General features: G+C 47.3%; 2 protein-coding genes across 2 annotated transcripts; one reads left to right on the plus strand and one right to left on the minus strand.

The window, feature by feature from the left end:
- Nucleotides 1-1,852: 1,852 nt before the first annotated feature.
- Nucleotides 1,853-7,931, minus strand: LOC119385769 (glucose dehydrogenase [FAD, quinone]). The gene is made up of 4 exons (XM_037653155.1): nt 7,911-7,931; nt 5,998-6,238; nt 3,916-4,118; nt 1,853-2,047 (listed from the first exon to the last, which is right to left on the minus strand). The coding sequence occupies exons 1-4, from the start codon at nt 7,929-7,931 to the stop codon at nt 1,853-1,855; spliced, it is 660 nt and encodes a 219-aa protein (XP_037509083.1).
- Nucleotides 7,932-34,617: 26,686 nt separating this feature from the next.
- LOC119386972 (uncharacterized) lies at nt 34,618-51,494 on the plus strand. The gene is made up of 6 exons (XM_037654265.2): nt 34,618-34,848; nt 44,437-44,510; nt 46,055-46,260; nt 47,090-47,194; nt 47,790-47,925; nt 49,388-51,494. The coding sequence occupies exons 1-6, from the start codon at nt 34,619-34,621 to the stop codon at nt 49,555-49,557; spliced, it is 921 nt and encodes a 306-aa protein (XP_037510193.1). The 5' UTR covers nt 34,618; the 3' UTR covers nt 49,558-51,494.
- Nucleotides 51,495-115,635: the final 64,141 nt, after the last annotated feature.

Consider the following 115,635-nt stretch of genomic DNA (forward strand, 5'->3'; position numbering starts at 1 on the left):
TCGCCAGTGTGTTGCTTTCGTATTTCATAGCCAGCGCTGCGCCGCTTGTTTTTGTACGTTTGTTGGTAGGTGGCAGCACACTGCAAGCGATTTGCTTGTTGACCGGTCTGAGAGCAGAGTGTTCTTCGCGCCCAGACGCCTCTCTAATTGTAAACGTGGTGACGCGGAGTGGTCGAAGTCGTTCGGCGGAGGAAATTCTTCAAATTGCTTTCAGCAGTGATGTTGAAAGAAACCATCTTGAGGACTAGGATTTTGCACTGAATGTTGAAGACTTTGAAAGCACCGAGAGTGACAGCGACGATGAACGATCAGCTGCTAACTCACGAGGAGCGAGTTGCACTTCACGTCCCCTCGTGCGTTAATGTTCTTTCACGCTCGTAAGTCACTTTGATTGTATTTAATGTATAATGTCCTAGAGCGAGATCAAAATAAAAGCATAGTTCCTCTTGCGCATTGCATGTATCAATTATTGTGGATATTATGGAGCGCCGCATGCCGCCAACACGCTCGAGCTCGACCAGCGAAGCGAAATGGTTATAACGATAGAACGTGCAGTCACGGCCGCAATGCACGCCTCTCGGCTAACTTCTTCGCCGTTGCGAAAGCATACGTGTGCATTCTTTTCGATATTCATGTTTCGATCGTGCTGATCTAACCTGCAACATGCGAGTGAAGTGAATTGCATGCACACGGCTAGAGTCTCAGCATGGCGGTGACACAAGCGCTACTGAATGGGATGTGAAATGCTTGTGTTCCGTTGAAGACGTAACTCCGCGTTCCCGACTGCGCAAGTAATGACGACGGCGTATGATGTTTGCAAACCATCACCACGTTAAACGTGCGGTCCCGTGCAGCAGCAATGGCGCTACTCGCTGGCGGCCTACTACTGCGGCAAATCGGTCAGGCAGGCTCAGCACGTACTACCTCGGAGTGCCGTTCAGCTCATACGTCAGTTCTAGTTCATGCAGTTTTATGTAGCACGCACAGGATTTCGCAAAGCATCGTAATGCACGCTAACGGAGCTGAAATATAACCTTTCACGCCGCAGCAAATAATTAGGTGGCGAGTACTTAGCACTTTCCATGGTTTGGGAAAGCATTTTAGTCTCATATCCATTTCTGCGCAGCTCATGACTTCATCCGGTGAAAGCAGCACGGGTCGTACGTCCGCACGTCCTATCTGTTCCTACGTTAACAAACGGGTTGACCCTCCTCCTGGCGCCATCTTGAAAAGCACGGCGCGCCACCTATAGTCCGTGGGCATTGCGAATATGAGTTGTAGATATTAAGCGAACGTCACTAATAGTACATTCTTCGTAGTTGCCTTGAGCTATACTTTGAATTATCTTTGAATTGTTAAGTTATGAGACTATTCGCTTTGTGCCGGGGGAGGGGGGGGGATACGTTTCACATTTTCTCGAGGGGAGGGAGGAGGAGTTAAGCCTTACTATCTGTGCGTATTGAGAGTGATGTCCACAAAATAAATGCCGTTGCCGTGATCAAAAGTTCAAAGTTTGTGCAGTGTTCCTTCTAGCTGTATACTACATGTGTAAATCGATGTGCAACCGTTAATTAAGGCTGTCAAGGTAAGCGGCCCAGAAGAAAAGGGGGGCGACGCTGTATGACACTAGCAAGAACTGTTCGAAACGGAGGAACGCATGAACCTTTCCTCAGTGTAACCTAATTTCATGACTATATACGATATTCACTGCAACCCCTTAATGTCTCCTTGACAGGAATGTGTGCTTCATGTGCCGTGAAACAACCGTGGTGTAATTAATACGCTCAGTTATTAATTACATGTCGCTGGAAGAGTCACTAAGTGTCAGTGTTAGTTTGTCAGCGTTCGTAAGCTACTCACGGTCGACCGGTCCGGCACGGTAGTCTTCGATCTCCTTGAAGTGTGGCAGCACGTCTTCGTATCCCCAGCCAGTGGCTCCATAGTCTCGTACCCACCTTTCGTAGTCTCGCGGGTTTCCCCGGGTGTACAGCATGAAGTTGAGCACGCTGCTGCCCCCGAGCACCTTGCCACGCGATAAGGACAATCGCTGCATGTGGAGTGTCAAGCATTGGAGGCGTCTTTAGAATTCCTCGAAGGCACGACACCACATGCGTTCGGCGTCGTTGCGTGCGCTAAACACCTAAAAAAAAAACTCGTTCTCCGCTGACATTTACTGGCGCGGCCATCGAGTGACACACTTGTTTCTCTTCCGAGCACTTCCGGTCGAGCGCTTACTTCCGGTTTTCCGAAAGTGCGGAAAAAGTCTTCTAAGAAAATAAAACCGGTACGTAATCGATTATTCTGGTTGAAATTATGAGTTACATTGGATGTATGGGATACCGGAGCATAAGTTTATTAAGGTAAGAGCCAATTAACACTTGGGATAGTTAATAAAAATATTTGGATTAGTTCATTTAAAGAACAGATGGTTTTCTTCTGAGCATGCAGCTGGGATTGTTGCGGCGCCTGGCGGAGAAGATTTCAACCACGCTCTTCTCCCTACGTGGCCTCTGAGAAACGCTCCGGCAGCGCGACGGAACGCGAAGTTAACGCACGCAATAAACCAGGGCACAAGGACGCCGACGTGTCAGTGCCACTGCAGGACACCTATAGGTGAATGATTATTGGGTTGTTGCAGTTATTTCGTATTGTAGTAAAGTGTTAGCTCGCTACTACCGAGGGCTGAGGTTCTAATATGCGTATATGGCAAAAATACTTTGTTTCTCTTCTGTTTCAATATGTTCCTGCATTCTTGTAATTTTAGCTCTGTGTTCACCTGTCGGAAGAGTTGTGATTCAGTTATAAAATTATTAAATGTGTTACTGGCGTTAGTGACACTAACGTTAGGGGCGTTAGTGAACAATGATGAGAGTAAAGTTACTGTGTACTATGCTGTGATGCGAAATCGTCGATCAGGTAGTCTTTGAAGCGAACGTTTCGACTAGTGGACTCGTCTTCGTCAGGGCAGCATCCATCGCTTCAAGCTGCCATCTCCTCCTGAACTTTGGTCGTCTTTCGATGTGTACTGTACGCTAAATCTTGGTAAGAGAGCCGAAGGCGCACCGCGAAGCGGCAAATCTTGTGTCAAGTCCGCCTCATTGACAAGGGCCTAGCACTGACGGAAAAGAAAGAGCGACGCCAGCCATTGCATGTATAGTCATTGTACTTCGGAGGAAACGCGAATATGCAACTAGGAGAAATAGGCCGCCAGGAATTGACGTAATCTCGCCGTATTATCCGAGGAATTCCTTGGAAGCTTTTTCGAATGGGCTGACGAAGTCCCCGATTCGCAAAATTTCGAGTGTCACCGACAAGTCGAGAAATGTACAGGGGTGGTCAAAAGTTCCCAGGCCGCAACGCCCGGCCGCGGAGCAGCGGCTCGCTGTTATCGGGGCGCTGCAACAGCAGTCACGCCTTGGCGTCGAGCGTGTGCTTGGGGAGAGGGGGGGAGTGCATATCTCTCTCCTTTCCTCGTTCTCCTTGATAAGAAACCGATGTATAAACTTGGTGCGTCATGTTCCCTCACCCACCGCTCTTCGATGTTTTACTACCGTGCAGCGTGTAGCGAGGCGGCAGTCTTCCGGAAAACTGACGCATCATGATTGCGGCCACATTTAGCTGGACACCATATACATTACCGTGGTTTTGGGCTTCTTGGAAAATAATATCGTGCGTTTCACTTTCATTGCGGTGGCTCTCTCAGCCGTCTGCGCAGGCCAATTTGCTGCATACGAACACGGTCGGAGCCTTATCAAGGAGAGCAACAAAGAGAGAGGGATACACCCCCCACCACGCACACGCTGGGCACCAGCGTGCGCCAAGGCGTGATTGTGATGGCAGCGCCCCGATAGCAGCGAGCTGTGCTCCGCGGCGGGGCGTTGCGGCCTGGGAATTTTTGACCACCCCTGTACTTGCCTTTTCGCGGAAGGAGAGGGCGGCGTTACTCTGTGGAACGCTGTGGTAATCCCAGTCGTCGTGTCCTCTTAGGTTGAAGGGGGCCGCCGCCGGTATCTGCCGCGATGCCATCTCCAGACCTCCGGCTTCCAGAAGCAGCACTGTGACGTTGGGGTCCGCCGACAGCCTGTTGGCTATCACGCATCCGGCAGATCCACCACCCACTGTACGGCAAAACGGACAGTCACACATAGGGCGGAAAGAATCCACTGCATGTGACTGTGTTATGCCGAGAATTGGGTGAAGATAGCACCATTGCTTTATGAGTAGTTGCTTAGGGAATATCCGTTTTAAGAATTATCAGCCCGAGAACCGTGTGAAAATTGCAACATAGCCCCTCCCAGGCCCACATACAATGTACAGCCGCGCTCAATATGACTTGCAACACGGGAGCGCGTGGCCTCACGAGTTCAAATACTGCCCATGGCTTTCACTAGCCCTTATATCCATAACTAAACGCTGTTCTCGCACTCGGGGATGATTCCAAACAAGAAAATATCATTTAGTTGCTGAAATGAAAACAAGTTCGAGCCATGCGCAACTTTGAACTCATGAGGCCACGCACTCCCGTGTTGCAAGACACATTGAGCGCGGCTGTACGCCCTCGCCTGGCTGAGTCAGGCAAACTTACGCTGTACCTCCTGAACACGGTTGAGCCATTTTAGGTACATGGGCTTAAATAATGTAGGTGGGCATTTCGACAGGTTCACCGAGTCATTATCAAAACTGCGTGAAACTGTGCTAAGCCCGAAACTCGGGCCCGCCTTTCCCGATAATAACGTGAATAAAGCTAGTTTTTGCGGAATAACTTCCATTGCAGGCTTCGGGATCTCGACTTCGAACGACCCGCCATCTAGTGGTTATCGTTAGGAGTGTGCGAATATTCGAGTTTCGAGCCTATGCTGATCTTAAAGGAGATTATGCCATTTCCGCACATAGAAAAACACATGAGAAAACTGTCAAGCCCTTCACAAATTCGTTCGCGAAACGAACGCACGGTCTTCTTGCGTAGTTCGGTCGCGTATGCCGCAAGCGCAGTAAAACGTTCTGACGTTAGCCTGCGAAACCCTCGGTCATTGGCTTTGCATGTTAAGATTTGTTCACGCTGGGCAGTCGCCACTGCCGCACCGTAACACTTGTTCAGAAACTTCCATCGTTTCGAGACGCAGGTAAAACGCTGCTGTGAACGGGCGCCCGAAGATTTTTGGTCCCGGAGCACTCGTAGCAATGAAGCACAACATTACCGTTGTCAGATGAGCTGTATTGCGCGACCATGGGGAAAGAAAAAGTAGCCACCGTACCCCCCTGTGTGAGGAGGTTAGGAGTGGCGCTGCTGACTGGAATGGCGTGAGGTCCCTAGATATTTATCTATGGACCTTAGAATGGCGGCTCTTCTATCAACATGCTTCCGCGCCCATAAAAACTGAAACAAAAGCCACTCTTGAACAAGTTCGTAATAAAACTGTCGGCACGCCGTAGCGTCCCTGATTTTTTCGTTGTCTTGCCGTAATATGATGTACACATTTCGTGTAAATACACTATTCGATATTCCATTCGATATTCGATATTTCTGGCCACTATTCGGAACTATTCGATTCGAATTGGATTCGAAGTGAAATTTCACTATTCGCACACCCCTAGTTATCGTGCTTCGACTGCTGACCCAAAGGCCGCGGGATCGAATCCCGGCCGCTGCGGCCGCATTTTCGATGGAGGCGTAAACGCTTGAGGCCCGTGAACTTAGATTTAGGTGCACGTTAAAGAACACCAGGAGGTCGGAATCTCAGGAGCCCTCCACGACGGCGTCCCTCAAAATCATATCGTGGTTTTGGGGCGTGAAGCCCCAACAATTATAATAATATAATTATTGGGGTTTAACGTCCCAAAACCACGATGCGATAGATTATCGACTTCGAACGGTACCTTCTACACGTGGGAATGTAATGCGGATGGCGACAGACGTTGTAGAAAGTGTTTAACATGTACGGACATGCGCGAGCATGCACTGTGTCGTTGGGAAAGGCGAAAGTTCAAGCACATCACCGATGACGTAGTCGTACTGGCTCCGCAGCTCTCCCAGCTCGTAGTGCCGAAGTACGGGCAGGTCGGTGAATGGTAGGTGAATCACCAGGTTGACCATAGCGAAGAATAGGCCCAGCTCACTCTGCGGTGCCGCACCACGTCCCCATAGAGCGAAGACAATCGAATCCAGGTCTCCGCTCATGATGCTGTCGTTGCGGATCCAGGACAGGGACTCTGCCTCGTAGAGGTATCGGCTGCTGGCCTGCTCACCCACATAACAATATAAACTGAACAACGAATGTCTGTCTCAGGGCGAAGTTACCCGACTACACACTGTGTGACAAATGTTATTGCTATAGTTTTGCGCTGAGCAGCTGGCGTCGTTAAATCCTCCAAACCACAGATGGCGAAGCCCTACAAACATGCAACACGTCAAAGCAGGAAGGTTCGCAGAGGGGGTTTATTTGTGGTTGGCATCCTGTAACCTATAGTCGCGTGTGTGAACTGCCGCGACCTTCGTCTCGAGTCTGTAGCTCGCCCCTCCCCCCTTCCCACCCCTTTTAAACTCGACATTGTAGGATTAATTTCAGCTTACTTTAAACGAATTGTTGCCGCTTCATCATCAACAGCAACATGCTGCTTGCTGTAAAAAGCTCTGTCACGGTTCAGTGTACTAATATGAGAGCTATCGGGAAGAACAATCTCCCTCGAAGGAGCACACTGTGTTATCAGACAGACAACTGTTACAACTGTTGCTTCGCTTAGACAGGGAGCGAATAGGAGCGAGGCCACTTTCTTGTTGGTGTATTAAATAGAACGAACGCGCAGCGAGATATGAAATCGCAATAATCTAGCCCAATAATTAGAACAAAGGTGTATCGGTCAGTATCTTTAACGCGATGCCGGCGAGGCAGTCCGTTGAATCGCAAAGATACTTTAATTGCTCCGTGCAGCCTTCCCGTGGCGCCATTGCGACTGTACGCCTACCTTTGTGCCGAGGGTTTCGGTTGCAGTCGACGTGCGATGCAACCACTCTGGCTCAGCGTATAAATAAATTGTTTTCGCTCGTGTTTTTTTCATATTGCTCTGTAAAATTTCCTCTCGGCCGCTTGGCATGTGACGTCGCGCCAGGTGCGCGAAACGAACTTCGCTGAACGAAGGCCCAACCTGCCGCATGTAACAAACAAGTTCTCCCGAGTTTCGAATGCGGATAGCTGGCCGTTGTCGTGACGTCACCTCGCAGGTGCGTAATGCTCTTATTAGGTCGTTCATAATCCAGGTCGCGAACGTTTAAGTACAATCTGTTGCATGTGTTATCAATGTACGACGAAAGATATATGGCTTTTAAACTCAGGAGGTGTGTCGTGAGGACAGGAGATAGGAAAGGCAGGGGAGACGTCGTCCTGAGCTATCATGCTTTAGCTTGCTGACTCTATACAAAGCAGAAGAGAGAGAGAGAACGATGAGACGGCGATGATGATAAGGAGGTATACCGTATAGACTCGTGGATGGGGCGCACCCGCAACTTGCGAGCCCCACGTTTGTAAAGAAAGAACAAACTACAGAAATAAATTTACAAACTGGAATCTCAACCCACGTTTTCTAAATAACGACTTTATAAGCAGTGACCCGCTTATTAACAGTGCTTATGCCTGACCGGGCACTATTCCGTCGAACTCTGGACGATCGAAATGAATCGCATGCCGCGGTGCGACCGACCATACTGTTTTCCCTTTAACGCCATTGTTGCCTTCCCTGCTCTACTCATTCGAGACGAATTGCGCAGCTGCTGCTGTGTCTGGACGATTCATGCAAGCCTTTGCTCCCTTTATTGAAAAAAGAAGTGACGTCTGGGCCTTATCCTGTAATTAATAATTATATGGCACTTGACAACAGCTGTCCATATACCGTGGCGAAGCTGGGTATCCACTAACCGAAACTGCTAGACCGGACATAGCCCCTGTTTCCGTACGTTTCAGTTTACATTTTACTTTTCCATTCACGTCACGCTGTGTGAATGGAATGTGTGAAATGCCACGCAGTGTGCTTTATCTAACTGGTGTGGTCAGGGGTGTCATAGGATCGCTAAAAATGCTTCGCAATTTGATAAATATTTGTTGTGTTTCCTATATTGTAGGGACGAAATTTTTCACAATTATTATTGCGGTTGGCTGCCAGAAGAAAGTTCTCTTTATCCATTATATATATATATATATATATATATATATATATATTATATATATAATATATATAATATATATATAATATATATATATATTAATATATATATATATTATATATATATATGGGCACAGTGTTTCACCAGAGTTTCTCACTTCTTCGTCTTCTCGTGTATCTGGGCAGTTCGCAGGTGCCTGAGTTATGAGACTATCACATTCATTCATTCACAAAACTTTATTGAGAGTCCTGAAGCCCGGTCTCTTCAGGCCGAGCCTTAGGGCGCCATCGTGAACCCTCTGGACAGCCCGTAGTTGATCCTGATATGAACAGCTGGAGATCATCTTCTGCCAGTGAAGCCATTTTTCTTCGGGGCTGGCGAGAGTCGCGGGACAGCCCGCCAGCATGTGTCTGATTTCCATGATGCCATCGCATGTGTCACATTCTTTTCTAATTTCGCTTTCGGGGTGAATTTCTTTTACAAAATACGGAGTGGGGTACGTCCCAGTTTGCAGTAAACGTAGCGTGACTGCCCTGTTCAACTTTGCGTGTGGCAGCGGGAATTGCCTACGCCCCAAGTAGTAGTATTTAGTGATCTCGTTGTAGGTTAGTAAATTATCTTTATGATTCCCGGAATGACAGTGGGTGTCGGTTCGGTTCTGACCGGCACGGCAAGCGAGTATGTGCAGACTATCACATGTCATGCTGGCACGCTCCACCGGCAATTCACTTTCTCACTTCGCACGTACGCGTGGACCGGGCGTAGGAAACGGCCGGCGCGCGTAATTTGGAAGTCACTTGCGTCAATGCCACGAAGCTCGGAGACCTTCTTCAGGGGATATGGACCCATAATGCTAGACCGGACATAACCCCTGTGTTCGTGCGTTTCATTTTTTTTCTTTTCTGTATCCAATGAAGACAAGTGGCTATCCGCTATCAAGAGCCCCGGTGTCGGGGCTCAACTGTGGGCTGTCCAGAGGGCCCACGATGCGGCGGTCGGGCTTGGCCTGACTGTCCCAACGTGGGAGCGGCCCGCTGCGCGTTGAGTCGTGCACCTCAGGACTTACAATAAAGTTTCGCATCCATCCATTCATCTGTATTCGCGCTGTGTAAAGCTAACCATTATTATAATAATAGTATCTGGGGTTTAACGACACAAAACCACGATATGGTTATGAGAGACGCCGTAGTGGTGTGCTCCGGAAATTTCGACCACCTGGGTTTCTTTAACGTGCACCTAAATCTAAGTACACGGACCTCAAAACCATTATTATATGACTGCTGTGCATCTCTATCTATTTGTAATAGCATTACTGCTGAAGACTGAGTTACTTAGGAGTGGAACGTCATTGCGTTAGTTTAGAGTGTAACGTTTCCACGAGGTGCGTGTGGGCAGAAGTACGAAGTACCACGTAGCGTGCTTAATTTAACTGGAGTCATGAAACTGTGTCCCCTAATGGCGAGTGAGTGGCCATATAATAATATTGCAGTACAACACCAGCCGATTGTAAAAGCCGTCGCATTGATAGAAAGCGCAAGCGATCAATGAAAAACAGTTTTAAGAAAAAGTGCTTCGTGTATTCGATTTTCAAATAGGGCACGTGGCTTCATCTTCGATTCAGAAAAATGTAGGACGTCTTGACACGGCTGTGTATTTAGTAACTCTGCTTCAGTGTCGGAATATGAGATCAATATCGATTACTTCTTTGTTGTTGCCCATTCGGCGGCGGACTTGCAAATGCTGAAGCCTGCGCAGATTCATTGATTTTAGCGACTTTCATTTTCTTTCTTGATGTTGGACAGCCCGCTTGCAAGATAACCTCTTCGAAAAATGGCTCGCGCGACATCCCCACGCCTGAGTTATTTGACAAGACGAACGTCAACCGGACCTGTATAATGCCCTACTATTTCGAAGGTGATTGCCACACATGCCTGGACAAATTCTTAAAGCTTCCCGATGTTTAAATCTTGTCACAGAGCGCAACATGCGTCGCATACTGTTACTACGGAGTGCTATTTAACGTGCAAGTGCGGAACACTAGTCGATACTCTTCACCACGCGTGGGATTGCCCATCGTTATCGATAAATCCATGGAAAGGCATCCAGAAGCTTGCTGCATCGCTAAGGCTGTCAACTTGCCCGCAATGGACTCGGACAAGCGGTGAATCATGCAGCGCACGGAAAGAGCATCGTGGATTGTCTCATGTTAATGTGTACAAGGGCCACAGCGGCCCTTGTACACATTAACTTTCCAAAGAACGTTTTTCCTTGCGTTTCCCTCCGGATGGCAAATATACCAAGAGGGAGGGCCGTACCCGCGTGTACGGTGACGAGGAATGAATTTCAGTGAAAGAGCAGGCAATTTGTTTGTGGTTCATGACAGGTGGCGTCCCTAGCCGGATATGTTTGACCGTCCGCCTCCTCCTGTCCACCCAGCGGAGCTTGTTCTCATGATCGAGGTTATTTAGCTGGGCCCCCCGCTGCTCAAAGTTCTTGATTATGCGCTGATTGAGAGAATCACAATGAAGACATTCACAGGGACAGATGTTAACAGGACAAAGCGCAACTTTCAACTGACTGTCCCGTTAACCTCCGTCGTTCTGAGTGTCTTCGTTGCGATTCTTTCAAAAGCAGAAGGGACAAGTGACATGGGCAGAAACGTAACGTGTGACGTCATACCACCACCGAAAAAATTTGTATGGAAGGGAAGGTTGTGCCTGGCGTTGCATAAGTATCGCTAGGTTGCCAGTGTCAGTGGTTGTCCCTAGAGTTACTGTATATGCTACCTTTATAAAGGTAGCATATACAGTAACTCTATAGTTGTCCCGTGTGCGCTGGGCAGCAGTATACCCTACAACGTGCCAGAACCAGAGTAGACAGCGACGTACCGCTCTGCTGATGACGTCGCACGAGACTTCTCCTTTCAGGTCACGTGACTTATCTCCTTATGACGGCGACCTGAAGCTCCGCTATTGCGCTCTTTAGAATATGGAAACACGCGCGATTTTGTGCCCCAGCTCAACGCTCCCATCCCACTGCACTATCTGCTCCAATTCTATGGACCTCATTTCGGCTACTTTTTATGCAGACTTCTCCACTTCTTGTCTCCTGATCGGCCTGTCATCCCGGGCGCATACACATTCTTGAGCCTGGTGGCGAGGGCCATAGCGCTAGGCTGAGGAAGAAGGACACAGTGACAGGCAGACACGAGCCCTCAAAAGAAGGGTCGCACCCACAGCTTGTATGATGAATTGCCAGCCAACCATCACGAGCATTTGTCACGTTGTTTCAACGCATTCTTTTGACTCTGCACTGTTTGAAGTATGTGTTTTGTAAGGATGGTGACCGGCTGACACGTGAAATTATGGAGGCTAATCTGATTCCAGGTCTTTTCCCCTACTGTGTAAGCTTTCCGTCTTTGCTTTTGTCTGATAAAGAGATCGACTTCTTAAAAAGCTGTTTTGTGGTGTTCCGTGATGTCGTTTGAATGAACATATGACCGTTGTTTTGTCGAATAAATGTTGTTGTAAGTTGGCGCTCTTTCTTTATTTGTTCATTCTCATGTTCGTGCTATATTCGTCATCCTTTACTGTATATGTACCAAGTTCTGATGTAGATGTACCGTAGATGTGCTGTAGATTTACTGTAGTTGTATACTGTAGATGTACCCACTTCGCTGCGGTAGGATATTGGTCTGTTGTTTCTTTTTCGTACAGTTTCGTTTGCCGGTGCTGTTTCATTGACATCGAACCTTGTGGAAAAACGGAACATGCAAATCTGTGTTTATTTCTTTACTGCTTGCGTGTACGCTTGGAATTGGTTGTTGCTCAATTGAGACGACATGCAAATCCGAATGTGCAGCAAGATGTATTGACACCGTCCAGCAGCGCCGCACAATTATTGTTTTTTAACCATCGGTGTTGGTTGGATTCAATGAGTCGTAACAGCTGCAGCGCATCATAAGCTCGGCACTCTTTTAACAGCGAAGATGCTATAGGTAACTTGTGCTCCGTCGCAAAAAAAAAAAAAAAAAAAAAAAAAAACTATCGTCATCATGAACCGGCACGCGATCTCTTCATTATCTTTACATTGAAGCTGTTTAAGCTATCGGTAACTTGTGCTCCGTCTTACAAAACTCTTCAGGCGGGCATGCGCCACAGGTATTGGGCAAGCCCCACTAGCGGGTACAGCAGATGCAAGTGTGAAACGAAAACGAGCACGTGAAAGAGAGAGAGAGGAACCGATAGAAAGAAAGATGAAGAGAAAAATAGAGAGAAATAACGGGAATAAAGACAAAAAAAGATAAAAAAGACAGAAAAGCATAATTGTCTGTCGGTTTCATCAGTGGTGTATAATACAGAATACGAGCCTATCGGACTATTCCCCTACTGTCGTATAGCCGGAGAGAGAAAGAGAAAGAAAGAGCAAGCGATAAACAGAGATAGAGAGAGAGAGCGAAAGAAAGGGAAGAAAGAGAAAGAAATATATATAGAAGGAGCGAGACAGGGAAAGAAAGAAGTAGAAACAGATACAAAATATAGATACAAGAAACAGAGAGAAAGAGAAAGAAAGAGGGAAAAAAAGACAAAGAAAAAATTAAAGAGAAACAGGGAAGGCCGCCCAGCTCCGCTCTTCTTTCAGGCTTGGCAACACTAACGCGAAGATGCCATAATTTGTTATGTTGTGCGGGTCCGCATTGCAGCAAACTTTAAATAATTTCTTTCTTAAGCTAAACGCAGGGTATTAATTTACACCTAGCCGTGTTCCTGAGTAATTATACTGCCCATTGGGAAAATTTTCACCGCAGATATATTAAGCGTGGTCGGCAAACAACAAAGGTTCTTGAAGGAATATTTTGACGGCGGCTATAACACGCCGCTGTCACTATTTGCCGAAAGGAGCGTGGCTGTTTAAAGCACCTATTTGGAGCCTGAGAAAACTATATGCAGACGCTTGTGGAGCACTTGAAAATACTAACCGTGCGTGCCTCTAACTTCGGCCGACTAAATGCACGGAACTAAATTGCATCACGTACTAAGCGTCGTGCGCACAGCACGTCGCGATGTCTCAGCACATGATGACGTGCACTTCGTAGCTTTCGCTGCAGCATTGATTTTTGTTTGGCATCGTAATATAGTTTCACTTGCCCGGTTGAATATGACCCCACGATCCAACTGCGGGCATGGAATTTATGATGCAGCTGCGCATACCCAGTGGTATTAGTTTTTTTTCTTCGTTTTCAGCGTTCCGGCGCATACCAAACGCGTCATAGACGTTGGTTGCCTAGTCCTAGTGCATGCTGAGGTGGAAGTTTCAGAAAGCTGTAACCACGTTAACTCCGTCACTGTCGCCTCGATTACGCATCAGCACACATGTGCACCGACAGTGAGTGCAGTACATGTGCAACACAGGTACATTGCAGGTGCACTGGTGGCGCACGCGCAAATGCACTCGAAACTGTCGGCGCCCACATTTCTACTCGTATGCACGATAACTATCGAAATATGTAATACTCGACTACGGCTACGCAGAGAGGTATTTTGTGCGAATAATATACGACTGCTCACTAATTTAATAAAGCGTGGAAATGCGAGACAGTTTGTACGTATCCATAGTTAGTGCGAGACAGTTAGTCCGTATAACCATAGGACGCGTCCTGCCAAGTCTTCAAAACTCGAATGGTCATTCCGTATGTGCACAGTGTCTTTCACCGCATAAGCGAGGCTGCTGGGCGTGCTGGGGTCCATGTTGTTTTCTCGGCCCCCAAGAAACTGAGCTCCATTTGCAAGAAGGCGAACGGGAAGAAAACAGCCAGCAAGTGTCGTGTGAAGAAGCACTGGATGAACTTTGCCGCATGCAGATGCGAAGTAGTGTATGAGATCCCGGCATCGTGTGGCAGTTCGACTATCGGGCAGACGGCCTGTTGCCTGAACGACCGTCTGCGCGAGCACTCCAAGAACCCCAAAGCCAGAAGCTCCAGCAATTTGGCCATCCACTGTGCAAAGTGTGGCTGCCTACCGCGTTTTCAGGAGACCCGGGTTCTGCGCACATACGAATACGAGACTGAGTCCGCCGCAGTGGTATAGCGCTTACGGTGCTCGGCTGCTGAACCGAAGATCGCGGGTTCGATTCCGGCCGCGGCGGTCGCATTTCGATGGAGGCGAAATGGTAGAGGCCGGTGTATTTCGATTTAGGTGCACGTTAAAGAACACCAGATGGTCGAAATTTCCGGAGCCCTCCACTACGGCGTCTCTCATAATCATATCGTGGTTTTGGGACGTTAAACCCCATATATTATTATTACGAATACGAGACTGCACGCGAAGTGTTTGAAGCTTTCGCACTGATGTGTCAAGATGCTGCATGTGTGAGCGCGCCCTCGATTAATCTTACTGACAAGGAGTGTTGCTTTCTCCGTAACTTATCTCTTTTGACTAGACAAAATTGTGCCGCTGGACGCATGCGCCGCTAGAAACATTGATAATTTCCTCTCCCCCGTGTACTCCATTCCATGTATATTAGGTTGTTTTCAGAATAAACCAAGCAGTTGGCAGTCTAGCGCTTGTCCTGTGTGCATCTTGTCGTGTTTATTTTTGCGCTGTTTTAAGTGCAAAGCATTTCTTAGCGGACCATTGGCACTTTGAGCGTTTCTATCTATCTATCTATCTATCTATCTATCTATCTATCTATCTATCTATCTATCTATCTATCTATCTATCTATCTATCTATCTATCTATCTATCTATCTATCTATCTATCTATCTATCTATCTATCTATCTATCCGCCTACATCTGGGGGCTCTCATGATCGCCTCCTTAACTTGGTGTAGACCAAAATTGGTATGGGAGGGTAAGAGGATTTGACGAATATGACTGTCTGGTCGTGACATGAATAACGTGAAAATCCTGCCGCGTACATCGTCAAACCCTTTCCTTCAGATACGTGTGGCACATACTAGTTTAACACGGGCCGCGGTGTACGGGTATGTGCTACAGGTGACTGACAGTTTATATCTACCCAGGAACGGTGAGAACAGACATTGGGAATTTAAGTGCGAAAGCGTTAAGAAAAACCGACATCGGCAGCGTTGACCCGACGAATGGAAAGAATAAAAATTTAGATCCCAGCAGCAATCGAACCCAAGCATTCTGCGTGGCAGTCAGGTATTCTACCACAGAGCCACGGCAGGTCTATAAACTGGTTTCGAAAAACAGCCTATGCAGGCGTAATGTCGGTGCAACGTCAATTGTAGTTGTGGTGCTGGCTATCTACTTTTACAAGAAAGCATTAAACACTAAACACGTACTCCTACAATACAGGCGTCATATAAGATAAACGTCTGTGGTTCTAGTGTGAGCTTCGCTTTTATACCAGTCTAATTTGTATTCCTATTACATTTGTATTCCTAATTACATTTGTATTCCTATGATTCAGCGAGCTATATTGAAGCATTGCTCGACCCCGCAGGAATACATTTACGAAAGTTACGTACGATATTCACATGATTGCACCATAAAGTGCACATAGTTTCGATAATACTGAAGAATGTACTCTAACACGAAGGCTGACGTTACGTCGCACCATAAGTTACCCTTTAAACACCACTGTTATCGACGGGCCTGTTAAGCCCCAGATGTGCACGCAGCTGCTACACTTACAAAAACAGGTCGATTCACCTCGTAACGCTTGGCTCAAAGTCATAAAACACAGCATAGAATATTCGCTGACTGCTTCGCATGAAACCGATTTCCACAACGCGTGGGACCTGCCGAATTTTTAACTATGGATGCTCGCTAATATTCTAGGTGTCGCGTGCAGCAGGCTGTCGAGTTGGGAAGTGCCTATCAATACAATCGACTCAGAAGAAAAAGAAGATGGCTTTAGCCGCCGAGTCGTGCGAGTGCGTGAGGGACCGTGTAGCTTATGTGGTCCACGAATTAAGCTGCGTAAGTCCTGCGACCGGAGGGCATCAAAGGCCATCTGGTGGCGCATACTTTTATGACGTCGACCGTGGTTAAAATAATTACGTACACTGACTGATGTATGTTTTCGGAATTGCAAAAAAAAAAGTAATAAACAATGAAGAGAGGGGTTTTTGGAGGCGGGGAGGGTTGCACGTACGTATGTACGTGTGGTAATTGCACGAGGGGCCTGCCGTTCCTCTTCTCTTTATCGAGAGCATGCACCATTTCATAAGTGACACCCGATACGCAGGGTGCTATTTAACGAGGGGTGCGAATAGCAGGGAGAGGGGGATGCAGCAAGGCGGATTCAGCGAACTGTGGCGCGTCTCTGTGTACACATGCTCAATTCCGACCGTCTCCCACCGATCCATCAATGCTCCATCACCCTCACAACGCACAGAGGGACGCTGACAACCTGTCGAACAAGCAGTGCCGCAGGCGTATAGCCGCGTCGGCGAGTAATTCCGGTGTGCGTGGTCACGTGGCGCCAGTGTACGTACGTTGCTGTTGCACGCGTACAGTATTCGCAAACACGTTCGTGCGAACGAGAGCATTTTATAGTGCTGGTTTTCGGGGACTCGTCACAGATGCGTTTTTCATCGTCTCTGCTTACAGGCTTGCAACAGTAGCCTTTATGCCTCCTGTTGAGGGTTATCGTTATTTCTGAAGCAAAAGCTTTTCTGCGACTACAGAAGCTCTTTAGCCAGACATAAACGTGAACAAAGGGCGCTTAAGCTCAGTCAGCCTATAAAAGCTGTGCAATATTACGCTTATCGTAATCACGTGGAACCCATATTGCTATGAGAGAATCTACGGAAGAATGGAAACAGATTAGTGGGCGCACATGTCCGAAATCGACGAGTCGTGATTGCAACTTGTGCCGTTACATTTGAATAGAAAATTGTTAAATCGTTGCGTACTATCTGAAGAACATAGCGTATAAAACATGAAAGGGGCGGGGGGGGAGGGGGGTACTTTGCGAGATAAGTACGCACGTCCTTTACAACCTTTGCTGTGCTTCACGCCATGCTGACCAGAGGAGAAGATTAGTGCTTCATCTGCACCCCCCCCCCCCACTCGCTCTCTTTCCTCTGCTGAGGCCTGCTCACCGTCTCCTCTTCCCCACGTGCGTGAAGGCGGCATGTTCCCTGCTGTGCTTTCTCTGTATTCTACAACGTAACGCTTGCGGTGCGCGACAGGGTCTTATAACACTTGGAAACTTGAACGGACCACCACACGAACGCCGACATAGCGCGACACACCCATCAGTTTGTCAATAAGTAATATTGTTCCGAAGACAGCAACAACGCGTTCAACACCTTCTGCGCTACTTCAATTCCGTGAGGTCTTTTCAAGAATAAATGTCCCTGGTTTACAGTTATCTGTAACATGAAAGGAGAAAAGTAGCCTGTATATTTGAGAAGTTTCTCACGTTTGGTACGTATGCACCGCTTTTCCCAGGCGCGGCTTGCACATATGTATTCGCTGTTGGTAACGTTATTTGCGGGTGAGATCTTCGAACGCGGCTGCCGGGATTCTCACGAACGAACGGCAGCCTTAAATGTAAATCGCATCAACGACAACGAAGGCAGTGACGTTACTTCTCGCGACTTTCCATTTTTGCTTGCGCGTCGTTATTAATGGATGGAAAAAGAAGAAACAAAGTAATCGTCGCAGAGAAAAAAAAAGTCAGACATTCCTGTCAGAGATGACGCGTATCTCGGCCCGACGTTCGGAACCACCAGCCTGCAAACGATTCTTTAATGGTCGGCGCAACAATCGCGTCGTCGACAGAGCGGAAGAGAGAGAGAGAAAAAAAGGGGGGAGGATGATTTTTCCGCCTGTCGCATTTCTGGCGGGAACAAAACGTGCTCGGCAGATATTTCCCCAGAGCTCTAAACACGGGAAGCCGGAGGCAACGTTTGCTACAGCGTACACCACCGTGGTGAGGGAGATAGGGCGTCAAAACTAGAAAGCTAAGCCGCGGGAGCACGCTTACGGTGCGGGGACTTGTGTAGTCAAGTGGGGTGGTGCGAGTGTGGCGCGCAAAAGGGGGTAGTTTATTTCGATTTGCTTTTTATTTTACTCTGTCTCACGGGAGTTTGCCGTTCTCAGCGCCACCTCACGTATAAATGCAGAGAGACGCGTCTACCGCCGCGGGGACATTGCGAAAGCGCGAATGTATGCATGCCACACCGTGAAGGGTGACTAGCGATGTTCTCTAGCTATGCCGTCCCTGTGACGCCGTGGTGGAGCGTCGTTTGCACGTTTCAACGCAATCCTCCTGTCAGTGTATATAGTAACCCGCGTGTGACAGGTTTCTGTAACGTATGGCTCTGTAACGTTGGCTCTGAACAAATATAGGCCCGATTCGCGCTCTCCCTTCATTAACGCGCTGCCATACACAATCGCGGACAGAGGGAGCTGCAAACAGATGCGATGCGTACACGTGTACGAAAGGGCTTGTATGCGTGCAATCTCTGTGTGTACATGCCGGCTTAGTTTCTTAATATATATATTTTTTGTTGTGCATGGTTTCCCAACGGTATAGTTGTTACGTTGTTCTGTTTTTGTACTTAGCGGCTGTCGTGTGTATTTCGTCTATTATAATGAGGATTATTATATAGAGTATGAATTTCAAAGAACAGTTGGGGATGGTATTCGATGGGGGTAAATGACCCCATAAACCGAGAGTCTCGCAGCTAGCATTAAGGCAAGCGATGAATGAATGAATGAATGAATGAATCAATTAAAATGCTTTCCACACTTGAACATTTAATGCAAATCTAGAGCAGTAACTACAGGTGTTGGAATAGCGACATTTTCGAATCACGCTGTAATGCTCGAGTGAAATGGCTTGCGAATAGAGTGCCCATTAGTTACCATTTATATTTGAAGGGAAATCCGAAACTATGTGGGCGCATTCAGTTTACGACTCGAAATTAGGTCATATAGAAACCATATAATTGACAGCACGGCAATGATCATTTGTATCACACCAACCACAATAATAACAGAATGGGAACAGCATTGCAGCTGATGCGCGTAATACAATAGAACGCGGAGCTTGTTGACATAGATAAGTGGAACACAATATTAGTTAAGCACGTTTTTAATGCATCCACGCATGTGGAGATTGCGAGCCTCGAAGCCAGGCAGCCACTGTACCAAATGCACAACTCACCGTATCACCGCGCTTACGCCTATAGTAAATTAAGCGCGCGCACTGGGCGTAGTGGTGGTGGTGGTGGTGGTGGTGGGTTTATACTCTACGCTCATTTGTAGACGTTCCCTCGCGTGACGGCGTGAGCGCTCGGCGTCAGGGGAGCTTTATTCATTTTTCCCCCTCGGCGCGGCTATTCGATTCAGATTCTTACCGAGTAATAACATTATTTATGTAGTGCTCGTAGCAGGGACACTTTAATAACTTCGTTTTCCCGGCAGCGGGACGAAGTTAAGGAGATGAGCCCCTATTTTTGCCCGGATGGTCTCCGCCGCAATTTCTGAACGTCGTAAAGCTACACGCATCCGTGTGCGTGTTGAAGCACGATATGCGCGGTCACTTGCGCACTCCCGCGAAGCGGGAGCAAGCGAGCGCTACGTTGGGTACACCGCGTGCGTACATAGCGTAGCATATTGGCCCTGGCGCCTTCTTGCCTTATACTCCGCTATACGCGGCCACGACGTAATGAATGCACCCGCGGGCAAATTACGGCGGGAGTCCGTATCGCGGGGAAGCGGGGGAGGGGGGCCCGAAAGGGAAGCTGGGAACCAGAGCTCCCCTTTCTCTCTCATCGTATAGGAGTTCCCTCCCCCTTTTCCACTGCATGCTCTTTGTCTGGGAACTCCAAGCGGCGTTCACGTGAAAAATGACGCTTATCCAGATCCCCTCGTATTCGTCCCTCCCCCATTCCCACATTTCCCCTTACTGAGAACTGCTGCAGCTTTTTCCTCATCTACGTATGATTACTTATTTCGATTGCGCACGAAGGACTGGCGGCGCTCCTCCCTTACCCGCTGTTTTTCTTGCGTCATAACCTCCCCGTTCCACCCCCTCCTCACCCCCACATCTTCCAGCCGCTCCTTGTTATTTCTTTTGTGGGTTCGTTCTACGTCTTTCGCATCCTGCACTTTAGATTCTCCGTTCTTTTCGCTGCTGTTTGTTCCCCAACCTCCACTCCTTTTCTTTTTTTCTTTCGAGCAGCCCACGTTGGGGTACTCCGGACACTCCCAAGTAGTGCGCGCTCGCTATCTGAAGGAACCCAGTGTGGTTGGGGATCGAGACAAGTTGGCGAGAGGAGCGTTCTTGTTACCAGCGCACATAAAAAGCGGGGACGATCCTACTTTTGCTCAAAGCTCTCCCTACAGACCACATTAGAGAAGGGGGAAACCGGAGTACGGCGGATAGCGACTGCGCATGGGGGGTCGTGCGACGATGAAAAACCATATTTGCAGCCATGCTCTTTCCCAAGTCGATCCACACCCCTTACTACCGACTCCTTCCTTCCAGCACGCTATGTCCCTTCTCTCCCCAATTCCTCCGCGTTACCCGCTCGCCCTCCTGCTGTATACTCCTTTGTCCGGCACTTTCATTGTTCTTGTTCACTGCCTCGGATTGTTTTTTTTTTTTGTAAGTTCAAACTTTTCTTCAAGTGCTGCCTTTGCCCGGCAGGGGAACACTAGTTGAGGGGAGTGGCGGGGCACGGAAAAACCCCACCCCGCATGCGCTGTCGTCGCAAATGAAGTGACGTTGACGTGTAACGTAAAACTGTAAATCGCATGACAACGATGTACGGCTATGGCTGCGGGCTCGGGCGGCGAATGAATGAAGGAGCGGTAGCACGCACGCTTGTCTGGGCGGGGAAGTTGGCTCGTTCTATTGATTGGACGCACGCGCGCGGCTCGGGATTATTCCTTATTCGTGACAGCCGACACGCTGCTGTGTGGGGCCCTGTCCCGGAGACGGCGGCAAGTTGCGCATATCTTCGATCCACCGTGCCTGAATTAGGTCCTGTATGGCCGACTCCTGCGAAACTCTTTTGGCCAGGAATTACTTCAGTAATTATTGTAGTACGGCCGAGTGACGGAACGGTTCCGTAGATATGATAAGACTTGAGAATGCTGCTTTATTTTTTGTTACCCTTTGAGTTGATCACATGGTGTCTCAACCGTTCAATTGTTGCCGAGGAAGAACGTGCTTCGAACGGTTTTCGTCGTGTAAGCTTTGAAAAAATTATTGCCTGTTCGCATAAGTGCTGCCTGCCCGCGTGATTTCGTGCCTTTGTTGTGTCTCCCGTACAGCACCACTAAAGATAGAAAAAAGTCTCCGGTAGGGAAAGAAATCTACGCCAAAAAGTTTTGCCAATTTATTGTTGTTTTGACGAAACGTTTTGATTGGTATTCGAGTGATAACACTGTATTTACTCCGCATATATCCCACTTCATGAGTCGAGCGCACTGTTTTCATCCCGCTGAGTATTAAGCTCGTCCCGTTGTTCTGGCAGTGACGTGCGACTTACGCTACAGAGGATAGGCGGTCGTGTTTTCAGACCAGCGCCTCGTTTCATGCACCGCCATTGCACTACCGCGTGCAGGACATCATGGTTCAGCATTTAGCGGACACGCTCTGAAAGAAGGTTTCCTGTACGACACAAAAAAGCCCCAATATGACTGTAGCTTCACATGTAAATATTTATATTTACCCGATTCACTCGCTCACTTTTTCTCCTTGTATTCACATTCTTTGGCAGTGTCAAAATTTTAAACGTCAACAGCGCATGCGGCTTGTGAATAAAAAGCCTTCCACGTCTTTTTCTGTTGCTGACAGCCATCCAAGCCTGACAACCTGACAGCCATCCAAGAAGAGTCGATGGATAGGGGCACAGAAGGACGGATGGGCGGATAGATAGGAGGGGGGGGGACGAACGGACGCTATCATCCTAACCTCTGTAACGCGGTGGTGTCCTGGGAGCCACCGAGTTCAGTTTTCACATTTGGCCTAATTCCTTGCCTATCAGAATTAAATATTTCGAAGACTAGAACAGCGTTCCCCCGCGGCCGATATAGAAACGTCTACTGTGTCACTTCTTCGCGCAGCACAAGAACGATCCGCCCAGGCCGAAGGCTAAGCCTTCTGAAGAGTCCCAGACTGGAGCTCGAGCTGACTCGAAACTAGCTAAAGTTATTCCTGCGCGTGTAGCGTGAAGATTTTCTATTACAGCGTTCCCTGAGTTCGCGATGCAAAACTTCGCGCGCGTCTAGTCTGCATCGACAGGGAGTCCGCGCATTTCCGAAAGAAATGAAATAAACTAAAAACAAGCTCTGACACTGTGCCTCGCAGGCGTAAACTCATTGCCACCTTCCACCGCTGGCAGCAGCGTAGCGTGAACAGCGACGAAGCGAAATTCCTTTCTCGTTCCCCTCACGTTCAGGCTTCAAAGAAGCCGATGAGCTTGTTGTCTGCGTAAAGGTTTTAAACTAAACACCGAAAGAAACGTGGCGCAGACGTCACTTCTGCTCGCTGGAATTCCAAATCCTTGCGCTCAGTGCTAGTTCTATCTTTTCTTTCTCGTTCCCTTTTCTTTCGTGAAGTTTTCAGGCAGCAGTGTTATTTAATCGTTTCTTTTCTCGCTGAAAGGCTGACGCATGCGCTCGCTAAACTCTTTTGGCAGCCGACGCCTCCGGGATTGCCGCTGAAGATTTGTTCCGGAGACAGGTCGGGGAGAGGGCTTGCGGAACGCTTTGCACGACAAATTTGCCGGATGGCAGAGTTCCATTCGGCTGTCTAGCCGCGTTGCGGAACTCTCCGCCTTCCTGCAGCGAGTTTACTGACTGTAGTGTCAATGCGCCTTGTAGTTGAGGGAGCTGAGGCACTTCAGGGCTCAGTTTGGCTGGTTTAGTTTGACACCGACATGGAAGCAACCGATCACAATGAATTTTAGCAATAGCTGTCTAGGCACTTGCGCTTCCTTTAGAAAAACCAAGTGTGTGACATGATCATAGACGTGTCGCTGCAGACACGTGGTACGTAAGTTGTGCACGCGAGCTGTATTCACGCGCACATATATATGCGTGCACACGTCGAGTACCATCGTGTCTGTCGTAAAAAAAAAAATTGTGAGCCGTTCCGTTCTGTTAGGTGGATGACCAGCGAGAAATATTTTGCACACGACGCAGAGGCGACGCGGTTGAGGACAGTTGTCTATCAAATGCCAGGTTGTTAACGTACCGATCAACGTTCTAACAACAGTGCAGAGTCTACTTCGACATATCGACGACGACACCGCCATCGAGGTGCATGTTAAGCGACGTTTGCTCACCAAACGCACCTACAAGACCGCATTCTCCGCTTAGCGACATGCGGCGGGCTTGAGGAAACTATCCACGCACGTTAACAGAATGTTTGACGCGGCTGGTTTCATTTATCTCATTCCGCTCCAGCGCATGCTACTACCGCCAACTCGGGGAGTCCGAGGAAACCAGCCCGTGTTGACGGACACGAAAAAATATACGCAACCCTAGCCACGTTCAGGTCCGCTGTAAAGGAAGTTATTTTCTGTTGCTTGGACCTCTGGTGTAATAGACTGCCAGGGACTTTTTCGTTGGAGTGCTCAAAGAACACGTTAAAAAATTCTGACAATTTAAAGAGTCTTCCTTTCCGGCGATTTCTTGTCCTTGTTCTCGCGTCTTTCGCACCGCACGAAAATGTCGTTATAGTCTGTCTTTATTGCGAGCTGTGCAGTTCGTCCTTTTGAGAAATGATGTTCTTTGGTTGTACGATGTTCGAAGGTTAAGTTTTGTTCAGTTCATTGACTTCTCCATCTCGTACGATCAAATGAGCTCGTAGAGCAATTAACACAAACGCGAACAGCTCATCGTCAACGCAGGCACCATCAGTTCATTCAAGCACTGGTTTCCGTATTCTTGTCTACTGCATGAGGGCCAGTTAGACATTCATCTTTCAGAAATGTCCACAATTAGTTAATACCCAATACGCTAGATGCGCCGTCACTTACGAAGCGAAGGCGCGTACTGTAAAGTTAGCTTCTCCACATTAGAATTATCGCGGTGGGTAAGCATGATTTACGAGTTATCTTCGTTGCACGGTTGGTAGGTGGCGCAAATAATGGTATTATATAACAGCTCATCGTCAACGCAGGCACCATCAGTTCATTCAAGCACTGGTTTCCGTATTCTTGTCTACTGATCTTCCGTATTCTTGTCTAGATATCACCGGAGCGTATGACAACGTTAAGCAGGAAATTTTGTGGGATATACTGAAAGAAGTGGGCATAGGGGACGACTGTATACAGCTTTTGAGGGAAATGTACCGAGAAAATATAGTTTGTATAGAATGGGAAGGAATAAGTAGCAAGGACAGCGTTGAAATTAGCAAGGGGCTGAGACAGGGATGTCCTTTGTCCCCGCTGTTATTCATGCTGTACATGGTGAGGATGGAAAAAGCGCTAGAAGGTAGCAACATTGGATTTAATTTGTCACACAAACAGGTCGGCACGATGGTTGAGCAGAAGCTTCCAGGTCTATTTTATGCTGATGATATTGTCTTATTTGCGGACAGTCAAGATGATATACAGCGACTGGCAGATATATGCGGAAGGGAATGTGAGGCTCTAGGACTAGGATTTAGTGCAACAAAATGTGGATTGATGGTATTCAATGATCACGAAGACCACGCGGTCTTCATACAGGGCCAAAAAATACCGAGGGTAAGCGAGTACAAGTACCTCGGAGTATGGGTAAATGAAGGGGATAGATATATGGAGGTACAAGAGAAAGCAGCGGTAGCAAAGGGAAAGAGGAATGCTGCAATTATGAAGCACAGAGCTTTATGGGGATACAATAGGTACGATGTGCTTCGTGGGCTGTGGAAGGGTGTGATGGTCCCGGGGCTTACATTTGGGAACTCAGTGATTTGCATGAAGTCAGAGGTACAATCAGGAATGGATGTAAATCAAAGGATGGTGGGCCGCCTCGCGTTGGGCGCTCACGGGAAGACGACAATTGAGGCTGTAAAGGGTGATATGGGATGGACAGGCTTTGAAGTGAGGGAAGCTCAGAGCAAAATGAGATTCGAAGAGAGACTGAGGAAAATGAAGAAGAGTAGATGGGCAGAGAAGGTTTTCAGGTATTTGTATAGAAAAAGCGTTGACACGCAGTGGAGAAAGAGAACTAGGAGGCTCACCAGTAAATATACGGCTAGCAGTGCGGGCGATATGGCAACAGGGAGCATTAAGCGGAAGGTCAGGGAGGCGGAGAGGACTTATTGGATGACAGCGATGGAAAAGAAGCCGGCTCTGGGTAACTACCGAAAGGGAAAAAACGAAATAAGGAGGGAAAGGTTTTATGATAATTCAAGGGGAAGCGCTTTACTGTTTGAAGCAAGGTCGGGCTGCCTTAGAACGCGAAGTTATAAAGCGAGATTCAGTAACGAAGACGAACACTGTACATGCTGCGGGGGAACTAAGGAAACGATGGAACATGTACTGATTGAATGTGGCGATATTCACCCAGGTATACTTGTGGGCACGAGTCTACAGGAAGCCTTGGGTTTTAGGGACAACAATGGAAAGCTCAACACGTCCGCGATAGAAATAAGTAAGAGACGGTTAGAGTATTGGTGGCAGAAGAGTAGAGATAAAGTACAAAAATAAACAATGGGGGGGGGGGGGAATAAGGTCATTCTGCCTTAAGAGGCAGAGAGATAGACCGTACGTGAATTTATAAATTTTTTTGGTATAATAAGATACATTTAATCAATGTAGACAAGGTATTACGCCAGCATGAAACAAGGAAGTTTTTTTTTTCTTTTTTCTTCGAGCATGGTGGCAGACATGTCACCGCCCCGTTATAAAGGGGACGCTCATAGCATCCATCCATCCATCCATCCTATATCAGCGAATGCGTAATGCAGAATCCTAACGCATGAAGAATTTCACTTTTCTGTAAACATATCCGAAATAAACAAACATTTGCGTGCTATATCGGGTCGAACATTGATGTATTATTTTTGAAGGTGAGCGTGAAACTGTATTTGCTGTTCAGAGAACTAGTTAAATTACTTGCAGAATTTAACACCTTGCAATGCGCTGTGCTCGCCGTGCGCCTCACGGTGAACGCGGCTGTAAGTGAAGTAGTCCCGTGAAAGTGTCAATGGCGTGTAAACTATGAAAGAGCCCACACGCGAAGCATAGACTGTGAGGTGGCACATCAATTTCGATGCTGTCGTTAAACTCGCTATCTTTTAGAGCACTGCCTCTACGCTTCTCCACAGGCGGTGGTCTGTGTAATGGGGAATCCACGTTACCTTAACTCAATAAATTACTGTACAAGCTTGAGCCGAAACTGAAGTCTAACACCACTTTCGCAACGCGATGCTTTGAACTACAGATGACAGTAAAATGCTTCCCGGGTAACTGGAAGATTGTTGAAAAACATTCAGCGCAATCGCCGGCATCTAGATATAACACCTCATAGCTGGTCGAGGTAAACAGCGCAAAAAAAAAAACGAAGACAGAGTAAAGGAGGGACACAACACGAGCGCTGTTTTTCAACTGAAAACTTTAATGAAGAAACACCAAACATATACATTTTTTTGCGCATGCTCTCACAAGGCAAGGAAAAAGAAAGAGAGAAGAAAACACTTCTGTGTGGCCAACTTAGATACCAACTTGCCCAGTTTTCAATTCTACTTAGATATAACACCGGCGTATATAGAAGGCGTAACGACGTCGAAACACACTCTACACTAAAAGCCGCGCCAGTGCTCGTATCACGCACAGTTTTGCAGCAGTGGGCGATATAGCAAAGGCGGAATGCTCGCTTTCCCTCCGACGGGCTTCTCCGCGACGTCTTTCGCGAACGACACTTTTACCACTTCTGTGAAGAAACAAAACGAAACCGAAACAGATCGAGAGAGACAGAGAGAGAGTGAGGGAGTGAAAGGCTACACTCAGCAGAAAAAAATGCCGCGCTCGTGAGGAACGATCGATGATTCTTTGGCTCACGTCGCGTGTGTCAACTTGTCCCAGCTCGGACCGTTCTTCCACTACTGCGCGTTTTGCTTCTGTGGCCGTTTTAAGCGTCGCAATACTAGTCCAGCTGTCGAACGCGAGGGGAAATATTGCCACGAGAGAAACAGCTCTTTTTTTATAACTTTCCGTTTTTTCTGTTCTTTTTTTTCCTTTCTCACTTAAGGTTCGGCAGGCGAAGCACTTTTGTTTTCGTTCATAGATTGTTCTTTGCAGTTCTATTCCAGCTTCCACTTTTCGCTGTCTCCCGTTCTTTTCCTTTTCCTTTTCCCTTTCTTTCTTTCTTTCTTTCTTTCTTTCTTTCTTTCTTTCTTTCTTTCTTTCTTTCTTTCTTTCTTTCTTTCTTTCTTTCTTTCTTTCTTTCTTTCTTTCTTTCTTTCTTTCTTTCTTTCTTTCTTTCTTTCTTTCTTTCTTTCTTTCTTTCTTTCTTATTTTTTGTACGCGTTCTCACCCCCAGCTCGGCAAGCTGCCGCGAATTCCTCCGGGGCTTGAATAATATATGCCGAGGCCACGGGGTCGTCGCTATCGCTGGCCATTGTAGCTAAAGCGGCGTACGCTGCTTGGCGAGTACTTCTCGCACACGACCTGGCCGGCTGGGTCACCGTTCCTGCTGTAAAGAAGCCCTCTTCAGAGTACACGTTGGATCTAATGTCGTAGGTGAAAGGCCGCAGAAGGCGCGCTCTTCTCGGGCACCAAGAGCGACCGACCCAAGCGCACGTTGGGTTCCATCGGACGGTGTTTGTTCAAGCGAATGAGGGGAGTCTAAATCGTAGAGATTTTTGTTTTGTTATTTACTAGGCTGTCAAGCTTAATAAGAAGGACGGCTTGTTTTCTTTTGCGATATCACTGTCAGCGTGGAGCAAACACTACTCTGTGACCATTAAAAATATGTTTTCTTAAAAAGACATACAGATAGCAAAAATAATGTTTTGTCTCTTTTATAAGAGACAGGACAAGAAAATGAAACTAGTCTTTTAGAGACAGTGCGCCCTTTCTCCGCTGTCTCTCTTAGGAAATACGTACGTATTTATTGCATCTCAGGGTTCATAGTAAGATCTTGGGTGGGTTTAAACGCGTTTATGTAGGATCAAACGGTTCGAACTGGTCCCAAGTGACGTTCATGTTGCTTGGGGCAGAATCAGTTGCCGACAAGTTTAACTCTTGAGTCACGGTCTCCGGGAGTTCGCTCTACGCTGCACCAAACACAGTTGCTAGAAAAGCGTCGCACACTGTAATTGCGCATTTCCAATTTCCAGAGTCGATGTGCCTAGTTGCACAAGCTCGGAGATAAGGACCGTGCCTCATGCGCTTCATCGATCGCCTTTCATTGTTGTCAGAGCACTTTCTTTCTTTCTTTCTTTCTTTCTTTCTTTCTTTCTTTCTTTCTTTCTTTCTTTCTTTCTTTCTTTCTTTCTTTCTTTCTTTCTTTCTTTCTTTCTTTCTTTCTTTCTTTCTTTCTTTCTTTCTTTCTTTCTTTCTTTCTTTCTTTCTTTCTGCTGTTTCAAAGCGACCTTGATTCCCAGTGACGCACCCACAGCTCCCTCCCTCGAAAACAGCGAGTGACCGGTCAGCCGTGGCAAAAATGTCAACGGCGTGGCCGATTGTTCCGCTCGGCGGATTGCGCTATGGCGTCAACAGCGTCCACGCTGCTCTAGACGACGTTAACGGCGCTCCGAGGAGTGGTCGATTCCGTTGGGGATGACGGCAGCAAAAGGGTAGAACAGGGTGGGTGGCGGAGGGGGGGGGGGGGTGACCATCGCATACATAGGGCCGGGAGCTTTCCCTCCTTCAGAACGCATATTTGTTTTTAGTTTACGCGCGCGGGGAGCTGAATTCGAACACCGCGACGTGACCGATTTGCGCCGGCCGCGGATAATGGGGTGACGGACACGCTTGCCTTGCTGCCACAACGCCCCTCCTTCTTCGTCGCTACAGAAGCAGGGCCTGTGTGCGTGTGTGTGCGTTGGTGGGTTTTTAGCGAGGAGTGTACCCGTGTGTTGGGAGTTGAAAATGAAATCCCTGCTCCCATATGCGAAGGTCACGCGTGATCTGCGGCATTGATGGCGGTGGTGGCAATGGTAACGTAATACGAGGGGAGCTGAGCGGAGGGCGAAGGGGCGGTGGCACCGTGCCGAGAGTTGCTGTCAAATGGGATGGCTCAGGTTCCGTGTCTGTTCAAGTGGGACCGAGTTCGCTATGCGAAGCAGGGGACGCATAATTCATTTAAATGCTCTTGAACGTCATTTCCGTTTAACCTTCAGATTCGCGTTCTTTCTGTCCGTTGTATGTGCTACATCCACAGAGACATCGCGTCGTCGCTTTTCCCTGTTCTTCGAATATTCTCTTGATTACCACTAGTGAAATCAAATCGATCAATTTAACCAAGTGAATTACCATATGTCATTCTGTCTTTATCCTGAAGTAAAACTCTATTTTTGCGCAGATCCTTCTGCGGAATTGCCTTTGCGCACGTTGTATAACACGGCTCCCTATTCTGCTCAATTTGCGCATCAGCTTTCGCTTAGCGTCACGAGTCCTGAATTATAAGTGGTTCTTTCGTGTTACGTGTTCAGTATGCATGATTAAGTCGAATAATTCGCTCGAACGGGCAGGCGAGGGCACTTATCGTATTGTGCGACATAAAATAGAAATGTCTTTTTTTGTGTGTGTTGTTGCGATAGTGCTTCAATCTAGGCCAACCTTTCAATGTTACGCCAAATTGATTTTTAATCGATCGCTCCCATTTCTTGGAATGGAAAGTTTGATTTCATATGCCCCCAATGTAAAGGCGGCATTGCTAGACGGTCCCGTTTCTGCGTTAGCAAAGAAGTGGGTCAAAAGCTGTCGGCAAGCTTGAAGTGAAAGACCCATTGATTTGGGCCGCACACTCGAAGCGTACCACGAAGGTGAAACTGTCGATGCGATGTGACCTTCAAGCTGAGCATGCGTCATGGCCAAATATAGACATCGAACGGAAGGTCTTAAGATCTAGTGCTTTTTCTTAATTACATTATTGCGCCGCAGTAAGAGTGATGCAGACTTGCTAAACTAAATCTTTGGAACTGTTGGAAGGCAATGCAGTCATTGTTTACAGAATACAAACAACTATATTTGATTAGACGGTGTCGAAATCCACGCAATCACGGCGATATTTTGCGGAAACGGGGGCAGCATCGGCACCCATTTTTCGTTTCAGTGCGTTATTATTAAGAAGCGCAAAGTCGAACAAAGCGTGCAAGTTTTTGTGAAGTCGGCCGTTCGCATATGACTCGCCTGTTCGCTAATGTTTATCGCTGTTGGGTAATGTTCGCTACTGTTGCGTATGAAAATAATCGATAATAAATAGAACTCAATAGAAGACAATAAATTTTGCTCCTTTTTTCACTTCTCTATCCTCTCAGATTTGCAGTACATTTTCTTTTTTTTTTGTCAGCATTGAAGGAGGCTAATTTACTTTCAAGTTCAGCTCACCGTATTGTTTTTCGGGCGTCTCTTTGAATATGGGGCGTCTGATCGCCTGGCCAGCCACTACAAACATCATATTTTTTTTTTTCTTCATCACGGTCGGGTACACGTTTGTCGCAGGTTTTGATAAGTGTATGAATCTACGAATTGCAATAATATCTGGGGTTTTACGGGTCAATACGAGGCATGCCGTAGTGGAGGGCTCCGGAAATTTCTGCCATCTTATGTTCTTAAACGTGAACTGACATCGCACGGTACACGCGTGCCTCTAGCATTTGGCCTCCATCGAAATGCGACCGCCACGGCCGAGACCGAACCCGCGACCCGAGTCAACAGCGGAGCATCGTAACCGCTGCACCAACGCAGCGGACCATGAATCTACGAGGCGCTTTCGCTAGCTACCTTGTAGGCGTTGTCTGTAAGAGCGTGCACAAAATGGCGAAGTGGGCCATTTGGTGTTTATTCAAGTTGTTATAGGGATTTTAGATGTGAAGCATCTTATAGCGGAGTTCAATCCGGTGGTGGTGGTGGTGGTGGTGTGCGGCGTGACCACCCTTACTGCGCATGCGCAAACCCTCTCCACTTACCCCTCTCCTATACCCTCTCTCCTCCCCTCCCCCTCTCCCCTCGCCTTTCCCATCGCCCTCTCCACTTCGCCCTCTCCACTCCCACTTTCCTCCTCTCCCCTCCACCTCACCACATCACTTCTCCCCTTCCCTCTCCCCCTAACCACTTCCCCTCTCCCCTCCCCTCTCCCATCACCCCTCTCCCCTCGCCCTCTCCACATCACCTCTCCCATCCGCTCTCCCCATCCGCTTTCCCCTTCCCCTCCCCCTCTCCACTTCCCCTCCCCTCCCCTTTCCCCCTCACCACTCCACCTCTGAAACACGGGCTCTACATGCCGAAACACTGCTTCGCATCGCCTCATGGTCCCCTTCAGCGGGAGATGGTGTGATTTTTGTATTAAAGGCCAACTCCGGCGATTTTTTGGCCATGTCAAAGTAATAGTGCTTTTATGTTCCTGAGACGCTCCTGTTACGGGCCCGATAGCAGAAATACTCGGCAAATTGGAGAATAATTTAAATAAGCAAAAAAGCGCAACACCGACACCGAAACCCAACCGAGTGTACTGTCTACGTATGACGTAGACGTTGTTACGAACGAGCCGGAAGTCGTGCAAGGCATGCCGGTCACGCTGGCGCGGAGTATGAAAACTGTGACAGCCGGTACGACCAGCGAAGCGCCGGCCAAACCAACGCTGTCTGTCGCCTTGTGCACAGCAGACGCTCGCTGTAGCGGCCTAAGCGCCGAAGTTAGCGGTGCCCTCGGCTGCGCCACTTCCGCCACCTTGCCAATACTGCCGTCACAGACGCAATGTTGCCAATAATTGTGGGAAGCCAGGAGGGCGTTTGCAGACAATCTTTAAAATTAATTTGCAAACAATCTGCGCATATCTCAAGCCTGTAATTTGGCATAAATGACGGAAACGTGCAAAGCAACGTACCCAGCGAATTTCACTGAGATCCATCGACCTCGGAAAATCGCCGGAGTTGGCCTTTAAAGCGAGTTACTGCCAGTATGTTATTGCGAGTGTTACTTGTCCTTTAAACCTTGTTGAAGTGCATCGACCACGTCCTCCTTCGGTGGTGCGATCGTATTTGAATCTTTTACGGCCGATTTCGCATCGCCAAGCGTCTGTAATCTCCATCGCGACCGAACTTAAAATGAACCACAACACCAGGACGAGAAGATTCTGCATGGAGACGTCGCTCGCGACGCTTTCCAATCGACGCCGCCCGCGCTGTGCGTCGCGTAAGCTGTAGTTGCGTGTAGTGGCATTGCCCCCGGACAACGCCTAGAGGCGCTGCCCCGAAACTAGACGAGGCATGAAATTGTGCGGGGCCCTTTAATAATTGAACGCAGCTGTGTGTGGGCAGGATTACCAGCGGCTTCGCTAGCGCCACACTTGCGGCCATGTGAACGGATATAACGTTGATTTCACCGTGAATTTTTCGCACTGAATTCGCGATCGTTATTATATAATTCACGAGCTATACCGGGTATACGTCGAGATTTCGCGGGCGAAAGTGCCAGTGGTTGAAGAGTGCGCGAGTTTTGTGGGATGAGTAAAAGCGTCAAACGGGGACGGCCGACCCACGTCCTGACGAATGCGGCGTTTCTCGATCCGAGCCTTCCCTGCTTCCCCGTCCTTTCCCCATATTCTCTATTCCCACTGGTGGGGCTCGGTACGAGCACAACGTCGCGTAAGCACATGTTTTCGTGCAGTAAAGACTCATATTTCATGTTTGGATTGGAGAAGAGAGAGAGGTAAAATAAAGGCAGGGAGGTTAGCCAGGTTGTACCCGGTTTGCTACCCTACACGGGGGGAGGGGGAAGGGGAGAAAAAAGAATAGAGAGAGCAAGGAGAAAAGAGGGAACAAGTAATACGCCCGCACACACATGTCAGCGTTCACCGCGCACACTTAGGCAGTCACAACCGAGAAATGTTTCAGACCCGTTTCTCTGCGGTTGTCGAAAAGTATGCTGGAATCCGAGATGTTAAAAAACGCTTGCAAGAACTGGCTCCAAGGAATCCAGAACTTGCAGTATGCATTGAGCTGATGGAGTTGTCATTCCGTTGAGGAGAGTGCGCATCAGGGTCATGAGAGACCTCAACAGAGCGAGGATTTGTCGGTTTTCGTCGTGGAAATCATTAGTGGACGATGATGTATACATTGCGGGGCATTTTGCACAGGCTCTTTATGAGTGCGAAGCGGTGGTAGTGAGGACCACGCAGCATCCGCCGCCGCTTTCAAGGTCACCGCATCTTTTCGGCTCTCCGACTCTGATGCATTGGGCGGTGGTGGCGGCGGCAGGGTTGGTAGCTGTCGCTTATAGAAGTCTGACGGTCCCTCGGAGCAGGACATTGCGGTATCCGTCCAGATTGGGCAGCAGTAGCCCTAGACCACATCCATCGCTTATGGAATGCTCACATCAACGGCAAAGAGGCAAAGCCTTCCTTGTCGTTTTCCTTCGAAAACTGCGTTATATATCCAGCGATGCTCTTTCAGTTCTAGCGCCATATTAATATTACCGCTCTAATTTCTTTCTTAAATGTATCTCCGCTTTGGGTAACCCTAAGTGCACCCTTGTCGCGTTGGTAGATGTCGCGCTCAATGTACCGAAACGCGTGAATTAAGACAACGCATCAACTTTGTGGCGATGCGTTGCGGTTATCTTCGTAGGAGACGGACACCTTCATGGTGTACGTACAGCACTCCAGGAGAGCTGTACTTCACGGACATTGCGGAAATGTTCATTGAATCATCAAAATCATGAATTGGGTCTTAGCACAGTCAGCTACTCAGTCAGTTTTTTTTTATTTATATAAACAGTATGTGGTGGCGCTGGTGGTATGATAATGTTGCTAAAGGCGTGGTGAGCCTGGCAGATTTGGCCGCCAAATGCTGGGCCTGAGCGTCTGTTACCACGTAGCATGCCTCATCATGTGTCACATAAGCCGGCCTCTCGCAAGAAAATTGAAATAAAGCCACACACTATATTGCGAACAATTCACGCACCTTTCCGAAAAAGAAATCTCTTCACTGCACTCTTGGATAACCGTCCTACCTTCATGTTGTCCACGCGCCTCCTATTCTCAGGGCAAAAAACACTTGCAGGATCAGATGTAGTGGTCTATATCGGCCACTTCATTGGACTCAGCGTCCAATCAGGAAGCAGCACACCTCACTTTGAACGTCCATGCAGGATGCAGGCGCTCCACACGGTGAAACACCTGAGCATTGTGTCATCCTTAAACTAGGGCTCGCAAAAGCTTCCATATATAGAAAAAAAAATTCAGTTTTTACACTCGATTAATTAAGGATCTGTGCCCGGCAGTAGTAATGCGTCATTCTCTTTTGCTTTTCTCTCAGCAACCACCTCATTTCCAATAAATGTTCATTCTTCTTTGATTGCAGTCAACATGAGTTCTCCCAACGTGGCGGTGAACGCGCTGATCCTGGTGTTTCGTTCGAGAATTAGCGGCGGCACCGAGCCGCAGGGATACTTCGACAATTGGTCCGACTCGCTGAAGCCGCTGCAGTGCGAGGGAGGACCACCCAACGCTCTCACCAACAAAGACCTGTCTGGCAAGAACGACTTCTGGTTCTCCTGGATGCCTCCCGACGTTCCGGAGATCGACGTCGCCCTCAAGTACGTGAATACTGCCGTACCTTTCCATCTTTGTCCATTTCAAGCGCTATATAACGATAACGGTCTGGGGTTTAGAAGGACGCTTATTTCTGCAAACCACAAGGAAGCATAGCGCAGCGTCGTTGACGGAAGGTGCGGGATTGAGGCTTGCCCGTCGCCATTGCGCGGGTTTTCGCCAAGCTCTGCCGTCCACAGGTCTGATGATGACTTTGTCATGTACCACGGTCCTACGGTGCTCGGCGAGTGGGGTGACGTCAGCCTCCCTCGCCCGGAGCCGGATCTCGACGGCATAGAGTTTTCTACAATATTTACTAGAGGGAATTCTGGCGCTAGTGTCTATGGGAGCTTCAGCGCATGGCGCTTCAGCCAGCATGGGGAATAATAGGTAGTACACGGATTTGTCTACACTTCGTTCTTTCGACTCCGTTTGGCTCCGCGTCGCCTGCATCCGCTTTGTCGCAAAACGAAGTTCAGCAAAAGTCAGCAGTTCCACTTCACCACTTTAACCTCCTTAGGCTCACCAATTCAAATCTGGTCACGAAGTTCACAACGGTCTATTCCTTTATCCGAAACGAACGCCAAAAATCAGCAATAAACAAAGCCACAAGTGCGTTCGAAGCCGTAAGCACGAAGATTAGGCAAATCCGTGTACTACACATCATTCACATGGTGGCTGAACGATCGCAGCGCCAGAGTTCCCTCTAGGTAATTGTAGGAAACTCTATGCTCGACGGTGCCACTGTCGGTCGAGATCCGCCACCGTCGAGATCCGGCTCCAGGCGAGAGAGGCTGACGTCATCCCACTCGCCTAGCACCGTAGGACCGTGGTACATGGCAGAGTCATGATCAGACACGTGGACGTGAGAATAAGGCGAAAACCCGCGCAATGGCGAAGGGCAAGCCTTCATCCAACAAGGGAAAGGATAGAGCGAAAGTGAACAGAGGACAATGAAGTGACATTCCTGAGCAGGTGATGCGCATTTGGTTCTCTCGATTGCTCCCACGGGTTCTGTCATATTTCTCGCTCTTTTTTCATGGTTTTGTTGGTGTTTGCTGGTTGGTAAACCGCCCCAAATGTGCGCCTGCGCTATCATGCACAGGTCTGATATGTTTGTTTTATTCAGTTGGTTTGATGAATAGTGAGATTGCAGGGAGTATTTATACGTGTGGTTCTGAATAAAACGTCGTTTGAAGTCAGCGCTTGTCACGTTGCCTCCTTTCGTTCTTCGTCTTCATCCTTTTTAACGCTTCACAGTCCTCAATATACTGTATGAACCCGCCCAACATGCCGCACTTGTCAGACGCCATCTTTTCGAGATATCAGTGCCCGCAGTATCGAGCACCAGGCCGGGGTTCCGTCAGCTGCTGTTGTGTCAGCTGCTGTTGTAACCGCAGACTACCACGCATTCCGTTGGCTCACGTTGCCCAGGAATCCTATACTGACCGGCTTATGTGGCTGATTTTATGACCCCCAGCGCTCGTGGAAGGATCTGTGGAATGATTTGCTAGTATAGCACGTCAACACCCATCCCCCCTCTCCCTACCGCCTTTTGTTACTGGCGAACTCCGTCATACAAAACTGAACTGCCTGCGGAAGGAAAGAATTTGTACGGAACCTCTTTAGCATAATAGAAGGCGGGAACAAGCTCACTAATGGTTCTTACTTTGCATTTCGGGGGCGACAGCGTTCAACGGCAAAGCCTCGCGATTGGCCCGGTTCTTTTCGTACTTGCTTCCTCGGAGTTAACGTGCCGATGATTAAGTGCCTCGAGTGCTTTTGCGAAGATTCGTACGCTTTATTTACTAATGGGCTTTACTCACCGTATTGTTTGGTTCATCAATCACAGGTCGAGAAGAATGAGCCCATGTAGGCATTGCTGCATTCTGTAGAATCTTTTATGTTGTTCTTTAATGTCGCGCAACTATAAACTTCGAGAGCTGCGGAGCGCCGGCTGGATGCCGGTTTTATTGCGCTTGGTACGTTCCTGGCAGGGCTGCATCATTAGTGAATAGTGCATGAATCGCTCGTTTGAGGCGGTGGCGTCGCTCCTCTGGGAACGGCATAATGACTCTCGCGATGTGGTATAGCCTAGCTGAATGTTTTCTTCTGGAGGTCCTGCCCTTTTTTTTTTTGCCACCTTGAAACGCGTGGCCGTTTAGCGGCAACAGTCTCCAGCGTGCCCTTGCCACAGGCTGTTAGCGTGCAGCTATTTCGTGCAACAAAAGAAATGTAGAACTGCGGTCGTTCGATGCCGAGATAATGATGCCTGCTATACATATGCCTCGGAGAAGTGCCGAATTCTTTTATTTTGTCCGTGGGCTGCGGAATGAGTGCTCGTCGTATGTTGTCCTCAGATCCGAAGGACGTTCGCGGACGTAACTACTCGTCCCTTTGGTTCTTATAAACAAATGGGACGTTAAAAGCTTCGTTACAAACTTTTTTAATGGCACGAGCAACGTGTGCCACTCTTTTCTTTTACTTCCAAGCGCTTCCGGTCGAGCACTTACGTCCGTTTTCCCGGATTTTCAGGCAGTGTGCTTAAAAAAATTGAAACTTGCACGAAATCGATTGTTCTGGTTCAAGTTGAGAGATTTATCGGGGGCATACGATACCGGAGCGTAAGTTTACATCGGATAAGGGCCAGTTAACTGCCAGGTTAATTAATTAAAATTAATTGTATGAGTTCGTTAAAAGAGCAGACGCTTTTCTTGCGAGCAGCTGGCATCGCTGCGGCACCTGGTGGAGCAGACCTAAACCACACTCTGATTTCTACGTGGCCTCTGAGATCCGCTTCGGCAGCGCGCGAAACACAAGGTTAACCAAAGGAATACACCAGGGCACACCAGCGCCGACGTGCGAGTGCCACTACGAGACACCTTAGTCGAGGATTAGGGTCACCTCCAGACTTTTTGTCGCAGTAACACAGTTAGGTGCTAAAGACAGGACCTACACGAGCGTGGAGTAGGCAGCTGCTGTCTGTCAGATTCCTAGTCCTAAAACCCGTTTTTATTGGCGGAAACATAGCGGTATAAAGAAGTAAAGTGGCGTAATAAGTAAGCGTGTCAAAGCTGCATCCAATATTTCCCTGACAAGTTAAAAAATATTCAAAAGAAGCTTTACGGGCACATTTCGTCGTCTGTCATTTGTCAACAATGACAAATTTGTCGGTGTTTTTTTTTTGTAAGTTGGCAAAATTAATGCGTTTAAACAACTTCCGTTTGTATCCGCACGTGTCAGGTGTTATATGAGCACAATCGTGTTTCATATTCGTTTCCGTGCTAAAATTCGATTCAAAAGACTACAAGCAAGATACCCAGTTAGTCAAGGAAATATATCCAGCCAAAAAGAGACGAACACAGGAGTCGGTGAAGGAAACAGGAAATCGGCTAGACTACCAACTAGACAGGAAAGCGGCTAGACTACCAAGTTGGTAGTCTAGTCGCTTTCCTGTCTCCTTCACCGTTTCCTGTGTTCGTCTGTTTTACAGCGAAAGCTGTTATGAGATCATTTCACCGGCCGTTTTTGGCGCCGTAGTTGTCCGCCGCCGCCGCCGGTGTCCGTAACCACTATCGCTCGAAATAAAAAAAAAAAAACTAAATACGAAAAAAATTCCAGGATGGAACGAGGTTCGAACTTGGGCCCTCTGCGTGGGAGCCCAGTATTCAACCTCCGATCCATGCCGGTGCTTGAAACTGCTTTGCAAAAAGGTCCTATACAGGCTTCATGTCGGGAAGGAACCACATTAACGTATGCAATATAGCGTGGTAGAAGAGTACAATAAACACCAAGCGTCGCACAACGCGAATTCTGTGATCAGGCGTCACACAACGCGAATTGTGCAACCTGAAGGTTGTTGAATGCTTCCAACCCATTACAAAGGGCTCCGCCATAATTCTTCATCGTCATCAGGCACAGCTTCAACAAAGTGCGCATAATGCCTTACATGCCTTTAGCAGGTACCACGGCTCTCCGTAGAGTGACGAAAAATGGCATGCTGCCTGCTTTCCTACTTCTCAAAAATTACACTGATTTATAGCATAGTGGGTTCCTCGCAAGTGCACTTGTATTAGTTGCCACGGAAGCCTATAAGCGCATGGTCCATTTCCTCGGGGTCTCAGTAACGTTCAACAAAGTGCACATAATGCTTACAGACGTGTAGCTGGTGCCTCGCTTCTCCGCAGAATGACGGATAATGGCTTAGTAAGTGCTTCCGAACTTCAGAAAAATTGTGATTTATGGCGTAGTGGGTACCTTGCTAGTGTACTTGTATTAGTAGCCCCAAGAGAGCTTAAAACGGTGCTTTAGAAACGCCGCTCTTCCAGCTTTCGCTGTGACTGTGCTGCGGTTTCAGCGCAGGCCTGGCGTTTTTTGGCTGGACATATTTCCTTGATGCAATGCATTAACTAGCCCAACAAAGAGTTCTCCTAGAATACCCAGTTAGGTACAGTACTCCGTATTGCTTCTTATGGTGGCTCCGCTAGCGTAGTCATGTGCGAATGCTGCGACCTTGCCCAGAGCTAACGCGTTCAGTGTTTTCTCTTTTGCTTGGCACGCATATTTTTTTAACGTGATAACGCAAAGAGCTCGTTTCTCAGAAATTCTGTTGTCGGCATCGGCGTCGTTGGTCGTGAGCGAAAAATTAAAAGAAAGATGAAAATACAATGAAAAATAAAGATTTTCGGTTCGAGTGAGAATTGAACACAGGCCGTCTGCGTGGCAAGCAGGCGTTCTACCACAGGGTCAAGCCATTGCTTGAAACAGCTTCAAAGAAGAAAAAAACCATATGAATGTCTTTTAGTGGGAGAAGTCTCCTTGACGCATGTAATATTGCGTGTCAGAAGCGTAGAATCGCGCCAGGCGTCAACACATGTGAATTGCGCAACGAGTGGGTGTCTTAAAGGCCCACCCATTACGAAGCGCTCAGACATATTTAATCATGATCATCAGCAGCAAAAGCATCAACAAAGTGAGCAGCTGCGTAGGTTGGCGTGTTGCCTTACGGACGCGTAGTGGGCGCTTCGCTGATTATTAAAGGAAATAATGATGGTATCGTGAGCACCTAACAACTGTACTTGCAATAGCAATTCTAGGATAGTTTGAAACGGCCAATGTTACGCGCATAGGCGTTCGTTTCCTTGCCGCACGGTTAAGGCATCCACCGAGAACCGAAGCTAGGCTAGCAATTGAGAAGGCGATGCGACGGGCCCTATTACGCTATCGCATTCTACTTTTGAATGCGAAGCTCAAGCGTCCTCCAAGTTTTTTTCAAAGATCACAAAGTTGTGCTGCGTTCCATAGAAGATGCCACCGATTTCGTACGCGAAATTGCTCCGCTAAGCAGCTGGACCTTCAAGTTAATGGCAGTGAAAGTGGAAGCGCTACGTCTCTTCGCGGCGTCTTCGCTTCAGTGGCGACAGCCAGCCGTGGATATGTCACACAAGTTACAGCGAGGAATGTGTTGAGGGCAAAAAAAAATGAATGGGTGGATTCAAAGTGAATGATAGACGATATTGGGTTTGCGTAGCACCTTCCTGACCTCTACTACGTTACCGATCACTTCGTCACGTGACTTCCGGCTCACGTCTAGTTTCCATTTTTGCTCCTTTCGATCCGTGGCATGATTTTCGGCACACATTTCCAGCCTCAAGTTCGCTTCCAATCTTGAGCACGTCTCGGTGACAACTTTCGGTTGTAGTTCACGCACTTCCGGGTTGCACCACTTCTAATGAGGAGCCAGCTGAGGAAGGCTCTTAACTCGAAACCAGCTGTATTCGGTCAGAAATTATCGTGATATCTTGTTGCAAAAAGTGATGCGCAGCATTCGAAGAACACATCGTCTTCAAGTTACGCTTCTCTTGCCCTGTGTATCGAACCTCTATCGGCGGATACACGTAAAGTGGGACTAATAAAAAGGGTGGCAGCACAGCATTGTGCTTTCGTTAGCGGAAAACCTACTTCTGCCGAGAAACGCCGCTCGCATACCCGCTCTAGTGTTTAGATACGATATAGCACAGTCCGTAGGTCCCAGTGCCTTTTTCCTTTTGCGGCAATTTCGAAGGATATTTCGGGAACGCGTCTAGCAGGCGAGATGCTTAGTCTCGGGAATGCTCCAGAACATCTGACCGGAACGTTCTTTTTTTCTCTCTCCCATAGAATTGATGGAGGAATAGTTTCGTTAGGCTCAGTTCGATATAAAAAAAAGAACCTGCTGAGGAATCCCATTAGGGATTGCGCTTATTTTTCCTCACAGCCACCTTACAATGAGGCCATTTTGGTTTTCAGCATTTACCGCGTATTCGATGTCCCATCTCTCGTTCTTCTAATCTCCTTTTCGCTTCTCCCACGCTAAGCTAATCGAATTCCTGTGTTAATGGCCACAGAAAAGAAACACCGCATCAGGTTAGGCTTGTAGAGTTTTCTTTCGGCAGTAGTATATACTTGTGAATTCTGAAAGGATATCTTAATTTCTAGAACCAGAAATAATAGTAAAAATATCCTTTTCTGAACCTCGAACTGGAACTCCAGCTCCGACACTTCACTGTGATGTCACAAATTCCGAAGTATTCTTTCTTTTTTGCGTAGTTGGACCATTACGGCACAGAAAGATTTCTCGAAACGATCCCGAGTTTAGTCTCTTGCTCTTTGAGAATATTTCATCGTTGGAAGCTATAAACCTAAGCAGACACCATCGAAACCCTCGAAGTCACAGCGGACTAACTTAAGGCGGCCAATCACCCGCATATTGCGTCATAAACATTTCATACCAGAACAGAGCAGCCTTTGTAATTTCGAAAACAAATTGATTAATAATATATCTTATTGTAAAAATAACTAAATCTTCTTTACAAGATGTGCCGGCCGTTATTCAGTTTACAAACTTCCGCTGCAAGATAGAGCAGGTGTTAACGACTCTGATGCAGAGCAACGCGCCAAACATTTATATAAAACTTGGTAGTGCGAGTCTTAATTACAACCTGCCATGATATTTTAGCAGTTGAGGTGTCGCGCTGCTATGCTCGAGGACGCGGGTTCGATTCCCGGCGGCCATTTTTCGATCGGACTGGTATGCAACACTTGGGGTACCCAGATTTACACGCACGTTCACGAACCCCGGGTGATTAAAATTAATCGTCCCGATTCCCCCTTTATGACATGGCTCCTAATCATATCGTGGGTTTGGCATACGTACTGCTGCAGAATTAAAATTTTGTTTTTCGAGACAGCGAGTGAGGATCAGGTGTGCCCCGTGTTATGACGTCTCTATTTCTCGCTTTGCGAGACATAACGAGTTGTCAAGTTCAAGAGTTTGAAATGACGGGTATTTTTAACACGAAAGTGTTTTATGCCGGGGTCCATCAAGTACTTCCGTCAGGGTTATGACGTTGATAAAATGGACGCCAACGGGTAAGGAAGAAAAAAACCAAGGAAAGGATCCGTCGTTGGGAATCCAACCCAGGACTTTGCGGCCGCGACTATAAGCGCCCGACGGTCAACCGACTAAGCCAACTTGCCAGATGACGGACGCTGCACGAACGCGCCTTATATCTTTAACACATCTTCTTTCGCACGGTGCTCTCTGTTGGCGGTGTAGGTAGGCGGTGCGGAGCGGGGCGGTGCCGCCGTCTGTGAGATGTGAAATGAAGTATTGCGTCACGATCGACATTTACTAGCGCTTACTCCGAGATTGCGCACGATATCGGAGGTCATGGTTAAAGCGTCTCGATACCAGCGAGTGACACTGGCCGCGCTGGCGTCACCAAGGGAACCTAGACGCAGTTACGTTCTTTGCCTCCCGCTTCGTGTTAGCGTGCGCCGGCTCATCGTAGTAGTGCAGCTTCCACATGCACCAACGGGATTTCTCCGTCGCCGACTGCTTCGATTGCGAGAGCACCGACTAACAAAACTGCTGCACTACGCGTTGCAAAAAGGACACGATTTCGACGACCGAATGTCGTGCCTTTGTCGAGCGAGACAGAGGCCGGCGGGGCGCACGCGTTTGTGGCTCAAGCGACGAACCTCTGCCTCCCGTGTTGCTGAAGCGCAGTGTGGTAGTGTATGCATGAACACAGGCGTCGGTAACCCATTACTAGTAAGCACACACTGCCGCTTCTCTCCTTAATTGACGATGTTTTGAAGAAGTGCATATCGGGTACTAGTGTTGATTATGAGCTTGTTGATGTCATCTTTACGCGCGATTCACGATTCGCTGATTCCAAATATATGTTCACAACTTCAGCAACCACAACGGTTTAATCATGATCATGGGCGTTAGTCGTCGCGATGGAGACATGCCACTAGGCGTCAACATGGGTGCATCCCCGTCAAACGGTGCTATAGCTGCCACACACCAAGAGACATTGTAGAAGATCTCATATATCACTACACGATAAGCGCAACTTCTGTGAAGACACGTTTCACTTTCGTGTTATACCGATTACTATGACGGAGGGATCAGCCATGTTTTTTTTTATAGCCTGAGAACACCCACCTTTAATGCTGTTAGAAAAGACCGACTCATCATTAAAGGCCGTTAAAAGAAGCATACGTTTACTGCATGCGCAATAACTTCACAAAAAAAGGGAGAGCTGCTCTTGAAAAATCACCTAATAAGTAATGAAGGCAAGAGATGAAGAAGCCAAGAAAAGCAAATGAGACATGATTTGGAGTGTTTTTTTTATTGAATGGTAGTAATTATGACACAAATGAAAATTAAATAATGTTTACAAAAGAAACCACAACCACACCGAACCCACAACCTTCGAATGTTGTTGGTTCGAGGTATGTGCGATCGGTTCTCACTGGCAGCGAGTTATTTCTTCGTTCACTTGATTAATTTCGCCACTTTATGTAATAATTACTTCCCTTCAATAAAAAAAACCAGCATTTTAAATGATGTGTTGGCTTCCTTAGGTTGCATCTAACAAAGAAACGGGCCCCTCGATCCATTCGCCTTCGTTCGTTCCCAATATGCTATGATCATTCGAAATTACTTCACGCGTAGTTTCTTACTACGACCTGTCTCATAATCATGTCATTGTTTTGAGACGTGAAGCTACAGATTAACTGCCTCGGTGGTTCAGTGGTGTTACGGCTCTGGGCGGCTGACCCGAAGGTCGCGGGTTCGATCCAGGCCGAGGCGGTCGCGTTTTCAGTGGAGGTGAAAATGCTGGAGGCCCGTGTACTTAGATTTAAGTGCACGTTTAAGAACCCCAGGTGGTTGAAATTTCCGGAGCCCTCGGCTACGGCGTGCCTCATAATCATGTCGTGCTTTTGACACGAGAAACACCACATATTATTTTATTATTAGGTAGTAAAAACCATAGAATTTATTTTCGGTACATCTTAAATAGCTTCGATTTACATTGCTCGCCGTACCAAAGTGGCTTGTGTCACTCTCTTGGTTAGGAAATGACGGTCTTTACATTGAGGGCTTTAAGATGTTATTTTTTTTTTCATTGTCATCATGAGTTTGAACATTAATAAACGTTTTACTCCTTCGTATGGAGCCACCGTGATTAATCAATATATCCTTCAGCGTCCCCCTGACTGGCCACTCGTGTCTAATCGCTCTCTGATTCACTCTGCAGAGGCACGTTTGTCGTCAACAACGAGTACTGGTACGACATCGAGATCGGCAGCGCCTTTCCGGTGGACGAATTCCGTGAGTGTAAATATTGATTGTTTACAATGTTGTGCTAGTGTGGCACACGTGTGGGTTGTTCGCGCGGGGGAGGAGTTTGAGTGTTGCTTCATTTCCTTTCAGCACATGTACAAATATAAAATTCATGCGGGCGCCATCAGACCAACAATTATAAATCAAAATACGAGCGAGAGTCGGTTATTGAGAATCCGTCTTTATCGCCATTAGCTTATATTTATACCAGGATGCTTGATTTGTGCGTCTTTTTTTATTATAGACATATCGCGGTATGAAACATAATCCATCCGATCGTAGCAGAGCCTCACGATCGCGACACCTCTGTGACACCCAGCTCACGAAGGGGGGGGGGGTGGCGGAGGAGGAGGGGGGATCTCCGGTGGTCCCTATAGGGTCAGGTGATCTCGTGAAAAGTACTAAGTGCAACGGGAAAAAATCTTCTTTAAATCTACAGACATCTATCCAATAAATTGGGCGCGGTGGGTTGCGACCACACACGAGTGTTTCATTGCGTCGCGTTTCAAAAAAAAAAAAAGCCCTCCGAGTAGCTTCAAGAAAAATGAGCAATCTGCCTCGTTTTGCGATGTCAGGGGGCTTCATTTCAAACAGTGCAGCTGCTGCTGTTAGATTGTAATATCCAAGTGGAATCACTTAAATTGTGGTAGGACTCATTCAGTCCTACCAGAATATATAGATGACTCTAGGGTCAATAAAAGTTCTCCTTCTTCTTCTTACCGCAGTTTTGCTTAGCCGGGGTCATTAGGACTCAGTCTCAGCAAACTTCCGCTCAGCCATTCTCAGTCGCACACACCAACATTATACTCAGCCGGGCTCTATTGGACTCTGACTCACTTTTTTTTATTCAAGTACCCTAAAGGCCTAGGTAGGCATTACATAGGGGAGTTATAACACAATAAAGCTGTTACAATTACAGTGTACAAATTGAATAACAAATACAAACGATCGATACAAATAAATATAAATATGCACATACGCTATACATATGTAGAGATACTATTACTTAACAGTAATGCTACGCGGAGAAAATAAAGAAAGTACTACTAAAACGAAAAAAAGAAAAGCACAGGACAACAAAAGCCCGAAGGAAAATGTTCGCAGTGTTCAAAGAACAAGAAAAGGATGCAAAAACGAGGATAATTCTCGTTCATTGAAATTCCGTGTACAAAGAACAAGAACAATAACTACAACAAAACAGATATGCACAAGAACAATATTAGCGTTCATTAAAATAACTTTTAAGCTTATTTATGAAATCTTCATGACTTTGAGAAGAGCGAGTGTGATTGGGCCAGCCCTCTGCGGGGCTTACCCAATCAGGCTCTTCGAATTTATACTTAGCCGTCCTCACCGGACTCACACTCACTGTCAGTCTCAGCTGTGTGAGTCTGAGTAAGTTGGTTCGTAGATGAATTTGCCCACATACTCGTATGTGTACTTCATCAAGGCAGTGGTTGTGTATGCTCGGATGATTATCGTATTTGTCACTTAAGCAACAAATCTTGATAAGACTGTCCCGGCTCTCGCAGCTGTGTCCATGGAGGGCTGCGGCCAGGTGAAGAGCTGCGTGACGCTTTCGCGCACGCGCACCAAGTGCGAGAAGGCCAGCCGGTGCGACCTGACCGTCACGTACTCCCTGAGCGCCGACAACCGGACGCTGGAGGTGACCATGGGAGGTGTCGCATCCATGGCCGGTCGCTACCTGGCGATAGCCTTCACCAACGACTCGGAAAGCGTAAGTTGTCCGTCGCAGGTGTAGTATATACGATTTATAAGTCAACTTGTGAAAGAGTGTGACTGTAGTCGGGTACTTAATATGTGCTTAAGTACTTAAGAAGTACTTAAGAAGGCAGGACGGCAACAGGAATGAAGGAGGCAGGAGAGCAGCAGGGTACAACTTGAGAAGGCAGGCCCAGATTGCTCCGCGACTAAATAAATAGTCCGGCTCATGTTCTCTGCTGCGTTCCCCGTCAGCAGGATCACAGGTCGTCCCTCTCATGACGTCAGTCTAGAGTGCGCGCCCATTGGTGAGGGCTTGTGTGTGTCCGTCACTGAGGCGGAAAGGCCGCTGCCTCCTAAAGTTGCACCGACTATAGTTTCGAACGCAGTGTCCGCCATCTTGGAATTTGTCTGAGTGGCGGGTACCTCTGATAAGGACTGCGTTATTAACGCGCCAAACTGTTCCAATTTTGAGATGCAGCTTACATTACTATGACAGAGCAAACAAAATAAAGGAGCATAGGAAGTTCGAATTGGGCTTAGTTGTCTTTCTGTGGTGTAGCCTGCAACAACGCGACTCGGGACGAAGAAGAAAATCTATAAGAAGAAAAGCGTTAACTGTCACCGGGAAAGTTCCCCGCCTGCTCTTCAATTCCAGCCCTCGTCCAAAGACGAGTTGTCACATTTTCAAGCCACTCCAGCTCTCACAAATGTGTAGGAAACGAGCGTAGGCCTTGTCTCAAGCAAGTCGGCTTAGCAGCCCAAAGCATTTAACATGACGCGTTCTGCAAGACGTATAAGCGTATGCCGCAATCCTAAGCCTGTGTTTCGAAATTTCTGCGCAGCTCAAGAGTGCCAGCATCTTTGCCTGCACCCGGACGGAAAGGCTGGCGGAGGTTCGACACTTCACGCTTGCCGATGACAAGAGCATGCCCATGGAGACGAACCAGGTGAGATACATTTATCGGCGCTATTCGCTGCTTTATTACATCGCTGATTTTTTTTGCGCCTTTACGGCTTAACACATGCGTTGGCGTATGCACTTACGCACAGTCGGAGATATATACGTCTCCGTGAATACGCCTACGCATGGTCGACACCACTTAAAGGAAGGCCGAAGGGACGGAAGAATACGTTCCGCTCATCCGAAACTTTGTCTGGGCCAAGCACACAAAAGTTATCTACAGTCATAGGCGTGCGCGCAGGGAAGGGGTCGGGAGGTTTATGCCACCGCATTATTCATTCATTCATTCATTCATTCATTCAAGTCTTTGGCGTAGTGGCAGTCCCGACGAACGGCCTGGAGTCTTTTTCAGCAGGTTTGGTGCGTCAAAATGACGTGGAAGGGCAGTGTTCGTTGGGACGCGCTCCGCTCTGTCACGAACATATTGATGCAAAGCTCTTCAAGATCGCATGTATGTCGTATACGAGGCGCAATTTCGGGAATTTGCTTGTGAACAACGTCCCGTTGCCAGGTTATTTTTTTTATTAATTTTTTTTTATGAAAGCAGTGCGTCAGCAGCGTGTCTCTACGCTTTTGCGCAGGTCTTGGGGAACACGGCATTCGAGCAAGATGGCGAGCGCGTCTGGTGCCGATTCGAGACTCCCGTTCGCGTGGCGGGCTTCGACCTGTCTGTTCCCCTGTACCAGGTGTACTTCTGGGGTCAAGCCAACCTCACATGTGAGTATAGAGAAGAGGGAGAGTGAGAGTAAGAAACTCTTTGCGGAGAGAAGGAAGCACGGCTTTTTGCCGCCATCTAAAGGCGCACCGAAACGGTTTATTTCACGATTTTTTTTTATGCGAACCCTTTCAGCCGACAGCGTCGATCTTTCCTATCACTAACAAGCCGATTTAAGCGCCCCGCGTAAAGTCTGCCCTCTTGTCTCCTCCGTGTGTGTCGCCTTTTTATTCCTTTTCTGGTTCTCTCTAATCCATCATGCACTAGTCTGAACAGAACACAAATTCGCCCGAACAGCAACTCATTTTGAAGTTAGTGTTTTCATTTCTTTTTGCTCATTATCTTTTTTCTGGAAGTCATTATAAAAATAGCTTTTCCTGCATCCGTTTTTAAACGAAAAGACACATGTGCATATGCAGCAAGGAAGATGAACGATTATACAGGTGCAAATATTGTATACCGTGGTCGACTGTGAAACTAGGCAGAACGCTACATGCGCGGCGAGACACGACGTATTGAAATATTGATACTGGCATTATAGGTTTCCTGACTACCCACTTCACTCATCTCCTGGCTTCATTTTTTCAAAGCAAAGCCGTATATGGCTAGGCTCTGGCGGATCGTGTCCGTGGACAAAATACGCGCAGATTAAGAACCGATCAAGTCGATTCATCCAGCGTTCTAGAGTCGAAAAAATGAACATTGCGTAAATATAAACGTGAAGGTGTTTGACCTCGCCGACATGAAGGTGTATGACCTCGTTGAGCAGTTATGCTGAGCAGTTATGCCTCAAAGACAAACCCACTTGCATAGGAAACGAACGGCATGTCATTTTTGTACTCTCAAAACAACGGAGGCTTGTACTATACAAGACTTCAGTTTTAATCTGCCGTTGATGAGATAATATGCGTCATGCGCAAGACAAACACCGGGGTCTTTGACTGTATATGTCTCTTTATTCGCTCAATGTAGTCAATAATGTTAATGGACGGATTTCTTCGTTTTCAAACACATGCTCTGAACGGCTTCCGGTTTTGTCCACCGACATAGCATACCAGCACTGGCCAGGAACAAAAGCCTTGGCGATTAGCCCGCATATTTTCAACACTTTTCTCCCGGTGTTTCGCCAAATATTTCAAATAAGTATTCCTCTAAGCTCTGCACAACATTGTGGGCGGTACCCTTGAACTATAAGCGCCTTCCTTTTATCTGAAAACATAAAAAGAGGCTTTGCTTACTCTGTCACAACATAAACACGCGATTTCCGCTTCGGTGTTAGAAAGTGATAAATGTAGCGACCGGCGGTTTCTTGGGGTTCAATGCTTGCAGCTATTATCGCATTCTTCATACCCTCTATAGCAAAATTTACTTACACAGTCTCCGCTTCGCTGCCATCAATCTTCTGGGTAGTGGAGGGGTTCTTAATTTATTCTTTATTTCCTCCCTCTCGTCCCTTACTCGCAGCTGGCCAGATCGAGATGAGCCCGCCGTACAAGACCTCCAAGGAGCCCATACAAGTGGGCGTGGCCCAGCACAGCAGACTCACCAGCGCGTCCTCGCGAGAGAGCGCGCCGGTGTTGGCTGTACTCGTGTCCGGCCTCATGGCTGCGATACTCCTGCGGCCCATGTCATAATGACCCTTCGGCATACACCGCGAAGTTCGCTCGCGCTGCACGCACGATTTCGTCGCGAATTCGCGACATTTGCGGAGATGTTCACACGTGGCACCGCGCCGCCGTCGCATGTGGTACACGCGTGGCACGTTTCGTTATCTTGATTTCTTTTTTATTTTATTTTTCAAGCACGTTAATTGAAGAAATCTTTTGTTCGAGTTATAGGTTGCCAGAGCTCGACACTTGTTATGCGAATCTGAAATACAAAAGATGATATTGGTGCTACTGTCGCTATCAATTTGAATAGGAGACTCGTGTCAAATCAAACATACAGCGGAATTTTTTTTGTTGTTCGAAGATCTGCCCCGCAGAAAGCGTGTTTTGGGCTGCAGTGTTGAATGAATGCATAGCTTCTGAAAGCGCAATAATAGTTTTAAAATACGTGGTACCACGAATGTAGAGCACATGACAAGCGCTTTCGTTTTTATTTTGCGCTTTCAGAAGCTGCGGATCAGTTAGAAGCTAGCGCGATATCCGTGCTTGCTGAATGTATCGACGGTACCGCTACCGCTAGGCGAAATCGGATCGCTCCTGACAACACTGCCTCTTCTGCAAAAGAAGTGTCATTCTCCTTCACGTGAAAGACGGCTGTATATTATATAACCGTGGTATTATGATACTGTCCATGTTAAAGGAACAGGGAAATCAAAACAAGAGAAAGGAAAGTACGCATGTTTTTAGACAACTCTCTTACGCTTTGCTGAAGTTCCCGAATGTCCTTTACTTTTCACCCGGTGACCTTTGGCTGCTGCTCTAGCATTGTCGCATTGCAAAGCTCCGCGGGCATTACATATACAAATGTTGAAGGCATTGTTATCTGCTCTTCTGCGCGTCTTGCGCTATGTTAGAAAAACGCCCATTCGTAAGTTCGAAGTTAGCGACAACCTCGACTGCCATTGAAGGCTGAGTTGGAGCGCTCAAATTATGTAGATTAACTCCATGAAGGTGCGATACGAAAAGCCAATATTCGTCATACTGTTTCCTTCTAATCATAGCTTTCATTATTGCTTATGCGCATGCTTTTCCACTTTTATCATGCAATTGTAGACTCCGTCATTGGGACACGTAACGCCTTGCAAGTCCACGAATATCCGAAATACCTTGCGCTTTCTTATGACATGTTTATATTTTCTTGTGATAGGTTCATTTTTTACTATAGATTTTCATTTTGTAATAGGTTCGTCCTTTACTATAGGTTTTCATTTTGTAATAGGTTCGTCCTTTTACTATAGGCTTCTTTTTTCTCGTGATGGGCACTTTCGCCTAAACCTACTGTGACCTGTTAAATTGAGGGCGCTTCTGTCACTGCCTGCTGATTCACACTATAGCGCATGAGTGCCTGGACAACTTAGACACGTGGAGGTCGTTATAGCTGGTTTTGGTCGTTGACGCAGCAGGTATTCTTGGCCTGAGAGGGGGAAAAAAAGAACAGTCCAGGTTATCATCACTAATTCTGCCTCAAGCGTCAACGTGCTAGAAGGCGCAGGTTCTTCAACGCACCATGGCAACGTTGTGGTAGAAAGGTGCCGGGAAACGAATGCAGTGCTCGTTGTGGTTGTTCTGAAAGCTTGAGCTGGGGCTGTGTAGAGTCAGGATTCTTAAAGGAAGGGTAGAAACGAGCGCGTCGGGATGGTATCCACGTTGAGTACTGTAACAAGGACTTGCCGCGGCCGATACTCAAAGAAAGGGGAGAGCGTGGCCCTACTACGCCCTACTGCAGGCATATAGGTGTGCACATGGTTTGGGAAGTAGACAGTTCTTGGAATGCAACAGCAGTGGTCCTCGGCCGACATTATCATCAAAAATCTGCATGGCCATAACTATGCACATTGGGCAATGACGGGACAGGTCCGACTCACCAAATATATAGAGAAGATTTGCCCCACCCCCCTCAGATGATTACGGGGGGGCGGGGGGGGGGGGGGGGAGGGTTACGTGCTAAAACGATATCACAGCTTTGTGGCGCGTAAAACCCTATAAATTAATTGTTACAGCAGTCGCTTCTTAGTCCAAGTCAAGCGCAGCGAACACTATAGATTTCTTTTTCCTGCGTTAGAGGTATTTAGTCAGCTTTACCATCGACAGCTCCGTGCATGACAAGAAATAAGCGGCGCAATATAGCAACTTCGCTCTACAGATGTAAAAAAACAGCTTTGAACGTTGTGTTGTTACTGCTCATGAGCATTTCGATGGCAGCACTAGATATATTTCTTTAGCCTTCTTTTGTTGCACTATAGTAAACATACTTCTGGTTCCTGTTTGCTTGTTATACATAACATTGCAGATTTTTTACATATTTTGTACATTCTTGCCGTTATTTCTTGGATTTTGTACATGTTTCATAATGCGCGTTTATGTTACAGTTCCGGAGGCTCTGGCATTAGTTGTGACGTTTCCGGCAAGAACTATAGGCATCACCTTGTACAACTCAGCAGACTTACTCACTAGTCAGTATACCACTTTCACTCATGCAAGTCACTCTCGCACATTCTCAGCATCAGCACAGTGTACACGCAAGAGCATATTATACACGAGCAGGCGTGGTATGTCAACGCTTTTTTTCTCCAGTCAATATTGATCGCGGCATCCTCTAGATATCAATTGTTCTTTTTTTTTAACGGGACACTTTTTCGTTCGTGTGTGTGTGTGTGTGCGTGTCGAAGTGTCGGACACGGCGCCGCGAATGGCTCACAGCACTGCCTGCATGCCTATGTTATAACGTATACGCGCACCTCGCACAACTACAAGAGGCGGGGATTTATACACCTCTGTCGTTCTAGGCAGAAGGGACAGACGTAGCAGGCGAACGCTTTTAGTGCCGCGATTTTCTTCGCTTTTTTTCTTTTTAAATTCCATATTCCTGCACCCTTTCGTGTAAAGAGTGTAAGGACGCAGTTCCATTAGTGCAGTACATAATGTGCCCTCAAAGTTGCCGTTTCGTAGTTGACTGAATGGCAAAAAAAACGAAGACGAAATGAATAGAATAATAATTAAAAAAAATTCTCGTAAAGGAACTGACAGTTGGGCGAGTTGGTAAGGGCGCGAGAATGTTTGCGATTAAACCTATTTCACTAGAATCCCACTCACAAGAGATGCACATTATAGAAGAAGCGCTTGACGCGCCTCTGAAATTAAGAACTCGTTAGGAAGCAAATGTCCGCTAGCCCACTGCGACTTGTGCGGATCACTACACGTAAACCGCAGAAAGGACGAGGGGCGTTTGGGGCAATGGGTATATCAATCTAACTGTATACCAAAGCAAGTATATCTCTTCGCTGCGCCCGATCGACATTTAATTGAATCACGGAACGGTTTCACTGCTTTCCCCAAAGTTTACGGCGTGCTATTCGTTGCCATCACCGTCAAGGTTTGCTTGTGGCTACAAGATACAAGGGTAATCGCGGCTACCTATAATTTTGTGAATGTTTCGTTGACTGCAGCATAGGTAATTCGAAGCCTTTATTTCGTAGTTGTGAGTGTTGGCTTTTCGTTTTGTTTCGTTCACTGCCGTAAGCATTCACGTTTTAAGAGCACCTATTTCTTTATGGTACGCTTTGTTTACCTCACTTCACTGTTAGTCTATCGAACATTGATGAAAGAAAAAATTGAATATGAATTTGTCAGGTTTTCTTTAACCATGGTTGGTTTATTCGCGTGTTCACATTAATGGGTGAAGGGGGATACCGAATCTATAGCAGACGACGGAATTAGTTGTCGTCTGTTCAGTTATAAGCCCAGACACATTCATTTTTCTTTTTACATTCCTTTTTTTTATTTACAGAAAGGCAGAGATGTCGGCCTGAGCGATAGTATGCTCTAGCCTGCTATTTTGTGTTGTATTTTAATTCCGCTGGGCAGCCGTTTTACCAGCAAGCACAACTTTATTCGCAGCGACCCCGATTTTCTCTCGCTCTCAGGAAACATTTATTGGCTGCCCGTTCACATTCCAATTATTCCGGACAATGGATCCACCGAAGAAGCATGCTCTTAATGCTGTAGTATTGTTAATAATCCATTTGCTTCATTTTTGCGAGTCTGGAGAATGCTGATCGTTTGACAGAAAGCCTTCCCGTTCTGTTCTCCGCCGGGCATTATTAACGATATAGACATTTATGTAAATATGCCGACCTAAGCATGGCCACACAAACTAGCTCAATTTCCTAAGTGTTTCTAACGGCAGTTTTTGCGAGCACGGCTTTGGCCAGTGCTTGTCTTTCGGCACGTCACGCTAATGCACGCGACGAAGACGGATCACCGCGTTAGCTGGCCTTACGCGCGTTCATAAACTTTGCTCCATAGTTGTCCGTCGCATGCGGGAACTGATTATACAGATGACTGCCGTGGCCGTATCTTCACGTTACCAAGAAATTTAGAACATTTATTAGAAATCTTAATAGAAGCGAGTGTCGAGAGAACAAAATTACCACCGTGAATCTTGTTTTTCTTTTTTTTAATATTTTACCTATAAAGAGCGACTCCGTAATACAGTTCAAAATGAAAGAAAAGAATATCCCACTCTCTCATAGGCCTGATAATTTTTCGTTTCTTTTTATGGCAGGATAGTCCCTAAAGTGAACAGCCGAGATGAAAAATAAAAGCTTTATGAGAAAAAGCAGTCAATGAATGCGCGAGCTACAATGGAGCCTTACATTAAGGTAGAAAAGACTGGGCAAAGATACATTAAAAACAACAGAGGGAGATGGAGAGCAAGAAATGGAAAGTAGGCAAGTTAACTTGATTAGAGTTTCCGACTTTGCTACTCTTAAACTGAGTGGCAGAAAATGAGCTGCGAAAAAACATAAAACGCTGCTTTGAGTATGCCTTTTGCGAACGGATAAAGTTATATTAAAACCTTTTTACTTGTTTTCGAAGAACTAAGCTTAAGGATTATATGCTTCTTTCGACATTCCGCTCTTCTGTGTTGTCTGTGCGTTGTTAGATGCGCCGTTTGCTTTCTCTAACAGCTCAACATTACGCGAGCGGCCGCGCGCCGTAACGGGTGTACTTTTTTTTTTCCTCACAACGCCGGTACTTTTTTAGGCGAAGTTTTTGCACCGAGTGCATACTTTGATATGTAGCGTCTGACCATACGTGCGTGGCGGTTCTTTAGTGTTATTAGTGGCATTTGCGACACTTCGTCTTTTCCAAGTCATTTTGCAGGTTAATAATAATATCTGGGGTTTAACGTCCCAAAACCACATTATGATTATGAGAGACGCCGTAGTGGAGGGCTCCGGAAATTTCGACCACCTGGGGTTCTTTAACGTGCACCTAAATCTAAGTTTTGCAGGTTTCCTTCGCGTTCTTGAATGCCGAAACAAATTAAAACGAGAGCGGAATCGATGCTTCAGTCGAGGTAAAGAGCTTTAAAAAGGGTCTGAACCTGAGTTTGTTCGTGCGGCTTCATTACAAGAAACAGCGCAAACACACGGGGCAGAAAAAGATAGGCTGGACTGGCGCTGTTTACGCGGCCTTGCTTGTCCCGTATGTTTGCGATAATTCTTGCAACGATGGTAAAAAGCGCAGCACGACTTCTTGAAACGAGGATAAAAAATAAGTCAAAAATAAGACACGGAAAAGCGCTGACTTTATAGTGGAAAGCTTCATTGCACACGAAATAGAAAAAAAAGTTATTATAGCAAAAAGGAAAAAAAAAGATAGCACAAGAAGAAAAAAATCACAGCATATCCACGGAGTGAATGATGATGAGTGGGTGAAGCTGCGGAGGTTCATCGGTAAACCATGAATCTTCCGTGAATTCTGCCCAGTACATCATCACCGACGTGAGATCGGGCGCGTTTATACTAAAGGTTCGATGAGTTATGACGACTTGCAGCTCACTTTAATTTTACATGTACGCTGTGAATTTTCATTGTTTAGAAAACCATTGCTTTAGAAAGCATCTGGCGTCTTTCGTTAAGCAGATGGCGTCTTTTCGTTTTGCTTTAGAAACATCTGGCGTTCTTTCGTTTTGCTTTTAGAAAACATCTGGCGTCTTTCGTTGGTTTATTTCATCAATCAACGGCGTTTTGAACAAAATTTTTATTGTTTAATCACGCACAGGAGAAATCTCACCAGGCACTACCTTGGAGGTAAACAATGGCTGCTAATGGGAATGAGAGACAGAAGAAGTCGGCTTTTAGCTAACACTTACACTTCTACTTCTACTAACGTTTCCTACTGGAACATGCCAATGGCTGCTAATGGGGAATGAGAGACAGAAGAATTCGGCTTTTAGTTAACGCGCACGCTGCGAATTTTTTATTGTTCAACAACGCACAGGAAAAAAACCCGCATTTCCCCGAAGGGGAGTATGAGGAAGTGCGAAGCACGGGGTGATGCTATGAGGGGGCGCGCGCGACTGAACTGCAGAGCCGAGCGAAGGAGACGGCAGCGAGAGAGCACGCGCCAGCCGACCCACGGAGGTCTGGCCGTTTTTAAGTGCAAAGCACTTTTGCTGATGATGATGATCTGTCTTCCGAACTCGTTCCAAAGAACCCGCAACGCGTTCAACTTGTTGGCGGCGTTGCGCACGGCCGAGATGGGGCTCAGGTTGTTGTCGAACCACAGTCGATCACACACCGCGCAGCTATATCCGAAGCTGCGGTCCAGGAAGTCTCGCTTGAAGCGCGCGTCCGGCCGATCGAATTCGAGGGCCCGCGCTCGCTCACGCATCGCGCGTCCCCGCGCCAGATTGGCTTCGGGGTGCTCGGCTCGCTTCGCACGCTTTCGTTCGGCGTCTCGCCGCCGGCCTTCATCACCACAGGCAATGCGCGGGGCGCGCGCAGCCACGGAGCGGAGGGCGGAGCGCGCGCAGTCACGTGGGGCGTGACGTCGCTGCGCCGTTGCTACAGACGCTCCTCTCCGCTCCTCGCGCCGTTGCTATGGGACGGCGGATTCAGGGTCGCTTATAAAATGCATTCGCACTTAAAATCTCCCACCGGCACCACCTTGGAGGTCAAGATCTGGTACTAGCGTTACGACTGGTTACGCACTACTACGACTACGAGGGACGAACGGGTGCCGCCTTAAGGAGCTTCGCCCCTAAAAAATAAGAAAAGAAGCACCGTGCGGCTGTCCTTTAGCTTCATACGTCTTTACCTTAAACATTCTGCCGCCCGGTTCTTGGCACATACTTCTGAGTGGATGAACGCCACCAGTAAAAGGTCATCGTCATCGTCATCAATGACATTAGCTAGTCACGCTTCTAAAAGGTTTTTATTTTCCACTCTGTGGTAATATTTTGTTTCTTTCCGGAATGTGTACCTACTGTGAACAAAGCTTTCCAGCTGAAAATCTGCGCTTGTCGTGGCGTTTATTATTTTTTTTTGTTGTTGTCCCCGTATCAAGAAGTCCTGCTGTTTACCTCGAATTATAAAGCAGCCAGCCCAAACTATAACGTTACTAAGACATTCATACGAGCGCTGTTAGTTAATATTGAAGCTGCAGGTCCATATTAAATCGTACATAAGCGCTGCTGTATTCTGAGTACGTTTTTTTACGGGTGTCACGCAGTTTGCATTACGCTTCTCTTTAGTCATTTTGTTCGATCGCTGCGTTAACCACATCACGTAAAATTTGCTTGTTGATTTTCAAACACAAGCCGAAAGTTTGACCTCGATTAGCGGTGTTCTTTTTTGTTTCCTGATCGCAACACAATGAAATCGTCCCCACAACTAGTCATACAAATAGCCTCTGTTTTAGAAGCGCTATGTGTGTGCGTGTGTGTATGCTTCAATTATCCCATGCAGCGAAAGAAGGCAAACGCATCGGGTAGAGTGCTTAGTTAGGCTGTCCCTATGAGTGCTAGTTATTACTGTTTCCTGCGTGTATATTTAAACAGGCTTTGGGTAATTTTAATCTGTACAACTTGTTTCTAATCGCGCTGTAGTGATGAGCGCACGCCTTTACGTCTTCTGTGCCGTATCCCCCAGTGATCATTGTTATTTCTTTCACAGCTAAGCTGCTTGTAGTAATACTGCGCTACGTTAGCGTTCGCCGGAATCATCGAAGTGGTTTATGTTCTCTTCTTTCTTAACGTGCGCGCTTTCAAATGAACGTGCGCGCGACCCATGCCTGTTTTCTATTACTTACTAATTCTGATAAACATATCAGAGTGCACAGGCTTGATGTGAACGTGTAAATAAAGGAATATTAGAAAGCTACGTGCCCCTCTGTCTGCTGTGTCTGTGTCCTTTATTTTTTAATTTGTTCGCTGACCTCGTGATGTGTAGCACCGAAATAAAAGTTTGCTGTGCAAAGCTCTTGAGGCGAAAGTCTTGAGTGTCTCGTTGTGTGGCCCCAACAATTTTTCAGAAATATTTCAGAAAACATTTTTTCAGCACTGTCAGAAAACACTGCCGATCGGTAGCCGAGGCTCCTGAAAACACGCGAGCCAAACATTATAGCGCGGCATGCGGCCCGGAATTTATAATTAATTCTGAAAGTCAGCTAGAAATCATTCCCCCTTCTCTCAACAGATGATGCCACGAACCCAAATGACCACGCCGTAAACTAAACGTCCACGACCATTGGCCGATTTGAGCATCGTAGGCTGCTTAGTTACTGCGGCCGCCGCTGGATGCCGCCACGTGCCCGCGATCACACTGAGAGTAAGCCGCAGGTTAGAAGAAGAAAAAAAAAGGAAAGAAAGTTCTCAAGGTCATGGTGCGCGCTGACGAAGGGATGCATCTTCTTGCCCCCTTGCCATCCCGCACCCTGCGTAGCTTGCAGCGCGCTAGCTAAAAGCAAGGAGAGAGAAAGGGCTTGAAGCGTATGACAAATCCCTGTAACTACGCAAAGTTTTGCGGCAGTCGATTCGTAAGGCAATAAGCTCTTTTAATGAAGGCCTTCAACTATTACCTAGGAAGGTGTTGCAGGGCCCCTTGAAGCGAAATACGGCAGCCGAATAAAGTGGTAGAAAAACCCACATGACCTACGTCACTGGTGACTTCATACTGTGACGTCATCGTGTGACGTAATCACATATCATGTAAAGTTGTGATGTCATTATGACGTCATGTGACAACGTCATTGCACGGAATCGTTGCTTGGTCAAATGTGCGCCGATTCCGGAGGTCGTGAAACACTACGTGAATGCAATCAACTGGGAACGTGTAGGAAATTTAATGCGTCTCTCACACTCTGCGGCTGGTTATGTCTCGCAAGAAGTGTATTTTCCGATTGCAAAGCTAAATGCATTACCAAGTGTACAGGAGGATTTCGCGTTAAAGTGTTACTGAGTGTAATATGATGCCGAACTTGTTTGGACAAAAGACTTCTGAAACGAAGCACAGAGAGCAGCGCTAGTTGCGCAGGGCGGCGTCGCGAAAATCGCAAGTCTTCCGTAATAAACTGTAGATGTTTCCGCCCTAGGCTCGTCTTTCGTCGCAGTCTGCACCCTGTAATATACTAAATTTTTCAGCCCCTGCTAGAAACATCTTCACTACTGCATCGTTTGAATCGATGCAGCTCGTAGCCAGTTACCGTAATGTGTACTGGAATGTCACATTTAGACCGAACGTCCGAAGCATTTATCCTGAATTTTTTTTTCACATCTATAGAATGATTACTTGTGGCATACGCATCACAACGTATATGAGGCAAGGCAGATTGATACTCGCATGATTCCACATGCGGAAAACTTGCTTTTAGCCTTATTTAGGGTGCTGTCAAAATCAGCAGCATGTGTGTTGAAAGTATGCGTAGTATGTTGAATTACGTCGATATTATATCATTACGTGCGATGGTCATCAGTCTATTTATGTCCACGGCCGAACGAAATGCTTTTCGACAGGTCTCCAGGTATCTCTGCCTGTCTAAGTTGACTACATCTCACGCGTCAAAAAAGTTTCGACTTCTCTACATCAAGTAGCTATATGTAGTGCATACACAAATCTGTTGCATCAGTTTGTCTAGCCCTTACTTACAGACTCCTCTGATACGTACCCTGAAAGAATTACATGGCTCGTACAAATGCATTTTTGTCCCTTACCGTCAACTATCCTACCGGCTGCTGCTGTTTTCCGCATAACCAAATCAGGCTGTCTTTAAATATACACATAAAAGCACGCCGACTCCGACACAGCATGGCACGCAGCAATTTTTTGTAGTGATATTAATTATATGGACACTCGACGCGCCGTCGCTGTCATGTTGCGTATAAAGTCCAAATTGACAACTTCTCCCCGCGCGTCATATGTTGTATGTGAGAGCTTGCGAAGGCTGCAGACGAGCGCGGCTCAAGCAGACATGAAGCGCGCCGACGGGCTCCATCAGGTGTAGGAGCATGAAGGGGCGCCGCTTGGGCAGCGTCGCTCGGGCAACAAGTGCGAACTTTGATCGCAAGGACGCGATCGCGCGCTATTTTGACAGACATCGGCAGACGGCTCCTACCCTTGTACTTCCGGTTCTCTCACCGCTTACTTCGCGTCGAGGCGACAGACAGCCCGAAAACCGCTTCGCTCCCGGGAGCCGTCATGTTGCCTTACGCAAACGTTTCGTGTTGTTACGTGAGGTCGGATCCTAAAGTAGTTAGTTGCTATAGCCTTACTTCGTATAACACTGCAATTCGTTGCTATCGCATTCGCTGCTTCGCCCTTGCGGCGAAACTGCAACGTTTCTTTAACACGAAAGTGTTTTATGCCGGGGTCCACCAAGATTTCAGTGACGTATTTCCGTCACGGAAATGACGTCGAAAAAATTTACACGATCAGATGACAAAGAAAAAAAGTTCTGTCAACAGGCATCGAACCCACGACCGCTCGGTCCGGAACAACAGATGCCAGGCACGCTATCCCCTGCGCCACGGTCATAGTCTCTGGCGGCTTTACAAACGAGCCTTTTATATCTACCACTCTCCCGGTCGGCCGGGTGGTGTTGCCCGCCTGGGTGCGGTAAAGTAAAGTAATTCGTCATTAATGTAGCCTCCGCGATTAACACCTGCAACGCGTTACACGTCCGTCCCGCTCGACGCGTTTTCAATAAACGTTCAATTTTGTCAATGCCCTAAAGACCGCGAGGTGGCGATCTTAGCCCAAGCGTCGTAAAAGCGTCTGCCTCGCTCAAAGCATCACGCTAATCCAAACCAAAAATAGCTCTGCGACGCGCGCCAGAGATCAGTGCGCGCGCCTGCCTCACCTGGCTGTTACACCCAACACGGCGTAAGAAAAATCATTTAGGTGTGGACACTCTCCGCCCGCCGCGAAGGAGAGCGCGTCCAGATAATGTTCGCCTTTAATACATGCGCCGGCCGCAGTTTCGTGGGGGGCGCTGCGACAACAATGGAAAGCTGAACACGCCCGCGATAGAAATAAGTAAGAGACGGTTAGAGTATTGGTGGCAGAAAAGTAGAGATAAAGTACAAAAATAAATAATTGGGGGAAAAAAGGTTATTCTGCCTTAAGAGGCAGAGAGATGGACTGTGAATTTATATTTTTTGTTATAATAACATAGATTTAATCAATGTAGATAAGGCATTAGGACAACATGAAACAAGGAAGTTTTTTTTTCTTTTTTTTTTCTTTTTTTATCCTTCGAGCCTGGTGGCAGACATGTCACCGCCCCGTTATAAAGGGGACGCTCATAGCATCCATCCATCCTAAGAAACCTATTGCGACGAGGCGAACGCGCGTTTTTCTTCATTTTTTTTTCACCTCATTGCATTTTTTCACGGCCAGTTTTCATACGGCCACGGTGTAAACACTGATCTCCACTAGGAGGAGCTGGATGGCGCATCGAGCACGCGGACATGAAGCCACCGGAAGCCGCCGTCTTTGTCCCGGAAAAGAGCTTTTCTCTTCTTTTTTAAAAGAAATACCTGCTTGTAGCGCAGTAAACTGTACGAATCGACCGGAAAAGTCGTCAGGGAAGACATTTCAGGCGTAAGTACCTCAAAGTTGCATTACTTTTTACGCATTTTGTACGTTGCAGCATTCCGCCGTATTCGGACGGTGTCGGCACGGCGTCTGTCATCTTTCGTGTAGCGTTCGTCGGCGTCTAAAGTGAGGCGTAATCGCAGAGTTTGAAAAATTAAAAATTAAAAACGATCATAACAACTGCTGCCACCCGAGAATATTTGAATTGCGCGACTGAGACGCACAGAAGACGCCGGCTTCCGGGACAAACAGGCACCTTCCGGTGGCTTCACAAGCGCCCGCCTCGCAGAGCGGGGATGTGCCGTCCAGCCTTTTTAATGGAGGTCAGTGGGTGTAAACGGCGCACCCGACGCACATAGCGTCCCTAACAGCGTTGCGTACGTAAAAGCGCGGCGTCTTGCTTAGAGCGCGTGAGCAGTCTTTCTGCTCGCTGACTTCTCACGTGCGCAACGCCGTTACGGACGCTACGCACGCAGCTCGTCTTCTATAGTACATGCGCCGGCCGCGGTTGCGTGGGAGGCGCTGCGACATGGGGGCCGAGAGGAGGAGAGGCGAACATTAGCGAACATTATGTGGACGCGCCGTCGGGCGGAGTGTCCACACCTAAATGATTTTTCTTACACCGTGCACCCAAGGAGGTTAAAAAAAATTGCTGGAGTGGCGATTATTGCGCAAGAGTGAAGCCGTGCCCACCAAAAGATGGCGGCTGCGGCCGCCATGTTAGTAGGGGCACGATATATCATCTGCGTTTGGCGAAGAAAAGCGAGCGTTTTCCACGCACGCCAGACGAGTTTAATATGGCAACTTCTACGGGTCAGATACTGCTCCAAGCGTGTCTTTGTGTTACTAGTTTTCATCAGTAAGCCTCAAAGTCATGGCAAATTTTATTGGAGATCAATCGCCAATACTCCACTCGACGGGTTACTTTTGTCGGCAACAACTATCCTTTATTTTATAATTAACGTAGTATTGCTACATGTAGGCTGCCGGAAGCAGATTGGTCTGTCGTCGGGAGTTCGCCATTCCGCTGGGTTGCGAGATCGTGGAGGAACGAATGGGTCACTTCGAGATGCATTCATGGGCATTGGTCGGGACGAGGGGCGAGAGACCGGGCAGGCGACAGGGAACCCGAGGTTGGCGAATTCTTGTCGTACGACCGCCTGAATAACGGAGACCGCGGGGGTTGGTTGTATAGTGGCATGGTCGAAAGGAGAGGGCTGGAACGACGCTGGACTTGCCGCTTCAAGTTCCCGTCGAACTATACGCGTTACACACCGCTCAAAGGGCGGTGTAGCGGCGGAATCGGAGCAGGTGGGCAAAGGCGCCGAGACGGCGCCTTTGCCGCCGGGGGTTATGCTACATGTAGGCTGCCGGAATTCATATGGTCGACGCGCGTGTGCGCCCGACGAAGAGGACGAAGGTCGCTAGCTGCTCGAGCTCGGAGCCGGTCTGGTCAGCGCTGCAGCCGCTCTTGCAAATATATCGTGTGAATAACGACTTGTAAAAGCGACTCGTCACTCACGTAACAGTATTTATACTGAGAGATCAAAGCCATTTGATCTCTTAGTAGGCACCACCAGAAAAGAGCATGTTTCCGAGCTCTTTGGTTGGCAAAAGCTGGCTTCACTTGTGCTGGCAAGGCGTTGCGAGAGCTTCCACTCCAGAATTTTTTTTTAAACCTCCTTGGTTACACCCAATAACCTCCTTGGTTACACCGCGTTCCCCGCTCACGCGCTCGCCCCGAGAAAAATCGCGGCCGGGGGTGCGGCACGACGCGCTTTGCGTTTCCCTCTAGTCCGGCCGTGGTGTTCAATCGCAATTTAACATGCCGCGGGATGGCGACCAAGTTCTGCGTCCAATATGCGACGCTCTTCTGGCTATCACACCTCGTTCTCTGATTACGCTTTCACCGTTAACTACTACAGCTACCATAAGGTTTTGTGTAATCATTTAACATGGACGTTAGTCGTCGAGATGGAGATGTACCGCCAATCATCAAAGTGGGTGCATCCACTTTAAACGGTGCTATAGCTGCCTGACATCAATATACATTGTGCAGACTCTCCTATATCAATGTACAGTAAAGATTCAGTTATTTCTGTAAGCGTACGCGTTACTTTCGTGTTATTCCGATTCCTATGACGGAGGGATGAACTATCTTATTTCTTTGCTTTCAATAGCTCTATATGTAGATGTCATGAATACTGATGTTTGTTACATTTAGAGGTTCCATAGGTGAATATTAGAACATTATATTTAAAAAAGAAAGACCGATCACCCAGTCATCGGATTGAAATATCATGAAGACAAGGAATAAGAGCGAATAGCCAGCATGAGCCACTGTGAAGCATTATGCAAGTAAATATAGTAGGCTAGAATACCACCGCTCACTTTTCACAACTCGCCGAAGGTTGTGCGCTCAGGTAGACCCTCGTATTCAAGAGTGAAACATCAAAACCGCTTGGAAACGGCGGAATTGGAGGGGAGTAAACACAGTTCGAGCAGCGTTGGTCGCCGACGAGAAATCCGTGGATAAATATTTACTGCACGTGACCAGACGATATCTACGACTCTATGTTGAGGTGACATACGTTACCATGAAAACGTGGCAGTTATGTCGCGTGTCCTAGTGAGTTCGCAGTTTCCTGTCTGTTGAACTACTGCGGGTTTTATACTTAATGCAAAGTACTCACGGACTGAAACGCGACATCGTTTTTCTGTTTCCTTAGTACGAAGACTGCCATGAATAATTGCTCGTGATAACCGTCTGATGGCGCAGAAAGTGTGGCCGCTATAGGTTATGTTGGCTCCGATGAAAGGGTTCGAGTCAGAACTACGCCGATGTGAAACGAACTCTATACGCCGAAAACGAGAGTATGTGCATTGAGTAGTCGCACATTTTCACGTTTCAATACGTGAGTATACTGTACGTAATGAACAGTGCGTCGAATAAATACTTCGGGAGATAGTTGACGAAGGGTTGTTTGACTCGACCTGAGGTAGCATCTCAGATAACGACCCGTGCGTGACGCAGTTGGCGATGTCTCGTGCTCGGCGGAAGCGTGTGGCCTCCCGGTGACCTCGTTTATGCTTCCTGCAAAGTTTCGCTCCCGTCTGTATAGCCGCACGCGATCGCGTGCTGGCGTGCGCTTCGCGTCGGGCTTGAACTCTTGGGTAAGCGTGCGCGTTCTCGGGTAAGCGTACGCCTACCCCGCACCCCGCCTCCGAATCGGCGTGGAAAATGCGTGAAAGAGTCAATGGACAACACGAACACAAGATCTATTGAGGTTCCACAGATGCCGCTTTGAAATTCTCGTGTCAGGTATTTCGGTGTGCACCACGTGGCCAGAATGTGAACAGACTTTCCAACTATGGCTTCCACCGAATAACAGAGATGAGCTGGTTGGTCCGTATTCATGTTAAAAGACATGGTGTGCAAGCACGGGCACAAGAGAGATGTCGGCGTTTGTGGTGTGTTTACTTCTCTCTTGTGTCCGCGTTTGCACGCGCTGCCTTTTAACGAGGCTTCCATCGCTATAGGTGTAGTTTAAACTCGCTGTCGAGTTAAGTTAACCTTTTTGTACAGCCTTAAATGAAATAGCGTTAGCCCATGAAAAATCCAATACATGTAAAGGTGTAAACATTCTTACTTTTCGTGACTGGTGCACCCTCGTCTTTCTTCTCCTTTTTGCAGCGTGTACGTAAGAGCAACATAGCTCAGCTTTCTGTCGGTCGGAGCAACACTTGTTAGAAAGCGAGTGGTCAGGTCATTCGACGCTGCCGTTCGTGCGTCGGCCACTAATGATGTGCCTCGCTGACTGCCTCGCTAACGTACTGCTTTTTATTCGGACCGATGAGTTCTGTGCAGTACAACCGAAACTGAGAGAGCACTAATGGACAGGCGCATGTCAGTGACGAGTGTCGTGCTGCTTAAATTATGTGCAGTTGCGATTCAGAATGTCACTTGTATGGAAACCAGGGGAAAAAATGTTTTGCCCCAATGAAGACGGTGGCAAAAGGATACAAATATGCGCTACCTTAAATCAGTTTGCGGTCTCCCACAGTGAACGTCCTCTTTCTTTCTTTGTTTCTTTTTTTCTTTTTTTTGTCTCTAGAGCTGCACGTAATTACGGTGGCTCGGGATCCAACGTCCTCCTCTTCACCCTCTGTCTGTTTCTACGTGCCCAGAATTAGCGTGCCGTCTGGAACTAATTGAATGTCTCGCTTGTCTAGCCACGTAGTCTCCATGCAACGACTGTGCTCTACGCAATACCCGCCAGACGCGGTTGCGGCGGAGCGGTGTCTCAAGTCCGTCGCAATTACATTAAAGGTTGCCGAATAATCGATTGCGTTGCGTCGATAAAATTAGCGGTGTCTATCAAATTAAACATTCACAAAAATGCAGAAGAAAAAGTTTCCTTTCAAGTGATTATATTTTTGTGTTTCTGTTAAAGTCGCTGCTACTGGCTTGTCGTTTACTTGTTTACCTGCTTCAAAGGCAAAGCTTGCCGTCTATGTAGTGTTACGATAAGCTTTAACTAATCATAGACTCAACAATGCGACAGTGTGTTTCCTGGCGAAGTGTTCATTTATCTTATGAGTTGTATAAAGAAAAGAAGATTGGCGGAATAATTCACACAGCTAGATTTCCGAATGCCAGCTGAAATATGATCGCAAGAATTACTGTTATTCTTTTTCATCAAAACTTTCACTTACATTTCATCGGAACCTTCATCGATTGCGAACAATTAGGTCGGTTCCTTGTCTGCCGGGCACGTTTGATTGTGAGTTTTCTTAAAACAGTTCCAGTATTTCGTAAAGGTCCAAAGAGGTGTTGAACCAACACTACTCCTACTACTACTACCACTACTACTACTACTACTACTACTACTACTACTACTACTACTACTACTACTACTACTACTACCACTACTACTACTACTACTACTGCTGCTGCTGCTGCTGCTGCTGCTGCTACTGCTACTACTACTACTACTACTACTACTACTACTACTACTACTACTACTACTACTACTACTACAACAACAACAACAACAACAACTGTTAGCATCGCCATCACCACCTCCACTTGCTTATTCAACGTACTCTACAAGCCTAAATTGGCATTCGGTAAGGGAAGCGTCAAAAAATCGTGACGCGGTGCAGTCACCATACAGTTAATCATCATCATCGTCATCCTGTAAACTGTAGTATTCAGGCTAGCCAATTCTCTCCTATCTGCCATTTCCTCATCTGCTGTGCCTTTCTCGCTTTGTATGTTTACGAAGCTGAGCCGTTATTCTGGCTTCTTCTAAGACACCAGTGCACGAAGAGAAGCCCGCTTTCAGGTCACCACCCGTTCCTCATGCGGGCGAAAGCACACAGAGACAATGTTTCTCTATCCCCAGTTTGCGCCGAACGTACAGTCAGGCCTGTCAAGACACGACGCTTGGATAATCCGCGGAGCAAACAGGCTTAGACGCTACCGTTTCCTGGCTTCTTCCCTCCCTTTCTCCTTTGCTGGCTTGCGGCTCACTTTACGCAGAAAGCAGGCCTCCCAGTATAAGTGCGGACCTAGCGTCCAAGATCGCAAACAGCCCACATAAGCGAAGATTTCTCTAGAGCAGTTTGGGGACTCACCACTGCAAATCATAGGCCCAGGCATGGCAGATTTGTAAACAGCTGTCTTCTGGGGATGACAACGCGATCCAATACCATTCTTGTTTCTTTTTTTTTTGCGTCAGTTCAAGGGTTATCCCTGCAACGACCAACGTGTCATATTTGCCATGTTGGGAATTTCCTAAAATTATGAATTGCGGGAAAGTTACCCCAGAGCAAATAGGAACGGTTTTCACACGCAGGAGCGAGTTCTTGTTGCGGATACTACAGCCACCAAATTAATAAGATATAAATAATTTAACAACCATGCGTTACTTCAAATAGCATTTCATTGATTTTTTTACGTATGATGTGCTTTATATTGCTAGAAAGAAAGGAATAATAAAGTTGCACAGGCTGTTCTGATCTTAAATGATTGTCAGTGCGTCTTGGCATTACAAGGTAAAACTATTACTAGCGATTTAAGGAGTTAGAGAGAGGAATATGGAAATACAGGTAGGTTAAACAGATAGAAATATCCGGTTCGCCACACTGCTCTGGGGACCAGGAAAGGAAGATAAATGGAGGGAAGGAGTGCACAACACTTGAGTGAAGTCGAGGACACGCCGAACGGGTATGCTTGTTCGCCCAATGAAGTTTTTGTCCGAAGGCGGTGCTTGGTCTTCTGTACTGACAGTCAGTGAGACGACGCAATTTTGAATTCTCTAGGCACGAAACGAACGTAATTCATGAAGTGTTCCCCTCTGGAAATATGCCAGCACCATGTCGGTAAGATCAATCTCTCACCGTTCTCCTTAATATGGTCAGTTTTTAATTAGCTAGGAAAATTTTCCTTTGAAGAAGCATCATGGGGTCCGAAATACTCAACGCCCTCATGAATTGTAGTTTTGCGGTTGTCAGCTCTCAGAATATCGTAGGAGCGAGGGTCTTTCGTTGCCTATGTAAACACACTCACTGCTCACGTGCCCACGAGCATCGTGAATTTCTTGCATTGTAGTGGTCTTGGTATGAAGGAATGAAATAGGAGGCGAAAATGGCTCCCCTTTGACTTCTGACGGAAGCGATTCATCACGGATGAACGAGCTACCGGTGGGATACACAATGGAAACGCAAAAGTGAGGCACATGCTTACGTAAGGAGTCCAAATATCAACGATATATCACCGTGCACACGCGCCGGCATATAGCCTACTATAGTAATCATTCAGAGTCGAGCGAAAACCGCACAGCCCCAGCTTCATTACAAGCGGTGCACACACCGAGCCTAAAGAAGAAGAATGAGCCGCTGTCATGGCGTATTATCGCTGGTCCGGCCAGGACACTAATGAGTCACTGTCGTTCACTTTGCTTTATGGCCGCATGAGTTATGACGGTCTGCCACCATTGCAGGTACACGATTCTTGTTGCTAACGTTCCTGCTCGTCCTAAAATGTGAGCAACGTGTTCGGGCTCTTCGACGTCGGCCTATCGAACGCCGAGCCTGGCTTCTCGCTTGCGGTCAGCTGCTCGATTGCTGCACGGTGAACTATACGGCGTAACACGGGTCTTCACTGCAACCACCCAATGCCCCTTCGTTAGCTATTCGCTACGTTCTGTGTCTGTTGTGCACGCCTTTGAAACTGCTGCATGTACTCACGGGGGATTTGAAAGCGGGCTTCGCATATAGGCTGAGAGCGTAAAAAAATAAATGAAGTAGGAAGTTGTAGGAGGGTCTACGTGGGGTCTCATGCAGCAATAACTTGCACGAAAACAAGCTGTCAAGTAACCAAACTGTAGAGAAGCCTTGGGACATGGTAATGGGTTACCCTCTCCAGCGCCTTCTAGTGGGTCGTCCTCTTTGGTTGCTTGAAAAAAGAACGCCGCTCGCGCAGGGAGTTCGTGCCCTGCCGTGACTGTCGCCATTACTCATTGTCGTTGAGTGCTGTCTATTAAACACCTTAACAAAACAAACAAAAAGACAATCAAACTTAGCCCAGCACCACCACCAAATGCAACAAGCGTGTTCTCCCACAAACACTTGTTATTATTCTGTAGAAGGCGTGAGTCAACCAAGCTGGTTTAGGCAGAAACCCAGTAAGCACGAACCACGCTGGCACAGAGCTGACACCGATGTGATCAGGTACAATTTATTTATTTATTTATTTTGTAAAGGCGTTTATTGACGGCGGGATCGACGGCGACGATGCGCAGCGACGACAGTAACGACCGAGCGCAGACTCGCAGACTCTCACGAGCAAGAGCACGAGGGGCGTGCTCTCCGAGAAGAGGCGAAGAGGGCGACCACTAGAAGGCGCTCAAGACGACGGCCCATTACAGCGTTCTAATGCTTCTGTACAATTACCCCGGGTACGCAAAGGGAGCCGCCCGGCGACCTAACAGCTGGTCACTATGAGCGGGTCATGGTAGGGCTTGAGGCGCTCCACGTTCACAATGTCGCGCCCTCGACGGCGCATGTCCGAAGATGGTTCAATGGGTTCAATCAGGTAGTTGACCGGGGACGTGCGTTCGACGGCACGGTAGGGGCCTGCGTATTTGGGCAGCAGTTTGGAAGAGAGGCCAGTTGCAGCGGTCGGGACCGAGAGCCACACGAGCGCTCCAGGGAAGAACGTGGACTCAGAAGTGGTGGTGCCACCGCGAATGCTCTTCTTGTTCGTGCGTTGTAAAGGTCCTCGCAAGCTCGCGACATTCTTCAGCAAGCCTGGCTGTGTCCGAAATAGGCGCACATTCAGATCGATCCGGCCTGTAGGGAAGGATGGTGTCGATTGTGTGCGACGGGTGCCTGCCGTACAATAAGAAAAATGGCGAGAAACCAGTAGTGCTCTGAGAGGCGGTATTGTAGGCGTACGTGACGAAGGGCAGAATGACATCCCAATTTGTGTGGTCGGCTGCGACGTACATTGAGAGCATGTCGCCGAGCGTGCGGTTAAAGCGTTCGGTGAGGCCATTCGTCTGCGGGTGGTAAGCAGTAGTTTTGTGGTGAACGACGTTGCACTCTTTGATAATGGCTTCGACGACTTCCGACAAGATGACACGGCCTCGATCACTGAGCAGCTCCTGGGGCGGACCGTGACGCAGCATGAATCGGTGGAGCAGGAAGGAGGCCACATCGCGCGCTGTAGCCGCTGGCCACATCGCGCGCTGTAGCGACGATGGCCCAGCGGTTACCAGCCGAAGTCAGAGGAAGTGGTCCATACAAATCGATGCCCACGCGCCCAAACGGACGGTTAGGGCAAGGTAATGGTTGTAGACCTGCTGGCGACACGTGCGTTGCAGGTTTTCGGCGTTGGCAATCGAGGCAGGAGCGAACGAACTTCTGCACGTAGCGGTACATCCCTCGCCAGAAGTATCGTTGTGGAATGCGGTGGTAAGTTTTGGATACCCCAGAGTGCGCGCATTGCAGGTCAGAGTGGAAGGCCTCGCATATTTCAGAACGCAGACTGCGGGGTATCACTAGTAGCCACTGGCGGCCGTCGGCGTTATAATTGCGTCGGTGCAGTAGGTCGTCACGAATGGCGAAATGGCGCGCTTGACGACGCAACGCGCGAGTGGATGGTGTTGCCGACGGATCCGTCAGCAAGTCGATCAGCGAGGTGATCCATTTATCCTTGCGCTGTTCGGTAGCAATGGTGTGAACGTCGATTGAAGCAACAGCTATATGAGATACTGAGCAGGGGGTATTGTCGTCAGGCAAGGGAGAGCGCGAGAGGGCGTCGGCGTCATACAATTTATTTATTTATTTATTTATTTATTTATTTATTTATTTATTTATTTATTTATTTATTTATTTATTTATTTATTTAATTCGCTACGTGAATTACACGTGGGTCTCTCGTATGCGTTCTCTGCACATTGGACGAGGGGAAAAGGGGGAGGGGGGATAGGATACTATATGCAGAAAAAATATGCTGAGAAGGTGTGATGTCAATTAAAACTAACTAGATAACTCATTTAGTTGTGTGCACAGCTCAGTTTACATTAGCAACATGCAAGTAATGGCAGCCTTACGCAAGCTGACTTTGTTAGGTGTTTGCAGTCACTGACTTTGGGACCCTCGTCTGCATATCTTTTTGTACCGATAATCGTAATCTCAATTGCAATAATCTGAAACTGAAACTGAAATTGAAGAAAACAAGAGACAAACATCACAAGTTTCATTGCAATATCAAGAGATTTGTAGTGGGGTTACGTTCGCACTGATATGATGCTGATCATGACTCACCACATTCGAGCTTCAGTATGCTTAACATCAAAGGGCATTATTGAAGCGAAGATACTGAGTAAAAGAAAATGAAGAGGACTGCACTGAAAATTCCATTTACTCTATGCAACACATACCCGTTCTCCTACCTTGCCCTTCAATATTCCTCTAAAATCGTTTCAGCAAGTTTTTAATATGCCCGAGAAAGCAGAGTGTGCCTATTAACTCTTTTTGTTGCTTACTCTGCGAACTAGCTTTCCCCGACCTAAAGCAAACATGCGCTATGCAAGTTATGACAGTGGGCTGCGCAGGAGACGCTGAGACTTCACGCCTTGGTGTTGCTGCGGTTTTCCTTGCTGCATGCACGCATTAGAGAGATATTAGACGCTGTAACCACAGCCGCACGCCTTTGCACCAGTGTCTTTACATCTCGCCAGCACTTCACTTGCAGCTAGCACCGAAATCCGCTGCCGCTGTTTTAGAGCAAAAGCTGTACTACGCCATGTATTGCAATGTCATTCATCGTGTCGCAATGACCTTGAGCTGCCGTAGCGCATGTGCAGCAAGTGTGACGTCACGCCACGTGATACGCTTCGGAGAGGCGTTGCAACTGCGATGGCTCGGAGCCTTGCCGCTGTGATACCACGTGATTAGGCGAAGGTTTGAGGCCTGCTTCGGCGGAGCTTTGTCACTCACTCTCGCCATGGATTGAGCCTCAAGCGCGCTCGCCAGGCTGAATCGGCAGGCTGAATCCAATCATCCAGTAGATATAGCTATATGGCGCAGCCCAGTCAAAGGCAAGGTTGCCTGCTGAAACGCCCGAGCAAAGGGAGGCCAGACGAGCGCGTTTAGAGAAGCTTACCAAGCGCGGAAGCGTTCCCAGATCGAAGCTATGTGCATAGTCATTGCAAAACCAAGCAAAACACACCTTTCGCGCATGAGAGCGATAGATTTGCAAGAGTTAAAACCTCGGCCTGCTTTTTTTATAGCCGTCACAAATTGACTTTCTAGACATGCTCTAAAGAAAGCTTGAATAAGCTTATCATCTCCCCTCTAAACATCATTATCAGATCAACTCGTGCATTTTCTCCATATATTTATCTTGATTTTATGTACTATACTATGGAATCTTGTAATCCCTTTCCTCCTCCTTATGCAGCGTCGCGTGTCAGCGGTCGCGTGCGTGCACACCAGCAAAACTCTGCTTTCAAGCAAAGAGATTATGCTTCTGTCTCTGTCTCTCTAATCCGCTGAACTCTGAATTAATGCGCAAGGTTAAGTCCGCCAGTGCCACGCTACCTGTAAGTGCAATCTCTATAGAGTGGGCTGACAAAGGTGCACGCGCCGAATAAATAATACATTTTGCCAAGCTTTTTTTTTATCTTGTGTGGCTGGCCTTTCTTTTCCACAGAATCATCCCTTCCAAATTGCTTTTCAACACTGCTGCTTAAAGCTGAGACTCACGTTTGGTAGGCTCTAAAAAAGAAGAGTCCTTTGACTCTTTTTTGCCTGGTATATAGCTCCCACATATGCACCCCTCTAAAGAGACACGCACGCATGTCCAAGAGACAGTTAACCTCTCTCTTTACATCCCACATATGCGAGAGCCATACATGTTGCAGAATGGAGTCAACTGACTCTTCCTTAGAATACTTTCAAAACCCTCCTAATGACTTTCTACAATGAACTGCAGTAGGGTACGAATTGGGGCTGGTTGGTGCATGACTTCAAGTAGAAAACAGCGCTACGAGACGGGACAAAGAATGGGCACAAACTCAGCGCCGTGTTTGTGCCCTTTCTTTGTCCCGTCTCGTAGCGCTGTTTTCTACTTGAAGTTCTACAATGAGTCACGTTTCTGAACATTGCAATGCTGTAATCAGCGCTATTAGCTAGGCAGAATGCCACAATTCCGCGCGCGTTCTTTTAATCTAGCTGGCGCTGCAGTGTATACAGCTGCAATCGCGTGACGCCTCTGCATGCTCTCTGCGCAGACTGTGGCGTGCACAGCTTCGCAAGAGACGAAGGCTGCTAGGGGGACTTGCACGAAAACAGGCTTTCTGCCCTTGACGTAATCTACTTTCATTTCGGTGCTCTCGACCGTTCGATTCACCCGAAGTCCAACGAGCACGGACGCTGCTGCCCGTGGCGTAAATTAGATAAGCTCCTCGCTTACGCAGAGCCCCCGACCTATACTCCTAAGAAGTGAGCCCTCATTATTTCGCTAAGGGATCGTCCTGGCGTGGTTCTTGCCGACTCTTGAGTGAATTAGCTGGCTGCTTGGTGTTGCGTGTGTATCGTCTTCACTGGAGCTGTGCAGTGCAGCCGGCGAGGTCTTAACGAGCTCGCGTGGCCATCGGTGAGAATGGGCTCCCCCGTTCGGAAAAAGAAAATAATAACAAAAAGAGGCTTACGAGATAGGTAAATATACAAGAAATGGCGTTACTGCGCGCCAAGCGCCCACCAGCGGGGCACTGCCTGCCTGATCATTGCAGGCTTGTGCTTATAGCACTGATTTGTGCGCTAACGGCGCACATGAGGAAATAGGAGGTTAAATGAGATCGCGGACAGACAATATTTATACATGTAAAGTCCGGCAGATCCCACGCATTGTGAGAATTGATTTCATGCGAAGCAGTCGGGCTGTAGCAGCCTATGCCGGATTTTTCGCTTTGAGGCAAGCGTTACGAGGTGGTTCGACGTCTTGTTGTAAGATGAGTAGCTGTGTGCTTACCAAGGCACGCCGAGTACACTGGCGTGTAAAGGGAATCTCATGGTCCGACGTAACGTCAACACTCACGATAGAGCAGAGACGTCAGCATCACCAGCGCGAAGTGCATGCTATGGGGTTGTGGTGTGCATACCACGCGTAGCGGTCGTAGTCGTATTCGTGTGACGCTTTACTATAGCTTGAGGAGTTATAGATGTGCAACGTTTGTTTCAATAATATAAAAGCGGATAGCCCACTCTGCCACCACAAGTGGCGCTGTCCTGAAGTGACACTTGTGTAGGGTCTTTTTTCCGAAACAGCTTGAAGCACTGGCGTAGTAGCTCCGTGGTAGAATACTTGACTGCCATGCAGAATGCCTGGGTTCAATTCCGGCCCGAGCCGTGGTTTTATTCCATGCTTCAGTCAAGATGTTTCGCCCATCAAGAACGCCGCCGACTTGAGTATCACATTTTCTGTAACACGGGCTCATTCACATTGTCGGGTTAAGATTTTCAAAGCCTGGGTTGATATAGACTGAGAATCACCTGTGGCGCATACCCGTACACCCTGCGCCGCGGTACTTGGGTATGTGCCGCATGGGACGGATGGAAAGGGTTTCATGACGTACGCGAAAGAGAATTCACGTTATTCATTTCATGACCTTCGCATCGTGTTCGTCATACATTCGCGTTCTCCTATACCAATTTCGGTATGTACCAGTCTAAGGAGAAGGCCACGAGAGCGCCATGACGTAGATAGATAGATAGATAGATAGATAGATAGATAGATAGATAGATAGATAGATAGATAGATAGATAGATAGATAGATAGATAGATAGATAGATAGATAGATAGATAGATAGATAGATAGAAACGGTCAAAGTGTTTTTGGCTCGCTAAGAAACGTTTCGCTTTTCGAACATTAACGGAAAGGTAGGGAAAGGTTAACGATGCCGAACCCGGTTACCTACCCCCTCTGAAGAAGTAGGGGAGAAGGAGAAATGATTAGAAGGAGAGGACATATTTTTACCGTATTCACGTCAACAAATGAAAAAGAATTCATCTTTCGGTCAGTCACAAGCGGTCATATGTGCAATATAATTGTACATATGAGAAATAAAGAAACTATAAGAAACTATATGTGCAAATATGCAAATATAAGTGCTTATATGTGCAAATATAAGAAACTCAAATCGCTATTGCGGCTTTGAATCTCGTATCTGCATTGCCACTGTGCTGGGATCTTTCGTTCTATAAATGGCTTGTCATCTCATTTTTTGTACGGTGACTCGTACGAAAACCTCTGATATTGATGCAGTACGCAGTCACACAGGAGCTATTTTAATGTGCAGCCTGCGTCGTCACAGCTTATGTTACAGTTGGCGCTATGAATGAGCCTGACTGCAGCCATATGACTTCTGGGGAAACCGTTAGGCCAACGTGAATCTGACACTCTGCTGTTTCGCAATAATTCTGTTGGGATGTTGAGCACAAATTCGCAGGTTGTATTTGTATCCATGGCAGCTAGATTCCCGTGACAGCTACTGCAGTAATGCCCCGTACTGTACGTTCAAAATTTCGATGTGACGAAAACCGATCCGAGTTCACCGATACGACGTCCCTCACAACCTACTGTGCCAGTTTTGAGGCTAGCTTAAGAAAAATAAAACGCGACCAAGATTATGCGCATTATCACAGGTCATTTGTAAAATCGCTGTTACGCTAACTTGTGTGCCGGAGGTTTGCTTAGCTTCTGAGTTCAAAAATAAGGAGTTGCTGGAAGTACTGAACTGTTGGTATTAAGTGAAAAAAAAAACAGGCGTGGTACGTCCAATATCACTTTGCCTTAGCCTTCTTCGGATGTTCTCAGATCCTTAATTAAGATGGTTGAAACTACACTGAGCGTCGTGCTATTTACTGTAACAACTTCTTCAGAAAGAACAGAAAGTGAGCAGGGCATAGAAATGAGTGAGTGAGTGAGTGAGTGAGTGAGTGAGTGAGTGAGTGAGTGAGTGAGTGAGTGAGTGAGTGAGTGAGTGAGTGAGTGAGTGAGTGAGTGAGTGAGTGAGTGAGTGAGTGAGTGAGTGAGTGAGTGAGTGAGTGAGTGAGTGAGTGAGTGAGTGAGTGAGTGAGTGAGTGAGTGAGTGAGTGAGTGAGTGAGTGAGTGAGTGAGTGAGTGAGTGAGTGAGTTCCTGCAGGTCTCCGGGCTGGGTTCCCGCCACTTCGTTAAAAATGATTCACAATACACGTTTAAACTGCGCGAAGACGACACGTTAGAAACATAGCACACGCATGCAAACGTAGTGCAAACTTCCAACTGTGTTTATTGCTTGAAGGTAGAACATTTATAAGAGTTGACAAGGAGAAACCTATGAAGAAATAAACACAGTGTGAATCCTGCGCTTCGTGCGTGTGCGAGTTCTATGTTTCCAACGTGTTGTCTTCGCGCAGTTTAAACGTGTCTTCTGAATCAATGAACCAACTAGCCCAACAACATGCCTTACTTAAGAATGATCTCCGAGTGGTCGATGGGTGTGTGGGCGGGAAACCAGAGTACGTGTGTATTTCATTCGTCAGAGCGGGTTTTGTCTTTAATAAGGACGCGCAATGCCACTGAAGAGATCCTACTGCTTGCCAAATTTCATACTGACGTTTGTGAGTCACTGCGTGATAACATAGTGTACAGAAGACTTTAATGAAAGAATTGTGGAAACCTTTTTATGAATCGAATTACGTATCCCTAAGAAGGCCAATATGAAGACGCTCCCGTACGATCTGGGATCGCTTATAGAATCTCCCGCGTTTCCCCCGTCCCTCTATCTCTTTCTCTCTCTCTCTTTGTGCATCCAGGGTATCATGATTTATCGTCTGCACATTCACTGTTTTCCTTTAGACGCACACTTTAACTTATTTTATGCACTTGTTTATGTGAGACACTGGCAAGAAACAGCTATTGTTCTACAGCGTTCTTTATACGTGAGCAGGAGCGGCAAAGGCGCCATTCCTTAAGTTCTATCTATCCGTTCACTTTCTGTCACGGCTAGAGCAGCGGCGACAGCAATCAGCGACCATCGGAAGCGGCCGTTTCGTCCATTTACGGCACGGGCGTCTTGTTTTGCCGCGCGATCGATAAGGGCTTCAGCTTTTGTTGCGAGCGTTGCCCTTCTTCTTTTAGGGCTCCGGAGAAGCGTAGAAAATGATCCTGCTAGGCCCGTTCGGCTGGGTGACTGTGGGTGGGCGATCCCACGCTGCGGAGTTCGCGGTAACGACTTCCAAGATGGGTTCATCAACGTCGATCATGAACCGCTACGCAGGTCTTTATGAGGCAGTTGCAGCAGAATTCTTTACTGCTGAACAGCTCACCACTGCACAGTCATATGCGTACAATCACATCGATTTTTCGGCATGTCAACAACAACACGCTCATGGAGCATGGTCCTGTCCGGCGCAGGAAGACATTATCTCAAACTTAGTAAGTAAATACATTGTTCTATATTAATCGTTCTTAATAGAGAAGGGCCAGAGGACAAGTTAAGTAAGGCAATAGAAGAAGTCGAGTTTGCTGCGATACTCTGGAGGGGGGGGGGGAGGCTATAAGAATATGTCATGAATGCTTTAGAACCTTATAAATTTGTCCTAATGCTAGGCTTATGTGCCTGGTAGTGGCACTCGAACGTTGGCGTTAGCCACGCCACGGTGGTCTAGTGGTTATGGCGGTCGACTGCTGACCCGAAGGTCGCGGGATCGAATCCCGGCCGCGGCGGCTGCATTTTCGATGGAGGCGAAAATGTTTGAGGCCCGTGTACTTAGATTTAGGTGCACGTTAAAGAACCCCAGGTGGTCGAAATTTCCGGAGCCCTCCACTACGGCGTCTCTCATAATCATATGGTGGTTTTGGGACGTTAAACCCCAGATATTATTATATTATTGAACGTCGGCGTTCGTGTGCTGTGGATTTACTTCCGTGGCCTCCTAGATACAAACCGGATCTCGGAGACCACGTAGAAAGAAGCACACGGTTGAGATCTGCTTCGCCAGGTGTCTCAACGATCCCAGCTGCTCACAGTCGTCCAGTGAGCTCAGTCAAATTATCCTGACAGTTAATTGGCGCTTATCTTAAGTAAGGTTGTGCTCCGATATCATATTCATCCAATATAACTTTTAGCTACAACCAGAACCATCTTTATCTATTTCTTAGATGACTTTTGCTGATTATTTGGAAAACCAGAAGCAAGTGCTCTACCGGAAGTGCCTGGAAGAGAAACAAAAGTGTCGCTCGGTACTCGCGACATTAAAGAGATACATGCTGGAAGGCTTCCTTAGTTGTACAGAACCGGCTCTCGGCATCGGTCAAATAGGCTCTAGTTTGTTTGACTCACTCTAGTTTATCTGCTTTAATTATTCCCTTTCGAGGAGTACTAGTGTAACTATACTGGTGCTAAACTACGTGTCGTTCATTACGTCGTTCTAGCTATTTAATCTCGAAGAAAAAAAGGTTGAGGGTAAGTTCATGGGGTTAAGCTCACTTTCACTGTCGCAGCTCGTCGTCCCTAGGCTAAAGAAATAGTCGCTGGCGTTTCACGCTCCAATTTTAGAATATGAAAACGAGACATCCAGTGACGGGGGAATAGTAATTAATTTTGACCGCCTGTGGTTATTTCAGGTGCATGTAAATCTAAGCCCGCGGATATTTTTGCACTTCGGCTCTACCAAAATGCGGCCGATGTTGCCGGGAATCGTACCAGCACCCTCGTACTCATAGCAGCGCAACATAGCCGCTGAGCCGGCGCAGCGGGTGTGTGCGCGCTAGCGTCTTTCTCATTTAAGTGACCCGGGTTCACTCCAACACTGACGCAGTCCGCGCACGTAAAGACGCTGTTCCGGAGCTCCGTAATCGAATCGCGACTCTATCGGCGCGAAGTCGCTGCCCTGTCGGGGCCCTTATGAGGGCGTGCCCATGCGTGTGATGGTGTCGTCTCCCGCGCGAGAGAAAGAGTGCGGAACTTTCCCATGAGTGTCTTTGCACGGCGCCTCTGAGTCGATACGGCGGCTGCAGTCAAGGACTCTTCATTGAGAAGGGAGTCGCGCGAGTCAGCGCCCGGCGACGGCACGACGTTTCGGCGCCGCTATCGATCAGCTAGCGCTTTCTCCTGCACTGCGACTAAGAGACACGTCCTGTAGGAGAGCAAAGGAGGGGGCTCGGGTTGGCGCCAAGTGCAGCCCACACTTAGATTGCCACAATGCGGTATGCAGCGAGGCTTCCGACCCACCATAGCACCCCGCACGATTCCGGAGTTCAACTATAAAGTGCATTGGGACTAAAGGGAAAGGAGAGAGGGGGGACCCTAAACTTTGTTGCATCGAAGGTAGCGGTTAGACAAAATATATGATTAGACAAAATACATGGAAGACAAAATAGACAAAATATATGACAATATATATAGACAAAATACATGACAAAATATATGAAATATATTGAAAATATAACTGGTGCGCAAGGAAGCACGAGAAGAGAAAGAAATTGCACAGTGGCTACGACAGTGTATATAACATTACCGCGTTCAACTGAGAGGGCGGAGGGGGGAGGGGAGGAGGAGAGAAAGAGAAGACCCGCTACTCCAGTGAACGTCAGGATGTTACAGGTTTCGCGGATGAGTGCTTGTGCAACGGCATTTCTTTCGTGAAATCGTCTCCCGAATCCTCTTCAACGGAAAGCAGATGCCTTTGACCACTCATTAGTGTGATAACATTGACAACGGAGGGGAGCAGTAGGTTTGCAGTGCGGCGTGGGCCAGTTGAGCGAGAATACGTGAACGTTCGCACCGCCACATGGACGTCTACATTTCCCTAGGTATCCGGCTTGACTTCTGTGTGACGTTCTTGTAGGTGGCTTTGATGAAGCACGCAGTCGTACGAGTAGTCTCGGTGGGCCGCAAAGTATCTTCAGTTTTCGGCGTACAGTTGCAAAGAGTCTGTCGCCGAAGTGGAATAAAAACGCCAACTCATTCAGCGCCATCTTTTACCCCAGTAGTTCAAGTGTGTCATAGGCTGGTGAATTATGGAACCGCAGAAGCTGCGTGATTTCATCGACCTGCGTTTCCAACACGTGTCACCGCCACCACCAATTTGGCGAATACCTACCGTTCTTCACCCTGCACATTACACGAACGCACTTTCTTTACATTGCATGAATTACCGCGCGACAACAGTGATCACGAATCACACCTGCCATTTCATGTTTGTGAGCAGAAGCTTGAATGAAGGAAGGGAGCTTTGAGGTCTTGTTTGTTTCTTTGACACAACCTTAATAAAAACCAGCAGATAATGAAGCCAAGGAAGTTATAGGGGACGTTAATTGTACTGTTTTAAGTGTATTATAGTAATAGTGATGTAGACGTGAAGAAAGTAAAGTGAACAAAAAGACAACTTGCCGCCGGCAGGGACCGAACCTGCAACCTTCGGATTACGCACCCGATGCTCTAACCATTTTAGCTACGGCGGCGTTCGTTCCCTCGCTTAGGTTATCGGGTATTTATGTGCATGAAACCTGGGAGAGTTTGTAAGCGCCACTCGTAGCCATGACGGCGAATGTGGAACACTCTGGTTATTTTTTTTTTTTTTTGGATAGCGTCCCGTAGCACGTGAACCTTTAACGAGTGGACAGGTGGCCAATAAGCCCTCGCATACTACCTGAAGGCATCAGGTCTGCCGTCATACGCAGAAACTTATGATTAAGCCTCTGAATCACCCTGACGGGTGCGGCGCATGTAATGGCGTCTTATTTTATTTATTTATTTATTTAAAGTACCTGCAGCGCCCGAAGGCATTATTGCAGGGGGGAATACACAGGGTAACATATGCTTACATAAGTGGATAACTATGAAAACAAGATCAACAACAGTCGGAAAGGTATTGCGCTCGGAACAAACAAACAAACAAACAAACAAACAAACAAACAAACAAACAAACAAACAAACAAACAAACGAACAAACAAGGAAACATGCATACAAACAAACAATATTTCCCAGCGCATTTCCTTAGAAGTTAACTACATGAAATATTTTGGCCGTGACGCTATCCCAATTCATTTTTAACATTTTACTTTGCTTAACCGTGATTCAAGGCAGGAAAAAAGAATGACGAGATGGGAAGCTGCTTCCTTGTTCTAACTTTTCGCTATGCTTCCAGTTATCAGGTACTGGTCATAAAACTTTCTATAACGCTGGGTTGACGGCACCTTAATGGATTTTCCCTTTGTACGGTATGAAAAACTTTATGCCAATGTAAACTATATCTCCTTGTTACGGTATGCGCCTTTGGTTCAGTTTTTGTGCAGATACAAATGGTAGCAACGTTTCTAAGCTATTACGTGTGAAAGAGCCGCCGGAAGACTGCGCAATGAAAAGATTTAAGGGTCTCAAAAGTTTAAGATGAAGCGCGAGAGAACGTACCTTCCAAGTGTGCACTATTAGCATATGTACCAAAGTTTCTCACACGTCTTGTAGTGGCGGTACGTGGTAATGCGTGAGATTCTGAATAATGCACGACAGGAAAATACGGGAAAACGCCGACGCAGCATTCGACGCTTTTTGCCGGGGTCACGAAAGAATATGCATAGTACAATTTGCATTCGCTGCACCCCATGCGTGTACCTTGCGTCGTACTTCGTGCGTGTGTGCACAAACGTAAGCGCACACAGTGGCTTTCTTTGTGCCTTAAGGAGAGCTTCATTCCACCGGCATCGCTCACGCAGCACTGAGTGGTTGTAAGGGACAAGTGGTCTGTCCTTTATTTATTTATTTATTTATTTTTTAATTTCATCCAGGTTTCCTCGGAATTAGTATGCCCAAATTTAATCTCGAAGCACGTTCAAGCCTGCTCGCCGGCCGCCCTGAAGCACTCGACGAAATGTGAATTTTGCATTTTTTACGCTTTCCGTATATAGTGTGCGTCGGCTCTTTTGAAGGACAATAAAGTGCAGAAGACAGATGTAAATAAGGCAGCCAACGCAGCAAAGCCGTTCTAAGAGTCCCTTTTTTTACTTTCTGCATCGCCTGGTGTTGGATTCACAAAACCTTTCTTTGTGAGCGCGCTTTGGCGTTATCGGATTGCCTTCGCTGATCGCATGTCGGGCGTCGCGATTGGTTGAAATTATCTCTTACAACTTAGCCGAAGAAGTTTTCGCGAAGAGTGGCTTTTGTGGTAAGCGTGAGTCAAAAGTGTGTGGGCTTCTTACCATGCTGTCGCATCTATTCATCAAGAAATAAATATTAGAATAGGATCATTTCATCAAATCGGATTGGACCTTTCTGTTTCAAACATTTTCAATCTTTGGGATCCTCCTTGTTAGGACGTGGGTCTGTGCAGCTGCTTGAACATCTTGAATTGAATAGGGAGTATCTTTTCTGGTAAATTTGGAAATTGATTCATTATATTGGTGTCGTTTAATACAAGATTTAACATTAGCGATAAAGCTTACAAGAGACAGACCATTGTTACTCAGGAGGTTCATGACCTATCCACTAGAGGTGGGTGTGAGCCATTCGTATAGAATACAAGAACAACAGCAAAAGAAGTGTCTAAATTAGCATTATTAATTAATTCTAGCTATTCTCTAATTCATTAGTCATACAATTCATATGTGAACAATTTTATCTATAAATTATTCGTTTCTTGGCCAATCCTCCAGAGTGGGTGTGAGCCACACATAAGGGCAATCATCATCATCATCAATTGTAAGACACCGAGATTGGCTACCAGTTCCGACACCATACTGCAGATACGTGTTCTCTGCTAGGCCAGTCAATGAAGGAAAGAAGAACAAGACGAAGAAGCGGCATGTACATTTAAATCGAGCACCAAAATTTGCTATATAATTTCCCAACGTTTCTACTCTGGAAAAGGTTGGCCGTGTGTCGTAGATAGAAAATTATCATCATCATGAACCGACACCCGCACAGTCACCGCCCAAACACAGATGGTTAGCAAGAGAAGATCAAGGAGGCGGCCCCTAATAGCCATGCATAGCAGAGTATAGCAAGGGGCGGGAAAGAGAGAGGTGAGAAGGCGAAAGCCTAGCCAAGCCAGGACCAGCTAGGTTCCCACCAGCTCTGCTGTGACCCAGCCTTGGGCGACACAGTGCAAGCTGCGCTAGTTTTTTATAAAAGTTTATAAAAACCACTCAATTCTTGGCCAATCCCCCACAGTGGGCGTGAGCTATAGTTTATAGGTGAAAAGGGTCAAGAATAAGAACAAGTTCGCGCTCCGCGCGCCGAACGCAGCCTCGTGTCGCGAGCCCCACAATCGACGAACGATTCTGTCGGCAGAATCCAGCGTAGCAAGCTTCATAAGAAAGCATCCCAGCAAGCTGCGAGTTTTCAGTGGCATCGATTTCAGCGGCGAGCGCTCCTACTGAGGCCGGGTTGTCGCTCATGGAGTCAAGAGCAGGTCAATACACCGAGCTCGCCTCCAGCACATTTTGATTGCATGCCCTGCTCATGGTGACTTATACCACATAATTTTTATTTATCTTATTTTTATTTTATGCGAAAAACGAATGAATTTGCTGTGAAATGCCTGCGTACACGTCATGTGTACGTAGATTTACAACGCGTATTTGCCATAGTGTAACCCCACAGCGCATTACCTGTATGGGCCGGGTCTTGTCGTGCATTAGCACCTATAGACCATTTCCAACCGTTGTTGTCCTTCAAGTAACGCAGCGGCTTTGGACGTGTGTATGGTTTTCGGCGTATATCAATTTTCTGTCGATTAATTGTGATGTTGTCTGCTGCATGTTTAGGTTTTATTCAACTGGCGTGCATAAGCCATTAGCTTAGCATGGACGTCCTTTTTGGGGTTTTTCCTCTCGAAATTGGACATCTAAAACACGAGTGTGTAGTTGTGGCTGACTAATCCAATTTGCGCCGATGGAACCGATTGGAAATTGAAGGGCTAGAAGGCGCGTACCTGGAGAAAGCTGAAGTCAATAAATATGTGCTTCGCCTGTGCGAGCGCTCAGTTGTAATTCGCTAGTGATCGGTATCTTTTGTCCGATCGCTGTAAGCATGCACCGTGTGTTCCCCATCAGTGAAGTATTGATTAGAGCGCAATTTTGCGTGGCACATCAGCGCTTTTGCTCAAAGCTTATTGGCGTGTCTGTTCCCGTTTTCGGTGCCTCATAGAATTTTAGTAAGCAGCTGTTAACCCTGATTCACTAGTGGACCCGTTATATTTTAAATAGGTTGGTTAGATTTTTGCCACAATCGCGGAGTAAAAATTTAATATCGACCATCATGGATTCGTCAAGAGCATTTCAAATTATAGCCTGTATTGTTTTCTTGTCTCTTCAGAAGCTTAGATTGCGTGGTAACTGAGAAGTGGAAATAACCAGTTCAGTTCGAATCAGGCCGGAACAAAGATCTCGCGCGTACGAACGAATAGAGTACGCATGTTTACTGCCCGAAAGAAGTTTCGAGGATGTGTTATTCCAAGACTCTTCCGAGGTAGATCTTCGCCCGGGGGCCTCGTGACCAGACGCAGCTGCAGAGCCAAACCGCGACAGTGGCGGTCTTATAAGGGGCGTATTTAAGAAAGCTTAACACAAAAAGCCGAGTAAAAAACGGGTGGCGGCCCGGAGTGCATTCCAGGCACCAACGATAAGGCTGGAATCTTCTGGGACGTTAAACCCCATCAATTAAGGCTGGAATCTTCGATTCCGCATGCATAAATTGCAACGCGCCTTACCGCTTGGCAGATCACTCGACGGTCTACGCTGTTCTTCCCGCTATCAGTGTGCTACATCTTGAACTGCTTGTACTTTGAACATTCATTTTCCGGGAACAAGTTCGCCCAAGTAAAGAGTTCCGTATTTCCGGCTCCTGCTTGAACCTTCTTCGCCGTCATGGTCACATGAATTATAATATGTAATCTTACTGCGACCGTGTAATTGCGAAATTGCGTCATATTGTTATACATACCATAAAAGAGACAGTGGGAGAGGAAAAAAGATGCGTTTTGGGCTTAATGGCTTCAATTTCGTGCTTTCGTTCTAGAGGCCGCGGGCTCGATTTCTGTGGAATTCACAGCTCTGAAAGTGGTTTTTCATTTTACAAAGGTCACATTTGTCTCTTTCTCGAAAGTTATTTTATGTTTCATTTTTATATGTTTATCCTTTTTCTTTTTCATGTTTCATGAGGAGGCACTACTATTGCGGGCGCACATCTCACTCACCGCTTTTCCCGCCCTTTATCGCTCATGAGACTTCTAATGCCTTAGTTTTTAGAACACTGCAGACATGAAGCTAGTCGTAACGCAACCACGGTGAAATGTCTTGAAAGCTCTGTCACGACTCCAGCTTTTCTGTAGCACCAGAGCGTACTTTTTAACTGTCGGCGCAAAGCAACGTTTACTTGCGCCCTCTCAGACCTCAGTCGATTTTTCCGTCCGTACTCTTACTCCTATTGCTTTACCATCTCGGGTTTAAACTTCACACTACACGGATCCCACTGGGCGCTGTTATTACGCTGCTTTCCGCCACCTGCGTAGAAAAAGAGTACTTTCTCGTCGCGACGCTGCCCGGCTTCTCTTCACTCGGAGTGTACAAATGAACCTGTCGACGCCGCGTCGTTGGATAATCCTTTGGGCAAACGGTCCCTTCAGAGAGACGCTGGCGCGGCTGAAGCCTGCGCCATGCGTCCTTGCTTCAGACTGGTTCTCCGGGGAGATGGCGGGATTGGGCGCGAAGACGGAAAGAATCCCCTTGCGGACGTCTTATCTTTATACCAGCGCGCCTCGCCACGCCGACTCGCACTCTTGTTTGGTAAGCTGGGATTCAGGGTAGGCAGGGAGAGGGAGGCGGCGCCTTTCCCGAAAAGAAACTCGGAACCCGTACTGCCGGGTGAGCGAGGAAAAAGTCTGGAATATACTTTCTCCCTGTCCTTTGAGCTTCTTTTCCATTACGTTTCTTTATCTTTGAAAGCAGAGTGAACTTTGATAGGAAAGAAAAAAAAAAGAAGAGAAAAATTTCTGGCGAGGTCACGCTTTTGTGTTAGCACCAGCGCCGCTACGCGTTTCTTTTCGCCGCGGGTCACAATATCTGATTTCGAGATCCTCTGGAATTTCGCTGATTACCACAGCAATGAAGACACCAGGACAAACTGAATAGCAAGGAACTGACGCGAAGTTTCCAAATAAGCAATACGCACTGATTCCTGAGCTAAGCAACGTTGCAATGACGTTAGTGACATTCGTCAGCTTGCTCGCACGATGGCTGTCAAACGTGGAGCTTCTTCGATACGGTCACTCTTGCGTGTGTGCTCTGTCATGTGCTGTCTTTCTCTCTCTCTTTCCTCTCCATCTTTAAATCTCCCCCACCCTGTTTCCATGTGTATGATAGCAAACCGATTTTCCTAAGCTGGTTAACCTCCCAGCCTTTCCTTCTCTAATATTTCTTCTCTCTTCGATACGCTGTGAACGAGAACCATAAGAAAGTCGACTGCCCCCTTAAAATGGTACGATCTAAACAGGGAATGAAGGGGACGAAAACATATGCAATGTTAATTGTTGCATTCAAGTGAAACGTAAAAGAGAAAGAAAATGGAGCAGAGAAATGGCGTGTTTTTTTTTTTTGCTGGGAAGTCCCGAACCCACATGCTATGGGTTCTTCATTAATTCTGAATTCACAGTTTATTTATTTATTTATTTACTCAATTATCTATTTGTGTGAGATTGTTTCAGGCAGCGACGATCTTGAATAGCAAGGCTAAAGGCAGAACACTGCCTGCTTGACTGAGCACTTGTCACCCGTTGATGGAGTACAGAAGACAGGAGCGTACACAAAAGTTGTACCAAACCGTAACAAACAGCATAAATTGTTTGTTAGTTTTTCTGGCCGTATCCATAGATTAACTATATGAAGGCGTCACGTCATTGTAACTTAGAAAAAAACTGATTGATAGAAGACCAAGCAAAAAATACAGGACTGAGCGCGTGGCGGTCATTTTACATATTATATTTGTTATTTTACTTTTACTACGTGCCGTGGGGTGTCAGCATTTGTTTCAGACATCTCGCAGCCCCCAGTGCTGCACCGTATAGAGATAATCCACGGCTTCAATATCAATGTGCTCGGGGCGTTTCATCCGGGACTTAGGCTTTCGCGGGTAAACAATCCACGACGTCCCGCCGGAGGCAACGTCTGCCGTTGACACAAGCGTGCAAGTAAATAACCCTGCGTGAAGACGACACACGCAGTTTATCAGAAGCCAATAGCGTCTCGCCGTTCGACTGACAAAGAAAAGGAGGCTGCAGGGCTACTTCCCGATGCAGGTTTAAATTTTCGTTATTTATAGCGAGGACATCTAAGGCGAATCCTGTTCAAGCACGCAGACCGAGAGTCGATTTGTGTAACTTTATCTTTTGTAGGTTCAGCCTGTTTTCCGCCTTCACGAAAGAATCTCTTACGGAAGCATGTAATTCTACTTGCAGTCTTCGGTTGAAGAAGCAGGTTTGGGAATAGGGACGTGGAAAAAAAAAAAAAGAAGGAACCACGAAGAAAAAAAGAGAAAAATGTTTTATGTACGTAAAAAATCTTTCTTGGTGCGTCATTTCAGCTCGTTCTCTTTCAAGTGCCGTACAAACACACGCACACTGCATGCTTTGCCAGCAAAGCAAACAACTGCTGCGATCGCAGAGACGCTAAGTGGTAACTGATGGTAGCTGCAAGATCGAAGGAAGGTGCAGAACGTTCGTCCAGTGGGGAGCCATTGTTGCTGGAATTATCATACGTTGCGTTCGCGACGCGTGTTTAATTGCTGTGTTGCATCCAATCAGGTTGAAAAATACGTTTCATAGCGGGGAGATTGAGAATGCATAAATAATCGCCTAATTCTTCTATTTAAGAAAGACCCGAGAATAATGACAAGTGCAGAAAAAATTGTCTTTTGCTTTTATCGGTGGCCTTTGAAGTTATATATTTATTTATATTTGAATGGTCGGTAAACGTCATAAAAGGTACTCAATGTGAATCAGATATCAATTTAGTTGACGTCACTTTGATGGATGGGGCCACGATTCTCGTGGCACTGACCATCGAGCCACTTAAGAAGCATGGGCACGAAACGCAATCTGTTTGTTTCATCGACCGCTTGCTTCAGTGTACGCTCTGCAAACCAAGTTGTTGTGTTTAACTGATTTCTCAGAGCCGCTGCAGTTATCGGAACAGGAGTACACGTTCGGATCGAGACGGGTAGTGCTGCTAGTTGACAGAATTTTCTGCACGCTTTTGTTTGTCGCGACAATACGAATGACTTTCAATGGAGAAAGATGAAGCGTACGAAAAAAAAAACAGTTGCATTCGTTCGTAGCGTAAAAATAATGACACGAAAAGGCAAATGGAAGCGAGCGGACAGATAACTTGGCGAAACCCGCTTTTTCCCGCTACGCGCATTCTGTGAACGCTTTGCTGCTCAACCGATCTTCCGCTAACTGTGCTCCACGTTTTCTCTAATCGATACTTCAGCAGTCATCATCCGTAAATATAACACTCTGTCACCTTTATTACTTATTAATTGTACGTGCGTAGATACGCTTAAAATTTTCCTGTAACATATGTCTCTAAGCAGTGGCATAAAAAGGACAATGAACTTGCATGGCCTCGGTGGTGCGTTGACACCTGTGCGAAATAGATCATTTGCAACAAAGTAAGAACCACACGTTTCTTACTCCGAAGCCTAGGTCTCGGCTAGTTGCTTCGTCGTTCTGATAGATATGTAAACGACACGGGACAGGTTTTAAAAGCAGACATTGCACACGGACGGGTGCCACGTGTACGTGTTTATACGTACCTTTACACCTGTCCCCACTTTTGTTCTGCGCCGTTTACTAATCTATTACTGCTTGCCACCCTCGTGTCGCACGTGTACCGCCGTTTTCGAGGATTGATCGTTGTACTTTTTATTTAACATTTACATAGGGTTATGAGCATTACTGCAGTCCCTTGTAGGTGTATGAATATAGCGTACAACAGTCACGATTACTTGAGAGAAAAGAAAAAAAGGGACACAAGGCTTGTTACCCAGCTGTGCAAGTTAGCAAATATGCTGGAACATTACGCTTCTCGTTATGGCACATTCTTAGAACTAGTGCTTACTGAAGGAGGACACCTTGCCCGTGCTTGGAGACAACGAACCCGGTAGCATCTCGCAACTTGAGAGTTTCTTTTGCCACATACGTCATACGCAAAAATATCGCGTCCACAAACAAACATAGGACAACCAAGAGCATGGGAATGGACAAGTGTACCTCCACTCGTTTCGATGAGCATGTCGTTGACTCGCAAGAGGAGAAATGTTCTTCAGTTTGCATAATTCTACGGCGCATTAAGAGACCTCGCAGAGGGCGAGCATCGATAGATGTAGAAAGGGGTACTCCTATTACACCAGACTATACTATATAGTGAAAACGAACTATAAATAGTACGCGAGCTATTAAGCGAGCTACTACACTATTAGTAAAACGAGCTAAAGTAAAAACGAGCTGACAGCGACGCGACGCTGTCAGTGTGACAGCGACGGCGTGATGAGGGGACTGCCTTAGTGCCTTTCTCCGGCGAAAGAACGTTACAACCTGTAATGTGACACATTTCTCTGCATACATTAGCGTTTACGAGGAAAAGCTGGCGAGTGCTTGCCGACACGTAGGGTGGCGTATTCTAACACAGCCTATATGGCTGCTAAGAATAACGAATGAAAGGAATTGCCGCTACTTCTTTAAACACCTTCTTGGTATGCGACGTGACGCACGTGCCAGTCGTCTCAAATGAGCTATTTGGCGTTGGTATGTGCGGAACGAGCATGAGTACAGATCCGGTCTAAAGAATTTTTCGGCCCGGCTAGCCGCAATAGCCAGTTCAGTCCTGGGAAAGTTGATCCATCCACACTTTAACCATGCAGTTCTTATTTCAATAAAGTGGTTTCTCTCGAAAGAATATATCAGCAGGTTACTTCGCTGGTCTGCCGGATGATTGCCATTCCAACCATCGAGCCTTTCAATTTGAATTTATTGCGGACGTTCTGACGGGGACGCGAGAAAGGAAAGTGCCTTTATACCTGCCTACCGCAAAGTTCATGGAATGAGCCACAGAATGGTTCACATAAAACTACAGCGTCCGTAAAGGATGTAAAAGCAGAAAACGCAAGCACAACTGTTCAGGGGAACCATTTCGAGTTCAGAATTCTCCTCCAGGAGAGCTGATAGCGATCTATTACAATAGACTCGGGCCAGATATCCATTTGGAATGATGTTATTTTTACCTAGATTCGTTTCCGACGTACTCAAGAAGAGAATGGCGGGTATTTCTTTCCCTCCAGCTTTTGAGACCGGACTTCAAATATCGAACCTGGGCGCGAAACGGTTAAATCTGTCTGGCCTTTTTTTTTTTTTCGTTGCCCTAGGCGGTATTGTGGACGATAGTAATCCCGCGTTTGTTGGAGAGTTTGTTTTTGTATTTCCTTGCGTACCTTCCCATTCTTTCCTTTTGAAGCGCCAGAAGAATGAAAGAGAAAAACAAGGAAGCATTATTACTAAGCACTGTGAGATCGTTCGACAATACTCCAAATTCCATCGGAGACCGATCTGAAAATGCCGGATATTTGACTTTAGCCTTTGTTTGGCAACGCTTGACAAATGCGCGGAAAGAATTACAGGCATCTTATTTTCGACGTCATTGTCGCCAAGCGCCTGCTATGCTAAATGCACAAGGTTTCAGGTTCAATTACAGGTCGTCTAAGTGCTATTTTCATGTGTGTAGAATGCGAAATTGCTTACTTACCGAGTCTGAGCGATTGGTGAAGCAGCAACACTTAGTTCAAGTTCGCTTTGAGTTCCGCTACGCCGTGGTATTTCTCATATCCTTTTAAAGCGACACTAAAATGAAACACTTAGAAAGTTCAGACTGATAAATTATTGTTTGATAAGTGATTAATTGTTTTCAATACAGGATGACCATTGAAAGAAGAAATGGAGGTTGAAATTTCATTTTTGAATTTCGAGCCTAAATTCAGCACCTAAATGTCAGCCTGACCTGACGGATCCCAAAGTCTTTCTTTTCGTATTTTGGCTACATTGCATCAATAAAATTGCGTGAATCAAGCTACGTTAATTGACTGGCTCCCTTAGATTAGAGTGTGAATCACTTTTACCCATAAATGCCTAGACCAGCTCTCTCAGACCCTGTGTAAATTTATATCGTCAGCGCGGGAACTTCACAGCGCCGTCGCCACTAGTATTTTCTTTTTTGCGCGCTTTCTAGCCTACCAAGTGCCTATAACCAAGCTTCTATAACCGATAATTCTCTATATCAGTGTTCGTTATAGCGCTGGTTAGTTGCACGTGCAATAAACAAAAAACAGCACGTGTTATAAATCTACAATTAATGTACGTCGCATGTGTACACCAGTGTCTGCGTAGGACTGAGTACCTGTCGCATTCACTAATAGTAATAGTCACCCCATTTTTCCATCTCTCTGTTTTTCTGTAGCCTTTTACCCCAGTTGTGGAGAAGCAGGCTGAAAACAAGCTTCTCGGATGACTTCCCCAACTTTCCTTTCATTAAAATTCTCTCGACCGAATAAAGTTGTTTCACTCACTCTCTCCCTTTGTTCATACAAGAGCACTTTTTTAGGATTTTTTTTGCCAGATAAAGTAGAAAAGTAAAAATGACAACTGAATAGCTGAAGGATACTGACTAAAATATATGGCCTTGTCGCAATATTTCACGGGATTACGCAGACTTAATCAGATGATTTTATTTTAATGTTTAAAAGAACGTATGCTTTCCCTTTCATATAAATGTAATGTAGACCAACTAGACAACACATAATCTCGAGTTTATACATGCGCTGTTATCAACTCTCGTTACAGCCATTTATAGGGATGACTGTATTCGCAAACGTTGCGTATTCGTACGTAAATAAATACAAACTTCGCAGGTATATATAAACCTTAGCAGTGAGGCGCTGACCTTAGCGACTCATACATCACAGACATCGAATGCGGGAAAGGCAGTTTTAGTTATCACGACGTTACCTACAAATATTTGGTTGGTGTATCCCGCAAATCTGTAATTTCATAACACATTAATAACATGCATAACAACTTAAAAAATAAAAAAAACGAAATGCATGTTACTGAGGGGAACAGCGCAAAAAACGGGACGGAGAAAGATTGAACACATGACACAAGCGCTTTCTCCGTCCCGTTTTTTTGCGCTGTTCCCCTCAGTATCATGTACCAACTGGCCCTTCAAGAAACCCTTCTGAAATGCATGTGTGCTCCCTTTACGTTATATGACATTACGAACATACCAATTCACACATTATCATGGTCTCCTGTCTCAATCAGTTCATCTTGTCTTTCAAGGCCCTAAAGAAGAGACGTGTGTGTTGCGGTTGCTGAAGCGGTCTTCCTGCGGCGGAGGAACACCCGTCAAGGAAGTTAGCTCGGGCCATCGTTATGGCGCTCAAGGATTCTCTGACGAATACGGCGGTATACAGTCTCTGAAAAATTGAGTTACTTATTCCGGCGATAGCTGTCAGCTCTTCAATTCCGGTACAAGGAATACAAGAAGAGAACAGCCATTGCAAATGTTATGTTTGTCACGAAATGCTTTACGCAAATTACGCAAGCAGTCAGTGCGAAGAACCTGTTGTGTGCACACATGAAAATGCAGTGGTATTAATCGGGACGGCTGAAATAACAGATAAATTAGCATGTAACCCCGGATGGTGGCACGCCATCTTGTGCACGAGCTCCCTAGACAGAGGAAAGAAGAAGCAGCTCAACGTCGCGTGCGGCACGAACTACTTCGTTCCGGGCAGAGGTCGATCTCATTTCAGCTAACGCGTTTCCTGTCCTTCACAAACAGCGGGGCAGCGGCAAAAGGAAAGTGACGTCAGGTAAGTTGTTTACGTTAACATTACGTAGGTACTGTCGCGTTCTTGGGCCAAAGTCACGCTTGCCCGCATTAAAGAGGAGACAAACCTCTGTGGCGAAACAGGAGGAATTAGAAAGAGCTTTTCTTTTTCATAATTCGCGCTGTATTCGCGGAGTCTTAACGCTAGTTTAGCCCCATGGACTCCGAGAAAAAGTGTCTCAAACCGCAGGTCTCACGGCTTCGAATTAGCTTCGTCATGTCGAGCTACCGGCGACTGCCGAATCGTATTTGGAGCTCGGAAGATAGTAATATTTGCTTGGAGGACATCCTCCTCTGCTTCCTTGTTTAGCTGGAGGGGTCAAAGGCCTTTCTGATATGATTGTGACCTGATGAAACGAGGGTACAAGTTCTGTAATCTCGAATGCAGCTCAAGCAATGCCGTCGAGGCCGTAAGAGAATGCGTGTGCCATTAGGCGCAGTATCGGTGGCTTTGAATGTACGCTGAGCAGTCGGTGAAAGATCGGTCGACCGCATGTAGGCTCTGCCCGGCTCACGAGGCACTGTATGTCAACGTTACATCGACATGTTTACACCGCGCCAATTCAACGAGGACAGAGGAGAGAGCACAAGTTGTGTCCTGTCCGTTGTCCTTGTTCAATTTGCGTTGTAGAAACATGTCGATATTGAATCACCAACTAGTCCAAGCTACTGTTCTGTCAACGTTACAATATCGTTTAAGTCCCCTCAGGATGTGCAATCTGAAGCTATCCTGACTGCGGATAGGAATAAGGGCATTACGATCCTTGGAGTCATTATTGTAGGAGTATGCACCACAGTTTGCCAAAAACGGGACCGAAAAAAGTTGTTCAATGAATTTGCCTCACTGGGTAAGTGAATAGGTGCAATTAGGTGGCTGTTTGGGCATATTAGTACTGTATTATCGGGACTGAAGCAGCGAATAAGACAGAAGCTGGGACAACCGCTGATCTTACTGCGCACGTGCACGCTCAGTTTGTAGTCGGATGAACAAGACACGTAAAAAGGGTTAGCTGAGAAAGAAGCCGCCTCAGTAAGAAACAAAGAAGAGCAGTGTACAGAGAATGAAACAAATCAAAAGAAGCATAGATTAGAGGACAATGACGAAGCTCCCAAACGTCGATTATTAACTGAGCACTGAGAACATGCAGCAATGGCTACCACAGTAGCAAACTGACAGTAGCCATCACTGCCACCTAGAAAAACACATTAGGTCAGCTCCTTTTCTGACACGTCTGAATATGCATTGACGGCTGGCTTATGCAATCAGCTCTCTACATACTGACCTCAGCAACTTCCATAATCGCGCGAATAATCATCTTTGTTGTTATCGTGGGTTCTACTCTTGCTAATTTTTATTGCGATATCAATTATATGGACACTCTCGGTGCATTAGTGCCGTCGCCGTTACCTTCGCCGTCATGTCCCGTATATATCGACAAGTATATATACATGGAAGCCACAAATAAAAATAATTCAAAAGATAAAATCCCCAAGCGTGCGAATGGGGATCCGAACCTGCGGCCCCTGGCTCCGCAGCGTGCTGCCTTAGACAATTATACGTCATGCGTCATTAGTTCTCCATGGTACTAACAGTAGAATACAAACGCACGCGGTGTTGGATGAAACGCACGGGACGCCACGCATGGCGAAATTAAAATTTTGCGAGACGTGGGTCATGCTGCATCGTTGGCCCCGCTGCGTTTGCGTCGTATCGCTGGCGACCGACGCTATGGTTTTCCATTTTGTAGTGTGCCTCGATGTGTGCACCCCCCTAAACGCGCAAGAAAACGCGCATCAAGGCACCCTACCATTTTGGGGTTGTAGCGCCGCGCCACGCCTGGCCAGTCGGCCAGGGAAAAAAGAGCAGCGTCCCGTGGCTCCTGGTGGCACGAGCTAGTGGAAACGGTTTGGCTCTTGTAGGCTTATTCCTCAGGAGGGAAAAAAACGAGACGGCTGAACAAGAATCACAGTATATATCTTACACCGTGACAGGAATCGTGAGGATATAATTACAGCGCAAACGCACAAGACACCCACGAAGAAAAGCAACGTACGATGCAAGCGCTAACAACTAACTGTTTTATTATTTCATACGCCAATGCATATATAAGCCCAAGGCAACCTTACCGCACATGCGCACACAATAATAGCCCTAAACCAGGATGTGTAACAAGGATGATAGTGTATTAGATACGCGAAGACAGAAAATCATATTCAGATGGCTACAGGGACAAAGAAGTAAAGAAACAGAATGACAGAGAAGTGCGTTTTTGCTGTAATGTTAGCCTCAAGATTATGTACCAAGTAGACCCAAATGAAGTTTTATTTCAGTGACCAGAATCGACGCCCGCAGGGACGTGAGCCGTGGCTTCACGTACCACTGCCAAGTGCCGTCTTTATTTTCTTCTCTTGAGGTCGCGCGCTCTCTGGTATTGTTCGCCGCCCAAAGGAAGGTGCTCAAGGGTCTTGGGACAACGCGAGTGCTTGAGTTTTGATATTGGCTTGCATTCTGCGCATGCGTGTTGACGGCTCGAAAATTTCTTGGGTCCCCATTATAAAACTCTCTAGTCTTTCGCCGTAGTTGGAATGTGCGCCTCCGACTTGTACTTTGACATGCAGGGCGTGGTCGACCGTGCTCGCGCGACTATCTCTTGAGGGGGAGTTTTGTACGTCTTGTAATTTCACCACAAAGTTTCCCTTGAGGCCATAGACAGCGCGAAGGTCAGTTTGCTCGTTGCAGCGGCCGCGTTTGCGAAAGGAGTGAGCTGCTAGCTAGAAGAGCCTAAGTAGGGGCCAGTTGAAGTAACAACTGTGACATTTAGCGCTCGTCTTTTGTATACCTGTGCGTTCTTCTCGTGCGTCCTTCTTTGTGTTTGAGCGGCACGCTGCAAGTGTCGAGCTGTACACAGTTGTTAGTTGGCACTCACCTTGTGTGTTTTTGTTTCCTGCGTCCTTTGTGCTTGAGCAGCGCGCAGCAAGTTTCTAGCTGCTTGCCGTTCTTCCTATGACATTCCAATTTCTTGCTATCGCATTCATTGCTTCGCCCTTGAGGCGAAACTGCGTCTTTTTTTCTTTGTGATTGATCATCACGTAGCTACTCGATGTAAGCATGTGTGAAAAAGTTTCTAGGTCAGTGCTTGTTCATTTTGTTTCGTGTTTCTGCGCTATTTTACCACGGGTAAAACATGCAAGTCTCCGCAAAAAATAGCACTGCACCAACCTTCTGATGCTGTGCACTCAAAGCTACAATCTCTCGCACAGATAATCTAACGTTGCCGGCATACGGATGGAACACGGAACGAAGAAGATCAGCGTGGATCCAGGGCAGGGCGGTTCCACTGGCAACCTGTCGACGAATAGTCTCAAGGGTTCGACAGACTCGGCGCCGGACTTAGCGAACAAACGTTCGACGGCTGGCCAAGACACCGCGAAAGGCCGCGCGCACCGAAAATCCTCTGCATCTACGTCAACCGCGAAGCATCCATCATCTCTGTCCCAGAAGCAGGTGGCTGGAGGACGTCAGTCGACAGAGAAGGTATGTGCGTAACTCAGTGGGTCAGTAAAGGGTTATTTCTAACCAGCTTTAAGGGGACATAATAATAAAGGGGTTTTAAGTGTCGAAACCACGATATGAGTATGAGGCACGCCGTATAGTGGAGGGCTCCGGAAATTTCTACCATCTGGGGTTGTTTAACGTGCACTGACAATGCACAGCACACGGACATCTAGCATTTCGCCTCCAGCGAAATGCGACCGGCTAGGTCGGGATCGAACCCGCGACTTCCGGTTCAGCGGCAGAGCACCGTAACCACTACCACCAAGGCGGACTTCAAGGAGCCATAGCCGATAGGCGTGCACCACGGCGAGTAACACTTAAGCGTTGAAACGTTCTCTTGTAATAAGTACAGACCTCGTTTAGTGTTGCGGATATTTGCAGAAATGACGGAAGCACGCAGTATCGAGAAGACCCCGCTAAGTTCAACATTACTAGCAATTCTCAACCCCTGTGGTTCCTCAGGTGGTCGTTCTTGCCCTTCCTTTGCAGAAGGACGCCGCAGCTCCTGAGAAGGACACAAAGGAAGCGGGCATGAACGTCGTCGTCGACGAAGAGCCGGCCGTGGACCCCCGCGAGCCCTTGCCTAACAGGGCCGTCATCGACCGGCGAGTGTCCATGGGCGAGGTGTTACCCACCGAGGCACCGGCACAATTGCTAAGCGTGAGTGTGTATGACGAAATTATGTCGAGCTGAACGGCCAGTGGCTGCTGTTTGCGTTCCTTGGTTAACGTCGTCGGAGGTATATACGTTCCTGAAACAGCATGTTAAAGCGATGAAGTCCGAGCCGAAGACTGCCTGTGTTTCCGCATTTCAATCTCATTTATGTTTATCGACAAAATACGGGTTTGTGCAAGGTATACGTGTAGTGCAGAAGTTTACCGTTACGAGTATGCCCAATAGTTTATGTGAACTTATTCCTGGCTGCCTAAGAACTACGGGTCGAGTCATAACAGAGCGCGCGCTCAGAGTATCCGGTTCGAACTCCCGGTCAGATTGGTAGCCACTGACCCGAGAATCTTGCAAAAAGCGTAAACAAGAGTGATTACAACCCGTCCCCGCATAGTAGTGCGTCCGGAATTAGAGGTTTCTGTAAGTCATTATGTGTTCGTCCGGATGACTAGGGATGACTGTGCCAAGGGATCATTGCGCATCCTCCAGTTGTGTTGGCACTTTTGGGCGCGGCAGCTACCACTGGAAACGCTGGCGCTGCTGTAGTTCCAGATAACGTAGACTGTCGGATCACGTTACAGAGCTTCTTCTCTGTAGAGTTATCGCGGCTTGCAATGGGCTGTCGCTTTGTGCGCTATAGACGCCATACTGTTACATTTTAATAGCTGTTTATTTAAGCTCGAGGTTAATACCTGCGGAACGCAGCGCAGCTTCTAGCGGGTATGCGCCCGAGAAATCAGGCAAGGCCCACTGCTCACCTCCAGTCCACAAAAAAAAAGAAGCTGCGTGTAATAAGCCTAGCGGGTATGTGCCACAAAAATTGAGCAAGCCCCACTACTTACCTCCGGCTCACTAAACGTTATGAATAGCGAAGACTGCTTAAACAGTGCAGATGGGGGCTAAACTACAGACTATAGAGCAAAGTCACGCCATGAAATTGGAATATGATGCCACCTGCAGCTCTGTTTAGCCAGTGTTCGATGCGTTAAGCCAGTAAAACTTCTTGAAATTTTTTTGCCAAGCAGCATTATCTCTTGTGGGTTGCAACCGTTCTCTCGTCATGTCAGCAATAAAATTGTCTATCGGAACGCGACATTCTGATAGTCTCGTAGACTCGCACCGGTGGTCCAAGGCATACAGTCGATCCCGAGATGCACGCTTGTTTCGATCGGTGTTCTGGTATATAGAGTAAAACAGAAATAGGTTGCACGTAACAGGTTACGCTCAAGCGTAAGTACCTTCTACTCACTACGAATGAATGAAAGAAGAGAATTTTCGGGGGCTCGTTTCTTCGTTTGACACAACCTTAATGAAAACCAGCAGACAATGAAGCCAATGAAATGTATAGGGGACGTTATTTGCACAGTTTTACGTGTGTTGTAGTAATTGTGATATAGATGGGAAGAAAGTAAAGTGAACGAAAAGACAACTAACGCTCCCAGGTTTGCATGCACATAAATACCCGATAAAGTGGACGAGAGGACGACCGCCGCCGTAGCTCGATCGGTAGAGCGTCGGGCGCGAAATCTGAAGGTTGCAGGTTCGGCCCCTGCCGGCGGCAAGTTGTCTTTTCACCCTCTTTTCTTTCTTCACACTTATATCAAAATTACTGCAATACACTTAAAAGAGCACAACTGACGCCCCCTATACAGTGAAACCTCGGTGATACGAATCTCACGGGACCATCAAAACTATTCGTATCATCCGAAATTCGTATCACCAGAAAGCATGGAAAATTAGCATGCGACAAAAGAAAACTGGTGTGCATTTTCATTTATTGTTTGTCAGGGCTGCGGCAACGTCAGGAAGAATCCTGAATGATTGTCAGTTAAGGTTTTAGATGTCGGCAATCATACCAGCACTCGTAAATATACGGCCCGTACGTGCGCATTTAATTAATGAACCAGGTGCGTTGTGACCCGCGACAATCGGAGGCCGTGACGCGTCTCTGAAGGTTTATTCTGACCGTAAGAAAAGTTTTTCTTGCACCGCGGTTCTGAAGATTTGATGGTGTGGCGCGCATGCCCACGCTTGCGTTCCCGTGCTCACCCGTGCTTGGCGCGTCTTCCGCGACAGCGCGGACAGCACCTCTTCGAACCTGGGTGGTAGCGAACGTTCGTATCAAACGTCGCTGGGTGAAAATCGGTTGGCAACAACCGTACTCCATTACATTGATGCCAATGGGGCTTGGCCGGGACCAACGAAAAATTCGTGTCACCCCGAAATTCGTATAAGCTGTGATCGTATCACCGAGGTTTCACTGTACTCTCCTTGGTTTCATTATCCGCTGGTTTTTATTACGGTCTCGTCACTACAAAAATTTTATCTTGCTGATAATTATGTAAATTATGTAATTATCTGGCAGGTAATTAGGACCCTGCTATATCCGTATGTATGCGTATGCGTAGACACACAAACTGTAAAGATTTCGGAGGGGGGGTGGGGGGGTTAACGCCCGGATCCACCCCCTTATCGCGTGATTACTTCTATGGTAGGCGGTGAATATCGGTTTGGTGCAAGCGCGCAAAAGCGTCGGTATCGTACATCTGTCCCAGAAATGAGCATGGTGTGTGTTTACTTCTACCGTGTTACTCGTTGCTTTGAATGAGGGGAGAATTCACTCTTGAATTGCTTTTCTCCAGCACCGACCCTTATTCACGTGAACAGACGGTATATCTAACTCGTTGTGCCAAGTGTGTTGCTATCTGGATCGCTTCGCGAAGTTTTCCCGGCAGGAAACATCTAGCGGCTGACTTCACTGGCTGTTAATCCTCTTTCCTGTTGCAGTTACAGCTGATAAGCGACAAGTGTCTTTACAACGTGATCCCTGGCTGCCACCGGCAACAGAAAATTTCTTTTTTAACAAGAAAGCGAATGTGTATAGAAATAAACGATTTGGATGAACCACGCGGGCTTATGTTCGAATCGCAATACCTCACTGCAGCAGGCGCACGACGGCGACATCCTGGCCGCCATCATGGAGGCATGTCATGGTATGGAGGTCGGCGCCGTGGAGCCGCAAGCCGATCCTCGGGAACCGCTGAGCCGGCGTGCCTCCATAGACAGGCGCGTGTCGCTGGGACACGTAATTCTTACCATACCCGCGGAGAGCTCTCCTGTGCGCAGTGCTTCGGTCGCCGGTGACTATGGCGTGAGTCCCTGGTTTTAAGTCGCGCATATGTGTATGGAATTTTGAATTCGGGAGCAAGAATACGCCTGAAAGCATATTTGCTGCTAAAATGACGCAGTCGTCCTCGTCTTCTTCTGTTTGCGTCATTTTAGCGGCCAATATGGTTTCGAACGTACGCCAAATATGCCAAGAACATCTTCTCTTGTAGCATAAGCTCACATGACCACAAGGAGCCGTGAACGCGCAAGATTCATTTCCGGTATTGGCTTCCTCGCAACTGAAATCGGTTGCCGGAAACGACTCTTACTTGAATACTACTCGCATATTCAAACGGCTCCCAGACAGCGCAAGGCCTTCGCTCCTCCCTGCGTAGCGCACAAAACATAAAAAGTCACACGATGACTTATGCATTCAAATAAGAAGACTCGAAGGCGAAAGCCATCTTCTTCTTTCGCTTATTCTCAGTCGATTGTATAGATCCTTCATCCCTCTCCCCGAAAGCTTTCTGCACACCATGTGATATTGCATTGCCTCCGGGATTGGAGGCATCGCAGATATCTGCACCTCACGTGGTTTTGCAGCGCTGCCTCCGAGAACAGCCCATGTTTGAGCAAACGAATTCCTTGTTTTGAGGACATCATCATGCGATGTCACGTAATGTGACGTCACAATGACGTTCTAATAACGTTACAAATTTTGGCGACCGGTAACGTGATAACGTCACCATATGACGTCATAACATGTGATTTTTTGCGTGACTTCGCGTTGACGCCGACGCCGGACGCCGACAGTCACTTCTCGTGTTTGATGAGGCATCTAAGGCCTCTCACCCAAAAAATGTCACCTGTATCCAGCCTCACACAGCAGTAGTGGTTTGAGAATAAGATAGACGCTTATTTCTGCAACGGATAAGGGAGCACGGCTCAGCATCGTTGAAGGAAGTGGAAAGAGGAGGGATGGAAAGAGAGAGGGAAGGAACGACCACCTTCTCTAGCAATGAGCACCCACAACACCGAGTGCCACGTCGGGGCACCTCTGTGTCTCCTTTAAAAATATGGGTCGGTGTCCGGCGGCGCTGGGAATTCAGTACCTCCCCGCATTGGAGGCAGACGCTCTAACCACTCGACTATCGCTGCGGAGCCTGCCAGCTCAAGTAGCCCCTGAAAAGGGCGCGTAGAAATTAGATAAGTGTAATGTCACCCTGGTGGTTTCATATGCAGAGGTCAGGAATGAACAGAGGCTTCTGGAACGCGACTATCGTAGCGCTATGCGCAGCACTACGCCGGGGATTGTTTTTGTGCACGACGCGAACAAAACAGGACGCAAATGAGTAAGCGCATTGCACTGACCAGCAAAACGTCTAGACAGCCCTCTTTCCTTCCCTCCTTTCGCTTCCTCCACCTCGCCTCACCGCTCCCCTTTTCTCCCCACTTCTCTCCGCTGCTAACCAACCGGCCCTAATTCACCCCTGAAGGAGGAGCCGAGCGGGCTCCGGGACGTCGGGTCTTCAGGATTAGAATTTTTGTTAGAGATATCTCACAGTTAAGAAACAGAACTACGTCTGCTTAGGGCATCGTGGTGATACAAGACTACGACCTACTGCACTCCTGACCTGCCCAGATGTCCCCCGTCCAGCGCCCACGTTCTAATACCTCCTGCCGCTAGGGATATAACCTACGAGCATTGTGACGCTAGTCAGCACCTGTTCGCTGACGTCAGCTTTAACGCTCGTTGTGATGTTTCGCCAGCGCAGAGCGCTCATATCGTGTAATTATTATGCATAAATGCAAAATACTTCGGAAATAAAATTCGGAAGATGATTTAAGACTTTTTTTGTTTGCATTTAAAAGGACACAGCCGTTCTACACTATGCAAGTCTACGGCTTCTCACGTTAGTCAACCAGTGTGCAGTAAATACTTAACCACACTCTATAGCTTACTTGGCCCTCCGTCTAAATTTGCAGAAACAGTCACATAATTCTGACAGTTAGTCACAGAATACAGGCGTTCTTACTCCAGCGCCGTCATAACGGTCGCAGAGTAGCGGACGAACAGGTTATAGGCAACGCCACCTACGGCGAGCGGTTGAACGAGTGCGGGGACGCGCGCTCCCATAGGACCCCCGCTATCTGGGCAGGTCAAGAGTACAGTAGGTCGTGTACAAGACGAACGCGAGTGTTTGCAGTATACACGTTCTCTAACACCGTACGCATACATCATACTCACCCACAACACGTGCACAAGTCAGCAGCAACTGCAAAAGACGAGCAGGCACAATGTTACGCATATATTTGGTAATTCCCTTTTAGGGTAGTTCCACTGGACCTATTAGTAGCACTAGCACCGAGTGACACTCTCTTTTTCCCTTCCAAACACTGCCGGTCGAGCACTTGTTTCGGGTTTTCCGAATATTCAGAATGTCTTCAACAATAAACTGGTACGAAATCGATGGTTCTGATTCAAGTTAAGAGCTATATTGGATACATATGATATCGTAACATACGTCTACGTAAGTAAATGGCCAAATTAACTGCCACGACAATTAATGAAAATTGAATGAGTTGACAATGAGAGCAGGTAGACCTCAAACCACGCGCTTCTTTCTACGTGGCCTCTCAGATCTGCTTCGGCAGCGCGACGAAACGCAAGGTTAACCCAAGGAACACACCAGGGCACATGAACGCCGAAGTGCGAGTGTCGCATCCAGACACACTAAGTCGATGATTAAGGTGGCCTCCAATTTTTTCGTTTGCCATTGGCCAGCCCAGTTACCTTCGCTATGTGGCCACTATGATGAATGACGTAAATGTTCTGTAAAGAACAATCTTAGTGCTGGAGCTCTTTATTGCGACATTATGCCGGACTTAATGTACTTTGTTCGTATCTTTCTGAAAATAAAAAAGATATGTGGGAGTTGCAAGGACCCTTCAGTCTAAAACTGCGGGCCGTTCTCTAATTTAGGGCTAACTCGGTGTATCAAAATTCTGGCTGTCAGAAAGTGTTACAGCGAAAATTTTGCACTTGATTAACTGCCCTTTAGACGTTTTATAGAGCGACCATGGCACGATACAAGCACACACGTGATCCTGGCCTAAATAGTGCATTTGGCTGCCATTCTTGAGGTTGGGCTTCGTCCTATCGTAAGTTTACCGCGTATTGTTATAGCATTTTAGGCAAGCGGAAGTCATACGTTTAATCTTTCGAACCACCCATAATTTCGTCAACACAATTGTGCAGATTATCTAGTAGTGAATGGGATACTAATATTAACATCGAACCACTTGAGGGAGAAGACAGGAGCAGAGACTAGAATCCCTTAAACAACTTCACACTAAAGATATGCAGATCCATCTCCATATCTATCGCAGCTATTAACCAGAGCTACACGCCGCCATACACATAATGCACTGACAACTTAGTTTGCAAGAAGGAACATATTTAAGTATCACTTTTCATCGTATATACCCGAATGCAACTGTCTAATTGATTCGACATCATAATCTTGCATAATATTTTGTGTTCGCTAATTATTCGTCGCAATACTGTATTGATATTGTGTTGTCTTGCTATTCCAAACGTATTCGCTGTCCTGGGTTCGACTCCCACTCGAAACAATGATTTTTTATTTATTTATTTGCATCTGTCTCGAATTTTCGCTTCCGGACAACGCTGATTTTTTGCTCACAACCAACGACGACGACACAGGAATTTCCTCCAAAGGAGCTCTTCAACGCTATCGCGTTAAAATTGGGCAGCTACGCGCTATCGGTGCGAAGACTGAGGAAACAGCGGAGCTGGTGGCCTTCTCTTCCTCCTTTTCCTCCTCCTCACTCTCACTTCCCTTTCCCAACCCCTTTCTGTACTATTCCATGCATGACTATGCTATGCTTTACCATGTCCCCTCCTCCACATCCCTATTTCCCTTTCGCACCTCCTTGCTGTACTATACTATGCGTGGCTACGCTATAACATATCCCCTCCTCCTTTTCCCCCTCCTCACCCTCACTTCACTTTCCTACCTCCTTGCTATACTATAATGTGCTCCTTTTGCGTGCCTTGGCATAGCTAGGCTGGGCTCCTACTCTCTTAACGTGGCTCCTCCTCGCTCGACCAGTTAAAGGGACACTACAGAGAAACGATGAATCGATTTAGATCGATAAATTGTGCTCTGAGAACTCTGATGTCGTTAATTTCGCCATCATAGGTTTATTGGTAGAGGAGAAAATGAAGTTCAAAATTTCATTTTTAAATTTCGCGCCGAAATCTTCCCGCGTAGCGTCACGCATCTCAAAGAGTATTTAGCGTATTTTGGCGCCATTGGCTCAACAAAATTACCCCAAACTTGGTATGTTAAGTCTACGGCCTCCTCAGAGGACAATGTACTTCATTATTACCGATTAGCGCCGTCAAAACATTTGACGTCACGGCGAATAGTGCGGAAACTTCTATGTGGCGTCGCCACTCACATTTTGTTTTTGCGTCTTTTCTCGCTTACTAAGCGTCTTCTCGCAGCAAGCGTGATCTTTTTGGTATCGTGAAAGAGTACTTTCACGATATGAGAAATTGAGAAAAATCGTTTTCCTCTTTAGTGTCCCTTTAATGCGGGACGACAACAGAGCTTTGCCAAGCTTAAACAGCTCCTCTCTTAGAACTGGAAAACGCAGAGTGTCTTTCTACTGCGTGTTTCTCATACGTTGCAGGAAAGTTCACTTGACGCCCCAAAGGGTGCTCCTCCGGAGGCCGCCACGGACAGCGCGCACGAGCCGCGGCCGGATCCCCGCGAACCATTGCCGAGGCGAGCATCCATAGACAAGAGCATATCCTTGGGCAAGGTGGTCAGCATGGCACCACCGCCCCGTTCTCCCATTTCAAGCAGAACGAGTTCAGGGCAGCCCAGCGTAAGTGTCGTGAGCATGAATTGGGACACGTGATTGCAACAACATGATGGTGGTCTACATAGCAGTCTGTCTGCACGCAAACAGGCAAATTACGAACGCACATGAAACCCACTCAACGGACGAAACAGCCCCGTAGTTGCAAGCCCAGAAATATTATCGAGAAGATCGCCTTTTTGTCTTTAAATTTGGCCTGCGACTTTTTTTTAGCCGTCATGTAATCTAGAAACTAATGATGTAGGAAGAGCGCGCTTTGTGATGTAAGTTAAAGGTAATCTATTGGGGTGGTTTTGCATGTGCCCGCGAAAATACATTGAAGTGCATTACTTCACACTGGTTTACTTGTGCTAGACTTTCGGCGAAGCGGAAGTCCAGGTATTTCAGTTATTAGGTTCGTAAGTAATCCTTCACCGCCATTGTACCATAAAGATGAATTGATGTGTACTCAAAGAGCAATATCAAATTTCTTGTTTCCTAATTACAGCCTGAGAAAAAGCTACAGGCGAAGGTCTGATTTTTCTTCTTAATGTGTATATCCACTGAGATATGGGCTAGTGCACGTTAGAGTACCAAGCCACTAGCCGCGGAGACCTCACGACATTTTATTCATGAGCAAGGTACCCTAGGTATACCGAATGTGCAAAGGAATGGCTGCTCCTGACAAGCACTTTTAGATGTTTTCCTGCGTGACTTACGACACAAATTGTCGTAGGCTTAAGCCTAACTGTATATGGTATATTTCCTAAACTATCCCCCTCTTTCAGCCGGGTTGGTCGGCGGAAGAGCGACGGCGTAAGCAGCAAGCAATGTCCCGCCTGGCAGCGTTCTCCGGTCTCGCCGTTTTCTTCATGGCGCTGGCCATCCTGTCCCTCATAATCGTCCGCAGCGCGTACTTTCGCGCCAGCCAGCGTTTCGAGGTGTGCGACACGGACGAGTGCGTTCAACACTCCAAGGACATCCTCGCAACGCTAAACAAGTCTGCGAACCCCTGTGGCAGTCTGTACGCCTACGTCTGCGGAGACGACGCTCGCCCAGAGGGGACTCCTTATGCCGGCCCACTGGCGCACGCTTACATCCGCGAAGTGATGACCACGCTCGGTGATGCCGAGGTGAGACGAGGAGTGTCAGGCTTGAACTCTTAGGTGGAGGTATGCCTTGCATATACGTATATAGGAAAGCCAACCGCGTCTACCGACATACATACATACATACATACATACATACATACATACATACATACATACATACATACATACATACATACATACATACATACATACATACATACATACATACATACATACATACATACATACATACATACATACATACATACATTACGCCTTCAAGCGCACCGTTGAGCCTGATAATGTGAATAGTTTTGAGCCACGCGTGCGCGTGTCTTTTCTTCGTGTCCCTAGCGGCCAATGTAAGCGACACTGGGCCATCCAGTGAAAGCTACCAAGCACCCGCTGCTCAGCTGATGTTACCTATCTTGTCGCATTCATGTAAACACAGCTTTAGTGATCGATCTCGGCGGGACATCAAAAGTGAATCTCACACCTCCGAAATGTCAAAAACTGTTTAAGATAAAAATTTAGTTTGCAACTCCATGTGGAAGTACTAGTGGCATCAGCCCAGAAACAGCCAGAACGTTATTTATCCATCGAGTTTGCAATTTGTCTTGTATAATCAGTCTCGTAAGCTTAGGTTGGAAGTCGTCAGTGTTTATTACAGTAAATGGAACACACTCCACCCAGGCGGGCACGTTAAGTCATTGAAGTCGGAACACGCTTTTACGGCGTTTTGAGAGATTCATATAACAAAATGATATATGGAATTAAAACGGGGACGAACAGCGTTATTTCCAAATGTTCTCGCTTTCTCACTTTCTGCAGACTTTCCTGGCGGCGAAGCAAAGGTACGCTGCCGCGACCAAGGCTTTCGCTGCTGTGGTCAATTGCATCGAATCAAACCGACACATTGCCGCGGACGACTTCGCGGCATTCATGCACGACCGAAGAATCCCGTGGCCGCTTCGCGACGCATCTTCGAGAAACACGACTCTTTTCGGCGTGTTTGACGTCGTCTTAGACTTGGTCGTGAACTGGAGGGTGGCCCTCTGGTTTGACGTCGTCGTGTCTCAAACAGCTTCGCACGACGCCAACCCTGCGGTCATCATCAGGGAACCCGGAGACCTGGTCGCCCTGCGCTCGGAGCAGTTGACACTGTTTGACGACGTGACGTACAACACCGCTCTCCGGAAGATGTCTCTCTACCTCACCGGCGGCAAGGTCTCCTTGGATGATGCGGCTGTAAAACAGCTCCGGCAGGACGAAGCAGCTTTCAGCCAAATCGTGCTTGCCTCGGTCGAAGACGACGACGGCGGTGACGGCTTCGATGTCCTGCTGTCTCTCGGTAACATCACGAAGGTGTTTGGGGACGTCTTGTCGGTGACCGAGTGGTCGAGCCTTTTGAACAAGCACCTGAGCAACGCCATTCGAAACGTCTCAAACAATACGAGTATGCTTTTTCTGAATAAGGGGCGGTTAGGCCGACTCGGTCGCCTGGTCGGGTCCCTTCCGGCTACAAGAGTGATGGACGTCATTGGATGGACGTTCTCATACGCGTACGCCTGGATGGTTAACGCCCACTTCGACTTCCCGGCGCAGGCGACCACCGCTGGTCGGCTCGAAATAAACGTGCTGTGCTTCGTCGCCGAGCAAGAATCGTTCGGCATCGTGCAAGCAGCGCCCATTTTCAGAGACGCATTCGGTGTCAACGAAAGAGAGCAGGTCACTGCGGCGCTTCAAAAGACCTCCGAGGCGCTCGTTGAACAGGTGCTGGCTTCGCCTGCGATATCTAATTATTCGAAGCGGGAGGCCGTGGCCAAGCTAGACGCGCTCGTGTGGAATTACTGGCTGTGGCCACTGGATCCTTATCTGCAGGTTCATTCGGCGTTGAATACGCTATACGCCAACTTTTCGGATAAGCCCGGAAGTGTCTTCGAATCCTGGATACGGTCGAGGAAGTCTCTGAGGGCGGCGCTAGCGACTCCGCACTACGAACGACTGATGACGTCAAGGTGAGACACTGCTGTAATCATCGCAGACAAACGATGTTTATCAGTTAGTGTAATATTAATATTAGAGGCGCCCCTTTGTCAATAACGCATGTAATCGAGCCAATCTCACTCGTTGTTGTTCTTTATTAGATGCGCAGTATCTTAAGGCGGAGCTCAGTCCGGTGGTGGTGGTGGTGGTGTGCGGCGTGACCACCCTTACTGCGCATGCGCATACCCTCTCCACACACCTCCTCTCCACTCACCCTCTCCCCTTCCCTTCTCCCCTCCCCCTCTCCACTTTCCCTCTCCTCTCTCCCCTCCCCCTTTCCACTCTTCCTTTGAAACGCGGGCTAGACATGCCGAAATTCTCTCCTGCGCAACGCCGCGATGAGCTCGAGCGCATGTGCGTCCCCTCCGCTTCTCTCTCCTCTCCCACGCTGCCTCCTTCTCGCCCGCCTATCGACCGCGTTCCCCGCTCGCCCTGTGAGAATTAACGGCCAGGCTAGATGGAAGATACGACGCGCGTAGCGTCCCTCTTAGCGTTCCACGACGCGAGGTCGGTAGCATGCCCAACGAACGCCAATGGAACGCGATCGTGCAAGTGCTCCGGCTTCGCATCGCCTCATGGTCCCCTTTAGCGGGAGATGGTGTAATTTTTGCTATTCAGTTAGTTTATAGGTTGCAATGAATGAGCACTGAACGAATGATGTTGCTGCCTTAAAGGGTGTCTCATCGGGCTCTGAAAATACAAAAAAAGAGCGCGTCATTTTCTCCTGGCGTTTCTCCCCTTTCTGGCGCACTTCGTCACGCAAGAAGAGTGATTCCCGTGACGTCATGACGGTACATACTCTTGATTTGTCCATATACGCAAAATATCAGTTGTGAATTGTCTCCTACTCTGCTTTGCTGTACAGCTGTCCACCCGTTCTTCCTTCTCTCGCACTGACTATCGTGCGCGATCAGATTATTCACTTCAATTTGTGTGTCTGCGACTGCGCAAGAGGAGATAACAGCGTGTAGCCCACAAGCGCGAAACCTTTATAGGCTCGACATTTAGTGCTGACATTGTACACGTGCTTTTAAGGAATAAGTGTCGAGGAGGAGATATCGCCTGTAGGAAAGGGTAGTGAAGGCGAGAAAGAAACCACTCCCACGTGTTTGAACGCGGGGTGGTTGGGGCCCTTTAAGACAAATTGGTTTCCGTATAAAACAAAGCAATATAATTTCTCTTGTAGTCATGCTTTATTTTTATTCGTTCTTATTACAGGTATTGTGCTTGAAAGGGACAGGAAAAGTCAACGTTTTAGCTTTTTGGCGGAAATCTTCTCCTTGGAGTTCTAACATAGGTAATTGTCACTACACCCGGACATTTGTCAATGTTTCCGCATCTGCCATCGGGCTAAGAGGTTTGGTTGCGAGTAAACTGCGGCGTGGATTTAATGGCTTACCAAGCAACACTCGGTCTTCTTGCACGCGTTCCGCATGCGGCGAGCACCGCTGCGTGCATAGCTGATCGCTGCATAACTGAACAGTAACGAGTATTTTTGTCGTAACAATGTTGGTTCCTCAAAGGCCCCCATTGCGCGCTCGTTTCTTACGATCACGTCTTCGTGAACCACATTTCTGAAAATGGTCTTTGTGTGGCTCAAGATACGCGGGCGCCGGGACTCTCACTTTCGGCAGGTATCGCTGGCAATCGGGAGGCGTGCGGTACATTTACTCCTTGAACGAGCTTCACTTCACACTGTCCGCACTGTTCCCGCCGTCGTACGTTCGGCGAGGGTCGAGTGCTATGACCTTCGCGGGACTCGGGTTCAAGGTGGCCCGGCAAATGGCGCGCTCCCTGGACATGCACGGCCGCACCTTGGACAGCACGGGCCGCACAATTCCGTGGTGGCAGCCGGCGAACTCTAACCAGCAACAGTGCCGGTAGGTCGTTTTCCTTGCGCATGTAGCAAGCGTTTCAAACACAACTTGCCCAAACACTAATGCCAGTTCTAGCAGTGCACTTACCTTACACTTTCCGCTCCTATAGCGGCCACTATGTTGTTAAGCTAGCTGTCGTTACACACTGTCACCGAACTGTGGTGCGGTTTACCACTTATGAAAACCACCTGCGCGAAGGGAGCTAGCAAGTGCATCACGCGACCCGAGATGATGCCCCAGTATCCTTATTTTAACGCAGGTTCGACGTGGCCGAGTCGGACATGGAACGAAGTTTGCTCATCGATCAGTTTGCCATTGAGGTGGCCCTAGAAGCCATGCAGGCGAGCTCGGCGCTGAGGCCGAGCAAATCTCCGAAGCGACTGAAGTTCCTGGAGTGGCTCTCTGACGAACAGACTTTCTACGTGAGCTACTGCAGCCACTACTGCAGCGAGCCACGCGGTCAGCCCGCGTGTAATCTTGCCATGAACTCTTCTCAGTTCGACGATGTGTTTGGGTGCAGCCGGAGTCGAAGCAATTCACCGGCTTGCGTTTTCCTCTAAAAAAAATAACTATGCGATCGCGATACTGGTTACCCTGTCTTCATTTTCTTGAACGAGCTACCTTTTTTATCCACTTGGCGTGTTTTCTTTGAAGTGGTCCCATCTTGTGTGGGGAAGAGTCGCAACATCACTTCTCTGACTCCGAGTTGGAGCTGATATACGTGGCAGTGGCGGAAAAGCGTGGCAGTGCGGGGAGGAGGACGGTGCACCCGATGATAATGGCTTAACACCGTGGCAAACACATACCAGCCTAGTATTTCGTATCGTTTTCCACTTTCACGGGGCAAATCTTAAGTCGTACGGAGTGGAAGCGGCCTCATTGGCTGGACTAAAAGAACACAGTCACACTTTAACCCACCGTGGTAACTTAGATGTTGCGTTGATAAGATGTTGCGCTGATAAGCTCGACGACTCGGTCCCTGGCCATTGCGGTCGCACTTGGGTGAAGGCGGAATGGAAAAATCACGCCATCTCCCGCTAAAGGGGACCATGAGGCGATGCCAAGTCATGTAGAGCCCGCGTTTCAGAGGTGGAGTGGTGAGGGGGAAAGGGGAGAGGGGAAGTGGAGAGGGGGAGGGAAGAGGGGTAGGGGAGGGAAGTGTAGAGGGGGAGAGGGAGAGGGGGATGGGGAGGGGAGAGAGTATAGGGGAAGTGGAGAGGGTTTGCGCATGCGCAGTAAGGGTGGTCACGCCGCACACCACCACCACCACCGGATTGAACTCCGCTATAAGATGCTTCACATCTAAAACACTGGGCTACTTAGATATAAGTGCCCGTTCAGGAGTCCCAGGCGGTCATAATCCGTTTTCTACCTCTACGGCGTGCCCGTAATATCGTCGTTTTGGCAAGGAAAACCCAAAATTAAATTGCACAATAAATAACCACGGCCTTCGTGTTTCCGCACGTGCAATCATGGAGCTTTGTGCAAACATGTAATATCATTTGTATGTAAATACTGAGGTTATTTTTGTTAAGTGTTCTGCAGTGAAGATCTGCGCTACTCGAAAAAAGGCAAGCTATTCCAAAACATCCCGTTTTAGGCCAGACCACTCGCGAGACCATTCACGCTTTCGAAATTAACATATTAAAAGAAGTATGCGTCAGCAGCCTTCGCTTTACTGTTCGAATATATGCTCAGCGCTTGAGCTCGTCATGCATCATAAGGTTTCTTCCCGTCTTTATGCTGTTTATTTTAGTTTTCATACTTGGGCTCTTTTTTGCTTTGTTATTTTTCAAGTGCATCATTGCAACTTGCTGATGTATTTTGCTGCGATATGTGCTGCTGTGTTCTATGCGTGCACTTTCATTTTCGCCGGGAAATATTCGCCTGAGAGTCAGCGTTCGTGGAGTAGAGTAGATCTTTGAAACTGTGGCACACACCACACGTGGGACTAGTCTAGAACCGAGTAGTTTCACAGGAAATCCTTGAAAGAGATTACGGCAGGTTCGCAGTGATGCTGCCAAGCCTGAAGGAAGAGGGCAGCTGGCTGGACTTCCTTGTTTCTCTTTTAGGGGCGAAGCTCCTTAAGGCGGCAGCCGTTCGTCCCTCGTAGTCGTAGTAGTGCGTAACCAGTCGTAACGCTAGTACCAGATCTTGACCTCCAAGGTGGTGCCGGTGGGAGATTTTTCCTGTGTGCTGTTGAACAATAAAAAATTCGCAGCGTGCACGTTAACTAAAAGCCGAATTCTTCTGTCTCTCATTCCCCATTAGCAGCCATTGGCATGTTCCAGTAGGAAACGTTAGTAGAAGTAGAAGTGTAAGTGTTAGCTAAAAGCCGACTTCTTCTGTCTCTCATTCCCATTAGCAGCCATTGTTTACCTCCAAGGTAGTGCCTGGTGAGATTTCTCCTGTGCGTGATTAAACAATAAAAATTTTGTTCAAAACGCCGTTGATTGATGAAATAAACCAACGAAAGACGCCAGATGTTTTCTAAAGCAAAACGAAAGAACGCCAGATGTTTCTAAAGCAAAACGAAAAGACGTCAGCTGCTTAACGAAAGACGCCAGATGTTTTCTAAAGCAATGGTTTTCTAAACAATGAAAATTCACAGCGTACATGTAAAATTAAAGTGAGCTGCAAGTCGTCATAACTCATCGAACCTTTAGTATAAACGCGCCCGATCTCACGTCGGTGATGATGTACTGGGCAGAATTCACGGAAGATTCACGGTTTACCGATGAACCTCCGCAGCTTCGCCCACTCATAATCATTCACTCCGTGGATATGCTGTGATTTTTTCTTCTTCTACTTCGCTTTCTATTGCATTCTATTTCTCTCTCTCTCTCTCTCTCTACTTCGTTCTCTCTCCTTTCTTTTCTTGTTCGTGTCTGTTTCGTTATCTTTCTATGTATTCCTCCTTCTTCCTATCTTTTTGTCTTCATTCCCTTATTATCTATCTATTTTTCGATTTATTTCTATCGCTTTCTTTCTGGCTCTCTCTCTTTTCTCTTTCGTTCTCTCCTTATTTCACGTGTTTAGCGCGCTGCACTTCACCGAGCGGAGTTTTCGTTTAACGCTCGCACCTGCTGTAGTGGGGCTTTCCCAATTCCTGTGGCGCACACCCACCTGTGGATTTTTCTGAGGACACCAAAGATTTTTACCGCGGGCGTGAACAGCTCCGCTGTTAGTAGAAGTTGTATTATTCTGTAGTGAAGGAATGAAAGAACTAGAAATTGAAAATTTGAAAATGTTAAGAACAGATAAGTAACCTAATAGGGATACAAACAATGAAGCGGGGAATTTGCAACAAACCAAATCATGTTGTAAAATAGGATAACCAGGAGTGAAGATTGATTATACAGTCTAAATCTCTTTGAACCTTAAAGAAACTTGTTGTTGTTGTTGTTGTTGTTGTTGTTGTTCATACACTTGGCGAAACCCACTTCGGGTGATAGGCCCTGCAACACATCTCTTATCCGTTCCTCCCCGTCGTCATCGTCTTTTCTAGCTGACTGAAATACGCTACCGTGCCATCTCAGTCAGCTTTTGGTTGTGGTATGGACGCCATGCGCCGAAGCACTCTACATTCTGTATAGAAACGCCAGAACGCATAATCTAGCGGAAGGTGGAAGTAAAGTTGGAGAGATGGTATCCGCATTCATCGTGACACGCCAGGTCACTTAAGAGCACGTCGGCGTACCCTGAAGAGCGCTGCAACGGAAATTCCGGTGGCCGTCATGTGCAGTAAAGTCACGTGTCCTGAGCATAAACGTCAGGTATGACGTCACTGGCGACTCTGGTTCTGGCTCTAGTGGCGCTGGAAAAATAGTGAGTAGCGCGAAGCGGCGCGGCGTAAGGTACCGGCCCCCCAGTGACAAGAGAAACCATTGACAGTTGCAGCAAAGTAGCGATACTTATACAATGCCAGGCAGAACTATTCCTTTTCATTGAAAATTTTCCGCTGGTATGGCGTCTCATTTGACGTTTATACTGAGGTCACGTGACAATGCCGCGTGTGACGGCGACCGAATGTTCCGTTGCCGCGCTAGCACACGGAAACTCGCCGCTTAACACTGTGGAAGAGTTGCCTATGCCTGAAGCCTTACGTGTGTGGATGATTCGCATGAATTAGACGCGTTCAAGGTCTAGATAAGGAGCTCGAACATCGTTAAGCTTTGGCTTGGCAAAGTTCGGCCTGCGAAGGGTTGAACGAGGGCTGAAGCGTACTTCGCTGGCGTGTGTAATGCCTTCTCATTTGCGCTTCCCTTTCGTGCCCGGTATCAACGGCGTTGGTGTGTGTAATGATAATGTGGCAACGCTATCTTGACGATGCGAGGCGCTTTAGGGTGTCAGGTAGACGGAACGATATTCCTTGCGTGAATGTGCCTGTACGGAGTCTGGTGAGTATAAATGGCGCCTTCTTTTGTTAGATTGCTGTGAAGATGCGGGTAAAGGCTCCTTGTGCAAAAAAAAAATAATTAAACAACACCGCGACGTTGAACACATCCGACATGAAAGGCCACAGACGACACGCGATACACAGCATTCACTTATTCTGGCAATAGCTAGAATAAGTGAAGCTGGTGGTTCGCTGAAAAAGGTGCTCGCTCGACCTTTGCCCTTGCGATTCTCTCTTTTTTTTGAAAGCTTGTTGATTCTCCTCTTTTGATCGTAACCACCGGCTGCTTACGCTGCGGCCCTCTCCTGTTCTTCTCGCAGAGTCGCAGACCTATTTTTCCTTGTATCTCTTGGAAGACCGAGATCACGCATTTTCGCCAGCTTTACTGCAACGGGGTTGAAATGGTAAAGCGCACGCCTACGATACGGGAGGTACTGGATTCGAATCCGTATGCCCCCGGGCACACGTGAGTTTTTTTCTTTTTCTAAAAGGTAGAGAGGTGCCCCATCTTGGCGCTCGGTAGTGAATGTGTCAATCTGCGCTCCCGCCCAGAAGGTGGCGTCTCCTTGCTGCTCTATTCTTTCCTGCACTCCCCTTCCGCCTACCCCCACAACGCTCCCTCACTGGTTGCAGAAATTAGCGTCTATCCCAACCGCTATCTCTCCCAACTTTTGCCGTTTCCCAACACCGTGGGGAGCCGCGATTGCTAAGGAAGGCTTCCCTTGTACCTCAATAGCTTCCTTTCTTCACGGTATTGAAAACGGGGGCGCCTACCCGCAAAGGATTGCCGCCCCGGAGCTGCCGTCCATATAATGGTGGCCGGGAGCCACTTGAGCTGCGCCTCTCAAAAGGGAGGGGGAGTGGGGGCGAGGAGTTTCGCACAATGCGGCCACTAACCCGCATTGCGAGCTTACGGCTCTCTGGCGGACCCGCGCCCGAGTGTAAGAGGAGTTGATGTGACATCACGGCTTCCGCTTGTTTACCTGGAAGCCGCGGAGGCCACGATGGTGGAGAGGAGAAAACGCAG

The sequence above is a fragment of the Rhipicephalus sanguineus genome, chromosome 3 (assembly GCF_013339695.2).
Source record: "Rhipicephalus sanguineus isolate Rsan-2018 chromosome 3, BIME_Rsan_1.4, whole genome shotgun sequence".
Classification (NCBI taxonomy): Eukaryota; Metazoa; Arthropoda; class Arachnida; order Ixodida; family Ixodidae; genus Rhipicephalus; species Rhipicephalus sanguineus.

Excerpts from the sequence above, each read along its gene's own strand:
- LOC119386972 (XM_037654265.2), top strand. The coding sequence starts at position 34,619 with ATGAGTTCTCCCAACGTGGCGGTGAACGCGCTGATCCTGGTGTTTCGT. Across the intron at positions 44,511-46,054 it reads CTTTCCGGTGGACGAATTCC|CTGTGTCCATGGAGGGCTGC; the intron begins GTGAGTGTAAAT and ends CGGCTCTCGCAG. Across the intron at positions 47,926-49,387 it reads GGGTCAAGCCAACCTCACAT|CTGGCCAGATCGAGATGAGC; the intron begins GTGAGTATAGAG and ends CCTTACTCGCAG.
- LOC119385769 (XM_037653155.1), bottom strand. The coding sequence starts at position 7,931 with ATGTCCGGTCTAGCAGTTTCG. Across the intron at positions 6,239-7,910 it reads TGTCCGGTCTAGCAGTTTCG|GCCAGCAGCCGATACCTCTA; the intron begins GTTAGTGGATAC and ends GTGGGTGAGCAG. Across the intron at positions 2,048-3,915 it reads CCCTCTCCTTCCGCGAAAAG|CGATTGTCCTTATCGCGTGG; the intron begins GCAAGTACAGGG and ends CTCCACATGCAG.